Here is a 144,179-nt window from a genome sequence, read left to right as displayed (position 1 = left end):
GCTGAAGAAACAAATTCACATTTGTTGTGAAAAAGAGCCTCTCAACAGGAAACGAAACTTATTTTAAAAAATTCTAGGTGTTCCGTAACGGTTCTCAAATCAAGAAGAGTTAATATAACGCATTATATATAAATATATAAAAATTTATCAAATATAAACCTCACACTTGTGATAATATTTGACCCATATTATCTTATGAACTGCGTTTGTTACAGAGGAAGAAATAATTTAAGAAATATTTCCCGTTTTTTCCCTAACAGCACAAAAATAAAAAAGGGACTTCATACATAGATATAGTCCATGAAATATTACAGGAAGGATTAAATAGCCTTATAACTCACCAACATAATAACATTTTGTCCATGAATTCATACGAATAATTACATCGAAGCGAAAAAAAAATATTTTCAGAATAGTCTTAGGGGTTTCCGTAACGGTACAAAAATAAAAAAAGCGGGCTTAATAGAAAGTATTCACATAGAGGATTTTATATAAAGATTACTTAAAAACAAACTTCACACACTCGATAATATTTGGCCCATTGTTTCCTGTAATCTTCGTGTATCAGCGAAGAAGTAAGAATTAAAAATTACTTCCCGGATTTTCCGTGACGGTACAAATATCAAAGACGGGCTTAATAGAAAGTAATCGGAAATATATGTTTATTTAAAGATTACTTAGATACAAAACTCACACATTCGATAATATTTGGTCAACAGTTTCTTGTGAATTTCGTGTCTCAGTAAAGAAGTAACAATAAAAAAACTCGGATTTCTCGAGACGGTACGGCCTAATAGAAAGTAATCACATTGAATATTTTATTTAAAGATTACTTAGATTCAGAACCCACACACTGGATAATATTTGGTCCTTAGTTTCTTGTAAATTTCGTGTTTCAGCTAAGAAGAAAGAATTTTTAAAAAATCCTGGATTTTTAGTGACAATACAAAAATAAAAAATAGGCTTAATAGAAAGTAATCACATAGAAGATTTTATGTCTCAGACAGGAAGTAAGAATTCAAAAATATTTCCAGTTTTTTTCGTGACGATACAAAAATAAAATAACGGGCTTAAAAGAAAGCAATAACATAGAATATTTTAAATAGAGATTACTTAGATACAAACCTCACACATTCGATAATATTTGGTCGATGCTTTCTTTAAAATTTCGTGTCTCAGCGAAGAAGTAAGAATTCAAAAATATTTAGCGCGTTTCCGTGACAGTAAAAATATCAAAGGCGGGCTTAATAGAAAGTAATAGGAAATATATGTTTATCTAAAGATTTCTTAGATACAAAACTCACACATTCGATACAATTTGGTGAAAAGTTTCTTTTGAATTTCGTGTCTCAGCGAAGAAATAACAATTCAAAAATATTTCCCGAGTTTTCCGTGACGGTACAAAAATCGATAACGGGCTTAATAGAAAGTAACAATATGGGAGATATAATTTAAGCATTACTTATATACAATCCTCACACACTTGAAATTACTAGGCCTATAGTTTCTTGTAAACTTTGTGTCTCAGCGAAGAGGTAAGAATTCAAAAATATTTCCCGGGTTTTCAGTGACGGTACAAAAATCGATAACGTGCTTAATATAAAGTAACAATATAGGAGATATAATTTAAAAATTACATATATACAAACCTCACACACTTGAAATTACTTGGTCTATAGTTTCATTTAAATTTCCTGTCTCAGCGAAGAAGTAAGAATTCAAAAATATTTTCCGGGTTTTCCGTGACGGTACAAAAATCGATAACTGGCTTAATAGAATGTAACAATATAGGAGATATAATTTAAACATTACTATATACAAACCTCACACACTTGATATTACTTTGTCTATAGTTTCTTGTAAACTTCGTGTCTCAGCGAAGAAGTAAGAATTCAAAAATATTTCCCGGGTTTTCCGTGACGGTACAGAAATAAAAAACGTGCTTAATATAAAGTAACAATATAGGAGATATAATTTAATTTACTTATATACAAACCTTATAAACTTGATATTACTTGTTCTATAGTTTCTTGTAAACTTCGTGTCTCAGCGAAGAAGTAAGAATTGAAAAATATTTCCCGGGTTTTCCGTGACGGTACAAAAATCGATAACGGGCTTAATAGACAGTAACAATATAGAAGATAAAATTTAAACATTACTTATATACAAACCTCACACACTTGAAATTACTTGGTCTATAGTTTCTTGTGAAATTCTTGTCTCAACGAAGAAGTAAGAATTCAAAAATATTTCCCGGGTTTTCTGAGCGGTACAAAATTATAAAACGGGCTTAATGGAAGTAATCAGATAGAATATTTTACTTAAAGATTACTTAGATTCAAACCTCACAAACTCGATAATATTTGGTCGATGGTTTCTTGTGAATTTCGTGTCGGAACGAAGAATTAAAAATTAAAAAATTTTCCCTTGTTTTGCATAGCGGTGCAGGAATTAAAAAAAGGCTTAATATAAAGTAATCATTAAGAAAATTTTATTGAAAGATTACTTAGATACAAAGCTTACATACTCCATAATATTTGGTTGATGGTATCCTGTGAATTTCGTGTCTCAGCGAAAAGGTAAGAATTCAAAAATATTTCCCGGGTTTTCCGTGACGGTACAGAAATGAAAAACCGGGCTTAATATAAAGTAACAATATAGGAGATATAATTTAAACATTACTTATATACAAACCTCATAAACTTGATATTACTTGGTCTATAGTTTCTTGTAAACTTCGTGTCTAGTTAAGAGGTAAGAATTAAGAAATATTTCCCGGGTTTTCCGTGCCGGTACAAAAATCGATAACGGGCTTAATAGAAAGTAACATTATAGGAGATATAATTTAAACATTACTATATACGAACCTCACACACTTGAAATTACTTGGTCTAGAGTTTGTTGTAAACTTCGTGTCTCAGCGAAGAAGTAAGAAATCAAAACTTTTTCCCGGGTTTTTCATGAAGGTACAAAAGTCGATAGCAGGCGTAATAGAAAGTAACAATATAGGAGATATAATTTAAACATTACTTATATACAAACCTCACACACATGGTATTACTTGGTCTATAGTTTCTTGTAAACTTCGTGTCTCAGCGAAGAAGTAAGAATTCAAAAATATTTACCGGGTTTCCCGTGACGGTACAAAAATCGATAACTGGCTTAATAGAAAGTAACAATATAGGAGATATAATTTAAACATTACTTATATACACACCTTACACACTTGATATTACTTGGTCTATAGTTTCATGTAAACTTCGTGTCTCAGCGAAGAAGTAAGAATTCAAAAATATTTCCAGGGTTTTCCGTGACGGTACAAAAATCGATAACGGGCTTAATAGAATGTAACAAAATAGGAGATATAAATTAAACATTACTATATACGAGCCTCACACACTTGATATTACTTGGTCTATAGTTTCATGTAAACTTCGTGTCTCAGCGAAGAAGTAAGAATTCAAAAATATTTCCCGGGTTTTCCGTGACGGTACAAAAATCGATAAGGGGCTTAATAGAAAGTAACAATATAAGAGATATAATTTGAACATTACATATATACAAACCTCACACACTTGGAATTACTTGGTCTATAGTTTCTTTTAAATTTCCTGTCTCAGCGAAGAAGTAAGAATTCAAAAATATTTCCCGGGTTTTTCGTGACGATACAAAAATCAATAACGGGCTTAATAGAATGTAACTATATAGGAGATATAATTTAAACATTACTTATATACAAACCTCACACACTTGATATTATTTGGTATATAGTTTCTTGTAAACTTCCTGTCTCAGCAAAGAAGTAAGAATTCAAAAATATTTCCCGGGTTTTGCGTTAAGGTACAAAAATCTATAACGGGCTTAATAGAAAGTAACAATGTAGGAGATGTAATTTAAACATTACTTATATACAAACCTTGCACTCTTGATAATACTTGGTCTATAGTTTGTTGTAAACTTCGTGTCACAGCGAAGAAGTAAGAATTCAAAAATATTTCCCGGGTTTCCCGTGATTGTACAAAAATCGATAACGGGCTTAATAGAAAGTAACAATATAGGAGATGTAATTTAAGCATTAGTTATATACAAACCTCACACACTTGATAATACTTGGTCTATAGTTTCTTGTGAACTTCGTGTCTCAGCGAATAACTAAGAATTAATACTTATTTCCCGGGTCTTCCGTGACGGACAAGAATCCAAAATGGGCTTAACACAAAGTAATCACATAGAAAATTCTATTTAAAGATTACCAAGATACAAACCTCACACACTCAGTAATATCTCGTCGATAGTTTGTTGTTGAATTACGTGTCTACACGAAGAAGTAATAATTCTGAAATATTTTCCGGGTTTTCCGTGGCGATACAAAAAATACGGGCTTAAAGGATAGAAATCAGATAGAATATTTGATTTAAAGATTACTTAGACAGAAACCTCACACATTCGATAGTATTTGGTCCATAGTTTGTTCCGCATTTCGTATATCAGCGAGGAAGTAAAAATTCAAAAATATTTTCAGGGTTTTTCTTGACGATGCAAAAATCAAAAATAATCTTGATAGAAAATAATCATATAGAAGATATTATTTAAAGATTACTTAGATACAAGCCTAACACACTCGATATATTTGTTCAATAATTTCTTGTGAAATTCTTGTCTCAACGAAGAAGTAAGAATTCAAAAATATTTCCCGGGCTTTCTTAGCGGTACAAAATTAAAAAACGGGCTTAATGGAAGTAATCAGATTAATATTTTATTTAAAGATTACTTAGATTCAAACCTCACAAACTCGATAATATTTGGTCGATGGTTTCAAGTGAATTTCGTGTCGCAACGAAGAATTAAAAATTAAAAAATTTTCCCTTGTTTTGCATAGCGGTGCAGGAATTAAAAAAAGGCTTAATATAAAGTAATCATTAAGAAAATTTTATTGAAAGATTACTTAGATACAAAGCTTACATACTCCATAATATTTGGTTGATGGTATCCTGTGAATTTCGTGTCTCAGCGAAAAGGTAAGAATTCAAAAATATTTCCCGGGTTTTCCGTGACGGTACAGAAATGAAAAACCGGGCTTAATATAAAGTAACAATATAGGAGATATAATTTAATCATTACTTATATACAAACCTCATAAACTTGATATTACTTGGTCTATAGTTTCTTGTAACCTTCGTGTCTAGTTAAGAGATAAGAATTAAGAAATATTTCCCGGGTTTTCCGTGCCGGTACAAAAATCGATAACGGGCTTAATAGAAAGTAACATTATAGGAGATATAATTTAAACATTACTATATACGAACCTCACACACTTGAAATTACTTGGTCTAGAGTTTGTTGTAAACTTCGTGTCTCAGCGAAGAAGTAAGAAATCAAAACTTTTTCCCGGGTTTTTCATGAAGGTACAAAAGTCGATAGCAGGCGTAATAGAAAGTAACAATATAGGAGATATAATTTAAACATTACTTATATACAAACCTCACACACATGGTATTACTTGGTCTATAGTTTCTTGTAAACTTCGTGTCTCAGCGAAGAAGTAAGAATTCAAAAATATTTACCGGGTTTCCCGTGACGGTACAAAAATCGATAACTGGCTTAATAGAAAGTAACAATATAGGAGATGTAATTTAAACATTACTTATATACACACCTTACACACTTGATATTACTTGGTCTATAGTTTCATGTAAACTTCGTGTCTCTGCGAAGAAGTAAGAATTCAAAAATATTTCCAGGGTTTTCCGTGACGGTACAAAAATCGATAACGGGCTTAATAGAATGTAACAAAATAGGAGATATAAATTAAACATTACTATATACGAACCTCACACACTTGATATTACTTGGTCTATAGTTTCATGTAAACTTCGTGTCTCAGCGAAGAAGTAAGAATTCAAAAATATTTCCCGGGTTTTCCGTGACGGTACAAAAATCGATAAGGGGCTTAATAGAAAGTAACAATATAGGAGATATAATTTGAACATTACATATATACAAACCTCACACACTTGGAATTACTTGGTCTATAGTTTCTTTTAAATTTCCTGTCTCAGCGAAGAAGTAAGAATTCAAAAATATTTCCCGGGTTTTTCGTGACGATACAAAAATCAATAACGGGCTTAATAGAATGTAACTATATAGGAGATATAATTTAAACATTACTTATATACAAACCTCACACACTTGATATTATTTGGTATATAGTTTCTTGTAAACTTCCTGTCTCAGCAAAGAAGTAAGAATTCAAAAATATTTCCCGGGTTTTGCGTTAAGGTACAAAAATCTATAACGGGCTTAATAGAAAGTAACAATGTAGGAGATGTAATTTAAACATTACTTATATACAAACCTTGCACTCTTGATAATACTTGGTCTATAGTTTGTTGTAAACTTCGTGTCACAGCGAAGAAGTAAGAATTCAAAAATATTTCCCGGGTTTCCCGTGATTGTACAAAAATCGATAACGGGCTTAATAGAAAGTAACAATATAGGAGATGTAATTTAAGCATTAGTTATATACAAACCTCACACACTTGATAATACTTGGTCTATAGTTTCTTGTGAACTTCGTGTCTCAGCGAATAACTAAGAATTAATACTTATTTCCCGGGTCTTCCGTGACGGACAAGAATCCAAAATGGGCTTAACACAAAGTAATCACATAGAAAATTCTATTTAAAGATTACCAAGATACAAACCTCACACACTCAGTAATATCTGGTCGATAGTTTGTTGTTGAATTACGTGTCTACACGAAGAAGTAATAATTCTGAAATATTTTCCGTGTTTTCCGTGGCGATACAAAAAATACGGGCTTAAAGGATAGAAATCAGATAGAATATTTGATTTAAAGATTACTTAGACAGAAACCTCACACATTCGATAGTATTTGGTCCATAGTTTGTTCCGCATTTCGTATATCAGCGAGGAAGTAAAAATTCAAAAATATTTTCAGGGTTTTTCGTGACGATGCAAAAATCAAAAATAATCTTGATAGAAAATAATCATATAGAAGATATTATTTAAAGATTACTTAGATACAAGCCTAACACACTCGATATATTTGTTCAATAATTTCTTGTGAAATTCTTGTCTCAACGAAGAAGTAAGAATTCAAAAATATTTCCCGGGCTTTCTTAGCGGTACAAAATTAAAAAACGGGCTTAATGGAAGTAATCAGATTAATATTTTATTTAAAGATTACTTAGATTCAAACCTCACAAACTCGATAATATTTGGTCGATGGTTTCAAGTGAATTTCGTGTCGCAACGAAGAAGTAAAATTTCAAAAATTTTCTCTTGTTTTGCGTAGCGGTGCAGAAATTAAAAAAAACAGGCTTAATATAAAGTAATCACTAAGAAAATTTTATTGAAAGATTACTTATATACAAACCTCATAAACTTGATATTACTTGGTCTATAGTTTCTTGTAAACTTCGTGTCTAGCGAAGAGGTAAGAATTCAAAAATATTTCCCGGGTTTTCCGTGCCGGTACAAAAATCGATAACGTGCTTAATAGAAAGTAACAATATAGGAGATATAATTTTTACATTACTATACACAAACCTCACACACTTGATATTAGTTGGTCTATAGTTTGTAGTAAACTTCGTGTCTCAGCGAAGAAGTAAGAATTCAAAGATATTTCCCGGGTTTTCCGTGACGGTACAAAAATCGATAACGGGCTTAATAGAAAGTAACAATATAGGAGATGTAATTTAAATATTAGTTATATACTTACCTCACAATCTTGATAATACTTGGTCTATAGTTTGTTGTAAATTTCGTGTCACAGCGAAGAAATAAGAATTCAAAAATATTTCCCGGGTTTCCCGTGATTGTACAAAAATCGATAACGGGCTTAATAGAAAGTAACAATATAGGAGATGTAATTTAAGCATTAGTTATATACAAACCTCACACACTTGATAATACTTGGTCTATAGTTTCTTGTGAACTTCGTGTCTCAGCGAATAACTAAGAATTAATACTTATTTCCCGGGTCTTCCGTGACGGACAAAAATCCAAAATGGGCTTAACACAAATTAATCACATAGAAAATCATATTTAAAGATTACCAAGATACAAACTTCCCACACTCAGTAATATCTGGTCGATAGTTTGTTGTTGAATTACGTGTCTACACGAAGAAGTAATAATTCTGAAATATTTACCGGGTTTTCCGTGGCGATACAAAAAATACGGGCTTAAAAGATAGAAATCAGATAGAATATTTGATTTAAAGATTACTTAGATAGAAACCTCACACATTCGATAGTATTTGGTCCATAGTTTGTTCCGAATTTCGTATATCAGGGAGGAAGTAAAAATTCAAAAATACTTTCAGAGTTTTTCGTGACGATGCAAAAATCAAAAATAAGCTTGATAGAAAGTAATCATATAGAAGATATTATGTAAAGATTACTTAGATACAAGCCTAACACACTCGATATATTTGTTCAATAGTTTCTTGTGAAATTCTTGTCTCAACGAAGAAGTAAGAATTCAAAAATATTTCCCGGTTTTTCTTTTCGGTACAAAATTAAAAAACGGGCTTAATGGAAGTAATCAGATAGAATATTTTATTTAAAGATTACTTAGATTCAAACCTCACAAACTCGATAATATTTGATCGATGGTTTCTTGTGAATTTCGTGTCGGAACGAAGAAGTAAAAATTCAAAAATTTTCCCTTGTTTTGCGTAGCGGTGCAGAAATTAAAAAAAAACAGGCTTAATATAAAGTAATCATTAAGAAAATTTTATTGAAAGATTACGTAGATACAAAGCTCAAATACTCCATAATATTTGGTTGATGGTATCCTGTGAATTTTGTGTCTCAATTAAAAGGTAAGAATTCAAAAATATTTCCCGGGTTTTCCGTGACACTACAGAAATAAAAAACGTGCTTAAGATAAAGAAACAATGTAGGATATATAATTTAATCATTACTTATATACAAACCTTATAAACTTGATATTACTTGTTCTATAGTTTCTTGTAAACTTCGTGTGTCAGCGAAGAAGTAAGAATTCAAAAATATTTCCCGGATTTTCCGTGACGGTACAAAAATCGATAACGGGCTTAATAGAAAGTAACAATATAGGAGATATAATTTAAACATTACTATATACAAACCTCACACACTTGATATTACTTGGTCTATAATTTCATGTAAACTTCGTGTCTCAGCGAAGAAGTAAGAATTCAAAAATATTTCCCGAGTTTTCCGTGACGGTACAAAAATCGATAACGGGCTTAATAGAATGTAACAATATAGGAGATATAATTTAAACATTACTATATACAAACCTCACACACTTGATATTACTTTGTCTATAGTTTCTTGTAAACTTCGCGTCTCAGCGAAGAAGTAATAATTCAAAAATATTTTCCGGTTTTTCCGTGACGGTACAAAAATCGATAAGGGGCTTAATAGAAAGTTACAATATAGGAGATATAATCTAAACATTACTTATATGCAAACCTCACACACTTAATATTATTTGGTCTATAGTTTCTTGTAAACTTCGTGTCTCAGCGAAGAAGTAAGAATTCAGAAATATTTCCCGGGTTTTCCGTGACGATACAAAAGTCGATTAGAGCTTAATAGAAAGTAACAATATAGGAGATATAATTTAAACATTACTTATATACAAACCTCACACACTTGATATTGTTTGGTATATAGTTTCTTGTAAACTTCCTGTCTCAGCAAAGAAGCAAGAATTCAAAAATATTTCCCGGGTTTTGCGTGACGGTACAAAACTCGATAACGGGCTTAATAGAAAGTAAGAATAGAGGAGATGTAATTTAAACAGTAGTTATATACAAACCTCACACTCTTGATAATAATTGGTCTATAGTTTGTTGTAAACTCTGTGTCACAGCGAAGAAGTAAGAATTCAAAAATATTTCCCGGGTTTCCCGTGATTGTACAAAAATCGATAACGGGCTTAATAGAAAGTAACAATATAGGAGATATAATTTAAACATTACTTATATACAGGGTGTTTCTAAAGGTCGTTTACAACGCTTGGGAGGTGATTCCTCACACGAAAACAAGCAAAAAGTCTAAGTTCCATTTTTACGACTGAGGCTTCGTTTCCGAGATAGGAGCCTCGCAAAAGGTGACAAAGTGAACGTCACACCTGACTTGTACGAATACTATAACAGATAGAGAGGCGGTTCCAAGGGAATCATAAAGGAATCGTATGTGCTCAGTCCGGAAGTCACTATGAAAAGTTCACTGCACGCATGCGCAATGGAGTCCTCAAAGGAATTGGGGATTTCCAGCAAGAACAATACATGGAAAGGGTATGTAACGCAGCAAGAAGGACCGTGACAATGAGAAATGCGTTAAAGACAACACATCCCGACCTCAAACATCAAAACATGAGCACCGAACATAAAATCCGAAAAGTTGAGCACGGTTGCATACCCCAGTTACACGCGAGGAATGAACGAATCATGTCATGTGGCATACGAGAGACACATTACTCCACCAGGAGGAGGGAAAGAAAAACACATTATCAGGTGATTGCGACAACGTGTATTTTTACACGCGACAACTACGTAATACCCCCCCCCACACACACACACAACAAACAACAAATGCTACAATATCTTACGCACAGACAGTCCGTGTCACTGTACACCAACTGAAGATGTCACTTTCACCACACAAAGGGGGTGGGGAGCAATACCAAGAGTGTTCTCACTGAGATTTGCCGAGGGCAATAATCACAGACGGTTTTCAAAATGTCTGCCATTCACTTCTACGCAGAGATGACAGCGACATTTCAAGGATTGTCGAGTACGAGCAAACAAGCCAGAAGTATCTGCTACCGTCGCGGCGGCGACGTTCATGCGACAACGAGGTCCTCAGCTGATGTGACAGGTGTGTCGTATACGAGGGTTTTCATTTCTCCCCAGAAGAAAAAATCGAGAGGGTTGAGATCTGGCGACCTCGGTGGCCAAGGCACAGGCTCATCCCTACCAATGAACCTATTGCGAAACACGTCATGCAGGAAATGTCGTACATTACAATCGATATGAGCTGGTGCACCATCGTGTTGGTACCACATTTCTTGCCGCAGTGCCAAAGGTACGGTCTCCAACAGTTCAGGCAGAACATCACTAAGAAATGCATGATATGTGCGACCATTCAGGCGAACAGGGAGAATGTAAGGTCCAATTAAATGATCATGTACTATCCCGCACAACACATTCACTGAAAACCTGTGCTGGTGATGGGCCACAAAAAGTGCATGTGGGTTGTCAAAGTCCCATACATGACTGTTTCTACTATTGAAGACATCAATCCTGGTGAAAATGGCTTCATCTGTCCACAATACGTTTGCCCCGAAGTGAGGGTTTGTGTCCAGATGATGCAACAACCATTGGCAAAACTCCATACGAGGGCGAAAGTCACGAGGTAACAGTTCTTGTACTTTCTGCAGTTGAAAAGGGTGCATTCCTTCCTCTGACAACACTCGCCAAACATTCACATGAAACGTGTTTCGTTCCCGAGCGAGCACGCGCGTACTAGTTCCAGGATGTTCTGCGACCGCTGTTAACACATCTTCTGCAAACTGATGTGTGCGTACACTTCGGGGTCTTCCAACTTCTTGCCGCGGTGGTAACACTGACCCTGTTTCACGCAGTCGATTGTCCACTACCTGAAAGAAGGTGTGAGACGGTAAAGGTCTATGTGGAAAGCGTTCTCCATAAAGACGCCTTGCCTCACGGCTATTACCACGTGCCTCCCCATACATGAGATGCATGTCTGCTAGCTGCTGGGTCGTATACGCAGCCATCTGTGTAATAGGGAGCTGGAACTGCAAAGTATTGTTTTTGTTTAACACTGGCACACTGCACAAATTGGCCGTATCACCGTACGAACACCACAGACCAATTGTTGCGATACTTGACTTGTCCACTCCACCACGTCAACTTCTATCAATACAACATACTAGTACTCTCCAATGCGTATGACAGCCTAGAGCGAACTGCTGATCATATCCCAGCACCTGCAACACGACTGGAACGACTGCCGGAGAGAACCAACCCTTCGAGCTCCTCTCGCGGGAACAGCAGTCATGAAGGTCAAACGTAGACTACGAGAGCCAGACTTGCCTGTGCAGCGCTTCCAAAACTGGTCTCTTTTACGTCACAATGATCGCGTGCGAACACTTTTGGTATTGCTCCCCACCCCCTTTGTGTGGTGAAAATGACATCTTCAGTTGGTGTACAGTGACACGCACTGTCTGTGCATAAGACATTGTAGCATTTGTTGTTTGTTGTGTGTGTGTGTCGGGGGGGGGGGATATTACGTAGTTGTCGCGTGTAAAAATACACGTTGTCGCAATCACCTGATAATGTGTTTTTCTTTCCCTCCTCCTGGTGGAGTAATGTGTCTCTCGTATGCCACATGACATGATTCGTTCATTCCTCGCGTGTAACTGGGGTATGCAACCGTGCTCAACTTTTCGGATTCTGTGTTCGGTGCTCATGTTTTGATGTTTGAGGTCGGGATGTGTTGTCTTTAACGCATTTCTCATTGTCACGGTCCTTCTTGCTGCGTTACATACCCTTTCCATGTATTGTTCTTGCTGGAAATCCCCAATTCCTTTGAGGACTCCATTGCGCATGCGTGCAGTGAACTTTTCATAGTGACTTCCGGACTGAGCACATACGATTCCTTTATGATTCCCTTGGAACCGCCCCTCTATCTGTGATAGTATTCGTCCCAGTTAGGTGTGACGATCACTTTGTCACCTTTTGCGAGGCTCCTATCTCGGAAACGAAGCCTCAGTCGTAAAAATGGAACTTAGACTTTTTGCTTGTTTTCGTGTGAGGAATCACCTCCCAAGCGTTGTAAACGACCTTTAGAAACACCCTGTATAAACCTCACACACTTGATATTACTTGGTCTATAGTATCTTGTAAACTTCGTGTCTCAGCGAAGAAGTAAGAATTCAAAAATATTTCCCGGGTTTTCCGTGCCGGTACAAAAATCGATAACGTGCTTAATAGAAAGTAACAATATAGGAGATATAATTTTTACATTACTATACACAAACCTCACACACTTGATATTAGTTGGTCTATAGTTTGTAGTAAACTTCGTGTCTCAGCGAAGAAGTAAGAAATCAAAACTTTTTCCCGGGTTTTTCAAGACTGTACAAAAGTCGATAACGGGCGTAATAAAAAGTAACAATATAGGAGATATAATTTAAACATTACTTATATACAAACCTCACACGCTTGATATTACTTGTTCTATAGTTTCTTGTAAACTTCGTGTCTCAGCGAAGATGTAAGAATTCAAAAATATTTCCCGGATTATCCGTGACGGTACAAAAATCGATAACGGGCTTAATAGAAAGTAACAATATGGGAGATATAATTTAAGCATTACTCTTATACAAACCTCACACACTTGAAATTACTACATCTATAGTTTCTTGTAAACTTCGTTTCTCAGCGAAGAAGTAAGAATTCCAAAATATTTCCCGAGTTTTCCGTGACAGTACAAAAATCGATAACGGGCTTAATAGAAAGTAACAATATAGGAGATATAATTTAAAGATTACATATTTACAAACCTCACACACATGGAATTACTTGGTCTATAGTTTCTTTTAAATTTCCTGTCTCAGCGAAGAAGTAAGAAAATCAAAAATATTTCCCGGGTTTTCCGTGACGGCACAAAAATCGATAACGGGCTTAATAGAATGTAACAATATAGGAGATATAATTTAAACATTACTTATATATAAACCTCACACACTTGATATTACTTGGTCTATAGTTTCTTGTAAACTTCGTGTCTCAGCGAAGAAGTAAGATTTCAAAGATATTTCCCGGGTTTTCCGTGACGGTACAAAAATCGATAACGGGCTTAATAGAAAGTAACAATATAGGAGATGTAATTTAAATATTAGTTATATACTTACCTCACACTCTTGATAATACTTGGTCTATAGTTTGTTGTAAACTTCGTGTCACAGCGAAGAAATAAGAATTCAAAAATATTTCCCGGGTTTCCCGTGATTGTACAAAAATCGATAACGGGCTTAATAGAAAGTAACAATATAGGAGATGTAATTTAAGCATTAGTTATATACAAACCTCACACACTTGATAATACTTGGTCTATAGTTTCTTGTGAACTTCGTGTCTCAGCGAATAACTAAGAATTAATGTTTATTTCCCGGGTCTTCCGTGACGGACAAAAATCCAAAATGGGCTTAACACAAATTAATCACATAGAAAATCATATTTAAAGATTATCAAGATACAAACTTCCCACACTCAGTAATATCTGGTGGATAGTTTGTTGTTGAATTACGTGTCTACACGAAGAAGTAATAATTCTGAAATATTTACCGGGTTTTCCGTGGCGATACAAAAAATACGGGCTTAAAAGATAGAAATCAGATAGAATATTTGATTTAAAGAATACTTAGATAGAAACCTCAAACATTCGATAGTATTTGGTCCATAGTTTGTTCCGAATTTCGTATATCAGAGAGGAAGTAAAAATTCAAAAATATTTTCAGGGTTTCTTGTGACGATGCAAAAATCAAAAATAAGCTTGATAGAAAGTAATCATATAGAAGATATTATGTAAAGATTACTTAGATACAAGCCTAACACACTCGATATATTTGTTCAATAGTTTCTTGTGAAATTCTTGTCTCAACGAAGAAGTAAGAATTCAAAAATATTTCCCGGTTTTTCTTTTCGGTACAAAATTAAAAAACGGGCTTAATGGAAGTAATCAGATAGAATATTTTATTTAAAGATTACTTAGATTCAAACCTCACAAACTCGATAATATTTGATCGATGGTTTCTTGTGAATTTCGTGTCGGAACGAAGAAGTAAAAATTCAAAAATTTTCCCTTGTTTTCCGTAGCGGTGCAGAAATTAAAAAAAAACAGGCTTAATATAAAGTAATCACTAAGAAAATTTTATTGAAAGATTACGTAGATACAAAGCTCAAATACTCCATAATATTTGGTTGATGGTATCCTGTGAATTTTGTGTCTCAGCGAAAAGGTAAGAATTCAAAAATATTTCCTGGGTTTTCCATGACGGTACATATATAAAAAACGTGCTTAAGATAAAGTAACAATGTAGGAGATATAATTTAATCATTACTTATATACAAACCTTATAAACTTGATATTACTTGGTCTATAGTGTCTTGTAAACTTCGTGTCTCAGCGAAGAAGTAAGAATTCAAAAATATTTCCCGGGTTTTCCGTGACGGTACAAAAATCGATAACTGGCTTAATAGAATGTAACAATATAGGAGATATAATTTAAACATTACTATATACAGACCTCACACACTTGATATTACTTGGTCTATAGTTTCTTGTAAACTTCGTGTCTCAGCGAAGAAGTAAGAATTCAAAAATATTTTCCGGGTCTTCCGTGACGATACAAAAATCGATAACGGCTTAAAAGAAAGTAACAATATGGGATATTTAATTTAAGCATTACTTATATACAAACCTCACACACTTGAAATTACTAGGTCTATAGATTCTTGTAAACTTCGTGTCTCAGCGAAGAAGTAAGAATTCAAAAATATTTCCCGGGTTTTCCGTGACGGTACAAAAATCGATAACGGGCTTAATAGAAAGTTACAATATAGCAGATATAATTTAAACATTACTTATATACAAACCTCACACACTTGAAATTGCTTGGTCTATAGTTTCTTTTAAACTTCCTGTCTCAGCGAAGAAGTAAGAATTCAAAAATATTTCCCGAGTTTTCCGTGACAGTACAAAAATCGATAACGGGCTTAATAGAAAGTAACAATATAGGAGATATAATTTAAACATTACTTATATACAAACCTCACACACTTGATATTACTTGGTCTATAGTGTCTTGTAAACTTCGTGTCTCAGCGAAGAAGTAAGAATTCAAAAATATTTCCCGGGTTTTCCGTGACGGTACAAAAATCGATAACGGGTTTAATAGAAAGTAACGATATAGGAGATATAATTTAAAGATTACTTGCATACTAACCTCACTCACTTGATATTACTTGGTCTATAGTTTGTTGTAAACTTCGTGTCTCAGCGAAGAAGTAAGAATTCAAAAATATTTTCCGGGTTTTCCGTGACGGTACAAAAATCTTTAACGGGCTTAATAGAAAGTAACAATATGGGAGATATAATTTAAACATTACTTATATACAAACCTCACACACTTGATATTACTTGGTCTATAGATTCTTGTAAACTTCGTGTCTCAGCGAAGAAGTTAGAATTCAAAAATATTTCCCGAGTTTTCCGTGACGGTACAAAAATCGATAACGGGCTTAATAGAATGTAACAATATTGGAGATATAATTTAAACATTACTATATACAAACCTCACACACTTGATATTACTTTGTCTATACTTTCTTGTAAACTTCGCGTCTCAGCGAAGAAGTAATAATTCAAAAATATTTCCCGGATTCCGTGACGGTACAAAAATCGATAAGGGGCTTAATAGAAAGTTACAATATAGGAGATATAATCTAAACATTACTTATATGCAAACCTCACACACTTGATATTATTTGGTCTATAGTTTCTTGTAAACTTCGTGTCTCAGCGAAGAAGTAAGAATTCAGAAATATTTCCCGGGTTTTCCTTGACGATACAAAAGTCGATTAGGGCTTAATATAAAGTAACTATATAGGAGATATAATTTAAACATTACTTATATACAAACCTCACACACTTGATATTATTTGGTATATAGTTTGTTGTAAACTCCGTGTCACCTCGAAGAAGTAAGAATTCAAAAATATTTCCCGGGTTTTCCGTGCCGGTACCAAAATCGATAACGTGCTTAATAGAAAGTAACAATATAGGAGATATAATTTAAACATTACTATATACAAGCCTCACACACTTGATATTAGTTGGTCTATAGTTTGTTGTAAACTTCGTGTCTCAGCGAAGAAGTAAGAAATCAAAACTTTTTCCCGGGTTTTTCATGACGGTACAAAAGTCGATAGCGGGCGTAATAGAAAGTAACAATATAGGAGATATAATTTAAACATTAGTTATATACACACCTCACACGCTTGATATTATTTGGTATATAGTTTCTTGTAAACTTCGTGTCTCAGCGAAGAAGTAGGAATTCAAAAATATTTTCCGAGTTTTCCGTGACGGTACAAAAATCGATAACGGGCTTAATAGACAGTAACAATGTAGGAGATATATTTAAACATTACTTATATACAAACCTCACACACTTGAAATTACTTGGTCTATAGTTTCTTGTAAGCTTCGTGTCTCAGCGAAGAAGTAAGAATTCAAAAATATTTCCCGGGTTTTCCGTGACGGTACAAAAATCGATAACGGGCTTAATAGAAACTAACAATATAGGAGATACAATTTAAACATTACTTATATACAAACCTCACACACTTGATATTACTTTGTCTATATTTTCATGTAAACTTCGTGTCTCATCGAAGAAGTAAGAATTCAAAAATATTTCCCGAGTTTTCCGTGACGGTACAAAAATCGATAACTGGCTTAATAGAATGTAACAATATAGGAGATATAATTTAAACATTACTATATACAAACCTCACACACTTGATATTACTTTGTCTATAGTTTCTAGTAAACTTCGTGTCTCAGCGAAGAAGTAAGAATTCAAAAATATTTTCCGGGTTTTCCGTGACGATACAAAAATCGATAACGGGCTTAAAAAAGTAACAATATGGGATATTTAATTTAAGCATTACTTATATACAAACCTCACAAACTTGAAATTACTAGGTCTATAGATTCTTGTAAACTTCGTGTCTCAGCGAAGAAGTAAGAATTCAAAAATATTTCCCGGGTTTTCCGTGACGGTACAAAAATCGATAAGGGGCTTAATAGAAAGTAACAATATAGGAGATATAATTTAAACATTACTTATATACAAACCTCACACACTTGAAATTGCTTGGTCTATAGTTTCTTTTAAACTTCCTGTCTCAGCGAAGAAGTAAGAATTCAAAAATATTTCCCGAGTTTTCCGTGACAGTACAAAAATCGATAACGGGCTTAATAGAAAGTAACAGTATAGGAGATATAATTTAAACATTACCTATATACAAACCTCACACACTTGATATTACTTGGTCTATAGTGTCTTGTAAACTTCGTGTCTCAGCGAAGAAGTAAGAATCCAAAAATATTTCCCGGGATTTCCGTGACGGTACAAAAATCGATAACGGGTTTAATAGAAAGTAACAATATAGGAGATATAATTTAAACACTACTATATACAAACCTCACACACTTGATATTAGTTGGTCTATAGTTTGTTGTAAACTTAGTGTCTCAGCGAAGAAGTAAGAAATCAAAACTTTCTCCCGGGTTTTTCATGACGGTACAAAAGTCGATAGCGGGCGTAATAGATAGTAACAATATAGGAGATATAATTTAAACATTAGTTATATACAAACCTCCCACGCTTGAAATTACTTGGTCTATAGTTTCTTGTAAGCTTCGTGTCTCAGCGAAGAAGTAAGAATTCAAAAATATTTCCCGGGTTTTCCGTGACGGTACAAAAATCGATAACGGGCTTAATAGAAAGTTACAATATAGCAGATATAATTTAAACATTACTTATATACAAACCTCACACACTTGATATTACTTGGTCTATAGTTTCATGTAAACTTCGTGTCTCATCGAAGAAGTAAGACTTCAAAAATATTTCCCGAGTTTTCCGTGACGGTACAAAAATCGATAACTGGCTTAATAGAATGTAACAATATAGGAGATATAATTTAAACATTACTATATACAGACCTCACACACTTGATATTACTTGGTCTATAGTTTCTTGTAAACTTCGTGTCTCAGCGAAGAAGTAAGAATTCAAAAATATTTTCCGGGTCTTCCGTGACGATACAAAAATCGATAACGGCTTAAAAGAAAGTAACAATATGGGATATTTAATTTAAGCATTACTTATATACAAACCTCACACACTTGAAATTACTAGGTCTATAGATTCTTGTAAACTTCGTGTCTCAGCGAAGAAGTAAGAATTCAAAAATATTTCCCGGGTTTTCCGTGACGGTACAAAAATCGATAACGGGCTTAATAGAAAGTTACAATATAGCAGATATAATTTAAACATTACTTATATACAAACCTCACACACTTGAAATTGCTTGGTCTATAGTTTCTTTTAAACTTCCTGTCTCAGCGAAGAAGTAAGAATTCAAAAATATTTCCCGAGTTTTCCGTGACAGTACAAAAATCGATAACGGGCTTAATAGAAAGTAACAATATAGGAGATATAATTTAAACATTACTTATATACAAACCTCACACACTTGATATTACTTGGTCTATAGTGTCTTGTAAACTTCGTGTCTCAGCGAAGAAGTAAGAATTCAAAAATATTTCCCGGGTTTTCCGTGACGGTACAAAAATCGATAACGGGTTTAATAGAAAGTAACGATATAGGAGATATAATTTAAAGATTACTTGCATACTAACCTCACTCACTTGATATTACTTGGTCTATAGTTTGTTGTAAACTTCGTGTCTCAGCGAAGAAGTAAGAATTCAAAAATATTTTCCGGGTTTTCCGTGACGGTACAAAAATCTTTAACGGGCTTAATAGAAAGTAACAATATGGGAGATATAATTTAAACATTACTTATATACAAACCTCACACACTTGATATTACTTGGTCTATAGATTCTTGTAAACTTCGTGTCTCAGCGAAGAAGTTAGAATTCAAAAATATTTCCCGAGTTTTCCGTGACGGTACAAAAATCGATAACGGGCTTAATAGAATGTAACAATATTGGAGATATAATTTAAACATTACTATATACAAACCTCACACACTTGATATTACTTTGTCTATACTTTCTTGTAAACTTCGCGTCTCAGCGAAGAAGTAATAATTCAAAAATATTTCCCGGATTCCGTGACGGTACAAAAATCGATAAGGGGCTTAATAGAAAGTTACAATATAGGAGATATAATCTAAACATTACTTATATGCAAACCTCACACACTTGATATTATTTGGTCTATAGTTTCTTGTAAACTTCGTGTCTCAGCGAAGAAGTAAGAATTCAGAAATATTTCCCGGGTTTTCCTTGACGATACAAAAGTCGATTAGGGCTTAATATAAAGTAACTATATAGGAGATATAATTTAAACATTACTTATATACAAACCTCACACACTTGATATTATTTGGTATATAGTTTGTTGTAAACTCCGTGTCACCTCGAAGAAGTAAGAATTCAAAAATATTTCCCGGGTTTTCCGTGCCGGTACCAAAATCGATAACGTGCTTAATAGAAAGTAACAATATAGGAGATATAATTTAAACATTACTATATACAAGCCTCACACACTTGATATTAGTTGGTCTATAGTTTGTTGTAAACTTCGTGTCTCAGCGAAGAAGTAAGAAATCAAAACTTTTTCCCGGGTTTTTCATGACGGTACAAAAGTCGATAGCGGGCGTAATAGAAAGTAACAATATAGGAGATATAATTTAAACATTAGTTATATACACACCTCACACGCTTGATATTATTTGGTATATAGTTTCTTGTAAACTTCGTGTCTCAGCGAAGAAGTAGGAATTCAAAAATATTTTCCGAGTTTTCCGTGACGGTACAAAAATCGATAACGGGCTTAATAGACAGTAACAATGTAGGAGATATATTTAAACATTACTTATATACAAACCTCACACACTTGAAATTACTTGGTCTATAGTTTCTTGTAAGCTTCGTGTCTCAGCGAAGAAGTAAGAATTCAAAAATATTTCCCGGGTTTTCCGTGACGGTACAAAAATCGATAACGGGCTTAATAGAAACTAACAATATAGGAGATACAATTTAAACATTACTTATATACAAACCTCACACACTTGATATTACTTTGTCTATATTTTCATGTAAACTTCGTGTCTCATCGAAGAAGTAAGAATTCAAAAATATTTCCCGAGTTTTCCGTGACGGTACAAAAATCGATAACTGGCTTAATAGAATGTAACAATATAGGAGATATAATTTAAACATTACTATATACAAACCTCACACACTTGATATTACTTTGTCTATAGTTTCTAGTAAACTTCGTGTCTCAGCGAAGAAGTAAGAATTCAAAAATATTTTCCGGGTTTTCCGTGACGATACAAAAATCGATAACGGGCTTAAAAAAGTAACAATATGGGATATTTAATTTAAGCATTACTTATATACAAACCTCACAAACTTGAAATTACTAGGTCTATAGATTCTTGTAAACTTCGTGTCTCAGCGAAGAAGTAAGAATTCAAAAATATTTCCCGGGTTCTCCGTGACGGTACAAAAATCGATAAGGGGCTTAATAGAAAGTAACAATATAGGAGATATAATTTAAACATTACTTATATACAAACCTCACACACTTGAAATTGCTTGGTCTATAGTTTCTTTTAAACTTCCTGTCTCAGCGAAGAAGTAAGAATTCAAAAATATTTCCCGAGTTTTCCGTGACAGTACAAAAATCGATAACGGGCTTAATAGAAAGTAACAGTATAGGAGATATAATTTAAACATTACCTATATACAAACCTCACACACTTGATATTACTTGGTCTATAGTGTCTTGTAAACTTCGTGTCTCAGCGAAGAAGTAAGAATCCAAAAATATTTCCCGGGATTTCCGTGACGGTACAAAAATCGATAACGGGTTTAATAGAAAGTAACAATATAGGAGATATAATTTAAACACTACTATATACAAACCTCACACACTTGATATTAGTTGGTCTATAGTTTGTTGTAAACTTAGTGTCTCAGCGAAGAAGTAAGAAATCAAAACTTTCTCCCGGTTTTTTCATGACGGTACAAAAGTCGATAGCGGGCGTAATAGATAGTAACAATATAGGAGATATAATTTAAACATTAGTTATATACAAACCTCCCACGCTTGAAATTACTTGGTCTATAGTTTCTTGTAAGCTTCGTGTCTCAGCGAAGAAGTAAGAATTCAAAAATATTTCCCGGGTTTTCCGTGACGGTACAAAAATCGATAACGGGCTTAATAGAAAGTTACAATATAGCAGATATAATTTAAACATTACTTATATACAAACCTCACACACTTGATATTACTTGGTCTATAGTTTCATGTAAACTTCGTGTCTCATCGAAGAAGTAAGACTTCAAAAATATTTCCCGAGTTTTCCGTGACGGTACAAAAATCGATAACTGGCTTAATAGAATGTAACAATATAGGAGATATAATTTAAACATTACTATATACAGACCTCACACACTTGATATTACTTGGTCTATAGTTTCTTGTAAACTTCGTGTCTCAGCGAAGAAGTAAGAATTCAAAAATATTTTCCGGGTCTTCCGTGACGATACAAAAATCGATAACGGCTTAAAAGAAAGTAACAATATGGGATATTTAATTTAAGCATTACTTATATACAAACCTCACACACTTGAAATTACTAGGTCTATAGATTCTTGTAAACTTCGTGTCTCAGCGAAGAAGTAAGAATTCAAAAATATTTCCCGGGTTTTCCGTGACGGTACAAAAATCGATAACGGGCTTAATAGAAAGTTACAATATAGCAGATATAATTTAAACATTACTTATATACAAACCTCACACACTTGAAATTGCTTGGTCTATAGTTTCTTTTAAACTTCCTGTCTCAGCGAAGAAGTAAGAATTCAAAAATATTTCCCGAGTTTTCCGTGACAGTACAAAAATCGATAACGGGCTTAATAGAAAGTAACAATATAGGAGATATAATTTAAACATTACTTATATACAAACCTCACACACTTGATATTACTTGGTCTATAGTGTCTTGTAAACTTCGTGTCTCAGCGAAGAAGTAAGAATTCAAAAATATTTCCCGGGTTTTCCGTGACGGTACAAAAATCGATAACGGGTTTAATAGAAAGTAACGATATAGGAGATATAATTTAAAGATTACTTGCATACTAACCTCACTCACTTGATATTACTTGGTCTATAGTTTGTTGTAAACTTCGTGTCTCAGCGAAGAAGTAAGAATTCAAAAATATTTTCCGGGTTTTCCGTGACGGTACAAAAATCTTTAACGGGCTTAATAGAAAGTAACAATATGGGAGATATAATTTAAACATTACTTATATACAAACCTCACACACTTGATATTACTTGGTCTATAGATCCTTGTAAACTTCGTGTCTCAGCGAAGAAGTTAGAATTCAAAAATATTTCCCGAGTTTTCCGTGACGGTACAAAAATCGATAACGGGCTTAATAGAATGTAACAATATTGGAGATATAATTTAAACATTACTATATACAAACCTCACACACTTGATATTACTTTGTCTATACTTTCTTGTAAACTTCGCGTCTCAGCGAAGAAGTAATAATTCAAAAATATTTCCCGGATTCCGTGACGGTACAAAAATCGATAAGGGGCTTAATAGAAAGTTACAATATAGGAGATATAATCTAAACATTACTTATATGCAAACCTCACACACTTGATATTATTTGGTCTATAGTTTCTTGTAAACTTCGTGTCTCAGCGAAGAAGTAAGAATTCAGAAATATTTCCCGGGTTTTCCTTGACGATACAAAAGTCGATTAGGGCTTAATATAAAGTAACTATATAGGAGATATAATTTAAACATTACTTATATACAAACCTCACACACTTGATATTATTTGGTATATAGTTTGTTGTAAACTCCGTGTCACCTCGAAGAAGTAAGAATTCAAAAATATTTCCCGGGTTTTCCGTGCCGGTACCAAAATCGATAACGTGCTTAATAGAAAGTAACAATATAGGAGATATAATTTAAACATTACTATATACAAGCCTCACACACTTGATATTAGTTGGTCTATAGTTTGTTGTAAACTTCGTGTCTCAGCGAAGAAGTAAGAAATCAAAACTTTTTCCCGGGTTTTTCATGACGGTACAAAAGTCGATAGCGGGCGTAATAGAAAGTAACAATATAGGAGATATAATTTAAACATTAGTTATATACACACCTCACACGCTTGATATTATTTGGTATATAGTTTCTTGTAAACTTCGTGTCTCAGCGAAGAAGTAGGAATTCAAAAATATTTTCCGAGTTTTCCGTGACGGTACAAAAATCGATAACGGGCTTAATAGACAGTAACAATGTAGGAGATATATTTAAACATTACTTATATACAAACCTCACACTCTTGAAATTACTTGGTCTATAGTTTCTTGTAAGCTTCGTGTCTCAGCGAAGAAGTAAGAATTCAAAAATATTTCCCGGGTTTTCCGTGACGGTACAAAAATCGATAACGGGCTTAATAGAAACTAACAATATAGGAGATACAATTTAAACATTACTTATATACAAACCTCACACACTTGATATTACTTTGTCTATATTTTCATGTAAACTTCGTGTCTCATCGAAGAAGTAAGAATTCAAAAATATTTCCCGAGTTTTCCGTGACAGTACAAAAATCGATAACGGGCTTAATAGAAAGTAACAATATAGGAGATATAATTTAAACATTACCTATATACAAACCTCACACGCTTGATATTACTTGGTCTATAGTGTCTTGTAAACTTCGTGTCTCAGCGAAGAAGTAAGAATTCAAAAATATTTCCCGGGTTTTCCGTGACGGTACAAAAATCGATAACGGGTTTAATAGAAAGTAACGATATAGGAGATATAATTTAAAGATTACTTGCATACTAACCTCACTCACTTGATATTACTTGGTCTATAGATTGTTGTAAACTTCGTGTCTCAGCGAAGAAGTAAGAATTCAAAAATATTTTCCGGGTTTTCCGTGAAGGTACAAAAATCGATAACGGGCTTAAAGAAAGTAACAATATGGGAGATATAAATTAAACATTACTTATATACAAACCTCACACACTTGATATTACTTGGTCTATAGTTTCTTGTAAACTTCGTGTCTCAGCGAAGAAGTAAGAATTCAAAAATATTTCCCGGGTTTTCAGTGAAGGTACAAGAATCAGAAAGGTGCCTAATAGAAATTAGGGCATTTTTTAAAACGTTAAACAGATATAAACCTCAGATATGCGTTAATATTTGGTCCATATTTTGTTGTAAAGTGCGTGTTTTTGAGAGGAATGTGAAATTTATAAAATGTTTCCCTGGTTTTTCGTGACTTTGCGAAGACTTGAAAAGGGACTTGATATAAGGTACATGTCTATAAAATTGTGTTGATGAATTGGGGAGCTCTAAACTCACCATTGTAATAATATTTTGTCCATTTATTCATATGAATTAGTACATTGATATGAAAAATCCAAAAATTGAAAATTATTTTCGGGTTTTCCCTAACGGTACAAAAATAATGGAGGGGCTTATTGGAAAGTAGTCATTCTTGACATTTTATTCAAACATTACTAAGACAAAAACCTCACGTATTCGATAAAATTTTGTCCAATATTTTTCCGTGAATTGCTGCCTCTAAGAAATAAATACAAATTTCAAAATTTTGAGTTTTTTCTAAGAACGGTATAAAAATCGGATATCCACTTATTGCAAAGTAGTGTTAATAATGTTTAATTTAAAAGAAATTAGTACAAAAATAGCATAATATTCTTCGAAGCAACTCGAGACGGTACAAAAATATATGTAAAAGTTTTCCCGCCTTTTTTCTGGCTGTTTCTGATGGGTACAAAATTTTTAAATAGTGGTACAAAATGGTACATAAATAGTACAATATTTTGATGTGGAAAACATTGCCGAAACCGATGATGAGGTTGAGACGTTACTCTGTAACCCCAAATTTGATTATTTTTTTTCGACGGTAAATTGAGTGGTACAAAAATTATTTTTAGCATTCTTGAGTAGTACAAAAATAGTACAAAATTTGGCAAATGAGGTTTTGATGGTACAAAAATATGGGGTTACAAAGTAAGGGAGCCGACAGAAACTCCAAACTAGGCGCTCTCAATTGACCCCGTCCAAAAAGCACGTTTCACAACTTTTTGCCCGATTCGGTATGGCACGTAGCTGCTTACACACAGGAAGAAATCATGTGACCTACAAGAATTGTGATTGTTTGGACGGATTGTGCAATATTGATTGCTACCTACAACGGATGCAATTATATTAAAATTACAACACGTAAATTAGACAGGTAATATTGATACGTACCAGGTTTCAACAAGAATAGTAACCATTTTTTCGTGAGGAAAACTGCATAAATGAAAAGTTTCAAAAACCATGGTGGTATTTGTAATTATATGCATGGTCTCGACATTTTAAAATGAACTTGATTATGCTAATTTATGAAATTATAGTGGGTCCAACAACATATGTACACTCACTCGGTCCTTATAAGACCACGTTTACACGTATGTGTGTGTGTGCTTTTGCAGATGCTACCTTATGGGGACACTCGTCAGTTGTGAATCCACCTTATGGGGACCACACCGACTTGTGGGGACCAAAATCCGGTCCCCACAAGGAAATCGTTACGAAAATACATTTAGAAGCCTCGGATCACTGCCCTTGAATTTTTGAGGAACGATAATGGAATTACCTAATAGGAAGTACATGGAAGAACCTGATGGATAGCATCCTTACTTGGGAAAATTTGTTTTTCACGGGTCCCCATAGGGTGGCAAATTTCAATGCAACGTGTGGGATGAGCTTACTATTTTCCACACCAGGTGGCAGAAAAATCGCGTCCGCGTTACACACCCACACGCTCTGGTTTTATCGCCCTTGTCGGTACCCGGGGGGAAGTGGAGTAAGGGGGAAGTTTCGGGTGGTGGTGCGGTGAGAGGGGGAGCGCATACACACGATTTCTTTCCGAGTAGACCTTGTGGGTACCGGAGAATCACCTCCCGGTCAAAGGCCAAGATGTTCAATGTGTATCGGCGCTCGTCAGGAGAGGTTGAGACAGTGTCTGGCTGAAGGTCACTTTTTACCCCACAGTTTTCTGGAATTCGATTTCTGAAATACTTTTAATTCTTATTATTTGGCGCCATTGGCCTCTATCTAAATCTATGTTTCGCAACCGGTGTTTCTCCACAAGGTCACGGGTGTGCTGCGAACTTTTGTTGTAGTAACAAATTGAATGTAAATTATTTAATCTGACTACCATGCGAGAGATCCGGGTTCGATCCCCAGCGGGGGAGAACCAGTATATTTTCCACCTGTTCAAGCGGTTCTGGCGCCCACCCAGCGTCGTATAAAGCGGGTACCTGGAGAAAACTTTTGGCGAAAGAAGGCGGCCATGGACGTGGTGCTGATCACTTCACCCCCACCTTCGACCGTGATCAAGAAAATGTAGGGTCCAAACTCCACACCCACTTTACTCCTTCATGTCATGGTGCAATGCACAGGGAAGCACTTTACTTTTTACCTTATAAATTTGTTTGCTTATGTTTGTATTTTTCGCTCTGCCATTGTCATGACGCCCCTTGATGGGAAGGGTCAGTTTGTTATTACACATACATAATCTCTACAGGCGTTTCGGATCCATATAATCAGCTGCATGAATCGTTTCAATAATAATAATACCAAAAGTACCTATGAGTGCAGTGAATTGTATTATTATTATTATTATTAGTAGTAGTAGTAGTAGTAGTAGTATTTTTAACTGATTATATTGTAACTCATTCCTAAACTTTTAATTTATATCAACAGTGCCGTAATGTATTTTTTTTAGATAAATAAATTTTATGATGTGCCGTGTTCAGTACTGGATAATTTATGGTATTCTGCGAGGACAAGAAGGTTGCGGAACATTGCTCAACCTTTACTTTTACAGATCATCGAGTATTTTGAGGGGTTTAGAATTATCAGAAGGAAAAAGAGGGGAACACCATACTTTCGGAGGTATTTTCTTATGCCCTGGTACCTTAAAATTAACTCAGGGCGTGAGTTCCGCAATTTTTCTTTTACGGATTCCCTTTTTGATTCATCCTTTATTTTCCTTATTTTTTTGTTTACAGTAACTCACTGCGACATTGGCATGAAGAACCAAATTTGTTCGGTTTTCCTGAACAACGTTGGTTTTACAGCATTCTACGAGGAGATAAGTAAGATTAAAATAAACGTTAATAATAGTAGAAGGTAAATGTGTGTTAGTGTTCAACATTAATAATATTTATGAATACAGATACAAAATCACATAAGAGTGTAATTGGTTTGGAAATGTTTTGTTAGGATAGGTTATATTGTGTGTCGTGCGCCTTAATGTTAGTGTTAGTGTCAGAAGGAAGTCATGAGCTAAAAAGACGTCCGTTAAAAGTGTAAAGTTAGAGAGGCCATATCACGGGTAAATAAATGTTGTTTAGTTATTTTTCCCGCTTATTACTCCTTGATTCAACCTCGATAGTGAGAAAAGATTAATATTCAGTTGAAGTGAAGAAACTTCTTTTGGTACTTAATTACTGCGATGTGTAGGGAGTAAAACCACAGACTAAAAAACGAGGGAAGATCAACGTAAATACCTATTTTGTTCTTCGTCTCTTGACTGTAAACTTACTGTTCTCTAGGACACAGCCTATATATTATGCAAGTTCTGTCCCAAAAGTAATTAGAACAATTCTAGAAAAATCGCTTTGTTGAAGGCACTGGTGTGTTTAAGGGGGCTATCGAATTTGAACCTTCTCAGAACATTCTCTGCACATAAATACTATCAATTAAATTCAATACCAATTTATGTGATGTAAAAATATGAATAGAATTTATATTTTTTCACATATGCCTTTTTGAATGTAACAATGCCACGGTACGTTTAATATTGTTGCCCAGTTGCTCGATAACTTAGAGATAGTCAAAGACGACAGTTGCTACCACTAAGTTATCCAGATACCTGTACCCTGCAGGTATTCATCATTGTTCCAGCCTACTAGGAAGGAGTACTTGATTCTTCAAACTGTTAAGGGTTTTCAGCGACGCATTTATGCGCAGCAACCGTAGGCGTAACTTAACAGGGGTAAAGGAGACACTTGCTCCCAATTTTTTTAGGTTTATGGAGATTCACGAGAAAATGGTACTTTTGTTAACCTCCTGAAACCCGAGGACTAAAGTAATCAGTAATTTTATGATTTTGCAAATGTAACACGTATTTATCAAAATAGTCCTGGATGATATTTCTATGAGCTGCAAAAAAGAAAATATTCTGCTCCACCCCCCACCCCCCCATGAGCTAAGCTCCAAATTTTTATGCTATATTCTGAGCATACGAAACAAACATTGATATTTCATTCTGTAAAATAACGTAAAGTCTTATGGTTGACGTAAAATTGTGAAAGAAATGGAAGGAAAATTAAATTTAGATAACATCATAAAATTGGATCGTCTTAATGTGAACGAAAGTAAATAACGTCTGTTTCTGCCATGAATTCAATGGCTCTTCCAGAAAATTAGTAAGAAGCCTAATGCTGCTTTTTCACTCTTGTAGATGTATTTTCCCAGTATTTCATATTATTTTTGACCGAATCGAGCGGAAGCTTACGTCCACTTTATGCCCGATCTGACCGAACTGGAGCTACAAATTCAAAGTGCGACAAGGACAACTTGAAACGTGACCCCATAAGAAATCAAATCCTGTCCTATACCTATATCCCCTAAATGTGCCTTTATGGCACGGTGCTATCTGCACGGGGAACTTTACCTTTTACCTCACATTTATCACAATAAACAAGCTATGTTTAATATATATTAAAAAATATAGTTCTGACTGGGTAAAGGCTGTGTAATATCCCACTTTATTTTTCATGATTTTCTGTAAAGTTACTAAACACGATATTTATTGCCATATTATTTTTATATTATATTTTTGGGTTATTTTACATTCCTTTTAGGACACTGATTAGCGAATGCGTAAAGGGTTTCTCTCCAAGTCCATCAGCCAGTATGAACGATCAGTGTCTCAAAGCTACAAATTCAAAAATCTGATAGACCTAACAGATAGTAGGTAAACACATCTCTATCGGATAGTCCCTCTGTCTGGCCGTGAGGGAAAAGAGTCGATGCGAGGTGAGACATCCACATCACACAATCTGTTGAAGCTACATCCGCAAAAATAAACACAATTTTACGACAAAGAAAATTCTAAACAATAATTCCGGTATAAATTATCTCCAATCCAATCCAAAAGTCGGAAACCACCCATATATTTCCTCCAGATATTATATATTTATTTTTTTATTTAGCAAATTATGCCACAGAACATTGTTCCATTGAGACATGCATACATTTTGAGCATTATATTTGTGTATTACATATATCTGTGCATAACATAAATTGTTTCACTAATTACTATACAGACGAACCCCTCACCCCTTTCTCCACTGAGCCAGTAGGGCTCTTTTGAATGATTGAAATGACATACTGTTTATATCAACGCTCGGATCATTTGCTACTACTTCATTATAAATTTTACCCATTTCCACATCGGAGACATCATTACATAATATGTTCTAGATTTTGGTACATGATATTGTGGTCTGGTTCTCATTTGAGGTACATGATATTGTAATGCAGATACTAACCCCATAGAATCTATTTTGTTATTTGTAATTTTATATAACGTGTAATTTAGTGACCTGAGCTAATTGTTTTCCTCCCATCTGATACTAGAAGTTTCTTTTTATTTCAGCGTTCGTTATAGACATTACCTGACATGTATCAAGATTAAATGAAAGTCTATTATTTTCGCTCCATTGTAGTAATCTATTTACGTCTGCATGCAAGTCAAGGCTGTCTTCGTCAGAGCAAATTGTTCTAATTATTTTTACATCGTCACCAAATATAAGTCAACGTGATTTCGTAATAATTTTCAGGAAGTCATTAATAAAGTGTAAGAAAATGAGTGGGCCCAAATTGGATCCCTGCGGCACCCCAGAATGCGTTGGGTATTCCCGAGATATGTATCCTCTATAATTGAAAAATTGCTTTCGGTCCTTTAGGTAAGATCTTAGCATCATAATTACTTTTTCAGAAATATTAATACGATAGCTTCTGAAGTAAAATGTCATGATTTACCTAATCCAACGCCTTGGCCAGTTCAGCGTAGAATACATCTACCTGTCTCCTTTCGTCTAATTCATAAGCTACAAAATGGGCAAATTCGGCAAGGTTTGGGATTGTCGACCTCCGCGATATAAAACCATGTTACATGGGAGATATAGTCGGTCGTACGTTGGCCATTATTCTCTCGTACAGTATTTGTTCAAACACTTTGCAATAAACTGAGAGAATTTACACTGGCCTAAAGCAATCAACGTTCTTTGCATTTGCATTTTTTTGGGAAGGGATTAACTTTAGTGATTTTCCATTTTGATGGGAAGTTGTGATGTTCTAAAATGTTATTGAATATTTTACTCAATGGTTTTATTAGCGGTTCAGCGCACCCCTTGACCACATTGGGAGGAATGTTGTCCATCCTCGATGCTTTTTTTGGGTTTCAACATTTTAATTGCTTCCTCGATATCGTTCAATTCGATATGCGATATATCGAGTTGAGAAAGCACTCCGGTTTCGCACTTATCTGATTCAACTATAGAGTACTGTGAAGCATCTTTGTACACCGATAGAAAATAGGTAGTAAATGCATTTACAATATCGTGCCCATTGTGTAAGATTTCATTGTTGTATTCAAAAGTATTACTACCTGAACCCCTCTTTTTATTTCTAATATAAGCCCATACATTATTTACATCTATCCTTATGTTTTCCTCCGTCTCACAGATGTTCACTCTGTACGCTGCTGATAACCCTTTCTTTATCTCTTTCCTAAGGTTCTTGTATTTCCCTTCATGATACTCTGCGTTGCAATGACCTTTTCTCACTTTTTGTAATGATATAATTTTGACTATATTTTCCTAATAATGTCACCATTGAACCACACAGGGTATTTAGGTACCTTCAGTGGTACGCAGTCATTCAAAATATTATATAAAATATCATAAAAAGTACTAGTTAGTGTATTGACATCCTCAATATTGCATAGATTTACCCAGTTATAGTCTGTTAATTTTCGATATAAAGACTCGAAGTTAGCTTTTTTTCAAGATTTATTAAAAATTTACATTTTCTGCTCGAGTTGAAACATGGACCATTAATGTAGCCATATGCGGTATTAGGAGATAAAGTGTTTCATCTCTGAGGCATGTTAGATACCCCGTCCTCCATATTGGATTCGCCATATTTGATTTAACCTTTTTTCAAATGGGAATAGGGGTAAGTAACACATCAAACATCTTTGAGAGTTTTCGAGTTCAAGAGAACCAGATTAAGTACGTAATTTTATATTATGCAGACACTCAAAAACGAATAAAAATCCCTTAAAAAGGATTTCAAAATGTGATATTTCAGAAAATTTCACTTTTTTTTTTGGTATGACACATGATCCCCTTGCCATTTAAAAAAATAAGCGGATTTGAAGTTGGTGCGGGTATTCTTGGTGCACTCTTTAGTCCAAGACATAATGGTAATGATATGATTGGTTTAACGTTATGCGTTGTCAAGAAATTGGGTGGTTCCATGTTTTTGCCTGTTTATACGTCGGTACTTTTTGACACCCCGTAACTTCGAAAGTAATACAGATATTTTAAAACCGGATTTCACCATTCAATTTTTCAGAAAATTTTACATGAATTTGATATGTCATTTGCCTATTCCCATTTAAAAAAAATAAGAAAAAACTTTCTATCTACTTTCATCAATTCATTCTCATTGTGTTGCGATTAACCTAGAGAGATAGAAAAATATCGTAAAATAACAAAACAGGAGAAGAAAGTATGGAATGGTCACATAGACTCCTACATAGTGCACGTGATTGCATTCACGGTTTATAATATCTGTAGCCTAGAAATTATATGGGTGTTTCTCGACTTTCGAATCACCCTGAATTTTAAAGTGGTGACGTGACCGAACCGGTTCGAGCTATAAATAGAAATTTGTCAAGCCAACCGGACGCGTTATTAAAAATCTCTATTATTCACGAAATAATTGGATAGATAGTCAAAATCCATAAAATGGAAGCGTAGATGGGTAGACCTATCAAATACTAGCATGGAGCGGTATAAAGTATCTGGATGTGAGTATCCGTCTGTTTATGGGAGGCAATGAATCGAAAGTCAACAATGAAAATATTCTTATACTTAAATATCTTGGACTCAATTAAAGCTACGAACGTGTAATTTGATAGATATGTTAAATAGCAACTTCCATGGGCGTACCTTTTGATATAACTTGGGGGGGGGCAGGCTCAAAATTTTTTCATCCCATAACTACTGTATTTGTAAAACTATAAAGTTATATTAATATAAAACCAATTTTTAATTAAACTTTTAAAACCATTAATTATTTATTGGAAAATTGACAAGCCGAATAGAAATTTTAAACACACAGCAAACTTTTATTGTTATACTTAATTTAAACTTAGGAGATAAAAGAGCATTCTTCTTTCTGGTTGCAAATAATAGTCCTTGGGGGCTTGTTTTAAGGTGGCCTTCCCCACCTGAAAATACTTGTTTCAAATGGTACATGTTAGAAATTTTAATATTGAAGGAGTTAAGGTCAAACTGTTTCAACAGTGAATAGATGATGATCATGCACATTCGCTGATGCCAGAATTATTTAATATATAGCAAACTGTCCGCATTTAAGTATTCAATTTAATATTTTTGATATTTAAAGTAACATCTGGTTATTCACGTGGGAATTTACAGATACAATTGTTGTCAATATTCTTTAAACTGTAATCAAGGGACCCAGGTTCGATACCTGGTGGAGGCCCATAGTGATTCGGATCCCACTTTAATCTGTAGGTCAAGTCCCGATCAACCTATTAGTGCATAAAGTGAGGTTAGAAAAACAACTTAACAAGATAATTTATACGTCACAAAGCATGAAACTTTTCAGATTCCTTGACTTTCCGACATCCACTGTGTACAGTCATGGAAAATAGTTCTTGGGCCACGAGACCTACGATATCGTAACATCTTAAAGCCTGTTTTCTATGCAACCCAAATAACAAAATTGTCGCTTGGGTTTGCCTGGCGGACCTGGATTCTCGGGAATGATTGAGTATTGACAGCAACGTGAGTCATACCCCCAAGCCCAGCCATAACAAACAACAGCTGGGTGCCGTGAGTTTCAGGAATTGGTTTCTTAACAACAGCTATTCGTAAGAAAATGTTCTCTTTACTGATATTAGAGTCATTGTCAAGAAAGTTCACTGAAATGGTGGTTTTTGTCGAATCATCATCGCGCAACACACATGCTGTCAACCCAGAAGTCCTTGAAAAAGATTGGAGTTAAAAACAACTACTTGACAAATGATAAGACGAATCGATATTCATTAGTCCCAACTTAGAATTTTGTGTAAGACATGGATCATCATGTCCTATCATCCATTTCATAACTTCATTAATCATCCTCATCGCCTTTGTTGACGCCAAGTGCTAGAAAAGCAATATAAAATAAGCAAAATTAATAAATTAATAAATGACATTTTCAGCGATTTCACGCAGCGACTCAGTTCCATGTAGACAAAGTTTCATTAATCGGGAACCAAGGGCCCCCTCGTTGTGCTTCATTGTCATATTCCCTCCACTTTGCCTGCCGCGATTAACCTGATGTTGATTAATGCACAATCCACAAAGTGTAATAAAATGTGAATTTTGGGGGCTTCAGTTAAGTGGCTGCACATCCATTACGTAATCGCGATATCATCAAATTGTACGAAGCGTGTCTACACCTACGTAAAGTGTCAGTCCCCGTCATAGGCGTGCTCAGACCCTCTGATTAGGGGGGGATAGCCTTGATGATATTTCAGGCCGGAAAAGAATAACGTAATTTCATCTCACTTGTTTAAATTTTATTGCATTGATGGGTGTGTTTATATATACACCCCTCCCCCCGCCCCACACACACATATAAATATTAAATACATACATACATATATATATACAACACACACACACACACATATATATATACATATATACCAACAGTAAAAATCATATACATTGTCTCTCAAATCTGCGCGTTCCTTTTCCTCCAAACAATTGTTCATGCACTTAAGAGAAAACCTTTCAGAAGCAGTACTTCTCTCCTCGGTAATTTAAAATGCATTACAGAAAACAAATTGCGAGCGAAGCGACCAATAAATTTTCAGATCCATTTTTTTGCAAAATGAAAACAATGTCGATTTAATATGGGAAAAAAATTCATGGAGCGCCATATTATTCTCTTTTACAATTTTTTTTGATCTAGATCGTTTGGCGTCCAGGGTTAACTCCCGTCGATCCCTAGCTACGGCTCTTAACTTGACTAGACTGCAAGAAAAGCAGACATTGCGAGCGAAGCGTGCAAGAACATTTTACAAAAGGTATTTATATTTGTATAAAATTTGAAATCAAGGGGGCAATTGCAGCTCTGTCCCTCCCCCCCCCCCCCCCCGCGCAAGTGCTCTTGGCAGTCTGGAAGAAATAATGCAAGAAAGACGTGAAAACAAAATCCATCTTGAGTATCCTTTTGTCCTGCTACTCTTACATTCTGCTACTCTTCCTTTCCTTTACTTCCATGTTTGCCCCCCTAAAATTGATTTCCGTTCAAGTTTGTGGGGGTGGGGGGGTGGTTTCGCCACTGCACCCCTTCCCCCGTAGTTGCTTTGAACTTTCATCGGCTTGAAAATACTTAATTTTCTTTAATAGTATAATATAGTTTAATAACGGCGATAGGATTCATCTATCCTAAATTTCTAGGTGAAAATATAATAATATAGGGGCATAGATGTCTGGAAGGGGGGCAAGGATTGCCACATCTTCCCCTTAGAAAACGAATGTCAACCAAAAAGTACGTTTTCCCATGTATAATTTGATTTCAGTCATAATAATTTACATTAATTATTATATTGAGGATGCAGGAATGCGATAATGCAACACTATTATCGGGGTAATATGCCCCATGGAAAAATACCTTGTCTCTTCGTGGAAAAGATCTGCAGACGTCCATGATTAGGGGGGCATCTGCCCACCCCCGGCCCCCTGGGCGCACGCCTATGATCCCCGTGATGGAATATGTAGCTCAAAGCCAGGGCTTTAAGATCAAATTTGTTTTGTTATTGTTTTATTAGTAATTACCTCAGTTTTCTTCCTCTGAAGTTAAATTATTCATGACGACGATTTATGATTACATTAAAGACATGAATGAACATACACAATGAACCCATTTTAGTCGGAACTCGAACTCGGAACCTTGTTTGGCAAGAAATACAAATATCCATAAGGCATGAGTGTTTCATTGGAGATGTTCCTCCACTTCCGTCATTTTATCACTAATATATTTATTTAATATACAATAATAAATCACAACTACCTAAAAATAAATATTATTTTGCATTTTCACATGCATATGTTTTTTACGGTTAGAGTGTGAACTGGCACCTGTTTATTTAGATTGTTCTTAATGTTTCGTGTATAGTTAAAGATAGGACAAATGCTTGAGGAACGATTAGGGCTATAAGAATTCCGTCCGTGACAGAGTGGTTAGCACAGTGCGCTACGATGTCTGATGTCCTGGGTTCGAATCCCGTCGTGCTTATGGGTGTTCTTTGTGAGTGCACCTTCATCAATTTCATCATATCACTCATCCTCGTTGTCGCGATTAGCAAGAGGTGAAAGAAAAACGACGCTAAATAAGAAAATAAAAAGACTTATAAGAATCATTCTTATTTCCGGACGTGTCCTACATTTCATAGTTATGTCTGGCCTCCGGAAGGAATTTGAAATAAATCTTATACGTATTTTGGGCATCACGTAACGTCAAATTAGATGGAGAAACAGAAAATCTGAGAGGTGTCTGAGATAACGTGGTTCCTTGGAGAAGTATGCTTAAATCAAAGAGTGTGCATGGTTGCTACTGGATATTCGGAAAAGCAATTACAATCCCAGCTCACAAATTACTTCACGATTTTCTAGATCCGGAAAAGTCCGGATATATGTATAAAAGTGCTTACTTTGTGAAGTTTTATCGATATAACTGTCGGTAATTTGTTCGAAGTAACAAGTAATTATTCTCCTTATTGGAGAAATAAGGCACACAATTCTGTTTTTTCCCAGTGTATAGTAGTTTTTTACATATTAATAAACAAGAACTTCCAGACTTTATTTACGAAATTGTGAATTTTCTCCTTCCCGAATTCATGGATTGTTTTCACTTCCTGGCCCCATGACGACGAAAAACGTTCTGTCTTACATACACAAGTTGAAATCACATACAGCCGTGCTATTAGTTAGCAGTTGAGGAATTTTGAACTCAACCCTTCACTTCAACATTAATTTTTCAGCTGAAGATGTGTCATATTCTCGTTATATGCTAAGATGTCCTAGTAACCTATTATAGTTACTGCAAATACGATCGTGTCCAACATTTTGAGACAATTTGTCCTACTTTCCGCTGAAGAGTGATCTGATAGCCCTATGTGTGATGGAAACTGTTTTTACTCAATTTCTGATATAATTTATTCCAACATTTCCTTCAACTTCTATTACCTTGTTATTACCTCCAATGCTTACACGACTTTTCCTTCGTGCTCGACCTTTGGGTTCAGAAATGTTTACAACACTCCCATCTCCCGCGTGTAAATAGCAGGCAACAACACTCTGGAAGACCATAATGTATAAAACTTGTTTACTACATATTTTACGAAAATATTAGAATGTTAGCTTGATATAACCGTGGATTGTAAGGAACGAAATTAAATACCTGTTTTATACGCACACTGGAACGAGCGCAGGCCTGCTGTGAGTCACTCTGGCAGTGAAGGTCACTGATCGAAGTAGTTAGTGCTTGCTTGCTTGCTACAAGCAGGCGCCTTATCTTTCCTCAAGGAAACACGGAAATCATCGTTACCTTTTTTCGCCAGACTAATGGTGAACGTTTACAGGAACGTAAGGAGTAGTATCGTATTCTATTGGAATTAGATTTCGTGGTGTTTAAAAGATATCATAACAATATGTAAATCTCTTTTGTGACCTACACTGAACTTCTTCCTTACGATTTCTAAACAACCGAAGAGCGTAGTGAACGTGAAACTACTTATTGTTCGCCACAATGGTATGTATTATACAAATGGTCTCTTATCAAAAACCCTATTATATCACAGGATGTGATATTTAAAACAATTCTACCACGTATCCAATGTAACCAATATTCAGATTGACTCCCAGCTTCTGTTTGGGTTATTTTGTGTCGCATTTTTACCTCTTGCGATAATCGCGACGATGAAGATGTTGGGTAATGATTAGGGACAATGATTTATGGTAAATAATATTAATAAATTTCGCATTTAAAAAGTTACAATTTCGGTATATAAAAGCGGTGAAAAAAAATCATTTCGTTGGAAAAGCGGAAAATAAAATTCAAAGTTAAGTAGTCTGCACCTACCTTCTTTAAGTGCTAGCAGCATATTAATTAAATTCAAAGTTACACCTGACTCCTTCACATCCCTCTTTACCATATCCTGAAAAGCTTTGTACCCTCTCAAAAAATTTAATTGTGAACATGTTTTTAGAATAGGCACATTCTTGCAAATGTCGTACAAGTCTTCATTAACAATATTTCTTGAATACTGAATAAAACTAACATTTTCAAAATTCTTTACTGGATCTTCGCGGAGCCAGTCATTTAATTTTGTACAAGCCTTGTTGCCTTGAACTCTCGAGCACGTTCAAATACTGAAATAACTTTGGGCATTGTAATTCGCCAAAGAAACTATGAGCAAGCCCGCAAGAAGCACGGACACGAAAATCCTTGAAACTCGTATTTTTGTGTGGCACGTAATGGAGACACAGACTACACACGATCTTCTGTAGGCCTCTGATTGGAACTTTTTGGACCGCAAACTTTGGCTGAAAAAAAATAATCCTACTAAAACATTTGAGTTTTAGCTACAAAAACATAACATTAACAGCAGAAAACTAATTTCCATATTTTCTGCATGACATCAACGTATTTACGCATTACGTTGGAGCGAGATAGCCTGAGTTGCAGGAATGGAGAAATGAACGAACGGAGAAGAAAGCGGCTAAATACTTATCCCTGACACCGTTTGCACTGTGCGGCATTGCGCTTCTGATGATGTAAAACTACTTTACGCAGTCATTGTCACCTGTAATGAAATGTTGAACTTTCACGAGCAAAATAACAGTCCAATGTTATGAAAGAAGATAAATTAATGTGGTTTTTTTGTTTTGACAACTGAATTTCGATGTTATTTCGTGAACTTCGACACTTTTCGTTTCATTTCGCATTTTGATTTGTATTTCACAGAACTTCGTGAATAAATTGGAGCCGAACATTGTCATAACTCCTATCCACTTCTCTCGAAACAAAATTATACAAACTTGAAAATAATTTCGCGTTTAAAGCGTTCGCGAAATTTCAGTGTCCCTAGTAATGATACAAATGCAATGCTACATCTAAACCTCAACAGGTTTCAAAAATGGATCCTCTGGCTTTGTAGAGAGTTACGGTGATTTTAATTTTTATTTTCATTTGGTATTTTAAGTCCACTTTATGCACACAAAGGCTAATCGAGACTGCGTCTATAGTTTAAATTGGGATCCTAACCACTGTGTCTCCACCGGGTATCGAACCGGAGACTCCTTGATTACAAGGCGACTCCTCTACTACAGCGCCATCGGGAAGGATGAGAGAGAGAGAGAGAGAGAGAGAGAGAGAGAGAGAGAGAGAGAGAGAGAGAGAGAAAATTACGGTGACTACGATAATGAAGAATTGAAAGTAGCAGAACGACTAAGACATTCTTTTGTCAATATTGGGATTGTTAATGAATGTTATGAATGTCAGTTCAAATTGAAAAAAAAATAAACTAAAAAATTTCCAGAGTGCCGTTACAAATCGTTAATTTTTCTCTTTCCACACATTACTTTGCTACTATGTAGATATTTGCATGCTAAGACGTAGAAAGTGCTTCATTTTCAGTGTGTGGAATTGCGATTTATTTCTGAGAATGGAGTGGGTAGTGGGAAAAGGATCACTTCACATGTTTGGATTATACCCCCTTCCCCTACACACACGCAAACAAAATATATTGGCTGTTGTTCTTATAAGGAAATATAACATGTATGAATTGTGTCAAGAAATATTGGAGCCTATTCACATCCCTACGGAACTTGGAAGAAAGTCCACGTAGAGATTGGGAAGTTTTGTTACGACAAAATTGGGATGTATAGTAAATTAAAAAGCAAAGTCCTAGCTTTGCACCAAGCCTTGAAGGTGTATAGGGGGTGTGGAGTTAGTAGAGTTAGGGCCCCACGCTTTATTCATCAGGCCGAAGGTGGGAATGATGTGATCAGCACCACGCCCCTGGCCGCCTTACCCCCTCCCCCTTCCCCAGAGTTTCCTCCAGGTACCCACTTTATACGACGCTGGGTGGGCACCAAAGCAGCTTGAACAGGTGGACAAAATCCCGATTATCCCCCGTCGGAGATCGAACCCAGATTTCTCGCATGGTAATAAAACGCCCTAACCACTGTGCTACTGCGGCACATACAGTAATCAAGGCAAGAATTGTTTTAGCGTTTCGTTCAACGTTTTTAGGTGAATCATTTTCGGAGATATAACGTGTAGCTCTTGTCGGTTCTGCGACCTGGCTTGAGAAAAGGCGATTTTCTGACGAACAACATTCCACCTGACAAGTCACGTGACTTTCCTACATTTCCTGTGCCTGTTGGCTTTTGCACGAAAGACGAGTTGCTCTTGAGACGGACAGAATCACCCGATCACCTAATGGTGCAATGTGTGTTGCCTACCCTTCCGGCATTATTTACTGCCATTAAAGTCTTATGGGGAAGAACTTTTTTCCACCACTGTACGTCCCAGCACTTCAGCCGGAGAGAACTAATGACTTGTATGCAAATTTTCACACGCATATATCTTCCACGGTTTCATGTCATTCCCGGTGGCCGTGAAGAGCAGGACTTCCTCCATGCCGTAAGGACCACACAGTATTTCCAAAGCCCTGAAAACCTGGACAATACCTACTTTATAAATTGGACATTTAACCAATGTAGTTCTCTTTTCTAAATTTTGTAGTATTTTCTGTGAGAGGGCGCGATAGTTCGCTCTTTGTATTTCTGCCATTTTTTAAAGAATAAGAATCAGAGCTCAACCATGTATCTACGATGACGTCCAAAGTGTACCTGGAGAGGGGAAGGGATGATTCTGAATTATTTATCATCATTTTTACTTGTATCCTCATTAAATAATAATATTTTTCAAGAAAACAGGTCATGTGCTTTGGCCAGAATTTCAGACCTTTGAAAACTCTGTGTCATGGTGTGCAAAGTATGCAGTACGGTGTGAGGTTGTTTGCATGAATTTAGTTTCATCTAGCGCAGTATAGTAAAACTATTTTTTAGCGTGTAAAACAATTCGAAGGTGTTTTTATGCATAACCTATTTCGATCTTTATATAGCATATAAATCCGACCCGCCACATACCACATAAGCACACAATGATGAAGCTTCAGTCTCCTTTCTTGACGAGTTTCGTCAGAGTAAAATTAATTTATAATTTTTGACTTATTAATATCATTCGTTTGTTAAATATACAAAACAGCAATAAGGCGAAGTATTTAATGCCCAGTAGTTTTGAGTATAGAGTGTATTGGTCCTGAGTCGTCGAGGGCAAGAAAGAATGCTCACAGCATCCTGAACTCACGGAGGTTGTCAATAAGGTTTTGAACAATTCATTTCAAGTTTGGAAAATGTTCTCGTAAATGTTGTTCCTCACACACAAAAAAGTTCTGGATTGAAACTCATGATCAGTGTTCTTATATTCACACATTCCTGACAGAACATTGAGTTCTGAACTATTTTCTGCCTCTGACATTTTGTGGATGGAATATACCTCTCTTTCACTCAAAACCTGAATTTTTTTGGGGGGGGCGGTTACCCGCCCTTGCCCTCGCCAAGTTATGCCTATGGCAACTGCTCTCGGCAAAATGTTCTCAAATGGTTTGTCTGTTTGTGAGTTAGGGAAAACAATTTGACAACATATACCTGTCGATTTCTCAGAAATAATTGCAAATTGGATTGAAAGTTGTCTAAAGTCTAGTATTATTGGGATGAATGATATGTCGATAAAATTGTTTGTCTGTCAATGTGAGTTCAACTATTGATAGACTACTTTCTGATTAGTACACATAGCATAGAGCATTCGCAGTTTCACTGTAAACACCGCTCTAACTTCTTTTTACATCTGTACGACGTGACATAAGCATGACTCATGAACTCATGAAATAAGTGGAGGGATTTTCGCACCTACATGCTTTACTTAGAATTTCAACCTGAGGTCCATAACGCTGCTTGATCATTTCTACGTACACTGCTGTTATCCTGTAATCCACCAGCCTGAATAATGAAGCAAATTTGTATGTGAAAATTTAAAACTGTGGGTTAACTTTATTCATGTATTATAACTATGGACGGAAAATACATAAAATGTGATCTCCATAGTTCGCTTTTATTCATAGTACCTTCATCAACTATTTGTTTCGTTAACGGTAATGTCGAAGTTGCCAAATTCCGTACATAACTGTGGTATAACTTGCTGTACATGGAAGAAAAATAATATTTAAAGTTCTATGTAAAATGAAATACACTAACCGTCGGAGTGGTCAGCACCAGGGCCATGAGTATGCTTTCTGAGTATCACTTAATCAATTTCGTCAAATCATCACACATCCTCATCTTCGCGACTATCCAAAAGTGGCAGAAATGCGAAGTAAAATAAACCAAATCAATCAATCAATCAATGAAATATACCAACTTGAAGTTTACAAAATATATTTACATGTAACTCGTACATAATCTAAAAGAAATCGGTAGGGATGGAAAAGAGTATATAGATCTTGCTGAAGATAGGGACAGATGGAAGGCCTGTGTTGCTGCAGCCATGAACCTTCGGGTTTAAGAAGGCTAGAGAGTTAGTTAGTTAGTTTAACTCGTACATAATCAATTTACAATCAATTGATGGAAATATGTTTGTTAATTTGCGGTGATTAGAAGACAGTCAAAAGTTCTACCAATTCTTGATTTGGTCGTTGAGACATTTCATGTTCTTAAAACGTGCTCATTAAAATTTTCGATATTTTGATGCATTAAGGAAGATTCAGACCAAAGCAGATTTCAGAGGAATAAGTAACCAAGAAACAAGCGTCGTTTGAAACGAACGTTAAGAAGCAAGTGTAACCTTCCACACCGGGGAGACGCAATAAGCAGCTCAGTTGCCTGTAGATTGGGTGACTCTCGGAAAGACACCGTTCATGTGCAGTGAATGCTATTTTGAAGATTGCAAAGAAGATCCAGGTGTTGTATCCCTTGCATTTTGTTGCTTTGGTACGAAACCCTCTGTTGCTTCAAGCAACTTGCTTGTCTCCTGTACGTACTTGGTATTTGTATCTTTTGTATGAAATGTTCGTAACATAAATGTCATAGCCAAGAAAAACCTCAGAGCATTTGTAATGGTCGGATTGAGCATTACTGGTTTAGGAAATATGTTAATTAATTGCTGACCAGTTGCAAGGTGTAGGGTACAGTCATGTTTTTCATGTTTGTACTTTTATGTTTTTACTGGATGTAAGTGTATGTGCTCATTGGATTGTGCTTTACTGGATATTAGATTCCCCTGTTTTTATCACCCCAGTGGGGGAGATGTCTTTCCAAAGACCGTTGCAGTGGAATTTTACAACGCTACGGGGTCCACGTCCACGGACGTTTACCCCGACTCGAGAAAAAGCCAGTTGGGCTTTTATAGAAAACAGTGTTTCCCCATCCTTCGACGACGAGGAACGTCTCCTCGAGTTTAGTCCACTTTTGGTGGCTAGATTATTATAAGAGTGTAGCATTTGGTTTAAGCCAACACCTGTTTGCTGTCCTAAGTCCCCTTTAGAAAAGTTTTGAATATTTGGATATTTCCGAATTGAATAATTGATGCCCAAAAGAAAGAGTAAAGGCGTAAGGAAACGCATTTGTAATGAACGGAATATCATTTCAGCTGAGGGTAGGCTCGCAGAGATAGTTATGCTAACTCTGCGGTAAAGGAAGTACCGATGGTGTAAGGCATAGGTGCGCAATTATGTTGATTTAGGGCCGGTTGTATAAACATCACTAACTGGAGATCAGATTTGACCTACGATCCGGGAGTGAACTAAGTTCAAGCTTCTACCATATTGTATAAAGCTAATTGTCGATTTGTCGATCTTAGATCAAATCCTGATCTTGGGTCAAAGAAATACGTTTGGCAACGTGGCAAATCCAGACATGTCGCTAGTGTTCCTGTGATGTTGCCAATTGTCCAACACTGAACAACAAACATTTTAAAGTCTGTTTCGGAAATTGTATGTATTTAATATTTGAATAAATAATAAATCTGAGGTGCTGGACGTAGTAAATATTCGAACATATTGCAAATGTAGTAAAATCACGAAAATTAGATACTAAACAGCCATTTATTACTTGTGCGAGTTCCACGTGGATGATTTGTCATTGACAACGAAAGCAACTATCGGTTCTCGGTTGCAAGGGGGAGAAAAATATGCTTGCATAAATATATTTTTTTAAAAAAAAAATCATTTCTTTTTAATGCTAAAAAGAGATATAACAACTTTTTTATACTCGGATTTGGAGCTATTGTTCATGTGAGGAGATGTTTATTATATTTATTTTGTGATTGCACGATAACGTGTTACAGGTGGACCATTAGTTTCTGTAAGTAGTATACGCAATTTTCCTTGCACTTAATTGAGTAACCTACGTTGTGAAATGTAAAATGTGTTTGCGTTTTCCGAATGGAAAGAAATATTGAAACAACAATGGCGTTCGTCCTATCGGATGTAAATTATGTCCAAAACAAATAATATTCCAAATAAAATATGTGTTATTTATATATGGGGAGGAGAGAAAGCTTTACCAACTAAAATGCGACGTGCTCGGTTCATATAGCAGTAGATATATACACTACAGCCAAAGTTAAATGCTCTGTTCCAATCTGTGGACAAAATGGAATTGCAATAACACTTTGCTGGATGCAGTAAAGCGAAATGATAATATTTTTATACTCCCTCTTCATCCCAACGGAAGTTTTACAATGATATCAACACGAAAACGTAAGCAGGTCATATTTTCTGTTTGTATCAACACTCGATTGTTCTCAAATTACTTTTCTCTGATCGTGAAATTAAACAATGTTACAATATGCTCTTGCAGTAATTTAAGGCAAATTGCAAGAAAATAACAAATGGTATTTCAAACAGTAAATAACAATGACACACGATATATGGAAAGAAAGAAAAATGGAAGAAATATTTATCAATGTTCACCTCGTTGTGCATGCTTCTTCTTTATTATTATGGAAACAGGATTTTATGAATTGATTCTCCAGTTTTGCCGCATACGTTCACTTGCAACAGATTTTACAAGCAAATATTCGTTAGTACAGCCATGTTACAACAGCTGAACTACGGTCAATGTCTGCTGATCGGAGAATAATCGCGGGTCAACTTTGATCGCAGGGACTTAATCTCAGTTCAGCTATTATACAACAAAAAAAATCAGAGTTCAGCGTGACTGCAGATCAATTTTATTGGCTAATCGAGGATCAACTGTTTTATACAATCGGGCCTTAGAGTTCTGTTAATTTGGTGTATACAAGACACCCATAGAAACGATATGTACGTATATATATAACAACGTATAATAAACAATATACGTAATCGTTCTAGAAATTTTAAGATTTGCTGAATTAACTCTAAGAACGACAGTACTGTCCATTTTAAACCAGTTGTTTATTCACTTGATGTACATGCGTAACGAACCGGGGACTAAAAATATAAATTGTTATGTAAAACCCCGCTTTCGTATTTCCGGCTCAAATATAATCTGCTCGCTTGGCACCCAGGGTGAGGTGAAAAGAGAGATTTGAAGGATTAAGGCAGGAAGTAATCCAGAGGGCCGGATAGAAACCAGGGACTGGGGGGTCAACCTTTCAAAGAGGGGTGGTTGCACTTTAACACACTGATCCTAGGTTCGAATCTTGGGTAATCGATGTGTGTTTCTTCCGTCTTCTGTCTCATCAATTCATTCTCCATCCTCATTGTCTTGTGATTAACCTAGAGAGGTAGAAAAAGGACGTAAAATAACAAAACAGAAGAAAGTAAGGTATGGACAACAACGTTCCTCCGAATAGAGGAAACATTTTATTTTGAAAATATCAAAGAGCTTCTGTCAGCATTACAGTGTCTCCGAGAAAGATAGAAGAAAAAGGGGGGGACCGAAATATTTTTTTAGGAATAGTCAAATTTTATTCCCATTAAATATCGCATTCAAAATGCATACTTGAGGTAAAAGTTGATTAAATGACAATTTTCCTTGTAGGGACAATTTTTCTTGTAGGCTAAAGTATGTTCATGTACGCATGTGTCAAGCATGTGTACGACCGTGAGGTGCCGCTCCTCCACCCTTGTATTCCTCAAATCCTCAATTGTTTGTTATCAGTGTAGTCAAAAAAGTTTTAAAATTGTAATCAACAGGGTCGTAACGAGTAGTTTCATTGTGAAGCAATTAATCTTCGTTTTTAAAATATGTTCTAGATTTGTGTTTGAACAAGTTGGAGCTAGGGTTGCAGCTTATCATGTTCTCCATGGGTATCGAAGAATTTAATAATGCCCTGAGTTGTCCTGAAGCACAGCTTCGGACGACATTATGCGGGTGTGTCTACGAAAACCAATCCAGTCAGCAAATCGACCATCAGCTTGTAGATCCACAGTTTAAAATAGTAGCTTTGACACCACTCGCTTATAGCAAGCAACTGAATGTGTAGAGATATTTGTGCGACATGAAAGCACTGTTTTTTTCGTTGTGGCAATGTTTTGTACAATTCAAGATATCGCCAGAGGTTAGAGTAGTTGCGCCAGAGGTTAAATTAAGTTTAAAGCCTGTAATGCTGAAACAAGTTCGCCACTTCTACCCAGTAGAGGAACATAATGGTTTGGATCCCACTTTATACTGTAGGTCCAGTACCGATTAGCCATATTGTGCATAAAGTGGACTTAAAACACCAAATTAATCAATCAATCAAGTTTGTCACTTCGCCGAAAGAAAAACTAAACATCTCTCAACTTACAACATTTTGTAATCGTGCAAAATAGCGAAAATCCATTTTCCTCTCGCTTCATCGAAGGCCTTGACCCAATTTTGCTCAAATTAATTATCACTCGAGTCCTCAAAGGTATACAGCAACTGTAAAAAAAATCTGCCTAACAGCTCTAAATTTACAGTAATTACCATCTTAGCAGAGTTGTAAGTTTTCTATTTTGTTCCCGCTCCCCTGCAACCCCCCCCCCCTTACCTATGCACTCAAAAAATTCTTACTAGCAAATTGTACATCTATTGTTTTTTGAGTTTCGATGATTAAGCTCTGAATATTTACTTTCTACAGAGCGTTGCAAATGTCAAAAATGGGTAAGAAGTGAATATGTATAAATATATTTACTTACATATAGGTATATGCATGGATGTAAGGTTCAAGTGACGGTTACAGCCAATGGCTGGAAGCCCTCTGTTATGCTAAATGAAATGTGGTCAATATTTCTGCCAAACCTCTCTTTTTGTTGTTTCATCACTATCATTTCAAGCTTATTTCTTAAAAAATAAAACAATGCCGGTTCAACCTTACTTTACCCATCTTTGCACACCACTAGGTTTCGTGCGAATTCTTGTCTTATCATTACAGTTACACATTATTTCACACGCATTTGTTTATGAGAGCTGTGAATTCGTTACAGGGCAAAAGTCGCTAGCAATGCTATGATGAAAGCACAAACTCCCTTGCTCCTCCAATGTTTGTTTTGATCTGGTGGGCCTACACAACACTAGGCCCCATCTCATAAACAAGGGTGTTCTAGGAATAACCAAAAAGACCCGGGAATTATGAAACGTACATTGTCTTCCAAAATGAATGTAAAATCAAGTAAATGTCTGTAAGTAACTCTCAAAGTATCTTGATACAAAGTTTCGTGGTAGTTTGTGTCGTTCATTACAAACAGACAGTTTGTTATTATTGTTATTATTATTTGAGACTCACCCTGACTCAAAAAAAATAGTACCTTGGGGTAATCCTTGGGAGTAATGGCGGCCGGAGTGTGGTGCTGAACACATCACCTCCAAAATGGCCGAGATCAAGAATGTGTGCTCCCACCTCCACTAAATTTGCCTCATGCACGGTGCTTTATGCGCGTGAAACTTTACATTTTACCTATTATTATTATTATTATTATTATTATTAAATATGTGAAATATCTATATATATTCTTTCAATAGGTCGCCGCAGCAGTAATAAACAGATATGGAAGGAAAAAGGGGGAACCCCTGAAGACGCCCAACCCCTCCACCCGCATACGTTCAGGGGTAGGTGCTTATTGCCCTGGTGCCTTTAAAATAAACAAGGGCGTCAGATCAGAGGAATTTCGGTTCCCCCGTTTTTCTCTTACACCTTCTTTATTGATGGTTTCAATTATATTTAGCTATGTACGAGGCACTAAAGCTAAATCTAGTTAACGTCTCGTGAATATAGTGGACCAAGATTGTTCCGGCGTTCTAGAAACGAACTTGGTTGTAAGAACTTACTTGCTAGTAATTGAATTAAATTAATGGCATCTGCATTGTTAGTAATGAAAACCGCGGTAGCTCAGCTAGCGTCTGACTACCATGCAAGAGACCCGGGATTTTTTCCACCTGTTCAAGCGGCTCTGGCGCACGCTCAGCGTCGTATAAATTGGGGACATGGAGGATACTCTGGGAGATAAAGGCGACCCCACCTTCGGCCGTGATCAGGAAAGTGTGGAGCCCTAACTCCACACCCCGTATACGCTTTCATAGCTTGGTGCAAAGCACAGGGGAACACTTTACTTTTTATGTTAGTAATGAAACGAAGGTTGGGGAGCGGGGGGAATGTGTTAAGACAGAGAGGAAAATGAGTGGTATATTAGGAAGGTTATTAATTAAATGAGTTAAGCATTGTGCGAAATAAGCGAAGAGGGTGCCGGTGATTTCTCCGCCACAATAAATGTTACCCCCTGCAAAAGAAAAATTATTTTTATCCCTGCCAGAAGTGTTTTTATCCCTTTAAAGAAAAATGGAATTGAAAGGATATATTATTCCATGTCTTAACTATGTAACAGACACAATTGAGAAATCATTTGTAGGGCCTCCCCGATGGCGCAGTGGTAGCGTCGTCGCCTTGTTGTCAAGGGGTCCCGGGTTCGATACCCGGTGGAGGCACATGGCACAGTGGTTCGGATCCCACTTTAAACCGTAGGTCCAGTCCCGATTAGCCTTACTGTGCATAAAGTGGACTTAAAACACCAACTCAAACCAATTGAGAAATCATTTGTCGATTAATGGTCCATTCATAAGATTTCCCTGCCCCAAAGTATGCAGCTTTGTGGATTAAGGAAGGACACCATTCCGAAACTGACAACCTCACCGTGCCGAGACAACAGAAACTCAAATTTTCGTGGCATAGTGCTGATATTTTACACTTATTAAATTGTTCACAAGAAACTTGTAGGTATGTAAGATTGGCATTAAGTATGAACTTGGCAATATACAGTTACATTTTCGGTGTTAGTAGTTCTATAGCTATTTTCGTGTATGAGTTTGGGTTTACTTAGAATCAGGGGGGCCGCCAGGAGGTGGGGAAGGGTTCTTTATCACCCCTCGTTCAACTTGTTAAACCATGTCATATTCAGCGTAGAAAGGTTTTGAAGTGAGATCGGTATTACTGCATACAACAGGCAAGTCATCGATCTTGGGGGGGGGCGGCTTTGGTGGCTCGAGCCCCCCCCAAAAAAAATATTTCTGTTTACACTAGATAAAATGAGGCTTTTAGTTTCTTCAATAATGTGATCATAATTTGAGAGTTATGATTATCGAAACAAGACAGAGAATGTTCTATAACCCTCTTATTGTTAATAGAACGTATCCGAGGTGGGGATCGGAAAGTTTTCAATTTACTTTAGAAAAAAATAGGTTTTTGTCTTCTTGAATAATGGGACGATGACTTAAAGAGAGAAATAATTATCAAGGCAAGACGAAGAATGTCCTATAACCCTGTTGTTCATAATATTGCACGTAAACTTTTTCTGCGTTTTCGGTGTTGTCGCAGCGAACTTGAGCACTATGGAAAGACTTGTTAGCATTTGAAAGCTGCATAACAAAGGTAGCGCCACAAGTAGGGCGATACGTTGTAATTTTTAATCTCTGGAAAGCGCGAGAGGGATATAAGAGAAGGAGTCGAACTACTACTGGCAATATTATCGAATCGTTTTCCTGCGGAACGTTCTAGAATATAAGAATATTCAATTTCCCGGTTGATCTGTACAATAGAATCTTTTAATGAGACTTCAGAGGTATGTGTGACAATACATACAGTGATCAGTCAGTGTCCATTGGTGGCTTCATAAGATCTAGTGATTTGAAAATGAAAAGTAACGAAGTATACTTCTAGTTCCAGTTCGGGCTCAAAGATGAAGACAATGACGACAGCGGAATTTCCGGAGCCTCAGTGTAGTGCTAGTTCAGGTCGAGAGCCGAAGAGATCGAAGGTCTCTTTCTCTAAAGTTAATATTTCAGCAATACCGGGTATTAGAGCAGTTAATTAAGAAAGAAATAAACTTCACAAATCAACTGAAAAACGAAGTTCTCAGTGATGATTTAGTTATGCCCGGACCAAATTCCGTGTATGCGGTTTGTAACCTTACATAATAAAAAAAATGCATATGCATGTGTGAACCTACAACAGATGCTGATATTTCAGATATTGGCTTTTTTTAACTTGTTACCCAGCAAGCCATGATGAGTTACTAAGAGTCTCATGTTCCCGACAAAAGGAGTACCGGACTAACTTTGTGACGACTGGTGTCCAAATGGAGGATGTTGCAACATCGCGCTACGACGCCAGGGGTTCCAGTTTCGAATCCCGGCCTGGGCATGGATGTTTCCATTCATCAATTTCATCATATCGTCAATTATCCCCATATTCGCAAAATAGCCAAAAGTGGCACAAAATGCGAAGTAAAATAAACCAATTCAATCAATCTTCTAAAGTCTTGAAGATCCAAGTCACAAGGATGGAAAATTAGGGCTTTGTTAAGGTTAGGTGCGAAGGCAGGCGACGACACCCCAAAGGATCATATACAAACCTGCAGGAAGAACATCTTACTTAAGTCTCTAATACGAAATGATAAAAACTTCTAGTGAGTTCATTATAAATTATGTGTCCGAGATAAAGAGTGGTATCCCCAGAATTTTCGGAAGGGAGAGGGGTTATGAATACTATTTTTGGTGGTCAGTTCTCATTTTGCCATATTTGTCTGTCTTTGACGTTCTTTTTTTAAAGGAATACCAACCCTCCCTGGGCACGTCTCTGTAGACAAATGAGTAAGCATTTGATCATATTGGGAGACGAAACATTAGATGTGTTGGGAACTTCTGCATTAATTGTTTTATCCGGCTATATTCGAGAAAACTTCCTTTGTTTCGTGCCGATATATGACAAGACTGAGGAAGCTGTGATAGGCATCTTTGAACAGCCGCCCCTCGTGGAGGAGTGCTTATCACATCGCTCTATGAGGCCAGGGGTACCGGGTTCAAATCCCGGTCTGGGCATGGATGTTTGTCAGTGTCCATTCATCAATTTCATAATATCATCACTCATCCCAATCTCCGCAAATTAGCCAAAAGTGGCACAAAAGGCGAAGTAAAATAAAGGAGATCAATGAATCAATCACAATTTTGAACACTTGCGAGTGCCTGAATATGGACAATTTGGTGGGTTTCGGCTTTTATAAGAGCTGCAAACATGGGAGGACAAGACACATTAGTGGTGTTCTGGTTCGAATCAGATAGAAATATTCGAGAACTTGCATGTGTAACAGCTTCGTTAAAACACTCATAGATACCACAGATGTTTTGATGCCTGATGAGAAAAAATGGACAAACACGCATACTCAGATGGTTCCGGCACACAATATTAATGCTTGGAAACATAGGAGTCGTGTGGTAAAAAATGTTCCGATTACACGTTCTAATTAAAATGGCAACCTTAAACAGTGGCGACGTTTTATGGGATAGTTGATCCCCATTTTTTTTTTTTGCCTCCTCACTATGGCCTCTTAATGCTAAGCCTTGTCTACCAAGATAAAGTAAATTTTCCTTGCACCGCCCCACCCCCAGGTTTTGGAACCCAATCGCCACCACTGGCCTTAAACATGCAATTCTGAGGTTCTATCTATACCTCTTAAAAATATGTTGTTAGTGTAAGACTATTTGCTTGTATATATTCAATTGTTTTATGGGGCATTGTTGCTTTCCATTGTTATGAGGCAATAAAGAGGGCCCAAAATACAGGTTCCCACTGTATTTTTACTTATTTCGGTCCTTAATATCTTGGTTAAACAACCCAACATTTTTTTGTACTCGGCATGGAACCTTACTATTAGCACTCACTGATATAACCCTTTAAATATTAAATTATTTCGAAATCCGCAACTTCATAATTAGACTTTTTCAAAGCAGCAAAAAAGAAGAGTAAAACTTGGTATGCCATATTGTAGTTGAATATACAGCGTAAGTCAAAATGATGTTCCCGATTTCGTTCATTTCTTATACGAAAGGTAATGAGCTTTTCTTGCATATGTAATTTTTTTTATGGAATACAATCTCAAAAAGTTTTTTTCTTTCTCTTGAAGACTCATAGTTGAGCTGTAGGCCACCAGAAGGCAGTTTAGTAGCAGTGAGAAAAATGGCTACCACTGGACAAGAGAAAGCGTTCTGTTTTCTCGTTCAGCGGCATTTCCGAACAAGATTTGTGGTTGAACCGCCTTCTGGCAAGTCAATTAGAAAATGCTACAACATTGGTGGAATTGCGTGAGCGCATCACTGCAGCCATAGCCGACGTGGACCCTGACATGCTAGGAAGAGTGTGGCAGGAACTTGATTATAGACAAGATGTGTGTCGTGTAACACGTGGATCACACAGAGAACATTTATAATACGCCAGGAAAAACATTTTGAGTTTTTCAATCTGTGTGTGTAATATCAGTCATTTACGTATCATTACAATGAAATAAATAGACAGTGAAATCGGGAACATCATTTTGACTGACGCTGTATGTACTAACACATGGAAATAAAAAATCATTGGGTCCTCGTCCTATTTTTGAGGGGAAAACATCAAAATGTTAAGAAATGTCAAATTAATTATCACACTTCCTTCCCTATCAGAAAGAGGAACAGACCTTTCTCCTCCCCTTCTATGTTACAAATGGAACAGTTCCTGTCTTGAAAAGTTGTGGAAGACTTTCAGTTTTTTTTCTTTGATGAGTAGCGTAGTGGTAATGCCACCTCTTTATAATCAAAGGGCTCCGGCTTTAATGCAAGGTGGAGGTACAAGTTGTTCGGGTTCCATTTTAAACTGCAAGTCCACAGTCCCGAAAAGCATTTATGTGCATAAAGTGGGTTTAAAAATAAAACTCTGCCGAACTCTACATACAGTGACATACCAAGGACTTTCGTTAGCCATCATTTTGCCACCATTTCCTGCGTTAGACATTATTTTTACTGGGCCAAAGAGGGACTATGATTCCCACCACCAGGGGTGCCCACCCCCCTCAAGGCCCTGAACGCAGTCCCCCAAATCAAGAATTTCAAGGCAGCAAGCATAAGGATTATAGTCCAAAATTCGTAACTAAATTCGATCATCATAACCCCCCAATATTATTTTAATAAATATAGTAACTGATTTTAATTTGGATGCAATAGCCTGTCAAGTGGTCGATAGTTATGTCTTAAAATGTATATTTTCAACACGCAGAAAGCTAGCTAGATAATTTGAAATCTCATAAATTAAATTATGTGCATGCAGTGTTAAAAAACCCACAACTTAATGATAAGATAGAAAAATCTAACTGGGCACACCACTTGCATACGCATGATTTTTCTTTTCGGAAGCGACCGGAATTGTAAAGGTAGATATTACATAGCTGCTTCACTGTGTTCTGGGAGAAGATGGGATATAAAATATTTCATAAATATTATTTTTTGCCTTCTTTTTTAAAGTTGTTCAAAGACAAATATCGGGGAGTCGTTTTAAGGGGAGTTTGCTTTTATCATTTTGCCCTTTCCAGAGTTTTTTACTGCTTTCATTTGAAAAAAATAATTTGCTCAAAATTTCAGAATTTCAAATTTTCTCAAAAATTCATAGGTAATTGTGGACCTACAGCACCATCATCTCCCCCAACCCTTACCCTGCGTACACCAGTGGGGCAAACCAAATATTCATGCTGCAGTTGTCTTAACCAAAACTTGTTTGTTCGTATGACTGATTCAATTATCGTTTCATACACAGAGCCGTAGATAGTGAAAATAGAATTTGCTGCCTCTTGCAACTAATTCTCCTCTTAGGCTTAGAGTAATTCAAAGTAAAAAAAAATCTGGATTGTATCTCACGTGTAAAATTCACTTTCTGCCACAAGTTTGATATGCACATTTTACATTACATATTTTTCTGTTGTGTCGGGTTCTTTACAATGCGTTAGTATGTAGTATATTTAGTACAATTATGACAGCACACGGAAGAGACAATACAGTAGTATTTTTAATAGAACTACTTCGTTAGAATGGTGCACCTGGAGGAAGAAATCGCACGGGCCAAGTCCTGTGAATAGGCTGGATGGGGAATAAATTCGAAGCAAAGGTAGTGCAATTTTGCCTTTAGGACGCTCCATTTGTGGGATGGCGCGTTTTCCTGTTGCAAAGGCACTTTTTGGGATTTTTCGCGATCAGCCGAAAGTGAAAGAAAAGCGACGATAAATAACAAAAAATAAATCAAATCGTAATGTAGCTACAGTATAATTCTTCACAATCATATTATCAAGACCCAAACAGGAATAAATGCGAGCGAAGCGAGCGGGAAATTTTTTATAGGTTATCTATTTATTTGCGTACTTTCAAGAATATTACATTAATTTAATTTTGCGTCAGTACTTTCAAACGATGCCGTGCTATTTACTCTTTCCAAACTTATTCTCCATTTGCTCATAGGCGCCAAAAACGAATAGGGTGCATCACTAAGAAATGGGGTGGAAAAGTGGTACAATTTCAAGTAAATGGTATGACAAAAACTACAATAATCTTTTCGTATATAATATCACAAAATGTAAACCGTGAAAATTGTACAGTTTTTTTTTTATTTTGTTTTTTTTTAGTGGTGACTTCCAGCGCTCTATGCCCCTTTTCTTCAATCCACGGTTGTACACTGTGCGAAGCACTGCAAGCGAATCTAGCAAGAAAATAATTAGGGTATTAATTAAGAAACTGGCAATAATATTAATTTAATAAGGAGTAAATATTTTCACACGGTGCCGCGACCCTTAATCCTTCTAAATTGTTCTCTTTTTGCTTCTGCAGCACCCACTTTGTTGTCTCTGAGCTCGTGGCGCCCCTGTGCCTGATGCTGTGTCAAACCATCTCTCTCACCTTCATTATCCTAAAGTGGCAGAAAAGTAACGTAAAATAACGAATAGTTACCCTTGGATTTCTTATTTAGTAGTCGGTGCTCTATTTTACTTCACTACATTTTCATGCATCAGATGTTTTATTTAGGAGAAAAGGAAGAGAGGCGGTTGGTTATGACACCCACGGCAATGCCGCTTAGCGAATAATCCAGAGTAAAATCCACTTTATACCATACGATCATCAAATGGTATGGTGTCTAAATAATGATCATCATACGAATTTTATGCCAAAGCACTAAATATTGATTGCCCCCCTCCCAGAACTTCAAAGTTCGATCCCCCTTACTATGGAAATTCTGTGCCAATCTAAAACTTAGCATTGCTATCCAATGTATGCCCTCGAAACGTTTGAAACCAATTCCAATTTAACCTGACTGGTAACCCGAGAACACTTGATCGAATTATTGTGTATACTTGTTTAAATATTTAAAAAATATGTAGGGTATGTATATGTATTCCATTTAGACTTTTGTTATATTAGGATATTCCAGTTAACGATTTCATTGCCTATTTTGTTCAAGGAGTCTTGAAGAAAATTGTCAACGGGGGAGGAAAGGGGGGGGGTAATTAATGGGAAACTAGAAAGCAGCAAGAGCGAAAGACACGAATCAGAAAACGTAAACACAAGCCTGTTAGAATAACGAAAGAATACGAAACAGATAATATGGTTGGGCAAGTCTATTGTAAACGCAGAGTATGTACACTGAAACAGAAAGAGCTTTCAACAAACGCCGAATATGAGGATAAAGTGGACTTAAAACATACAATGAACATCCATCTCGGAAGTGAAAATTTGCGTTTTACACGTAGGTAATATATCAATTAGTTATGATTGTTGACTACAAAAGTTAAGTGTAAGGCTCAGTCTATAAAATACTATATATGTGATGTAAATATTTGAAACACTATCCTGAAACATATTGTGCTTAAATTATTTTCTAAAAAATATGTTTGTACGCCGCAGAAGCGACTATCACTGTGAAATGCTGTGTGATTTGTTGTTCACACAAAACGTTATTGTGCACCATTGAAATTTCTTGCTCATAGTAATGAGTTGGATTAAGTCTTACAGAGGTACTGTGCCAGTGTCACCGGTTGAAACAAATGAAAACGTTATTTGTCGTGCTTTTTGCCAAACAACTGTTCTCCTCTTTTTCATTAAGGGTCTTGAGCGAGTCGTATGTCGGAAATAGGGAAAATTATGATGGGTAAAAAATAATGAATTTGATAATCTATATTCATCACCAGATGTTATTTGAATTATTATATAAAGACGGTTTCGGTGGGCAGGTCATAAAGCACGAATGGGAGAAGAAAGAAGACTTAAAGAATCCTGTTTGGGAAACCTAATTGTAGGAAACTTATAGAAAGGCTAAGACGAAGATCGAATGGCAATAAATAAGATGCTTATAAGGAAACTGGTAACAATGGAGAAACCTGAATTAATCTTACCGATTGTACGAACGGATAAAAAGTTTAGGTTGCTTTGACAATAAACTTTCCACTTTAGAGTTTAAGTTCGAGTTTGTGTTTTAAGTCCACTCTTTGCACAGTATGGCTAGCCGGGACTGGGCCTACAGTTTAAAGTGTGATCCGAACCATTATGTGCCTCAATCAGGTATCGAATCCAAAGTGCAAGCACCTAGCATAGGGTACATTCAAGAGGATTGCCATGGCAGTTTGTATCACAAAATGGTCGACAAATTAAGTTTCACTCGGGTCTGTCAGACCCCTCGTTACCTTTCAACGTCTAAGATAACGGATTCGTTTATGGAAGTAGCTGGTTGTAATTCACGGGTTAAGCTTAACGCCCACTGATGGCCGTGTGCACGAACGAAGATCAAATTTTAAACTCGGATCGGGAAAGGATCACTGGAAAATTCCATTGCATGAAGACGGTTCAACACTTGATCGCGATCTAGGAACATCAAATCGAGTTTATCTTCTGATCGGCCATTCGCCACCGTTTTGGTGTGTGATCCTGGTTAACGATACTGACGCTTCGACTGTGCAGGCAGTTGTTTTTATTTAAATAAAAAAAGCGGAAAGTGATATCGAGGGCGTGCAAACGCTAGAGATGTTGGATGTACAACGCTGATAATTCGAGAACTATGTAAACTAAAAACTGCCAAAGTAATAATAATAATTTGCGGTTCTATGGTGCGAAGTCGTAATGTTTATAAATACTGTACTTTCTATCCCAGAACACAAAACATATGAATGGCTTATTGCAGAAAGGGACCTGAGTCATATTTTTGAGGTATCGGAGTTAATTTTTTCATCTCCACTGTGTCTAGCAGCATACTGCAGGGGGGGGGGGTGCATTGAGGGTTGCAAAATTAACTATTCATTATGTTGAATATTTGAGCCAACAACGGCACATTTCTTTCTTACACTATTAATATTATACGACTTTTCATTGTTTTTCTCAGAATTGTGCAAAAGTGACTCAGGTCCCTTTCTGCAATAAGCCATTCATATATACATGTCATATATTACGTGCAAGGTAAATTAGAACAGAGCAATGTTTACGATATTGCTACATGGTGTTGGAAATATGATTGTATAAATTTACGAAAATACTTGTTACTCGCTATTTACACTAAACGATAATATAAATATATAAGAATTAAGAAATGAAAAATTAAAATTCTTACTACAGTACAGTAATAATATAAATAATAATAATATATCTTCATTTGAGCGGGCGAGGTTCAGCGTACGCTGTTCTCTCAAAATCGTATGCATGTGGTAAGGCATGAAAGTCCCGTAGAATAAGGTTCCATGCTTTCTCCTTCTTTTGTGTTGTGCCGTCAGTTCTTTTTTAATATTATTATTTTTTTACACTCCACTACATCCTTGTACATATTGACAAGATTGATTAGTACATCTCTCAAATTCATAGAAGTTTGCAGCCCGAATTATTTTCTTCTCCTACATGTTGATACTTTAACACATCACATTACTCTATGGGGTTCTTGATTGTCATTTGTTTTAGCCAACCAATCTGGTATAGCCTTACAAATTAATCTCGGATCAGTTGAACGGAATCTAGTGAACGTCGTTTTTCGTTGATGCAATGCAAATCTTTAAACCAAGTTCATTTAGAGTGGATTAAAATTGATCTCTTTCATTTGAACTTCGAAATAATCTGCGTTGGTGCACGCAGCCACGAGACGTTAAACGCGGCAACAGAACGCAACAGACGCGTTTCCGGCGTCTCAGCGGGCGATCACCTTTAAGATAACATGCAAACTTCTGGCATGGAAATTCCGTGGGCTTCCCTGTAGTGGGCGTTACACCGTTTGATTTCAATAGAAGCAGACGGGTCAGTGGTATGGTTGTGATCTTGATCTATGACCAAGAAGTCCCTGGTTCGATACCCGGTGGGGGCATACATTATAAACTGTAGGTTTAATCCCGATTAGCCTTACTGTGCATAAAGTGGACTTAAACCATCAAATCAACCAAATCGACCTCTACGTACACACACACAACAGGTGTGTTTGGGCTTGCCATTAACTTCATTCATAGTGGATACTTCCTGAGCTCACATCAGGTTAAGGTGATGAAATAATTTCACCTGATGTAATATATCCCAAACACTCCTCTCAAAATGAGTGCGCTTACATCATAGGTGTCATTTCAGCAGTACACAGGTTTCCCTGCAGCACCCACGCGGCCTATAAATCTGTCGACCTTGAGTTTATATGTCGACATCAAGTGACCCAGCAACGAAAGATTCAGCGTGAACGCAGCTGCAATGGCGCAACCACAGGGGTCAGGGGAGGCATTGTCCCCCCAACCTTGGACGGAAATGAGTTCTTGGGGGTACAAGGGGGGCAAACATTGAAGGCCAAGTGTACCTGCAATTACCGCCCACAACTTGAAATTTTATGCAAATAAAAATACTATTCGCAAAATTTTCTTGATCCCTTCGCTCGCAATACCTTCTTTTTTAGTCTTATGTTTTAGTCTTCAGTACCGTAGCTAGAGGGCGGCGGGAGTCTGCCCTGGGCGCCGAACGACTTGAAGGAAAATAAGTTGTAAAATTGATTGATTGGGTTGTGGTTTTAAGTCCATTTTACGCACAGAAATGCTAATCGGGACTGAACCTGCAGCTTAAAGTGGGATCCGAACCACTGTGCCATGCGCCTCCAGCGGGTATCGAACCCGGGACCCCCTAATCACAGGGTAACGATGTTATCATTATACCATCGAGGTGCAGGGGCGGCGCCAGAAATTTTAGACCTGGTGGACAGAAGCTGTATATTCATAAATTAAGGTGGGCAGTATAAATCTAAGACCTTATATGAGTTTTACATGCACTCATGCTCGCCCCCCCCCCCCCTCTCCAACATATACAGGTTGTCCTAAAACAACTTCAACAACGGTTGAATGCTGGTAGATATATAACAAAACAAGACACTTTTCCTCGTACTCATAACGTCTAAAGTGCTTAGTTTCTGATCTATGAGCGCTGAAAATCTAACCTGTATGCACAGTCACGGACACTTCTGGGTTATAACAATCCCATTAACTTTCAATGCAATCATTACAACCCAGAAGTGTCCATGACTGTACGTATACAACCCAACTCACTAAACGATCGCTTTGACGTAACTTCCAGGGACGCGTAACAAGATTGCCACTTGAATTGAAAACAACAATCTTGGGAGTCTTATCTGGCAAAATACAAAATAATAATTATACTTGCGATGTTGTAAGCATAGGTGCGTGCAGAATAATTTATTTGGGGGTCCCTTAAGGGAAGTTTCAGTTACCTACCTAGACATGGCTAGCCTATAGACGTAACTTCCTGTTATTTTCACAGAAACTATTAAGGATGTGAACTTGAAATTTTAACATTATAGAATGAGCATTTGTTATCACTTTAGCACAGGTTTTACTATCAGCGTGTCGATATTTTAAGTAATGAAAGTAAACAATTGAAAATTATAAATACAAGGCTATATCTCTACAGGTATTATCAGCTAAATCACTCTCACGAAGTACATCTGTAGGTTCAGTTTTACCATGTTTTCTAATGCACATTAGCCTATTTCATAAAATATACTGCTGTACCTGGTCACTCGATAGTTAATGCCATGTCTTACACATCATTTTAAACCGTAGAATTCAGATGTAAGCAAAACTCTGAAAATTGATACACTTGTCATTGAATGAAAAGGAAGAGAGCATTCATGAAAGTCTTTGAACATGAAAGTCTTAATGCAACCTTCTAACATTTCCAATAACAAACAAGTCGGTCCTCGGGAAAATAATATTTACTGGCCGATATGTGAAGGGGCTCTGCGATTTATCAAGGAAAAAATAATTTATTTACTACGTGATTACTGATTACTATAGTAAAGGAATATCACATTGTTTTGTGGAGAGGGAGAGACTCAGAGAGAGAAAGAGAGAGAGCTTGGTCATCTCAAATGAAACGAAATTCCTTATTTATTTAGCACTGATATTATTTTCATTATTCTAACGGTAGTTCAACATATTTTCTTTATTTTTTAGAAGACATTTGGGGTAGCCAGGTACCTTTGGCACCTCCGTGTGCACAACTATGCCTCTAAGAAGTATCTACAACATTTACAAACTGGCCAAGACATAGAATTTCCAACAGATACGGACTGAAATTCAAGACGCTTCATTCTAAAATGTCCCCATCGTGTTTCGAGTGTGGTGCAGTACCAATAATCGTGAATCGCGAGATTCACTTACGATATTTTGATGAAATCGACGAACTGAGAAATGCAAACATAGTGTGTTCGCCACCTTGTTTTGTTTCACACGCAGACTGTAATTTATTTATTTCTAAATGGCTAATCGAGTCCCTCACATAATACGGGGCAAACCCCTTACTGAAAATAATGAATTGTAAAAGCTCTTGCAATAAAATGAAAAATATAGTTTAAACATTAATTAATTCTCAGATTAAAACTAATACATAATAACTAGAATCAATCCGATCTGGATATGGGTGTCACTGCATGATGTGTTCATTCCGAGCGCCCAATACAGCTCAGCGTTTGACATAAGTATGAATGTCTTACCAGCAAAATTTAAAAAAAGCAAGATCCCGCGTGTAAATCAAATTCTTAGTTCATTCTGCATAATATTTACCCAAGCTAAAGAACGACATTTTGGCAAAATATCACCGAAATGTAATAAATAAATAAATAAATAAAATTGTATGTATTATGTTATGAAGCACAAAGTTCTAAAATGTTGTCCCTATTCCATGTGAGTTAACCATAAGAAAAATCTCATAATTACGTTACTGATAGGGAAAATGTATCGGTAAGAAGATTTTGTGCCTCCCTGATAGCATAGTGGTAAAGTCGTCGCCTTGTGATCAAGGGGTCTCGGGTTTAATAACCGGTGTACGCACACAGTGATTCGGACCCCACTTTAAACTGTAGGTCCTGTCCCGATTAGCCTATCTGTGCATAATGTGGACTTAAAACAACAACTCGTGTAAGAAGATTCCTAAAACGATTGCTAACTCATCAAGACATTAATTCTGTAGCTATTTTTCAAACCTACAGAACTGTTTTATCAAAATCTATTTTTGTGATTGCTTCTTATTAGTAGAATTAATATAAAATTATTATTATTATCTATTTTGGACTCGATATCGAAATTAGACGATGACAGGTATATAAAATCGTGATGATGAAAGGGACATATCAAATTACCTCTGTCTTAGTATTTCAATGTAGACCTAACAAAATAACTTTGTGTGTTGCTGGAGGAAGCAATGCGAAGAAGAGGTTTTTATTTGTTTAACAGATTACCCTAATCATACCCAGGCCGGAAGCCCGGAGTTGAGAACATCAAGTCACTCCACTCCACCCCTTCTACACTCAGTTTCAGTTATAACTATTTTGGCCAAGTTATGGCAGACAGTTAATTATATTTCTATATTTTATGCCACATTTCAAGTGTCTATTTCTTTTCATTATGTGGCACATTTTCAAAGCAATTTGATGCATCATCCCTGTGAAAGTCAGAAGCTACAGCCCTCAGGCCCATAATCCTGTTCTAATCTTGATCATATTCTGTACAATTTTGCGCCTTCCATAAAGCCTCCTAAGCCTACTGGCTGCTTAAGCATACAAGTGGGCATTACATCACATTTTTTGTTTCAAAAGATTTGGAAATTCCTTTCGCTTTCCAATGATAAAGTTAAGGAAGTTGAAAGAAAAGCTTAAATTAATTCCATTCAACTTATTATTTAGTCTGACTTTTGTAAACCTATTCACGAAATCAGTGTTTCGGAAAAGGACAACAAAGCTTTTTATTTAATGATAATATGTGAACTTGTCTGTAATATAGATAATATTCACAAGTAAAATATACATGAAGTGAACACCATCACCATAATAAACTTATTTATTGGGCCATTCGCATTTCCAAAGTGTATATATTTATTGAATTTGATTGGGTTGGCAATCGGGTGGGCACAGGAATTTCTGGGTAGGCAATTGCCCACCCGTGCCCGTCCCTGTCGGGGAGGCACAAAAGTTGTAAGAGAGAGAATGCATTGGCGTCCCGTGAAATTGTTTGAGCCCTATTAAATCAATATTGATTTCAGCCTGCAAAAAAATTGGATCCAAAAATGTTCTTGCTCGCTTTGCTCGCAATATATCATTGTTCTCTGTAATGCATTGTAAATTACCAGACAGAGAAATAAGACTTGTCTTAATTGATTTTGTTTTAAATGCATGAACAATTGTTTCGAGGAAAGGCAACGTGCACATTTGAGAAACAATTTATGTAATTTTTGCTGTTGGTTTATTGTGAGATGGATGAATTGGTTACCTAATGGATTTAAATAATATGAGTTGTATATAATATGTCTAAATAAACTTTGAATATGCACACAATATAGTGTCCACGTCGCTCCATGTTGCATATATCGTCGGTGAAGGGGCGAAGTGGCGTAACTCGAAAAATTGCGTTTTTGAGTTATCACTACATGGCAAAACGCAATGACCATGCACAGAAAGTTAGTTCCAGGGAGAAATCTGAAAGTAAAATGTGATGGAAAATGTGAAAAGTTTGGTAAAGAATGCTTTAAAATCCCAGATGCGGAAAGACATGAAATTTTAAAGGACTTTTATGCAAGTGACGACCTTCAGCTTCAACGACAATTCGTCAAAACATATGTAAAGGTTTCTGACGTTAAACACAAAACTACGCAAAATGAAGAATCTCGAAGATCAAAAACAAATCATTACTTTTTACCATAGAAGGAAAGAGAAGTAGTATCAGTGTGTAAAACCATGTTTCTAAATACACTTTTAGTATCAGAGAAAACAATGCGAACTGCTCTAGCCAAAAGAAGATGCTGAGGTGTCATTGAGAAAGAGAAGAGAGGAGGAAAACTTCAGAGCCTACTGGAAAGGGACAAAATAATAGAGAATATGATGTAAAACTCACAAAGAGATTCCCAAGAGTCGATTGATTGATTTATTGATTTAGTTTATTTTACTTCGCGTTTCGTGCCTCTTAGCTCATTTGCGAAGATGGGGATGAGTGATGAAATGATAAAATTGATGAATGGACATTCACAAACAACCAAGCTCGAGCGGGATTCGAACCCGGAACCCTTGGCGTTGCAGCACGATGTGCTAACCAGTTATATATATATATATATATATATATATATATATATATATATATATATATAGGAAATACTTCCTACACGGAGGTATCACCCACCATTTACACTTTTTCTCACTTTTCAATTGTTACAGTTTCTCAGTTTCGTATCATCTGGACAAACACAAATACCCATGCCTTAACCGGGACTCGAACCCCTGGCGTTGTAGCGCGGTCTGCTAACCACTCCGCCACGGAGGTCGACCCCCACTCGACCACAGGGTCCGGCCCCAAGAGTCGAATCTCACTACTGCAGGAAAGATACAAAAATACAATGTCTTCATTCGGATCTGCCAAAAAGCAAAAGGTATAGAATGTTTATTTACTTATCAGACATACAGAAAGATATTGAAAAGCATGAACCTTTCTTTTCATTGACCGAAAAAGGATACGTGCGGTCTGTGTAGCAACTTTCTGGAAGGAGATGAATCGAAGAAAAGTGAACTTGCTGATAAGTATCAAAAACATATCGCCGAGCAGGATGGTGTAAGAAAGAAGGAAATGGAAGCAAAAGACAAGCCGGACTTTCAATGCAAGACAGTTGCTGCAGTGTTTCATTTGCAGAAAGTCATTTATCTTCCCATTTCAAACGAAATAAAGTTATTTTATAAAAGACGATTATGAACATACAATTTTACAGTTTATGATCTGAAGACAAGGGAATGTCATTGTTTTGTTTGGCACGAAGGAGTGACCCACAGAGGTGCATGCAAAAATCTCCACGTGCCTAAACAATTTTCTTCATCAAGTGGATTTAAAACAGGTTGAAGAAATTTACTTGTTCGCTGAAGGTTGTACAGGACAAAATAAAAGCTCAATTGTTGCAGCCATGATGCTCTACACTGTTACTATGGCTCACTGGAAATGTATTCATTCCAGCTCATCTGCTACCAATATTTAGACTTGCACGATCTGATAAACCATACACTGTGCATTCCCTTCGATGAATGAATTTCTTAGATTTCCAAGATGTCGCATGAAATCTGAGGATCCTATCTGTATGGAAGGATGATAATGATGAAGGAATTAACTGGACAGGCATACGCGAACTAATGGTGATCAAGGATCAACCAGATAAAATTTATTTCAAGGACAGCCATTTAAATGCGGTTTATCGAAGTATCTCGCTGCAAGGGAATGTTATATTCACCAAAACTCTGCAAGGGAATGTTATATTCACCAAAACTCTTCACTCACATCAACCAAGGATTTCACTACAGATGTATGCAGATTTGATGTCTTTATGTGAAGGAGATACACCTGTAGTGAGAGAACCTGAGTTTGTGTATTTCTACAAAAATCTTCCACACTGAATATCATTAAAAAAATATTAAAAATATTCTATTGTACGAGCCTTCAAAGTCCCATAGCTATTCTTAGTTACAAGTACAACCAGAATTCATATTTTCTTTGTACTGAAGTGTTACTATATCTTGAATTGCATTAAAGATAAACCATTATTAAGTTTCTGTATTTTATTCACTTCTTTTAACTACTATTTTCAACAGCAATGGATAAATAGACGTGAATGTATGGATCACTTTTAAATAAAGGTATGAAATCAATCAATACAACTATTATTAAATAATTTATATTGACTTTAATCACAATCTTTGAAAAGAAACGGCGAAGGGACGTAAGTGATTCAAGCACATTCCAGCATTTTTCTTCCAGCAGAAATGAAAACATGTTCAAAATGTAACTTTTTCCCCAAATGTAACAACAATCATACACCTATTGTACAAAATTTGCAATTGATATAATAAATATCAAATGAGCACGACGCTATTATGTTGAAAAAACGAAAAACTTTAAACCGCTCTCTTGAAAAAATCGTAAAAATCAAGATACGTCACTTCATCCCTTCACCGACGATATGTGAAACATATATCGTGCACGAAAGTTATACATGTTAATGTAAAAAAAAATATGTTTGGAATGCATTTATCAAGCATTTTCTGTCTTTGAAAAATAGTTTGTGTGTTTCTTTTCCATTTATAATGTGAAATTGAACGTGTTGAAAAATAATTCAATCGTTTGTTCGAACACAAATGCTTTAACATCAACTTCTACCCCCTTCTTGCATAATTTACGAGGGTAATAATGGCTTTGTTACTACTACTACTACTACTACTAATAATAATAATAATAATAATAATAATGTTGGTGCCGGGCTCGAATTCCGGCTTGGCCATGGATGTTTGTGAATGTGTGTCCATTCATCAATTTCATCAAATCATCACTCATCCCCATTTTGGCAAAATAGCCAAAAGTAGCGCAATAAGCGAAGTAAAATATGGCAAAATCAATAATAATAATGTTATAATAATAACATTATTAACATTATTATTAATAGCATTATTACTATTATTAATATGGCACATTTATCCTGGTACTTGAACCCCCCAAAAAAAATTCTTGGTTGCGACTCTGTTCCAATGGGTTTCTTTCTGAGATCGATCCACGTTTAAGTGTTTCAGATGTTTTTGAATTCAGATATTTAATATTCGTTATGCATCCAACGAGTTTATTTTTACCAAATAAATACAATTACATTGCCAATAATGAAAATTATAACCAGCTCCGCAGCTAGATACGTATTTTGGCGCCTTACCCACGGTTACCCTCCCCCAAACAGCGACATTTTACATACGTCCTTCGATATGTTATTCTTATGCCACAGTAATGATATCCCCCAGTTAAGAAAATTCTAACAAACCATCACAGACAAGGATAATTTGCATAGGCATTCCTTCACCTACCGCATTTTCTCAAAATTGATCCATACAACTACAAGCATCCCCATATCTTTTTCCCAAACTGGGCAGGATTTTCACTTCGAGCACTTGGGGGCAGGGTAATATTTCATATCATAAAAAATTACCTTGACATTTTATTATTATTATCATTATTGTTGTCGTTGTTTTACAAATCATAAAATTTAAATTGAATTGAAAATACCGTGGCGTTGATGCTAAGTTCAGACTTGAGTCCTCTATTTAAATAGAAACTGGATTCGACTTGCTTCTTTTCCATAAACTTTAACATTTATTTTAGGAACAGTTCAGTGTCTTCTTGTATTTTTTCACGATGTGTATATCAGAGACTAGGGTCAACCCGATGGCGTAGTGGTAATGGCGTGGCCTTGTAATGAAGGGGTTCCGAGTTCGGTAGTCGGCGGAGAACCAAAACTTCGGATCCCACTTAAAACTTATGAGACTAAATTGCAATTTCCTCTACAGTTGTCATGAAACGAGAGCTCTCCTCCCTGACATCTTACATGTATCAAACAGTACTCGTGGCGACGCTTCAGATGATTATTTTTTCAGGTGACTGTTGCTAGTTACGGGGATCAACGTTATGCGATTATAAACTTCCCTCTGCTACAGTTTTTTCCATTTTCTGCGCCGCGTTTTTGTGAGGGATGGTCGGTTGACTAGTTAGCGACTGTACGAGACACTAAGCAAATACGTTGTCGCCTCGTAATCACGTGCCGGGTTCGATATCCGGTGAAGGCACATGGCACAGTGGTTCGGATCCCACTTTAAACTGTAGCTCCAGTCCCGATTAGCCTTTTTGTTCATGAAGTGGACCTGAAACAACAAATAAATCAAACTAAGCAAATTCATCTACCAGTGACTTTCGGTATAGTGTAATGTGCAATGATAAATAGGAGAACGATAAAACTGCCGGAGAATGGGCTAGAGTGTACGAATGATCTCAACAGCTTGGCGAAGAACGCTAGTTGCTCACGAATGAACCGCGTGGACACATTTGTCCGACTGGGACATGCAAGGTGTTCTTTATGTTAATTTTTGGGGAAAGGGTCATGATTTATGCCCAGTTTTCCTGCACGTTGATGAAGGGTGCCGTATAATGATATTTGTATAAAAAAGACGTTGATGTTGCTTGCATATGTCATCCTTCACTATGACATCCCCACATGGTCAATTTGACAGCAATAACTCTCCGAAAGGGTTTTGCTTCATGTTTTTACACTCCGGGCTCTTAGTGAATATCAGAATTATTTGAGCCGCTTAAAGATAATATGAGAGAGAATAAATTTTTGAAAGATGAAGAACTGACAAAAGATATCAAGATATCCTGCGGTGGCTATGACAGCAGTCTATTTTCTTCAACGCCAAATAATTTACGGAACTGACACATTAATAGCAGCTATGCCTGTATGCTCAGGGAGATTCCTTTAAAAAACTCACGTAGTTTTGTCCTTGTAGGACTTGTAGTCTTGGCCGGTCAACCCTGAATGACCCTTGCAAATCTGCTGTTTGAGAAAATATCAAACTAATTGCATCTGTATTTTTACGTCGCTTTTCTGCCAATTTAGCTAATCGCGACGACAAGGTTAAAATTGTGAAATAGATGGAAAGACAAAAACACATTATGCCTTTACAAACATTCGAATCCAGGAATTCTGGAGCTACATTTACTTCTCCGCCACAGAAGACGACCAAACTATTTACATTTTTCAAATTATTTTGAGAATATTTTCGTTCACTGTAAATTAATGGAAATACCAAAAATCATCAAATGAAATAGGTCCACAAGTTAGATAAAACTAAATTAATGCTTACTGGAAGAAAGCAATGTTTCGTTTCTTTTCCTTATGCCTCAGGCATCCCCGATGGTGCAGTGGTAGCGTGGTCTCCTTGTAATCAAGAGGTCCTGGGTTCGATAACCGGTGGACGCACATACTGGTTCGGATCCCACTTTAAACTGTAGGTCCAGTCCCGATTAGCCTTACTGTGCATAAAGTGGACTTAAAAAACTGTTTCTTTTACTTGATGGGTGTGATGATCGGAGATTATGAGTCCGGGATGAGATCGATACGGTATATAAAACTATCCCGATATTCAGGACAGAAAATTTCACGTATTTCCCGACTAGTTCAGAAAATTTTATGGATGGGTAATGTTCAGAATTTCCAAACACTCCTGAAATTATCGAGTTCCACGCACATTTTGTCCCCAAAGAAATTATTTTCGGTATTTTGATGCCATTTCTAGAAGATTTCCCTTCCGATAATTAAGTATATCCAGAATTCTTATTTCGCGATCATTTTAAATTCCTGACCTATCGGAAATCGCAGAAAATAAGGAAATCATTTCCCGAAGTTTCCCGGGACAGGACTTCTGGATCCCGCAAACTGAAGTCTGCTTTCCGTTGCGACTGGTAGTATGTCAGAGGTCCCAGGTTCGAATCCTCGTCATTGTGTTTGTTCAATCACCATGTTTCTGACGTGAAATAACCAGAATACGTAAACTTTAATAAACAAATGTCGTATCCGATGCCGAGGCGGGCTGATTAACATATGTGCATAAATTGGACTTGAATCTAGGGATGTACAATATCGGAATTTTGATATTGAGATATATCGTCAAGAAAATATCGTCGCAGGCAATACGATATTATTTCCGTATCGTGATATGGGTGATATATCGTCTCCCTCTCCACAATATATATCGCAAAAATATCGTAACGATATATTGTCTAGTTAATATCGCCTGGACAATAGTTTCTCAATATCGCAATATATCGTCTGGACGATATATCGCCGAACAGTACTTGAAACAATTGAAATGTCGGTTCTGCCAACCGAAGGCTTCGTGTTTTGATGACGTTACTTTGGTCTCAATATGTGTTCCTTGCAACCCTAGCACGCGTGGTTTTACCACAGAGAGCAATGTAATAAAAACGGACTCTTTTCAACGTTCATTCCCCGAATGGACCCCCGAAGACAAAAATGACACTTGCATTAAAAAAAAATCATTATGACCTGCCTGCTTTACCCACTGGATCATTCACTGTGCCTGCACTTCCTTCTTCTTCTTCCATGATATGTGTCGCCGTTCTTTCCTTTCAACATGTTTACAGTTAATCGGATATCATGAGTAAGCAGTTGCAGTAGAAGGAATCTTCCAAATGAAAAAAAAAATGTTTCCCCACCATAATGAATTCACAGTTGCCTCCTCCTTAGATATAAGACTGACATAGTGGAATCTTGAAGCCAGAATATATGTGAAAAATTGATTGATTGTTTGATTGAGTTGGTGTTTTAAGTCCACTTTATGCACAGTAAAGCAAATTTGGACTGGACCTACAGTTTAAAGTAGGATCCGAACCACTATGTGCCTCCACCGGGTATCGAACCCAGCACACCTTGAATACAAGGCGACGACGCTACCACTGCGCATCGGGGAGGCCTGAGGCATTAGGAATGAAACGAAACATTGCTTTCTTCCAGTAAGCATTAATTGAGTTTTATCTAACTTGTAGCTTCCTTGACTTAAATATTGATTTTACCCATGCGATATGTCGCCCCTCCTTCCTTGGAATATTTTTAAACACCCCCCCCTCATACTTTTTGAGGACATCATACACTTCCTCAACATAAGATAACAACATTGTGAGGACGCTACTCACTTGTGCACCAGAAGTAATAAGCCTTGTGAGGACATCATACACTTCTTCAACAGAATATAGTAACCTTGTGGGGACACTACTCACTTTGCATCAGAAGTAATACACCTTGTGAGGACATCATACACTTCTTCAACAGAATATAGTAACCTTGTGGGGACACTACTCACTTTGCATCAGAAGTAATAAACCTTGTGGGGACATCATACACTTCTTCAACAGAATATGGTAACCTTGTGGGGACACTACTCACTTTGCATCAGAAGTAATAAACGTTGTGGGGACATCATACACTTCTTCAACAGAAGTCAGTAACCTTGTGGGGACACTACTCACTTTACATCAGAAGTAATAAACCTTGTGAGGACATCATACACTTCTTCAACAGAAGATAGTAACCTTGTGGGGACACTACTCACTTTGTATCGGAATTAATAAGCCTTGTGAGGACATCATACACTTCTTCAACAGAGGATAATAACCTTGTGGGGACACTACCTACTTTGAATCAGAAGTAATAAACCTTGTGAGGACATCAAACACTTCTTCGACAGAAGATATCATCCTTGTGGGGACACTACTCACTTTGTATCGGCAGTAATATACCTTGTGAGCACATAATACACTTCAACAACAAAAAGGTAAGCTTGTGGAGCGAAAAGTTTCTTAAACGTATATCGAATTTCTATCGCGAATTGAAGCCATGACTTCCTTATTTCAAAGCATCCGAGCACATGAAGTAAATTGATTGAATTTGTGAGATGTAAATAATGCATAAAAGAATAATATATTATCATAAATTAGAAATGTACATAAATCAATAATAATAATAACAGTTCCTGTTAGTATTTTCATGGCGTGTAAAGTTATATTTTAGCTTCCTTGAAAAATATATCGACTTTGTCTATGATACACCCCTCCCGCTTCCGCTTGGAAAATTTCTAAGCGCTTGTATACCCTTGAGCGCACTTTATATTTCTGCAATGAAAGATAACAACGTAGTAGGGACACTACTCGATTTTCCATCAGAAGTTATATCCCTTGTAAAAGCACTTTTTAAATTATTGACTAATTTAATTTAGTAACACTGTTGAGCCTTGTTTCATGCCTTGGTCAGCATTGTAATGTTTAATTGAATTTAGATACAAATTAACATTTAACTTAAAGCAAAGCATGATTCGAAATGTATATAAATTAAACAGAAATAGTTTGTGAGAACAATGAAAGATACTTTGCATATATCACATTTTGCATCGTTTCTTTCTGGCTTTTTTTTTGGCTAATCGTGACGATTATATAAAATTGATGAAGGGACACTGGAAGAAAATAATCGAACTCAGAACTTTATTCAATCAATTTCAAGTAATATATCCCTCTGCAAGATTTCCACATCATATCACATGGTATTATTATTATTATTATTATAATTATCATTATTATTATTATCATTATTATTTGTAATCGGCGTGCTATGTAGCTTTTTACTTTTTGTCTTCATGTTAAAACACAGAAGTTTGCATTTCTACCCAAAATAGCACAACACTCGTTAGTATAGTTATTTTGCTAACTTTATTTGTCAGTCATTTAATTACATCCAAAATAATTTTACCAGTGCTCTTATGTCCGTCAGATCGCTCCTATTTCATGTAACATCTGTTTATCTTTTCCAGTGATTTATTCTCTGTAGGACAACTATTTACGATTTTGTTTATGAAAAATATCATAAACGACAAAAACTTGAAAAATCGACAGAGACTAAAAGTATTTCCTCTCTTTTATTGTCAAGTACCAACAGGGTAGCATTTTCAAACTAATTTACACATCGGTCCACACAGCGTCTGTACAGAATCAATCGTGTGTATGGAGTGTATGTGCAAATTTTCATGAATCTAGTGGACCTTGTGGGGACCCGAGGCCACCTGATTTCACAGGCCTTGTGGGTACTGGTGTCCCCACAAGGATAGGAAACGTTTTTCTTGTATAATTTGCTCACAAATTTAGTTTATAGTTTTACTGTGTTATTTGTCACATAATTTCAACGAACACATCAGACTACGACTGTGATTTCCCCCGGTCCCCACAGTGTATGTGCACTAACAGAGTCCCCACAAGGTAGCATATGCGCGTATGTGTGTGTGTGTATGTGTGTGTGTAAAATTTGCTTATCTGTTGACTCGCACGAGCACAGGGTATTCTGTGTTAAAGTTATTGATTTTCTCATTTACTTCTTGTCTTTCTACCAAAATACGAAAACGGGAAGAAGTGTGTGGGGGTTCCTATGCTGAAATTTGGATCTAAATGTATGGGATGGGGTTTAAATAGTAAAGTTGTGTGTGTGTGACAAATCGCCTAATCACAATTCGCTAAATTATGGTATTTAAACATTAGGTTGTAAATCAATTTGTTTGAAACAGAGTACTTGAAATTGCTGGCAAAGTTTAAATAAATACTAATTTTTTTACATCATATAACGTCTGCAAACCTACAACTTATATATACTTGTCTTGCAAACTGTTTCATTAACTTGAATAATGCTGGATAAAATGTCATTCAAAACTTTACTTTAAAAATGTATTGGCTACATTTCAAAACATATTAAGTCTTCAGGCTACAACATTGTCCACAATACAAGAAATCGCTCCATATTAATTTAACAAGGATATGTAATATATACTTTCTAAAATATATTTAAAAGCGATAACAGAAACCAACAGAATGCAGTAATTTATTGTCATGTACCTCAAACCGTTTCCCAGCAGTGAGTTATGAACATAGCATCTACCAAAATCCGTGTAAACTATCTTTGGAGAAATTACAAAATTAGGCCCAGTAAGTTGTCTTCTATAATCGTCCATTTTACTGACCTAAAATGAAAACGTATTTTAAATAGACTTTATGTTTATGAACATTAGTAAAAAGTGTCAAATGTATTACAATATACAGGGTGTTTCTAAAGGTCGTATACAACGCTTGGGAGGTGATTCCTCACACGAAAACAAGCAAAAAGTCTAAGTTCCATTTTTACGACTGAGGCTTCGTTTCCGAGATAGGAGCCTCGCAAAAGGTGACAAAGTGAACGTCACACCTGACTGGGACGAATACTATAACAGATAGAGAGGCGGTTCCAAGGGAATCATAAAGGAATCGTATGTGCTCAGTCCGGAAGTCACTATGAAAAGTTCACTGCACGCATGCGCAATGGAGTCCTCAAAGGAATTGGGGATTTCCAGCAAGAACAATGCATGTAACGCAGCAAGAAGGACCGTGACAATGAGAAATGCGTTAAAGACAACACATCCCGACCTTAAACATCAAAACATGAGCACCGAACACAAAATCCGAAAAGTTGAGCACGGTTGCATACCCCAGTTACACGCGAGGAATGAACGAATCATGTCATGTGGCATACGAGAGACACATTACTCCACCAGGAGGAGGGAAAGAAAAACACAATATCAGATGATTGCGACAACGTGTATTTTTACACGCGACAACTACGTAATATCCCCCCCACACACACAACAAACAACAAATGCTACAATATCTTACGCACAGACAGTCCGTGTCACTGTACACCAACTGAAGATGTCACTTTCACCACACAAAGGAGGTGGGGAGCAATACCAAGAGTGTTCTCACTGGTATTTGCCGAGGGCAATAATCAGAGACGGTTTTCAAAATGTCTGCCGTTTACTTCTTTACGCAGAGATGACAGCGACGAATCAAGGATTGTCGAGTACGAGCAAACAAGCCAGGTGTATCTGCTACCGTCGCGGCGCCGACGTTGATGCGAGCAACGAGGTCCTCAGCTGATGTGACAGGTGTGTCGTATACGAGGGTTTTCATTTCTACCCAGAAGAAAAAATCGAGAGGGTTGAGATCTGGCGACCTCGGTGGCCAAGGCACAGGCTCATCCCTACCAATGAACCTATTGCGAAACACGTCATGCAGGAAATGTCGTACATTACAATCGAAATGAGCTGGTGCACCATCGGGTTGGTACCACATTCCTTGCCGCAGTGCCAAAGATACGGTCTCCAACAGTTCAGGCAGAACCTCACTAAGACATGCATGATACGTGCGACCATTCAGGCGAACAGGGAGAATGTATGGTCCAATTAAATGATCATGTACTATCCCGCACCACACATTCACTGAAAACCTGTGCTGGTGATGGGCCACAAAAAGTGCTTGTGGGTTGTCAAAGTCCCATACATGACTGTTTCTACTATTGAAGACATCCATCCTGGTGAAAATGGCTTAATCTGTCCACAATACGTTTGCCCCGAAGTGAGGGTTTGTGTCCAGCTGATGCAACAACCATTGGCAAAACTCCATACGAGGGCGAAAGTCACGAGTAGCAGTTCTTGTACTTTCTGCAGTTTAAAAGGGTGCATTTCTTCCTCTGACAACACTCGCCAAACATTCACATGAGACGTGTTTCGTGCCCGAGCGAGCACTCGCGTACTGGTGCCAGGATGTTCTGCTACCGCTGTCAACACATCTTCTGCAAACTGATATGTGCGTACACTTCGGGGTCTTCCAACTTCTTGCCGCGGTGGTAACACTGACCCTGTTTCACGCAGTCGACTGTCCACTACCTGAAAGAAGGTGTGAGACGGTAAACGTCTATGTGGAAAGCGTTCTCCATAAAGACGCCTTGCCTCACGGCTATTACCACGTGCCTCCCCATACATGAGATGCATGTCTGCTAGCTGCTGGGTCGTATACGCAGCCATCTGTGTAATAGGGAGCTGGAACTGCAAAGTATTGTTTTTGTTTAACACTGGCACACTGCACAAATTGGCCGTATCATCGTACGAACACCACAGACCAATTGTTGCGATACTTGACTTGCCCACTCCACCACGTCAACTTCTTTCAATACAACATACTAGTACTCTTCAATGCGTATGACAACCTCGAGCGAACTGCTGATCATATCCCAGCACCTGAGTAGGTGGAATGGTACGTTCTGGAACGGCCCTTTGACCTACTTTTTATTTTACGTCGTTTTACGCACTAAACTAACCTACAATGAGAGAAAAGAGGACAGAAAAAGCTCTGGCATCACTTTTTAAGCTATTTTTTTACCTTTTTCAAATCTTGCTCTTATGCTACCTCGCCTTTTGACCTACTTTTGAAATGACTTACGGCATTTTTCTATAAGGCTGTTCTCCCTTACGATGTTTTCCTGTAAGGCGTACCTTTGACCTACTTTTGAAATGACTTACGACATTTTCCTATAAGGCTGTCTCCTCTTACGATGTTTTCCTGTAAGGCGCACGTTCTAGCAATGCCTATTGACGTACTTTTGAAATGACTTACGACATTTTCCTATAAGGCTGTCCCCCCTTACGATGTTTTCCTGTAAGGTCCCTCAGTGTAATCTACTACGTTCTGGAAGGCCCCTTTAACCTACTTTTTATTTTACGACGTTTTACACACTAAACTAACCTACAATGAGAGAAAAATGGACAGAAAAAGCTCTGGTATCACTTTTTAAGCTATTTTTTTACCTCCTGCAAAATTTTGCTCTTATGCTCCTCGCCTTTTGACCTACTTTTGAAATGACTTACGACATTTTCCTATAAGGCTGTCTCCTTTTAGTGTAAGGCCCCTCAGTGTAATCTACTACGATCTGCTAATGGGCTTCTGCTCTCAGCGTAATCCGTTTTTACGACGTTTTACGGACTAAACTAACCTACAATAAGAGAAAAAATGGATAGAAAAAGCTCTGGCATCACTTTTTAAGCTATTTTTTTACCTCCTGCAAAATTTTGCTCTCGCCTTTTGACCTACTTTTGAAATGACTTACGACATTTTCCTATAAGGCTGTCTCCTTTTAGTGTAAGCTCCCACAGTGTAATCTACTACGATCTGCTAATGGGCTTCTGCTCTCAGCGTAATCCGTTTTTACGACGTTTTACGGATTAAAACTAACCTGCAATGAGAGAAAAGGGGACAGAAAAAGCTCTGGCATCACTTTTTAGGCTATTTTTTTACCTCCTGCAAATTTTGCTCTCACCTCTTTGACCTACTTTTGAAATGACTTTCCTATAAGGCTGTCTCCTTTTACTGTAAGGTCCCTCAGTGTAATCTACCACGACCTTGCTCTCAGCGTAATCTGCTATGATGTTTCTTGTTTTTTAAAACTCTCAGGTGCGATCTTCAACAATGTGTGTGTGTGTGTGATAATCAAAATTTATTTTTGTTAAGGAAATCCCTGGCCCCTGCTACGACCTAACAGGCGACCTCTCCTACGATGTTTTGGGCCTTCTGTTACGATATTTTTCTGTAAATTACTCCTCATGATGTAAAACTTGGTATTGTAGCGGTATTTGAAATCGAGTGTGCTGCGTGAAGAGGGAAAAATCTCTTCATGTTCACTGAACAATAGGAGAGCGCAAGAGTACTTCCGGGCTTTTCATCGAATGCGAGGAGTGATATGTTGAGGAAATCCCTTTGTCAGACAATGGGATTTCCGGGGCTTTTCATCGCACCCCACGCTTTCGATGAAAAGCCCGGAAGTACTCTTGTCAGACAATGGGATTTCCTCAACATATCACTCCTCGCATCCTCTTATAATCCGAAGCTCTGCCATGGAAACTTCCATATCATCTAGAGCGACTGTTCAGCGAGTTGATTCTTGAAACTAACCAAAACAGACGTTAAGAGATTGTGGATGCGACTCGCATGAAACAAGCCAAACAGCCCTTAACGTATTGTTGAAGGAAATATACACTCGCAGAACACAAAGTATAGAAAGTTTTTTGTTCCTGTTGAGTGTGTGTTCCAGAGAAAAGTAAGTACCTTGCATGATATGTTTTCTTATTGGTGTTTTGTTCTGTGAGTTGATTTTTGAAACGAGCCCAACAGACGTGAAAGGGGATTGTGGATGCGACTCGCATGAAACAAACCAAACAGCCCCTTAACGTATTGTAGAAGAAAATATACTCGCAGAACTACACATACATTTTAGCATGCATTTTTTGTTTGTGTACCGTTTGTTGATAGGAAAAAATATGTGTGCGGGACATATTATTAGGCCATTTTTTAATGCGCTTGATATCAAGTGGAAAGTGTGGTTCGGATCTTATCTGTTTTAACTTTTTATGCTCAAAAAAAAATTTTCAGCTCAAAGGCTATGACTATGATTGCAGGGGGCTGTCTGCTGTTTTAAATCCACTTTATGCACAGTGAGGCTAATCGGGACTGGACCTACAGTTTAAAGTGGGATCCGAACCAATGTGTGCCTCCACCGGGTATCGAACCCCGGGACCCGCCGATTACAAGGCAAATGACGCTACCACTGCACCATGGGGGGAGGCCCTGTCTGCTGTGTGGTTGTGTGGTGCTGACCACATCACATATGCGAGTTGTTCTGAATCCAAAAGGCGAGAGAGTAAGGGGAGATCCGTGAAGGCACTAGACCAAAAAATTACATTGTTTTAGGTCCCATAGGAGCCGAGAAAATCAATGTCTTGGAAAACGTGTTAAGACAATTATCTTAATCTTTAAGAAAGTCGACTTCCGGTCTGTCAAGATGTTACTTCCGGTCTATCAAGAAAATTTTCTTAAGACAAATATCTTAAGACGTTTTCCGAGACATTGATTTTCTCGGCTCCTAATTGAGCTAGGATGATGATTGTGGGTTTGTTGGATAGGTTTTGATGATAACTACTCAACTACAAGCAAGCGCGCCCCCCTCAATTTTTTTTTAAGAATTTCGATTTGATCCTAAAACTCTGCAAAACCTATTGGAGTGCTTTGGGCGTTTTAGATTAAAAATTTTTGTAATGGGTGGTTGTAGAAAAAGTCATTCTTGTTCGACGAAAGCGATATATTTTAAAACTGCTATGTGACCCTCTCGTTCTTCACGTCGTGGACAAAGGACTTCTCTGCGACCAGGATGACGTTGCATAGGGTATCCTCGGGCAACGGACTGTTGAACTCGCAGACGACCTTGATGTTGGTGAGATCGTTGACCACCACCTGCTTTCTTTTCGTGGTGTTGATGACGAACATCGGCCTGCGTGCTTTGAATTCGCTGGGCGTGTAGTACATGTCCACGCTTCCCTCGGTCACGCGTTTGTAAGCCGAGAACGCTTCGTAAAGTTTGAGGTAATCGTCTTTTGTCATGTCGAGGTTGTAATTCTCGCGCGGGAACACTTCGTTGCGTCCATTCTTGAGATAAATGTTCTTGATTTTGCAGTCGTCGAATTTGCTGGAATCTTTCTCCTGGTTGTTATCGCGCCCGGTCTGAAAGAGCACTACGACGAAATCTGGCATGTCGAACTGTATCTTGTTGAACTGCGTCGTCACCTCGAATTCCATGTGACTTCCCGATGCCACCTTCTGTACGCACTGGTAACTGTGAAAGTGAATCGGCACCTGCGGACTTTTCAAGATCTCCGCTTTGTACTTGAGGGCGTAGTTGGTTTCGTATTCCACGATCGGCATTCTCAATTCCATGCTCCGGATGACGCATTTCGCCGCCTCGGGTAAAGTGTTGGCTATCGGCGTGCCGTCGGCGTTCAAGTTGGTGTATCGCATCAGTGCGTCGTTGTCGTTGGCCGCTCTTCGAAAGGTGACGCGCAATCCTCCCTTCCACATGATCTCCTTGTAGTCGGAGAAGAATCCCGGCAGCAGACGCATGGGAAAGAGCACCGTGTGACTTGTCGTGGATATTTTGGTTCCCGCTTCGAACCCCCCGGCCTGATAGTATGCCGCGTCCGTTTTGGATAATTTCAATGTTCCCACTGCCATCGACGTGATGCCCGGATAATCGATTCTGTCGATGACGGTACCGTGTTTCTTCACCTCCACCTGCGAGAAGAGGTGAGGCACGAAGTTGTCCACGAGCTTCAAATTGGCATTGGGCGGAAAGGCTTCTCCGCTTTCTTTCTTCACCACGTCGAATTGAAGGTAGAGGTCCGCTCTGTGAGGATGAACGAAGCCGTCCCCTACGTCCACGTCGTATTCGATCTCCCTGTTCGCTTCGTTGAGATTGGCGAACGTGCGACGGTTGGGAGGGAAAGATTGCAATTCGTAACTTTCGATTTGCTCCATTTTCACTATGCGTGTTATTTATTATACGCTGATCTCCACGATGGCAGTGGTCGTTGCACCTGCGAAATCCACCACCTCTCCTTTCTCGTTCGTTACCACCAACTCTATGTCGTCTATGCGGTTGCGACATACTGGAAAATAGATCGGCGAAGAGGGCGTGTAGATGATCGGTTCCATGAACTCGGAACTTGGTTTGAACGTGACTATGATTCCCGTCTGCTTGTGACTTCCTAACAATCCGTCCGAAGATTTCGTGACCATTCCTTCCGCCACGTTACAGTGTACGTTCAGAGTCTCTATGGCCAAGAATTTAGGAATGTTGGATGCCACGTGCTTGATGCCAGCTTCGAGTTTGGTGTCGTTCTCGAAACCTAAAAGTTCTCCCATGGTGCCCAGGTCCACGGTCTCCGTCGCGTATAGGATTTCCACTCTGTGGGTGACCGAATTTTGAGAAAGGTACGTGCCTTTGGGTAACTGAGCTTGCAAAGTGGAAAGATTGTATTGGCCTGGCGTGACGACGATGTGTTCGTTTCCGACGCTAATTTTGTTGTTGTGATGCGTGACGTTAGGTATGAGGTACATGCTGTAGAATGCACGCAGAGCCACGGATTTAGGATAGACGATGTCGTCGTGCAGCGTGAGTTTCAAGATCGAAGATTCGCTCGTGAGATGGAACACGCCCATTGTCGTGATGCTGTTTCAGGTTCCACAGTGCTTTCTGGAAATCTTCGATCGTGGGGTTATTTATTTTAGAGAGAAACGTGAGCACAGAGAGGCAGAGATGACCGCAGTTCACGTCTCCGAAATCTTGAATGCGTTCGTCGTTGTAGTATATAGAGGTTTTGTTCGTTTTCAGATAATGGACTAAATTTGTAGGTGGAACACCTCCGAAAGAATCAAAAACGAATGCTTTGTTATTGTCGTTTTTGTGGTAACATATCCAATGCGTGCCTGGATTTTCTTGATTGTCCAAGTTGACTACTCCACATTCTCTTCTTTTGACGGTTGAAGGTAACGAGTCGGACATGAAAACTCCTCTGAAGTGTTTGATTCGTAACGGTTCGATCAGAGATTCAATGTCTCGGTTGGAGAGTGCTGCTGTTTCTTTTTTTTAAACTTTTTCATCACGCCCTTCCCCCCTTTCTTCTCCATGGCCAGGTTGTGACGTTTCTGTTCTTCCAACTCGGCTTTGTTCTTCTTCGAGTCGATGACGGTTTTCGCGATGGCGGCACTTCCGCCGGCCAAACTTCCCACGGCCCCCAATGCTGCCAGGATGGCCGGGATGCTGAATATGAAACCTCCGATCTTTTGCTGTTTCCGCGAACGCTGCAACCTTTTCAATTGAGGTGTGCTGCGAAGTAATTTCATTCCATGTCCTTTGGTCAAGCAAGAACGTTTCTTCTCGTGTTGTTTCTTGGTGAGTAACCCATCGAGGGCACCTAGATTTTTTAGATTCGAATATGGTATCTGGTACACGACACCCTTGGGCTTCATGTTGATGCTCTATGTGTTATTTTTTCACGGTATGTTATTTATATATAAATATTCTGAGATTTTTTTTCAATGGATGTTATTTTATATATACTCCGCGTAGCCCCGTTACACAAATTCTATTACATGCTTTGTTTTCTTACCAAGAAGTTCCTTTGTCCCCTTGTACACGATTCGAGTTTTGTTCTCGATTAAGATAGCTAGCTTCTCGTCGGATAACATGATAGCGTATCGATCTGGTAAAAATAGACTGTATTGTGCGTTGAGCAACAGACGTACCTTGGGACCATACTGGGTAGAAACGATTGAACCGGAAGTTATCGTGTAAGGTTTGTCGACTTCTAATTCCTGAATTTTTACATACTCGACTGACAAATTTAGCATTTGTTTTAATGCTTGGAGATCACTCATTTTTTCAGTTGTCATATCGAAGGAGAGAAATTTTCAGTGTGTGTGTTAGAGAAATTTAATTTTTTATTCACAATGTGTGTTATTTATATATACCGAAGATTATTTTTTTTTCACGATGTGTGTTATTTATATATTTTTTTTTTTTCACGATTTGTATCGAAGATTTTTTTAACAGAGGAAGAAAGTTCGTGCTTCGGAGAACGCGATGATGTGCGTGATGATTTCTTCAGTTTCCTGTTTGGACTTACGCCAATCATCAGTATATCGTCTTCTTCCCTGCCTCGCCTCGTGCAGTTCGTCCAACCTCTCGTTCAATTTCTCCCCCGCGGCCGACAGAAGAGTGTCGAGGTCACCGCACCTCATTCTACTGATCTCCCGAAGACGGTCCTTGAGAACTATTTCGCATCCCATGTGAAATGCCGGCGTCGTTTTAGCTATGATCACAAGTTTATTAACATCTCCGTTAACTATCTTTTTGAATATTTTAGATAGTAGTTCGTGCGGCAAATCAGTTATGCAAGCCATGTTGTTTTTTTACTGTATGTTATTTATATACCCCACCCCAATTTTTGTTTTGTGTTCATGGCGATGGTGGTACCCAGTGCGGCGACCCGTTCACCCAACGATGCGTCTCTGCTCACGAACCTTTCGAAAGCTGCATGTTCCAATTTCTTGTCTGCTTCGTGACGTGCGTCCAGATCCGTCTGCGTGGTGTTGTAGGCAATGTCGTGATCTTTGCACGCCGCGTCCAACGGATTCACACCCTTGTCTCCTCTCTCCAACCTTTTCTCGAGTTTGGTACCCGGTCCGCAGTAGTGGTAGCCAGGTAAATGCATCTCGAAAGGTAACTTGTTGATGATGTCGTTCACGAGTCCCTTTCCTTCGGCCACGTTCCAGAATCTCGGAGGCAGCGTGTTGATGATTTTGATCAGGTAACCTATGCCCTTGTCGTCGTTCACGATGAAGTTGGAAAGTTTCGTGCTGATCATGTCCACGATGCCAACCTTCTCGTTGTAGAAATTACGATTGCCTGCATTCTCTTCGCCGGCTATCACCAACAATCGGTCCACGAGTTTCCTAACGTCGTCCACCCAAACGAATTCTTTGGGTAACGTGTTGTAGCGTTTGACGCTGCTGCCTGTTTGACCTGGTTCCAAATCGGTTTGATGAGATTCCTGTACTTCTCACCACTGCTCGATTTCACCCTATTCTGCGAGGCGTCGTTGTTTTGGTACAAGGCATCCGTCATGATCAGAATTTCCTTGTAACTTTGGTAATCTTCGTCGGTGTAATCTTTCGGCTGCTTTTTGGCGACGAGTTCCCACAGTCCCACCGTACCCGGATACCTGGTCCAACTATCCTTGTCGCCTAAATTAACTTTAATGTCGTTGCCTTCGAAGGTCACCTTCGATTTCCCAATCTTCCACACCACACCGCCGCCTTCGTTGCTTTCCATGCTCGGATACAATCCGAACACTTCATTCTTGTCGAACTCCCCCGTGCTCAGGTAGTCTCGTGCCAAAGGTCCCAACTCGATTTTATCCGAAGACGACGACGTGCTGCCTATGGCTCGACGTCGTGTCGGTACGTCCTTCAGTTCGAACGGCGTCGAAGGAATGCTCGAAATGGGCGTGGGTACAGCGTAACTTTTAGCTGCAAGTGGTACGAGTTCGTTGATCAAATTTTTATTTTGTTCCGTGACACTTTTAATTTCTTTACCTAGACCGCTGATGGCATCGATCACGGGTTGATCCTGACGTTTCTTCTCTTCGTAGAATCCGCGATTCTCGGATTTCCAACCTTTGAAGCGTTTCGCGAGGTAATCGCGAAGCTTGAGATTTTCGTCTTCGATTTTTCGTTTCGTCATGACGTTATTTATACACGTCGTTTCTCACAACGTTGCAACGTTTAGAAAGTCGTTGATTTTGTTTCTGTATTTTCCGTCGATGGGTTTCCTCGTCATGTCGATCGTAGCGAATCCGAAATCGTCACTGTTCCAGCAAGAAGAGCAGCGTTCCGAAAATTGATTGTAGTTCATGTCTCCGCCTACGTAGTCATCGTACGCGTGCTTGAGGTTGGTGTGATCTTGTCGAAACAAACATATGAAATTAGCGTTGTCGCGTAGTAACTGTTTTGGAATTTTGGAAAACGTTTGAGCTAGGTAAAAGCAATCCATTTCTTTGTGACGACCTTGCGTAAAAAAGTTGCGAATTTCATTTTGATTTTCCAGGATGGCATCGTCGAACACAACGACTGAATTTTCACGACAATCGTCGAGTGGTTTTATTTCCGAAGCGAACGTTGCAATGTCCAGACCATCGTACACTTTCATCAGTTGCTGGTATTTGGATTGCTCCAAACTTTTCGAGAACACGTACAGGTGCCTGTTCTTCCAATCTAACCAATTCGGTGCGAGGAGAAAATTGTCCACCAGCAGTGTCGTTTTCCCACACCCCGAAGGACCTACGATCAGACAGCGGATGCTGTCGGGAAGCAACTCGCCGTTCTTTTTTTTTCTCGTTTGACTTTCCGGATCCGGTAGACGCTTCACCACGTTCCACGTACTCACAAGATCACTTCGTTCGCGTCGATCCAACTCTTTTCCGGAAGTCCCAGCCATTTGACAAACAGTTTGTCACCTTTCCTACGCAATATTTTTTCGATGAGGTTCGTGTCGGGGTGTTTTGTTTTAGAGAGTTCCTCTTCGTAAAATCTTCCTTTCAAAATCTCGCCGCTACTATCTTTTATTATATACGTGTGTCGGTTTCCGGCTAAAACTCGAACCACCGTAAAAAGTTCCGTGCTCCAGTTTCGTGTGAAACCCCTGTCGAACGTTCGCTTCAATTTACTGACCTTCACCTGGTCTCCAATTTTGTATTTAGCTTTTTTTGTCGTGGGCGTGTACTTTGGACAGTAAACGGTAGAAATTAAACGCTGCTCGTCAGATTTTGTAACGTCGGCTGGCTTGATGCCTATCGTTCTGTGCACCGTATCATTATAGGTGTCGACGAGTTCCGGCAGGATGTCGACCCATTTGTAATTTCCCCGAAGCGTGAATCGTTTCCACATGTGTGTTTTCAAGGTTCGATTAAATCTTTCCACGATGCTGGCTTTGATGTGACTGAAGGTCGAATAATGTCGAATGTCATGTTTTTGAATAAACTTTTGGAATACGGCGTTGTAAAATTCCTTCCCCTTGTCCGTGTGCAGAAACCGTGGTCGTCTGCCGCCGCTTTCGCGAAAAATTAATTTGAATGCTTCCGTGACGCATGTTCCCGTTTTCGCCTTCAAAGGTAGAGCCCATGCGAAATTCGAGAACGTGTCTATGACGGTGAGGAGGTACTTGTTGCCCTTGTTCAATTCATGTACGTTTTTTAACTTGCCGCTACTCATCTCGACGAGGTCGCTTTCCCAGAGGTCGTCGATGCCCTTGGTTACCACCGCCAAACGTTCGTAGTTGCGGCGTGCAGGTTTATGCAATTCTTGGACGATGGCTTGCCTAGACATTTTTTTAGAGATTACGTTTGAAGAGGAGCACCAGCGTGATGGGATTCAACGAAGGTGGTACCTCGCTCGTGTTTTGAATGATCAGCTTATCGCCGGCACTCACGTCGAAAACGGTAAGATCTTCGTCTTCGTGTATTTCATATATGTTGCGCGTTTCGTTACAACGTGCTAGAGGAATGTTTCCTGCTTTCTGGACACCACGATTCGATATTAAGGTCATGGTGGGAACGCTAGCTTTTCTACCGTGAGACCAGTACGAAAATTCGTTTATCTGAATCGTGCCATCGTGGAGAAACTTGTAGTACGGATGATAAGGATGTAACATGTACAGTTTGTTACCTTCGACGAACGTGGAGATTCTCTGTTGATTGGGTACGCTGTTGATTTCGATGGCTTGCAGAAAATGCAGTTTAGCGAATTTAGTGTCGACGCCGAGCAGATTACTGTGAACGTGTCCGAGTTTATTTTCGATGGGCAGCAAATGCTCGACTATGGTATCCGTTACGGCAGACAACGACGGTTTGATTTTCACTTCCACGTTCAACTGCTTGTAGTTTTCGTTGAGTTCTTGCAACTTGGCACCGAAAGAAGCCAGCGTCGATTCCTGCGCGGATTCCAACACTCCGACTTGATCTCTGATGTTGACGACGATGTTCTGAAGGTTCTCGACTTGATTCAATTTCGAGCTCTTCTCGGTAAGATCGTTCACGATGCTTCGCATCTCTGTAAACTGCGTGTGAAGATCGGCGACGCTCTGCGAAGTGGGCAGCGTCGACACCAGCGAACTGATTTCGTCTCGAATCTGTTCCACGTTCGCCGTTTCCGTTTCCAGTCGTTTCAGCATACGTGATATGTTCCTTTTCAAAGCGTGCAATTCTTTGGAGGTGGGGAGATTGGCCACCCTACTCTCGAGAGCGCTCAAAGAAATTTTGATGTCGCTCGATTCGGATAGTGCCGTCACCGCCATTTTCAATTTTTCCAAATCTTCGCTCGAAGGCACGCTCGTCCGTAACGATTCCAAGTCACCCTGTATGTTGTCCAGTACGTGATGAAAATGAGCGAGATTGGATTCGACGTTCTACATCAAAGGTTCTACATCGACGTTCTACATCAATATCGTTCACCACGGTTTGAAGTTCGGAGAAATTCTTTTCGATTGCGGAAGTTCGTTCTTCGATTTCGAGTTTCAATTTTTCCAAATCTTCATTTTTCGATTGAAATTGCTGTAATTTGGCCAAATCATTTTGAAGCGAATCCACACTCAACTGTATATTTTGAACGCTGTCGTAAGAAGGTACTTCGACATAATTTTTTATGAGCGTTTTCAGTTCGGAATCGATTTTCAGAATGGGGTCGAGACATTGCGTTTGGAGCGTAGCGATTTCCGACTCTAAACTTTTGTTTAAGGTCTCCTGCAAAGCGATCAAATCGGTCCTCAACTTCTTAACACGAACGTCCAACATGAGAATCTCTTCTGCGTGGTCCACACGCTTGGTGTTGCCGAAAATGTCGTTAGGCATTTTTGGTTAACGGTTATTTATAATAGGATAGACGATTCGTAATTCTACGAAGAGAGGAATGAGTTTGTCGTAATCTCCGAGGAGTTCCATGTAAAGGTAATCTCCTGCAGAAACATCGTATGCCATGTTAGAAAGTATTTTGTCGTGCTTGATTCGAAAAATGTTCTTGCCGGTAGATATTTTGATTTCGCCTACGTTCTCCGGATTCACGGTGATCCGAAGTTTCCCATCGATCGGAATTTCGTAGAAATGTAAATTGTTGTTGAAGACGTAAAACATCTTGCCCACGTCCTCATCCAATTTCGTCCAAATGCTGTTGAGTTGAATGATCAACAGACCGTTGAGTTTAGTTAACACGGAAGGTAGAAATTCATGATCTGTCGTCGTGCGGTGTACAATCTCCATTGTTTGCTTTCGGAAACCAAAGAGATTCATGTTGGTTATTTAAAAAAAAATTGAGATTGTATCTAATATAAATAACACCACAAAAAAATGTGCAATTTTTAGTAACTTCATCTTTTTTTTTCTTAGCAAAAAATGGAGAAGAAGGAAGCGAAACGTGCATGCAACCAATGTGGGAAATATATATCCATTTCTCACTTGAGAAGACATCGGAAGAATGTGCATGGCGAAGGATCAAGTAAGAGAAAGCTCGATGATGACGATCAAGCGCCACGAAAGAAGCAGAAGAGTGGCGGCGAAAGTATTCGAAATATTTTAACCGAGGAGACTTTCCGATCTGAAGAAACATCTGATCTAAACAACTTTTTTCGCTCGGTCAAAAGCAAGTTAATTTCGTCTATCACCGAAGCTTTGCTGCAATGCTCGTTGAAAATCCACCTCATCGTTTCCGTCATTTACGAAAACATGAAAAAAGAGCGAGAAACTTTCCATCATTACACTGGTGTAAAGAGCCTCCACGCCGCCGACGTCGATGAGGTGGATGCCATTTGCAACCAGATGTTTGACGCTTTGTTGAACAAGCACGAGACTTTCCAAGAACGTGGATCGGGTTGGACACTTTGCGATTCGCCTCACACTTTAACTTTGAAGGTGGCACGATACAACCCGATGGGAGCATCCAGCTACATCAATTTGCCTCGGGAAATAGCCGATAAGAAAGCCATAATCAACATACAAAATGAGGATTACAGATGCTTTTTGTGGTGCATCATTGCCGATCATCACCCAGCCAATAATAACAAACATCGTTTATACCACTACAACAAGCCAGAATATCTCTCAGAATTTGAAAAACCTATGGCTGGTATTAATTACCCTGTAAATCTACGAGACATTAGTAAATTTGAGGCACAGTACAAGACAGATAAAAACGAAAGTATAGCACTACACATCTTCGGATTAGACAAAAACAACGCCATCTACGTTCTCAGACACAGCAACATTAAAAGTAATCGTGTCATCAGATTACTCCTGATCGAAGATGATGATAATTATCATTACTGTCTAATTCAGAATCTTCCAAAATTAATAAGAAGTCAAATTACCACAAATCACCATAAAATTCGAGTATGCGACAGATGCCTGAGTATATTCTACGGTCGAGGAAAAAAGAATGCTGATGAAGAACTCCGAGATCATCATGAAATGTGTAGTAAACATCCGGCTACGGCTATCAAAATGCCTTCTCGAGACATGACATTTTCCAACTACGAGGCATTACTCTGGCATCCCGTGGTGATATGCGCCGACTTTGAAAGTTTCCAACTTCCACTCGCCACATGCGAACCGAATCCCAGCGTATCGAGCACCACCGAAATTCTACATCACGAAGCCTGCGCTTTTGGATTGATGGTCAACAACACAGGCAATGTTATTTTACATCGTGGCAATGATGCTCCACAAAAATTCCTTCAAACCTTGAAGCAGATGGCCATACAATTCGCTCCTCTACTAAGAGAAGACAAAGCAATGGAGCCTCTTACCCAGGAAGAGAAGAAAGCATACGACCTTGCCTCTCAGTGTGGTGTGTGCGAAAGTAACTTCACCCTCGAAAATGTCAAAGTTCGCCACCACAATCATCACACGGGAAAATATGTGGCCCTCCTGTGTAACAACTGTAATCTACAAATCAAGAAATCGAAATTTATTCCTGTATTCATTCACAATTTGGAGGGCTACGACGCCAAAATCTTCATAAAGGAGATGGGATGCGACGCTCAACCCATTAGCGTCATAGCTCGCACCAATGAGAAATTCATTTCATTCAGCAAGAAGGTGGACGTTGGAAATAGCAATCACGTAGAAATTCGCTTCTTGGACTCCTACAACTTTCTGTCTTCGAGTTTGGCGACACTCGCGTCTCAACTCACCGACGATGATTTGGTCGCCACCAGGAAATGTTTCGGCGACCAACATTTAGCACTGTTGAGACGCAAGGGTGTTTACCCTTACGAATACATGACGGATGCTTCCAAATTCTCAGAAACATCATTACCACCGAGAGAAGCATTCTACAGTCGTCTTAGCGACACCTGTTGCACCGAAGAGGACTACCATCATGCTCAGCTCGTCTGGTCTACATTATCTTGTCAAACCATGGCCGACTATCACGATCTGTATCTGAAACTGGATGTTACGCTATTGAGCGACCGTTTTCATCTCCATCGCTCGAGAGGAATGGCAGCATATGGTTTGGACCCCGCTTTCAGCTACACCACACCGGGTTATTCTTGGCAGGCGATGTTAAAATCCACGAAGGTGGAGATAGAACTCATCAAAAACATCAATCAATTTTTGTTTGTCGAAGAAGCAAAACGTGGTGGAATCGTCCAGTGTCCCCTTCGATACGTCAAGGCCAACAATCGATATGTCGGCGATTTCGATGCGGGGAAACCGACAAACTTCTTGGCATACTGGGACATGAACAACCTGTATGGTTATGCCATGTCCGAGACTCTGCCCATCGGAGAATACGAATGGATGAGCGAGCAGAAACTTCAAGATTGTTTGGAGTGGAGCGAAGATCATGAAAATAGATGTTTCCTGAAAGTAGATTTGGAATATCCTGCATCGCTTCATCGAGAACACCATGGATTTGCGATGGCACCTGTGATGGAATCGGCTCCGGAGAAGAAGCTGATGCTCACCTTCAAGAGCAAAGAGAATTACGTGGTGCATTATCGTCTCCTACAATTCTACCTCCAGCATGGATTGGTTTTGAAGCGCGTGCACTCGGGATTGAAGTTTAGACAGACCAGGTGGCTAGCACCCTATATCGACGGCAACACTCAACGTCGAGCATCAGCTTCTTCTTCCGCAGACAAAGACCTATACAAATTAATGAACAACAGCATCTACGGCAAGAGCATGGAAGATGCGAGGAAAAGAAGAAATATCAACTTGGTCTCCGACCCGAAGAAAATAAACAAGCTCGTCGCTCAGCCCACGTACAAGAACTTCACGATACTGAGCGACACGTTGGTATTGATCGAACGTGCTCTCCGCCACATAACATTCGACAAACCAATCGCCGTGGGAGTCGCGATCCTCGAGTTGTCGAAGCTGGCCATGTACAAGTTTCACTACAACATCATGAAACCACGCTATGGAGAGGCGATCGAGGTGGCGTACACCGACACAGACAGCTTCGTGTACAACATCCACACCGATGATCTATACGAAGATCTCAAAAGCATGAGCCACCATTTCGACTTCTCTAATTATCCGAAAGATCACGCTCTCTTCGACGACAGTCAAAAAATGACGATCGGGAAGATGAAGGATGAAGTCAACGGCCGCATCATCACAGAGTTTGCTGGTCTTCGAGCGAAAATGTACGCCATCAAAGTTCAGGATGAGACCGAAATAAAGAAGGCAAAGGGGGTGGGGCGTTCGAGCACAAACAAACTGACCGTAGAACATTACAAGTCGTGCTTGTTCGACAAAAAAATCAAACGCATGACCGAACATCGGATCACGAGCACCATCGACCAGTTGCGTACATCCACGATCAACAAAGTGGCGCTTGATCCCCACGACACCAAATTGAGACTACTGGACTGCAACATCCACACCCGAGAATGGGGATGTCATGACGAGGAAGAAATCTGCTCGCACCATTAGACTTCTGCATCAAAAAAGTACGTATTATTTCTTGCACCACTTTTTTTTTTTTTTTAAAAAAAAAACAATCATTCAGACTAATTTTTGCATTCACACATTTTTTTATATTTTTCTATCATATTATGTACACTATTTGAGTATATTTTTAATTTTTTTTCAGATGGTGCACCCCCACGGAAACTTTTTTAGTTCTTACACATTCCATTCTTAACCAAAATTTTTTCTTCTCTTCAATCATAAAACACACACATTACACACGGAGGTTCTCTGTAGGGAGTCATGGGGGGGTTAAAAAAAACCCATGAAACTCTGCAGAGGCATGGCTTTGTTAGCCGTGGCCATTAGAACTGTGTTGGGCACCACGCACCCCTGGCGGGATATTTTCTTTTTTTGAGGGGCCAGGGATTTCCTTAACAAAAATAAATTTTGATTATCACACACACACACACATTGTAGAAGATCGCACCTGAGAATTTTAAAAAACAAGAAACATCATAGCAGATTACGCTGAGAGCAAGGTCGTGGTAGATTACACTGAGGGACCTTACAGTAAAAGGAGACGGCCTTATAGGAAAGTCATTTCAAAAATAGGTCAAAGAGGTGAGAGCAAAATTTGCAGGAGGTAAAAAAATAGCCTAAAAAGTGATGCCAGAGCTTTTTCTGTCCACTTTTCTCTCATTGCAGGTTAGTTTTAATCCGTAAAACGTCGTAAAAACGGATTACGCTGAGAGCAGAAGCCCATTAGCAGATCGTAGTAGATTACACTGTGGGAGCTTACACTAAAAGGAGACAGCCTTATAGGAAAATGTTGTAAGTCATTTCAAAAGTAGGTCAAAAGGCGAGAGCAAAATTTTGCAGGAGGTAAAAAAATAGCTTAAAAAGTGATGCCAGAGCTTTTTTCTGTCCATTTTTTCTCTCATTGTAGGTTAGTTTAGTGTGTAAAACGTCGTAAAATAAAAAGTAGGTTAAAGGGGCCTTCCAGAACGTAGTAGATTACACTGAGGGACCTTACAGGAAAACATCGTAAGGGGGGACAGCCTTATAGGAAAATGTCGTAAGTCATTTCAAAAGTAGGTCAATAAGCATTGCTAGAACGTGCGCCTTACAGAAAAACATCGTAAGAGGAGACAGCCTTATAGGAAAATGTCGTAAGTCATTTCAAAAGTAGGTCAAAGGTACGCCTTACAGGAAAACATCGTAAGGGAGGACAGCCTTATAGAAAAATGCCGTAAGTCATTTCAAAAGTAGGTCAAAAGGCGAGGTAGCATAAGAGCAAAATTTGAAAAAGGTAAAAAAATAGCTTAAAAAGTGATGCCAGAGCTTTTTCTGTCCTCTTTTCTCTCATTGTAGGTTAGTTTAGTGCGTAAAACGACGTAAAATGAAAAGTAGGTCAAAGGGCCGTTCCAGAACGTACCATTCCACCTACTCACCTGCAACACGACTGGAACGACTGCCGGAGAGAACCAACCCTTCGAGCTCCACTCGCGGGAACAGCAGTCATGAAAGTCAAACGTAGACTACGAGAGCCAGACTTGCCTGTGCAGCGCTTCCAAAACTGGTCTCTTTTACGTCACAATGATCGCGTGCGAACACTTTTGGTATTGCTCCCCACCCCCTTTGTGTGGTGAAAGTGACATCTTCAGTTGGTGTACAGTGACACGGACTGTCTGTGCGTAAGATATTGTAGCATTTGTTGTTTGTTGTGTGTGTGTGGGGGGGGATATTACGTAGTTGTCGCGTGTAAAAATACACGTTGTCGCAATCATCTGATATTGTGTTTTTCTTTCCCTCCTCCTGGTGGAGTAATGTGTCTCTCGTATGCCACATGACATGATTCGTTCATTCCTCGCGTGTAACTGGGGTATGCAACCGTGCTCAACTTTTCGGATTTTGTGTTCGGTGCTCATTTTTTGATGTTTGAGGTCGGGATGTGTTGTCTTTAACGCATTTCTCATTGTCACGGTCCTTCTTGCTGCGTTACATGCATTGTTCTTGCTGGAAATCCCCAATTCCTTTGAGGACTCCATTGCGCATGCGTGCAGTGAACTTTTCATAGTGACTTCAGTAGTACAGGTGGCCCGCTACTGAATAATCATTTGGGGCTCGAATCATCATGTGGGGCTAGTCGTAGCCTTTTATGATGTATATTTTGAGGGCAGAGTTGGCAACACTGTGGGCTCTTACTGTAGCCTTTTATGAGCGGGGTCTATTGCCCTCTGTTTACATCTGGCAACACTACCGTAGATTTTTTGACAGTGTTGTTAACCTACTGGGTTTTTCACTGTAAATTTTCATCAAAGGGTCTGAGGGGTCCATGTATTTTTTATGTCTGGCAACACTGTTGGGGGCACAGAGTTGGCAACACTGTAGGCCCACTGTAGCCTTTTATGAGGGGGGTCTATTGCCCTCTGTTTACATCTGGCAACACTACCGTAGATTTTTTGACAGTGTTGTTAACCTACTGGGTTTTTCACTGTAAACTTTTATGAAAGGACCTGAGGGGTCCATGTATCTTTTATGTCTGGCAATACTGTTGGGGGCCTAGTGTTGGCAACACTGTGGGCTCTTACTGTAGCTTTTTATGAGGGGGACCTATTGTCCCTTTTTATATTTGGCAACTCTATTGGATGTTTTTTTTTTTTTTGAGGCTTGGGTTTTGCCAACCCATCCGAAGAAAATTCCACTATATGATCTTTCACTGGCTAAGCTAACCTACAAATAGGAATTGGCAACACTGACGAGCATTAAATGATGATTTCGAGCCTCAAATGATGATTCGAGCCTCGTCGGTGTTGCCTACCCACTCTACAAAAATTCTACTATATGATCTTTCACAGGCTAAGCTAACCTACAAATAGGAGTTGGCAGCACTGACTTATAAACCCATTGGGTCCTCTTGGCATGTTTTTTCATGATGTGTTGCTAGGCTATTGAGCATCTTGGCGTATACAATGTATATATTTTGAGAGGGGGGTTATGGTTTTTTATGCTGTACGAATACTGGAAGCTTGACAGTGACAACCAACAGAGTAGGTAAACCTACATCCAGGAACTGGCAACACTAGTTTCTGACAGTGAATTTGAAATAAAATATTAAACAAAATACATGAGTAAGCACTGTGATTACAAATAGTACCAGTGTTATGCCCCCAACTCCAACTGGACAACTGGGGGAAATAATTGTACAACAATTTGTACCTAATTGTACAATACTTGTACCTAATTGTACAACATATACACAGACATAAAAGAAAGAGCCTTCCCGTAACTTACTTCATGTACAATTTATATGATTTTACAACTGTGAAAAGAAAGCATATGTGTTCTGTATGCACATATTTATTCTTATTTTTCGAAGTTGAATGAAAGCACATGTTTTTACGTTCTCGTAATACTAACCTTGCTCCACTGATTTTAAATTGCTTCCATCCGCTTTTTTTTCTGTGTTATTTCCGTATGCACGCAACATTCGCTTTCAATAGTATAATGAAACACAGGAGGAGTGTTAGTATAGCAGGCTTCGAGTTTACAATTTATTAAATTAATAAAATAATTTATGTAAGAATATACTTGTTCTTACCGAACACAAAATAATAAAAGCACATGTGAATGTTTGCGTGTGTTCATGTTATATGACGACTGAGTAAAAAAATAATGTTGACTCCCCGAAAGATAAAGTTCCTAGTTCGACATCAGATGCATGCAAATTTTATGTTTTGCTCTCCAAAATCTTGATTTTATGTTTGTGCTATTTGTCATACAGCAGAGGAGAAGAGGGGAGAGAGAGAGAGAGGAGGTACTATCAGCGTCATCTATTAGCAATAGAAATAAAAAAGTAGGTCAAACTTTTTCAACACCCAAACATTTTAAACGTCCTCGCTTAGTAATACGATCTAGCTGAAGACGTTTAAAAGAGTACTCTTAGTCGACGAAGCTAATTGCTAGGGCCCTTATATTACTAAAATATTCTTTAATTTGCATATTTCTCATACCGCCATATGTTGTTCTAGTTGACTTCTTCCAAAAAAATGCTAATTAGCGAGAGTTAATTAAGCAAGGCAAGTAAAAGAAGCAAAATAGAACAACATATGTGCCGGCGTGAAAATATGTAAAAATTCGATTCAGAGGTGGATCGAATTAAAATTGGGGGAATATTTTGTATTTTTTCCCTATAATGTACAAAACATTTACCGTACATAATCCTTTCCATTTACAACAGTAAGAGGAATGTGTGACAATATCCATATTAATTAGGAAGGTATGTTGCATGCTAGGTTAGCTAATTGTGTCTTCTACAGCTTCACTGTATAGAGGAAAGATGGAAAAAGAGAGCTCTACAAAAACTGGTGCTCTTAACAATATTGTACGTCCGTGAAAATTATATATAAATAAGACTTAAGCGTATTATCTGCTTTCATGTCAGATTTTACCAACCTGTGAGCTGTAGTGTTTAGGTGACAAGCGACCTGCTCAAATATGATACTGTTGACAATATTGTACGTCCGTGAAAATTACATATAAATAAGACTTAAGCGTATTATCTGCTTTCATGTCAGATTTTGCCAACCTGTGAGCTGTAGTGTTTAGGTGACAAGCGACCTGCTCAAATATGATACTGTTGACAATATTGTACGTCCGTGAAAATTATATATAAATAAGACTTAAGCGTATTATCTGCTTTCATGTCAGATTTTGCCAACCTGTGAGCTGTAGTGTTTAGGTGACAAGGGACCTGCTCAAATATGATACTGTTGACAATATTGTACGTCCGTGAAAATTATATATAAATAAGACTTAAGCGTATTATCTGCTTTCATGTCAGATTTTGCCAACCTGTGAGCTGTAGTGTTTAGGTAACAAGCGACCTGCTCATATATGATACTGTTGACAATATTGTACGCCCGTGAAAATTATATATAAATAAGACTTAAGCGTATTATCTGCTTTCATGTCAGATTTTACCAACCTGTGAGCTGTAGTGTTTAGGTGACAAGCAACCTGCTCAAATATGATACTGTTGACAATATTGTACGTCCGTGAAAATTATATATAAATAAGACTTAAGCGTATTATCTGCCTTCATGTGAAATTTTACCAACCTGTGAGCTGTAGTGTTTAGGTGACAAGCGACGTGCTCAAATATGATACTGTTGACAATATTGTACGTCCGTGAAAAGTATATATAAATAAGACTTAAGCGTATTATCTGCTTTCATGTCAGATTTTACCAACCTGTGAGCTGTAGTGTTTAGGTGACAAGCGACCTGCTCAAATATGATACTGTTGACAATATTGTACGTCCGTGAAAATTATATATAAATAAGACTTAAGCGTATTATCTGCTTTCATGTCAGATTTTGCCAACCTGTAAGCTGTAGAGTTTAGGTGACAAACGACCTGCTCAAATATGATACTGTTGACAATATTGTACGCCCGTGAAAATTATATATAAATAAGACTTAAGCGTATTATCTGCTTTCATGTCAGATTTTGCCAACCTGTGAGCTGTAGTGTTTAGGTGACAAGCGACCTGCTCAAATATGATACTGTTGACAATATTGTACGTATATTGTATTGTATAGGAGACTAGAAGCATATAATTTGGCGAAAAAAAAAAACCAAGTAAGGTCATAGAGAATAGTTAAAAAAAAAGTGAACAATTATATTTTGCATTGCACAGCATTGGATATTAAATAACATACCCCCAAAAAATCTCTGCATTATGCGTTCTGTAAAAAATTGCCCTACGTGCGAAACTGCTGTGTCAAGTAAACATTTTCAAAGGCACTGTCGTACTTGTGTGCCGGGAAAACAAATATGTGCGACCAAACTGTGCTCTAAGTGTGGAAAAAATATTTCTATTGCCAACTTCAAGTTTTTTTTTTTGACACGTATATATATTATTATTTTTTTTAACAGAGGAAGAAAGTCCGTGCTTCGGAAAACGCGATGATGTGCGTAATGATATCTTCCGTCTCCTGCTTAGACTTGCGCCAATCTACTGTGTACCGTCTTCTTCCCTGCCTCGCCTCGTGCAGTTCGTCCAACCTCTCGTTCAATTTTTCCCCTGCAGCCGAAAGCAGAATGTTGAGATCACCGCACCTCAGGCCGCCGATCTCCCGAAGATGGTCCTTGAGAACCATTTCACAAGGGATGCGAAATTCCGGCGTCGTTCTTGCTATGATTACAAGTTTCCCTACATCCTCACAATCTCCGTTTACTGCGTGTTTAAATATTTTACATAGTAGCTCGGGCGGCAAATCAGTTATACGAGACATGTTGTTATTATTATTATTTTTCACTCTATGTTATTTATATACCCCACCCCAATTTTTGTTTCGTGTTCATGGCGATGGTGGTACCCAGTGCGGCGACCCGTTCACCCAGCGATGCGTCTCTGCTCACGAACCTTTCGAAAGCTGCGTGCTCTAACTTTCTGTCTGCTTCGTGACGTGCATCCAGATCCGTCTGCGTGGTGTTGTAAGCGATGTCGTGATTTTTGCATGCGGCGTCCAACGGATTCATACCCTTGTCCCCTCTCTCCAATTTTTCTCGAGTTTGGTACCCGGTCCGCAGTACTGGTAGCCAGGTAAATGCATCTCAAAAGGTAACTTGTTACCTTTTGAGAACAGGCACCTGTACGTGTTCTCGAAAAGTTTGGAGCAATCCAAATACAAGCAACTGATGAAACTGTACGATGGTCTGGACATTGCAACGTTCGCCTCGGAAATAAAACCACTCGACGATTGTCGTGAAAATTCAGTCGTTGTGTTCGACGACGCCATCCTGGAAAATCAAAATGAAATTCGCAACTTTTTCACGCAAGGTCGTCACAAAGGAATGGATTGCTTCTACCTAGCTCAAACGTTTTCCAAAATTCCAAAACAGTTAGTACGCGACAACGCTAATTTCATATGTTTGTTTCGTCAAGATCACACCAACCTCAAGCACGCGTACGATGACTACGTAGGCGGAGACATGAACTACAATCAATTTTCGGAACGCTGCTGCTCTACTTGCTGGAACGGTGACGATTTCGGATTCGCGACGATCGACATGACGAGGAAACCCAACGACGGAAAATACAGAAACAAAATCAACGACTTTCTAAACGTTGCAACGTTGTGAGAAACGACGTATATAAATAAACGTTATGACGAAACGAAAAATCGAAGACGAAAATCTCAAGCTTCGCGATTACCTCATTTGGGGCTCATTTGGGGCTCGAATCATCATGTGGGGCTAGTCGTAGCCTTTTATGATGTATATTTTGAGGGCAGAGTTGGCAACACTGTGGGCTCCTACTGTAGCCTTTTATGAGGGGGGTCTATTGCCCTCTGTTTACATCTGGCAACACTACCGTAGATTTTTTGACAGTGTTGTTAACCTACTGGGTTTTTCACTGTAAATTTTCATCAAAGGGTCTGAGGGGTCCATGTATTTTTTATGTCTGGCAACACTGTTGGGGGCACAGAGTTGGCAACACTGTGGGCCCACTGTAGCCTTTTATGAGGGGGGGTCTATTGCCCTCTGTTTACATCTGGCAACACTACCGTAGATTTTTTGACAGTGTTGTTAACCTACTGGGTTTTTCACTGTAAACTTTTATGAAAGGACCTGAGGGGTCCATGTATCTTTTATGTCTGGCAATACTGTTGGGGGCCTAGTGTTGGCAACACTGTGGGCTCTTACTGTAGCTTTTTATGAGGGGGACCTATTGTCCCTTTTTATATTTGGCAACTCTATTGGATGTTCTTTTTTTGAGGCTTGGGTTTTGCCAACCCATCCGAAGAAAATTCCACTATATGATCTTTCACTTGCTAAGCTAACCTACAAATAGGAATTGGTTGGTAAAATCTGACATGAAAGCAGATAATACGCTTAAGTCTTATTTATATATAATTTTCACGGACGTACAATATTGTCAAAGGTATCATATTTGAGCAGGTCGCTTGTCACCTAAACACTACAGCTCACAGGTTGGTAAAATTTCACATGAAAGCAGATAATACGCTTAAGTCTTATTTATATATAATTTTCACGGACGTACAATATTGTCAACAGTATCATATTTGAGCAGGTTGCTTGTCACCTAAACACTACAGCTCACAGGTTGGTAAAATCTGACATGAAAGCAGATAATACGCTTAAGTCTTATTTATATATAATTTTCACGGGCGTACAATATTGTCAACAGTATCATATTTGAGCAGGTCGCTTGTCACCTAAACACTACAGCTCACAGGTTGGCAAAATCTGACATGAAAGCAGATAATACGCTTAAGTCTTATTTATATATAATTTTCACGGACGTACAATATTGTCAACAGTATCATATTTGAGCAGGTCGCTTGTCACCTAAACACTACAGCTCACATGTTGGCAAAATCTGACATGAAAGCCGATAATACGCTTAAGTCTTATTTATATATAATTTTCACGGACGTACAATATTGTCAACAGTATCATATTTGAGCAGGTCGCTTGTCACCTAAACACTACAGCTGACAGGTTGGCAAAATCTGACATGAAAGCAGATAATACGCTTAAGTCTTATTTATATGTAATTTTCACGGACGTACAATATTGTCAACAGTATCATATTTGAGCAGGTCGCTTGTCACCTAAACACTACAGCTCACAGGTTGGTAAAATCTGACATGAAAGCAGATAATACGCTTAAGTCTTATTTATATATAATTTTCACGGACGTACAATATTGTCAACAGTATCATATTTGAGCAGGTCGCTTGTCACCTAAACACTACAGCTCACTGGTTGGCAAAATCTGACATGAAAGCTGATAATACGCTTAAGTCTTATTTATATATAATTTTCACGGACGTACAATATTGTCAACTGTATCATATTTGAGCAGGTCGTTTGTCACCTAAACACTACAGCTCACAGGTTGGCAAAATCTGACATGAAAGCAGATAATACGCTTAAGTCTTTTTTATATATAATTTTCACGGACGTACAATATTGTCAACAGTATCATATTTGAGCAGGTCGCTTGTCACCTAAACACTACAGCTCACAGATTGGCAAAATCTGACATGAAAGCAGATAATACGCTTAAGTCTTTCACGGACGTACAATATTGTCAACAGTATCATATTTGAGCAGGTCGCTTGTCACCTAAACACTACAGCTCACAGGTTGGTAAAATTTCGCATGAAAGCAGATAATACGCTTAAGTCTTATTTATATATAATTTTCACGGACGTACAATATTGTTAAGAGCACCAGTTTTTGTAGAGCTCTCTTTTTCCATCTTTCCTCTATACAGTGAAGCTGTAGAAGACACAATTAGCTAACCTAGCATACAACATACCTTCCTAATTAATATGGATATTGTCACACATTCCTCTTATTTTATACTGTTGTAAATGGAAAGGATTATGTACGGTAAATGTTTTGTACATTATAGGGAAAAAATACAAAATATTCCCCAAATTTTAATTCGATCCACCTCTGAATCGAATTTTTACATATTTTCACGCCGGCACATATGTTGTTCTATTTTGCTTCTTTTACTTGCCTTGCTTAATTAACTCTCGCTAATTAGCATTTTTTTGGAAGAAGTCAACTAGAACAATATATGGCGGTATGAGAAATATGCAAATTAAAGAATATTTTAGTAATATAAGGGCCCTAGCAATTAGCTTCGTCGACTAAGAGTACTCTTTTAAACGTCTTCAGCTAGATCGTATTACTAAGCGAGGACGTTTAAAATGTTTGGGTGTTGAAAAAGTTTGACCTACTTTTTTATTTCTATTGCTAATAGATGACGCTGATAGTACCTCCTCTCTCTCTCTCCCCTCTTCTCCTCTGCTGTATGACAAATAGCACAAACATAAAATCAAGATTTTGGAGAGCAAAACATAAAATTTGCATGCATCTGATGTCGAACTAGGAACTTTATCTTTCGGGGAGTCAACATTATTTTTTTACTCAGTCGTCATATAACATGAACACACGCAAACATTCACATTTGCTTTTATTATTTTGTGTTCGGTAAGTACAAGTATATTCTTACATAAATTATTGTTTAATTTAATAAATTGTAAACTCGAAGCCTGCTATACTAACACTCCTTCTGTGTTTCATTATACTATTGAAAGCGAATGTTGCGTGCATACGGAAATAACACAAAAAAAAAAAGCGGATGGAAGCAATTTAAAATCAGTGGAGCAAGGTTAGTATTACGAGAACGTAAAAACATGTGCTTTCATTCAACTTCGAAAAATAAGAATAAATATGTGCATACAGAACACATATGCTTTCTTTTCACAGTTGTAAAATCATATAAATTGTACATGAAGTAAGTTACGGGAAGGCTCTTTCTTTTATGTCTGTGTATATGTTGTACAATTAGGTACAAGTATTGTACAATTAGGTACAAATTGTTGTACAATTATTTCCCCCAGTTGTCCAGTTGGAGTTGGGGGCATAACACTGGTACTATTTGTAATCACAGTGCTTACTCATGTATTTTGTTTAATATTTTATTTCAAATTCACTGTCAGAAACTAGTGTTGCCAGTTCCTGGATGTAGGGTTACCTACTCTGTTGGTTGTCACTGTCAAGCTTCCAGTATTCGTACAGCATAAAAAACCATAACCCCCCTCTCAAAATATATACATTGTATACGCCAAGATGCTCAATAGCCTAGCAACACATCATGAAAAAACATGCCAAGAGGACCCAATGGGTTTATAAGTCAGTGCTGCCAACTCCTATTTGTAGGTTAGCTTAGCCTGTGAAAGATCATATAGTAGAATTTTTGTAGAGTGGGTAGGCAACACCGACGAGGCTCGAATCATCATTTGAGGCTCGAAATCATCATTTAATGCTCGTCAGTGTTGCCAATTCCTATTTGTAGGTTAGCTTAGCCAGTGAAAGATCATATAGTGGAATTTTCTTCGGATGGGTTGGCAAAACCCAAGCCTCAAAAAAAAAAAAAAACATCCAATAGAGTTGCCAAATATAAAAAGGGACAATAGGTCCCCCTCATAAAAAGCTACAGTAAGAGCCCACAGTGTTGCCAACACTAGGCCCCCAACAGTATTGCCAGACATAAAAGATACATGGACCCCTCAGGTCCTTTCATAAAAGTTTACAGTGAAAAACCCAGTAGGTTAACAACACTGTCAAAAAATCTACGGTAGTGTTGCCAGATGTAAACAGAGGGCAATAGACCCCCTCATAAAAGGCTACAGTGGGCCCACAGTGTTGCCAACTCTGTGTCCCCAACAGTGTTGCCAGACATAAAAATACATGGACCCCTCAGACCCTTTGATGAAAATTTACAGTGAAAAACCCAGTAGGTTAACAACACTGTCAAAAAATCTACGGTAGTGTTGCCAGATGTAAACAGAGGGCAATAGACCCCCCTCATAAAAGGCTACAGTAGGAGCCCACAGTGTTGCCAACTCTGCCCTCAAAATATACATCATAAAAGGCTACGACTAGCCCCACATGATGATTCGAGCCCCAAATGAGCCCCAAATGAGGTAATCGCGAAGCTTGAGATTTTCGTCTTCGATTTTTCGTTTCGTCATAACGTTTATTTATATACGTCGTTTCTCACAACGTTGCAACGTTTAGAAAGTCGTTGATTTTGTTTCTGTATTTTCCGTCGTTGGGTTTCCTCGTCATGTCGATCGTCGCGAATCCGAAATCGTCACCGTTCCAGCAAGTAGAGCAGCAGCGTTCCGAAAATTGATTGTAGTTCATGTCTCCGCCTACGTAGTCATCGTACGCGTGCTTGAGGTTGGTGTGATCTTGACGAAACAAACATATGAAATTAGCGTTGTCGCGTACTACCTGTTTTGGAATTTTGGAAAACGTTTGAGCTAGGTAGAAGCAATCCATTCCTTTGTGACGACCTTGCGTGAAAAAGTTGCGAATTTCATTTTGATTTTCCAGGATGGCGTCGTCGAACACAACGACTGAATTTTCACGACAATCGTCGAGTGGTTTTATTTCCGAGGCGAACGTTGCAATGTCCAGACCATCGTACAGTTTCATCAGTTGCTTGTATTTGGATTGCTCCAAACTTTTCGAGAACACGTACAGGTGCCTGTTCTCAAAAGGTAACAAGTTACCTTTTGAGATGCATTTACCTGGCTACCAGTACTGCGGACCGGGTACCAAACTCGAGAAAAAATTGGAGAGAGGGGACAAGGGTGTGAATCCGTTGGACGCCGCATGCAAAAATCACGACATCGCTTACAACACCACGCAGACGGATCTGGATGCACGTCACGAAGCAGACAGAAAGTTAGAGCACGCAGCTTTCGAAAGGTTCGTGAGCAGAGACGCATCGCTGGGTGAACGGGTCGCCGCACTGGGTACCACCATCGCCATGAACACGAAACAAAAATTGGGGTGGGGTATATAAATAACATAGAGTGAAAAATAATAATAATAACAACATGTCTCGTATAACTGATTTGCCGCCCGAGCTACTATGTAAAATATTTAAACACGCAGTAAACGGAGATTGTGAGGATGTAGGGAAACTTGTAATCATAGCAAGAACGACGTCGGAATTTCGCATCCCTTGTGAAATGTTTCTCAAGGACCATCTTCGGGAGATCGGCGGCCTGAGGTGCGGTGATCTCAACATTCTGCTTTCGGCTGCAGGGGAAAAATTGAACGAGAGGTTGGACGAACTGCACGAGGCGAGGCAGGGAAGAAGACGGTACACAGTAGATTGGCGCAAGTCTAAGCAGGAGACGGAAGATATCATTACGCACATCATCGCGTTTTCCGAAGCACGGACTTTCTTCCTCTGTTAAAAAAAATAATAATATATATACGTGTCAAAAAAAAAAACTTGAAGTTGGCAATAGAAATATTTTTTCCACACTTAGAGCACAGTTTGGTCGCACATATTTGTTTTCCCGGCACACAAGTACGACAGTGCCTTTGAAAATGTTTACTTGACACAGCAGTTTCGCACGTAGGGCAATTTTTTACAGAACGCATAATGCAGAGATTTTTTGGGGGTATGTTATTTAATATCCAATGCTGAGCAATGCAAAATATAATTGTTCACTTTTTTTTTAACTATTCTCTATGACCTTACTTGGGGTTTTTTTTCGCCAAACTATATGCTTCTAGTCTCCTATACAATACAATATACGTACAATATTGTCAACAGTATCATATTTGAGCAGGTCGCTTGTCACCTAAACACTACAGCTCACAGGTTGGCAAAATCTGACATGAAAGCAGATAATACGCTTAACTCTTATTTATATATAATTTTCACGGACGTACAATATTGTCAACAGTATCATATTTGAGCAGGTCGCTTGTCACCTAAACACTACAGCTCACAGGTTGGTAAAATCTGACATGAAAGCAGATAATACGCTTAAGTCTTATTTATATATAATTTTCACGGACGTACAATATTGTCAACAGTATCATATTTGAGCAGGTCGCTTGTCACCTAAACACTACAGCTCACAGGTTGGTAAAATTTCACATGAAAGCAGATAATACGCTTAAGTCTTATTTATATATAGTTTTCACGGACGTACAATATTGTCAACAGTATCATATTTGAGCAGGTTGCTTGTCACCTAAACACTACAGCTCCCAGGTTGGCAAAATCTGACATGAAAGCAGATAATACGCTTAAGTCTTATTTATATATAATTTTCACGGGCGTACAATATTGTCAACAGTATCATATTTGAGCAGGTCGCTTGTCACCTAAACACTACAGCTCACAGGTTGGCAAAATCTGACTTGAAAGCAGATAATACGCTTAAGTCTTATTTATATATAATTTTCACGGACGTACAATATTGTCAACAGTATCATATTTGAGCAGGTCGCTTGTCACCTAAACACTACAGCTCACAGGTTGGCAAAATCTGACATGAAAGCAGATAATACGCTTAAGTCTTATTTATATATAATTTTCACGGACGTAAGTAGTAGAGGTCTACGCCAGTGGCTGTCGCTATTTAATATTCGCAATTCATTTGTATGTACTTATAACTAATTTGCACGGGTTTTAATTAATTTGCACGTACTTAGAATTCATTTGCATGTACTTAGAGTACTTTACATTTATGTATTTGCATGTTTATAACTTTTTATGAATATATAATTATTTATTTTATGAAAAATATGTATATAGAAGGTAATTAGAGGTACTAAATGTTATGCATATGGTTTTATATTCATTACTGCAAAGTATGTAATGTATGCAACTATAATAATTAATGTTTATAATATTGAAAATAAGTTTTCTATGGTTTATGAACCGCTATGAACGGTGGTAATGGCTGTAGGTACAGGTCCAATTACGATTGGGGACGGTCCCGGTACTCGAACCCGCGATATGTAATATTATTAATTAGTACTATGCAATAATTTCATCATGTTATGAAACACGATGGTTTCACACGCCAGACAGAATACTGTCTCCGAATCTCGACTCCGCTCTGATGCCAGACAGACAAGGGGAACTCCGCGCAGGTAGAGGAGAAAGGAATTTGGGGGAAGCGCGTTCAAGGTCAAATGACGTCAGATCGTCAGGACAAAGAACGAATCTGATTGACCAATCAGAGAACGCGTCGGTAGATTTTCAGAACCGGTTTTTTTCAAGGTTAACCAGTACGCAAGAACAGGGGAAAGCTATGCAATACTGTAGGGCAGGGGAGGGATTCAACCAGACAACAAAGAATGTCTGAGAATGCGCTGCAAGGGTCAAATGTTTTGAAACTGCGCGTCGCTTGCATGCTACGACATGTTTCTGTCAAAGTATGCCAAGGTTACCGAGAACACTAGAACAAAGGATGATGGGAAGGAGTTCAAGGTGAACTAGAACGCAAGAACAAAGAAAGCGTCGGTTTATATTTCCACCAATCAGAAAACGCGTCGGTTTTATTTCAACCAATCAGAGAACGCGTCAGTTTTGTTTATGAAGTATAAAAAAGCGCGTGAAAGCGACAAAATGTTAGTTTGAGAAGAATTTCTGAACCATTGTGTCAGAAAAGATATCAACTTGTGATTATTGTCTTTGAGATTTGAAGACAAAGAACGCAAAAGAAGCTATAATTAAGGTAAGTGAATTGTTACATATATGTATTGTGTTTTAAATAATATGTAACCCAAATATTGAAGCGAATCAAGAAACAAATATGCGTTATGTGAACAAGTACTACAACTAGTTTTTCTATTTTTTTTTACAGGTGATTCTATTTTCTGTGTGCGTGCGACTGGAAGGATCTATTAGTGAAAATGGCGTCTACAAGCTCCACAAACGAGGCTAACCACACTGCGGTGAGTACTTCGAACGAAATTATATGTAATTTTCATTCTGGAAAGTATACTTCCCCACTAGAACTTGTTAATGCATACTATGATATGTGTGACAGAGTTATTTTTCACGACGATATTCCTTCATGTGATCCGACTTTTTTTCTGTGAGACAGTGCAAACAGCAATGTGTCAATTAGGGGTGGGGGCAAGTCAGTTTTCAATTGTGGATGAAAGAGAAAGATATTTTAGACGATTCGGAATGCTAGGGCGGGAGGTATCCATTGAAATACCTAATCAGGTTGTGGGGGACCCTGAATATTTGGTGGGGTCCATGTTTCAATTTCTAATGAAAAAGATTTTCTTTGATGTGGCACCGGACAGTCAGGTTGGTTTGATTATTTTCGGCAATGAAACCAATAAGGATATTTATATCCCTTGGCGCCGCCTTTCGGCATTAAATCCTAAAATTATTCAACACTATGTGACCAAAGTGCTGAACAGCAATGAATCCTTCTTTGTAGATAACTCTCTGAAATGCATGGCGCATATTGTTGAACCCAAGCGCGGTAGAGGGAAGAAAAAGTACCCCCTTTATAGAAAGTATGCCCCTTTACTATCATAAAACAATCCTAACCAGAGACAGACTGCTTTTACTATTATGACTAACAATGACAATTTGTGCTTGCCACGCGCTATTGCATTTGCCCAAGCTAAAGTCGACAAGAATACTAAGAAAGTCGACTCGTTTCGAAGATACGATAATAAACTCAAAGAGGCGGCTCTACGGTTATGCCATGAAGCACGCGTCGATCCAACCAATGGATGCACTGTAGAGGACATTGTTAAATTTCAGAACAATTTGGGACCAGAGTACCAAATTGTTGTGTTTTCAATGAAAGAGGGGGAAAGGGAGTATGAAGTTATTCGGTCAACGCCGTATGCCCCTAAACAGATTAATTTATTGTATCACGATCAACATTTTGATATAGTCAATTCTGTCCCCAAACTTTTTGTGAAAAATTATTACTGCCCCAAATGCCAAGTCGGATTTAATAAAAAACCTCAACATACTGAATGCACTAGGTATTGTTCATTGTGTGAATACACTCATGATGGCAATGAATCCACTAATACTATCCCCAGAAAATGCACTGCATGTAATAGGAAATTTTTGTCCCCGAAATGTTATGAAAATCATTTGCGTACAGAAGGGCGGAAATCCAGTGTTTGCCAAACTATTCACCAATGTAACGTTTGTTACAAAATAGTGAACAAGAGATTGCGCAAAACACCACACAAATGCGATGAATTCTTTTGTAAAAGCTGTAATGCTTTTGTTGACCCAGCACACAAATGCTATATTCAGCCTGTTAAGCCCGAACCAAGTGCAAAGTTTCTTTATATTTTTTATGATTTTGAGTGTATGCTGGTAGAAAGAGAAAATGAGCAGAAACACGAAGTTAATCTCGCTGTTGCTAAGCAAGCCTGTCATGTCTGTAAAGACACTGATGTAGATTTCTGCGAGACGTGCGGTCCCCGTGTCCATATTTTCCCCAATATTCAAGAATTTATGCAATATATTCAAACTCCAAGGGAAGGGTTTGAGAAAATTGTGTGTATTGCACATAATGCAGGGCGATACGATTCACATTTTGTTTTAAATTACCTGATTACAAAAGAGAATATTACCCCATCTGTAATTATGCAGGGCAGAAAAATAATAGTGATGTCTATTACCAAGAAAGTAGTGTTCAGGGACTCGTTGAATTTCATGCTCATGAAATTGAAGGACTTGCCTGCAAGTCTGGGACTAGCGGAAGATTTGCAGAAAGGCGATTTTCCGTATTTGTTTTCAACCCCTGCAAATCAGAATTATGTAGGTCCATTCCCTGATATTCAATATTATGATATAGATTCCAAGTCCCCCAAAGAAAGAGAAGAGATGCTAAAATGGCACGAGGAAACGGTCCAAGCAGGGAAAATTTTTGATTTTCAAAAAGAGTTGCGCGAATACTGTATTAAAGATGTAGAAATTCTTGCTGCTGCATGTATTAAATTCTCTAATCTGATCGAAGATCTGACTGGAATACAGTGCTTTGTTCGCTGCGCGACTCTTGCGTCGTTAGCGTCTTTGATATTTAGAAGTAAATATCTTAAAGAAAACACGCTTATTAAAGTTCCGCCATTTGGATTTCGGGAACAAGACCAACAGTCTCTAATTGCATTAAAGTGGTTAAAGTGGGTAGAAAATACTGAAAAGATCACTCTAAGACACGCAGGGAATCTCGGGGAGGCTAAAATAGGACGTTATAAGTTGGACGGGCTCCATGAAGAAAGCAAAACTGTTTATAGTTTCCAAGGGTGCTACTACCATGCTTGCCCGATTTGTCTTCCTGAAAACAGGGATAAGCCTCTTAACGAGACTGGCGAGACCCTAGACCATAGGTACGAACGTACTGTTACCCGTAAAGAAATATTAGAGCAAATGGGGTACAAGGTTGTAGAAAAATGGGAATGTCAATTCAATGAAGAAATTAAAAAAGATCCAGAATTACGCAAATTTATTGCTGAGAATTGTTATTCCCTGAATAATCCACTTATCCCAAAAGAAGCTTTTAATGGGGGACGCACTGAACTTTTCAGGGCAGTTTATGAAAAACAAGAGAATGAAAATACGAGCATGAAACTGCTAGATGTAGTTTCCCTTTACCCTGCAATGATGAAGCAAAGAAAAATGCCTACAGGGAAACCAGTGATTTACACGTCAGAGTTTCCTACCTTGGATAATGTGTTTGGGGTTGTAAAATGTGATATTCTCCCCCCTAAAGATTTATATTTACCAGTACTGGGCATATCATGCAACAACAAATTAATGTTTGCTTTATGCAGAACTTGTGCACAAAGCGAGAATCAAGAACAATGTTCACACGCAGATAAAGAAAGATACTTACATGGCACCTGGGTATCAGAAGAACTGAAACTAGCTGTAAAAAAAGGGTACAAAATACTCAAAATATATGAAATTTGGGATTTTCCTTCGGCTCACCAGAATGATAATGTGTTCAAAGACTATGTAGACACATTTCTTAGACTGAAACAACAGTCTTCAGGATATCCTTCCGGCTGCAGTTCAGAAAATGACAAAGACAAGTATATTCAAGATTATTTCGATCGTGAGGGAATTCAACTTGTAAAAGATGAAATTGCACCTAACCCAGGGCTTCGTTTTATTTCCAAAATTCTGCTGAATTCAATTTTTGGTAAATTTGCCCAAAATCCTTTAAAAACTAAGTCTATTTTTGTAAATACAGAACATAAATTCCATGATATAGTGTTTAATCCACAGTATGAAATCAGTAATGTTGTCCCTATTTCCGAATCTTGTTTATTAGTGAATTATATTGATCTGGAAAGCAAAAATGAACCGTTAGTACTTTCAAATGTACTTGTCTCTGCGTTTATTACTGCTTATGGAAGAATGCACTTATATTCTTTTATGGACAAAGTCAAGGAAAGTATTCACTACGTGGATACGGACTCTGTGTTCTATGTAGAAAGAGAACATGAAAAACTTATTCCTACAGGCTCATTTCTTGGTGAAATGACGGATGAGATTAAAGAGCCCTACCAAATTACATGCTTTTTGGGTGGTGGTCCCAAAAACTATGCATATAAAATGGTGAACAAACATGATCCTCAGGATGAGAAACATGTTATTAAAGTAAGGGGCATTACCATGAATTACAGAACTCGACTCCAGATTAATTTTGATTATTTTAAGCAACTGGTCAAAGGGGAAATTGAAAAGCGAGTTGTTGAGAACCCACGTAAAATTAAACGAAAAGCCAATTTTGAAATTGTTTCTGAATCTGAGCAGAAAACACACCAAGCAGTGCACACAAAACGAAGAAAAATTGAAAATTTTGAAACGGTTCCATATGGAATCTAAATAAAAAACGAGTGTTTTGTTTTATTTTTTATTGTTTTTTTTTTTTTTTTTTTTACAGTCCAAGGGCCATCTGCAAAATCTCAATTTGGGTCTTTATGCATGGGCACTCCCCCTCAATTCTTTGTCTTCCACAGACACTACATCTGTCAGATGTTCTTCGCCGCCTCTGACGCGACGAGGGAGGGGACACCGGGAGCAGGCGGTGACTGGTCCTGACGTGGTCCATAAGGGCCTTTTTGCCCCTAAATCCCACCTCCCAGCATATAGGGCATTCCCTTTTGATTTCATCCTGAAAAGAAAAGATAAAATTAATTTGTGGTATATATTTGGGCCATTGTGTGTCTGCGCTTCAAACAGAGAACGTGTGTTGTTCAACATGGAACTGCGTTTTACACACCCGTTTGCAATGATGGTTTGCGGGCCCTCACAAAGTGGAAAAACCACTTTTGTGGATAAGCTTCTATTTTATAAACATAAAATGTTTACACAAGTTCCAAAAACAGTAATATGGGCGTATGGTGCGGTTCCTCCCAGATTAAAATTAAGCCAAAATACAAATATTCACTTTATTGAAGGAATCCCTGATGTAGCAAATATGGATATTGAAACTCCTGGATTAATAGTCATTGATGATCTAATGAATGAAAGCAGCAAAGATTCCGCAGTCGCAGATATATTTACGAAATATTCTCATCACAAAAATATAAGTGTTATTTTTATAGTACAAAACTTATTTCACAAAGGTGCTAAAATGAGAGACATAAGCCTCAACTCACACTATCTTGTGATATTCAAAAATCCACGTGACAAACACCAAATATACCATTTAGCACGACAATTCAAACCCGACAATAGTAAAAGTGTTTTGGAAGCTTTTCAAAATGCAACTGAAACACCACACAGTTATTTAATGTTCGATTTAACACAAAATACACCTGAAATTTTACGTATGAGGGCACATATTTTCCCTGATGAACAAATGGCTATTTATGCCACTGGAAAGCATGTCAACAAACCATTTCTTGTGCGAACGTCAGAATGACATCACAACTAAAAGAACATGCTCCGGCACTTAAATTATTGTGTAAATTAAAACCTATTCAACGGAAACGCCTTTTGCAACGAGCAACACCAGGACTAGTTCGTGTACTAGGACAATGTGCAGCCAACACAGTACGCGGTAATATTCCACTTTCAGGGGTACAAAAAACTAAGCTTCAAAAGTATAAGGCCAGTTTGCGTAAACTAGCGGCGAAGGGCACTTCGCTCAAAAATAAAAAGAAAATATTAATTCAAAAAGGCGCCGGCTTTTTACCATTTTTAATCGGACCGATTATATCAGCGTTAGGTAGTGCATTGTTTTCACAATGAGCGTGAGAAAAATGATTCTTGTTCCCGAGGACTTTGCCACTAATATGCATGCCTCCGTTGAGAAAGCTCAGAGACACGAATCAAGATTAGATTCTAATATTCGTACAATATTAGCACGTGAAGATATAGGGGAAAGTGAAAAATGGAAACTTTACCAACAGGCACTTCGACAATTTGTTAATTTTACTAAGCCTATTCCCACACACCTACCATTGATCGAAGAAGAAAATAAGCTGCCACAAATAAGTGAACCAGTGCAACAAGACGACCCCCCTCCTAGTGTTACTCTCAGGGAAGAAATTCTTGCTTCAGTACCGAAAACTGTTCAGACGAAAACAGAACTTTTACTTAAAAGACTATTCTCTTCTCAATATATAAATTGGGACGCATATGGAACAGTGTACATAAATGGAAAAAGAATTCAGGGTTCAAATATCATAGATCTGATTAATGATTCTGTTCGCCCCCGTAAGAAAAGTAGAGATCCTGTCGGGAGAGATCAGTTCCAATCTATCCTTCATTCTCTAAACATACCCAAAGAATATATAGTTACACGCACGCCCCCACCCCCTTCAAGAAATAGGAAAGCTGAGTTTATATGGGAGGATATATAAAGTATGGATCTTAAAACATTGTATTATACACATGAACTACCGACTTCATTTTCCAATACTGAAAAATTATCCAAACATTCTACGCAATCACGAAAGAATATTTCTGAGTGGCTATCAAAACAAGATGCATATACTTTACATGTTCCAGTTAGAAAAAAATTCCCACGTAAACGTTACGAAACCACTTTTCCCCTGGAACTTATGCAAATGGATTTGGCAGATATGCAGAATATCGCCAAGTACAATGATGGTATGCGCTATATACTTTGTGCAATTGACGTGTTTTCAAGGCAAGCGTTCTGTATACCAGTGAAAAGCAAAACGGGTGAAATTATGGCAAAAGCAATCACTAAAATTATAAACATGTTAGAATATCCTCCTGTTTACTCCCAGACAGATCAAGGAAAAGAGTTTTATAACGCTCAAGTGAAAAAAGTGTTTGACAAGTACAATATTATTCATTATAGCGTTTATTCAGAACTAAAGGCAGCAGTAGTGGAACGATTTATTCGTACTTTAAAATCAAAATTGTATAAACACTTCTCAGCCAATAATACGTATCGTTATGTAGATATTCTCCCCCTTGTAGTAAAATCATATAATCACTCGTATCACCGTTCTATAAAAATGGCTCCTGTTGAGGTGAGCGAAAATAATGCGCTGCAGGTTTGGTCTCAGTCTAGAAACAATACAAGTCAAAAAACCAATAATATCAAATTTAAATTTAATATCCGTAACTACGTAAGGATAAGTAAAGCCAAAATGAAATTCGAGAAAGGATATCTACCTAGTTGGACAGAGGAAATTTTTATAATTACCGATCGTATGAGTACTGATCCCCCTACATATCGTATAAAAGACTGGAGTAACGATCCTGTCAAAGGCATTTTCTATGAACCAGAATTACAAAAAATTACGCTTGATCCAGACAAGCCATTTACTATCGAGAAAATTCTAAAACGAAAGGGAGACTTTGTCCTAGTAAAATGGAAAAATTACCCCCTCGCATGTGCAAGTTATGTACATAAATCAGATATTACGCGTGTTTAGGTTAGTTGCCATTATGCCGCTGGACGAATTCTACGTTACATTACCTTCCAATGTAAACTTGAACTTGTTTCCTGATAATAAAATAGCACATTACCGTACTAAGCTGAGCGAACCAATAGAATTAAATGAACAATGGGTGGTGGCGGCCACAGAGCTTCATTTAACTTGGAGTTTTTATAATATTGTTTCCGATACAAATAGCATTTCATATCAATTTAAACCGAAAAAGAAGGACCAAATTTTTTATAGTGAAAGTATAGTTCCTAAAGGTTACTACTCCAATATTCAATTATTATTAAACAATATTCCCCCTTCAAAAAGAAAACTGCTTGCTCAACATGTCCGATTTGGCTATACTTTGTCCACGCATAGTATGTATACACAAACAACGCTAGAGGAAGATGAAACTATGAAATTGTATATATCTCCACAATTAGCTCCAGTGTTTGGTTTTTCGTTGGATACGCCTAAATCAGAAATATCTATACATTCGGTTATTGGTCCAGGTACGGCAAGATCAAGTTCTATTTATCCTTGTAATTTAGATTATCATATCCCCCGTGAAATCAACATATGCACAGATATTGTCAAATATCAAGCAAATATAGGTCCCGTAATACGAACGGTTAGTGTGGTTGATTATGAATATGGAGCAATAAAAAGTTATATATTTGAGCCCAGGCAGTATCTAAAAGTAGAGAAGCGTTACTTTGAAACAATTGAAATTATATTAAAAACAGAGCATGGAACTTTGCTTCCATTTGAGTTTGGAGCGTCAAGCGTTACATTACATTTTAAAAAAGTGGAATAATGATTTCTGAAGGCAGTGATAATGATTACTATGTAACTTTGGTTTCAAATGCATCCAAAAATATTTTTCCGACTAATACACCTTCTCATTTTTTAACTAAACTTTCTAATGCTGTTAAGCTCGAGTCTGGAGGCTGGTTAGTGGGTCTGTCTGAAATTCATTTCACAAACAGTCTGTTTAATATTCAAAAAGGACAAAATGAAATTATGTGGACTTATTATAACCAAGAGTCGGATCAATCAAGTAAACAGAGCGGTAAAACAATCGTTCCCCCTGGATATTATTCAAGTGTGGAGTCTGTTTTACAAGTTTTAAATCAAGATCATATTGGAGAAGGGCTATTTCGATTCGGTTATAACCCGTCCAGCAATATTGTTGAGGGAAAATACAATGCACAATTATCTACACTGAACCTCTCTGATATTTTGGCTCTGCAGTTAGGATTCGAACCAAATAGAAATCTTGTTAAACAAGAGCATAGTTCGAAACAGACCAACCTAAATATTGGTTATCCCCAGCAGGTTTTAGTATACACTAATGTACTCAGTTACCAATTTGTAGGAGATACAAAGGCACCTCTTTTAAGAATGTTTACATTTTCTTCGGTCCCTTATGGCCGGTCACAATCTATAATATTTAACCCCGTTCATTATATGCCTGTATCGAAATATTTATTTGATACAATAGAAATAGTTTTAAGAGACAACACAGGTCGTAAACTCTCATTTGCCTTCGGAGATCTGAGTGTTAAACTACATTTCAAGCGACAATGAGATACGATAGACGTCAGTTATATCGAGATTATTATCTCAACCAGGCTGGAACAGGTTTACCTTATTTTTCCGGTCCTCCCTATCAAAAAGGCCACGGAGCCCTCGGTTCAATATTTAAAAGCTTGTTTCGTTTTGCGGCCCCTTTATTAAAACAGGGTGCTAAAGCAATTGGCCATCAAGCATTACAATCGGGAATGGAATTTGTTGGGGATGTTCTACAAAACAGGCCTCTCAAACAATCTTTCAGAGATCGTGTAAATCAGGCGGGAGAAGCTCTTCGTGAAAAAGGCGAGAGAAAAATTTCTCAGATTCTTTCAGGTAAAGGCAGACAAAAATGAAAGGCTAAAACTATAAAATTCGAACCTCCATTTATTACCTGCCAGTCACGCAAAAAGAGGCGAAGGGTACACAGAGATATATTCGCTAATTAACTACCATGTCGTTAGTAAACTGTAACTCATCGGAATGCACAAATACAGAATTGGATTTGTTTTCTCTGCCATTAACTCAAACTAGCATTGAAAATTCTTGTTTAGTGGAGTATCGTCCCATTTCATCTTTAACTAGTAAAAGTCCAGTCGAGTTTGCCATTACTGGAGACAGTGGGGAATACATTGATCCAGCACACATTTATCTGTACCTAAAATGTAAAATAACTAAACCAGATGGTACGGCCTTAGCTGCCGATAACCTGGTTGCCCCCGGAAACAATTTTCTACATACAGCATTCAGTCAGGTCGACGTTTCGTTAAATGACAAATTGATTTCGTCCTCTGCAGGGTGTTACTCTTACAGGGCATACATTGAAACATTACTCAACTATTCTAATGAGGCTAAAAAATCTCATCTCACTTCTGCTCTCTGGTATCGCGATACGCCTGGGAAATTAGAAAATCTAACTGAAAATAAAGGAATTGAAAAACGAATGAGTCTTGCCGCGCAAAGTCGGTCATTCGACATGTACGGGCGACTGTATTCTGATTTTATGTGCCAACCTCGTCTTCTCTTGAACAATGTGTCCATGAGAATTAAATTACATAGAACAAACGATGCATTTTCATTGATGGCCGCCGAGAATTCTTCTTATCGTGTAGAAATACAGGACATTTCTCTTTATGTAAAAAGAGTTACTGTATCTCCAGATATAGGTCTTGCTCATGCAAATGCTCTTGAAACTACTACAGCTAAATACCCAATTACACGCGTGGAAGTAAAATCAATAACTATCCCTCAAAATATTACTTCTTATAATCTAGATAATATATTTTTAGGTACTGTTCCTAAACGTGTAATATTAGGTTTTGTTGAAAATTCAGCTTTCAATGGTCAAATACATAAAAACCCCTTTAATTTCCATCATTTCGGATTGAATAAAATTCAACTCCAAGTTGGAACTAGAACCATTCCAAACCAACCTCTCTGCCCCAGCTTCACAGACAAAAATATTATCCAAGCATATTACAATTTATTCTCTGGAACAGGAATACATTACCAGGATACAGGAAATAGTCTCTCCCGAGAAGATTTTGATAATGGATTTGCTTTGTATCCCTTTATTCTTTCACCCACAATGGAAATTGACTCTACTTGGGACATATTACGCGATGGGAGTGTAAGTGCTAAACTGTCATTCTCTGCGCCTTTGCCTACGGCGGTCACATGCATTATTTATGGAGAGTTCGATTCTCTGATCCAAATAGACAAACATAGAGGTATTTTCCCAGATAATACAAAATAATAATCAGTTGAGTACCAGCCAGGAAGGAGTACGGATCACAATATGAGGGCTGTCGTTGATTTTCAAGGATTCCGAGACAATTCTGGCAACTTTATTTCTAAAGAACTAGCTATAGTCGATGCAGACTCAGATAGTATGCAATCATGGATATTTCTACCACCTTACGAATGGGATACTTTAGATATTGGAGCAAAAAACGAAAATATGTGGCAAACACAAAACAAGCATTCTCTCGAATGGCCTATCGGTGAACTTTGCTATTCGAAAATGTTTTCTGTACTTTCCCAGTACACCGAAAACGCATCAGTTATTTATTCTTTTGGAGCTGATAAATGCAAGTTTCTGATTAAAGTACTTCACCGCACTGTGGTTAACCTCGAGGACCTAGGATGCCCTAAAGCGTCACTGTTAGCCTTCCCTGCACAAAATTGCTGTCGCAATTATCACAGATTAAGGACAATCAAATGTGCTCTTAGAGACGCACATTTATACGCATCTTATCTCCGTAGCTTCATGCTTCAACAACATATTATAGGAGAAGCCACAAGGACTGCACCTAAACAGAACACCTCAACATCAGACAGTGGATATTCTTCATTAGCTTCGTTTTACAACGACGCATCAAGTGTGTATTACTTATCCGAGCAAGGTTGCTCTTCCAAAAAAAGTGCATTTTCGGATAGTGAACAATGAATAACATTGAAATTGAAAAAACTGTTCAATCAGACAAATGTCTGTCTTTTATTTTTCGAGGTGTTTTTGCTAATAACACATTGCCAAAAAATGTGCAATTGCCTGCTGCATTGATTATTAACACCGACAATGAATCTGGACCAGGGATACACTGGACAAGTTTGTTTATAAACAGTGATAAGGAGGCCATGTACTTTGATAGTTTTGGTCAGCCTCCTAGTGCAAATGTACTAAAATTTATAAAAAAGAACTGTATATCATGGTGCATCAGTGAAACGGTGGTTCAAAACCCAAACTCATCAATGTGTGGAATTTATTGTATTATGTTTTTACATTATATGTGCCGTGAGTTACCCCTAACCTATTTTCTGTCGTTGTTTGGAACAAACTTAAAAAGAAATGACAGAATTGTATGGACAAAATTCTCAAGTGCCTTTAATGAATTTACAGTGTGCCTGCAGTGAATACTGCATCGAAGACCAGTGTCTTATTTTCTCTATTGCACAAGCAATAGTAGAAAATTATCCCAAGCCTACATGTTCTGAATGTGAACTTGGTGTGAGAAAAATGAAAAACTTCTGGCGTGTCAACACGCCATAGAAAAAACTTTCTATAAAAGTAACACTGTCATTTGAATATGGTTTACATGTGCGGGTACATAACAAAATGAATGAGAAAATAAAAGCGTTGTGTGAACGCTATGTATTACAACATGTGTACAAAATGACTTATAAAAAACTGTAAAGCGTTGTGTTAACGCTATGTGTTCTGTATATGTATAACCTGACTTATAAAAAACTGTAAAGCGTTGTGTAAACGCTATATATAAATAATTTGTAAAATTAATTTGACTCTGTATTTATTTTGTAGTAGATTAGTTTTAGAACAATAAACTTGTATGTAGTAGACTTGTGCGTTTTATTTCTTTTAAAAAATAAAAGGTTTATAGTTATATGTAGAGTAAAAAAAAAAAGCTAATATTGTTGGTGCAAACGGTTCTAGGTTCGATCCTTGTTAGGGATCTTGCACAAATCTCAAATACATTAATCGCGACTGTTACTACAATTCACTTTTATTCCGTCTCGCCACGCTAAACACTTTGCCGCTAAACAAAAAAACACAACCGAGATAGAACTTGACAAGTTAGTTTGTATTTACAATAAAACACTAGTCAAATTCCATTCTCGTATAACACTTGTACTTAGATAAAAAAAATGCAATACTTACAATATGGATCATCATGGTGAAGAAAAACTCAGAAAACAAACACACCAACAAACTCAATAGAAAAAAAGTAGAAATCTGAGGACAAATTCGGATTCCCAAGTTTAAATACCCCAAAATTCGGGCCGCCCCTATTTTCCATACTGGAAACTAACATTCCCTTTAAATTCTCGCTGCCTCGTTAACTCTAGACGTCCAAATTTAAAACCCACACCCTCTCTTTCCATTAGATAAATTCCTTACGTCCATCCGCCTTGAATTATATCACCTTCACTTCATGTCCTTTTAACTTAAAATCCTTTTTCGTCCAAATTCTCTACCTGGTTTGGCGATTACTATTTTAAAGGCCCTTATCGCCCCTCCACACCCACACAGAGAGGGAGTTTCCGCTTAGCGGGAGACTTTTAAAATTAGCATTTTACAATCTTTTGTCTTTTTCAAGGGACACAATCACCCCGTGATACATTTTCTTTTTCCACCTGAAATCGAAGCGGTTCGTTTCTCTAACCAATTTATTTTCTCCAAAATGACTTGTTGTGTATTTCTCCCATCACAACAACAACCCGTCTCGTCAGCAAACCCTTTCGCCTTGACCTACATTAACAGAGGCTTCATTCTTGATACCTGCGCTGAATATTAATTCATTCTCTCTGTCTGGCATCAGAGCGGAGTCGAGATTCCTTTCTCGTCTACCTTCACCGCCGAGTCGAGATTCGGAGACAGTATTCTGTCTAGCGTGTGAAACCATCGTGTTTCATAATATAATGCAATTATTGCATAGTACTAATTAATAATATTACATATCGTGGGTTCGAGTACCGGGACCGTCCCCAATCGTAATTGGACCTGTACCTACAGCCATTACCACCGTTCATAGCGGTTCATAAACCATAGAAAACTTATTTTCAATATTATAAACATTAATATTAACATTTTATACATTACATACTTTGTAGTAATGAATATGAAAACATATGCATAGCGTTTAGTACCTCTAATTACCTTCTATATACATATTTTTCATAAAATAAATAAATATATATTCATAAAAAGTTATAAACATGCAAATACATAAATGTAAAGTACTCTAAGTACTTGCTAATGAATTCTAAGTACGCGCAAATAAGTTCTACGTACGTGCAAATTAGTTATAAGTACGTGCAACTAAATTGCGAATATTAAATAGCGACAGACGTTAAGTCGTTTACCTTCTACTGACGTACAATATTGTCAACAGTATCATATTTGAGCAGGTCGCTTGTCACCTAAACACTACAGCTCACAGGTTGGCAAAATCTGACATGAAAGCAGATAATACGCTTAAGTCTTATTTATATATAATTTTCACGGACGTACAATATTGTCAACAGTATCATATTTGAGCAGGTCGCTTGTCACCTAAACACTACAGCTCACAGGTTGGTAAAATTTCACATGAAAGCAGATAATACGCTTAAGTCTTATTTATATATAATTTTCACGGACGTACAATATTGTTAAGAGCACCAGTTTTTGTAGAGCTCTCTTTTTCCATCTTTCCTCTATACAGTGAAGCTGTAGAAGACACAATTAGCTAACCTAGCATACAACATACCTTCCTAATTAATATGGATATTGTCACACATTCCTCTTATTTTATACTGTTGTAAATGGAAAGGATTATGTACGGTAAATGTTTTGTACATTATAGGGAAAAAATACAAAATATTCCCCAAATTTTAATTCGATCCACCTCTGAATCGAATTTTTACATATTTTCACGCCGGCACATATGTTGTTCTATTTTGCTTCTTTTACTTGCCTTGCTTAATTAACTCTCGCTAATTAGCATTTTTTTGGAAGAAGTCAACTAGAACAACATATGGCGGTATGAGAAATATGCAAATTAAAGAATATTTTAGTAATATAAGGGCCCTAGCAATTAGCTTCGTCGACTAAGAGTACTCGTTTAAACGTCTTCAGCTAGATCGTATTACTAAGCGAGGACGTTTAAAATGTTTTGGTGTTGAAAAAGTTTGACCTACTTTTTTATTTCTATTGCTAATAGATGACGCTGATAGTACCTCCTCTCTCTCTCTCCCCTCTTCTCCTCTGCTGTATGACAAATAGCACAAACATAAAATCAAGATTTTGGAGAGCAAAACATAAAATTTGCATGCATCTGATGTCGAACTAGGAACTTTATCTTTCGGGGAGTCAACATTATTTTTTTACTCAGTCGTCATATAACATGAACACACGCAAACATTCACATGTGCTTTTATTATTTTGTGTTCGGTAAGTACAAGTATATTCTTACATAAATTATTGTTTAATTTAATAAATTGTAAACTCGAAGCCTGCTATACTAACACTCCTTCTGTGTTTCATTATACTATTGAAAGCGAATGTTGCGTGCATACGGAAATAACACAGAAAAAAAAAAGCGGATGGAAGCAATTTAAAATCAGTGGAGCAAGGTTAGTATTACGAGAACGTAAAAACATGTGCTTTCATTCAACTTCGAAAAATAAGAATAAATATGTGCATACAGAACACATATGCTTTCTTTTCACAGTTGTAAAATCATATAAATTGTACATGAAGTAAGTTACGGGAAGGCTCTTTCTTTTATGTCTGTGTATATGTTGTACAATTAGGTACAAGTATTGTACAATTAGGTACAAATTGTTGTACAATTATTTCCCCCAGTTGTCCAGTTGGAGTTGGGGGCATAACACTGGTACTATTTGTAATCACAGTGCTTACTCATGTATTTTGTTTAATATTTTATTTCAAATTCACTGTCAGAAACTAGTGTTGCCAGTTCCTGGATGTAGGTTTACCTACTCTGTTGGTTGTCACTGTCAAGCTTCCAGTATTCGTACAGCATAAAAAACCATAACCCCCCTCTCAAAATATATACATTGTATACGCCAAGATGCTCAATAGCCTAGCAACACATCATGAAAAAACATGCCAAGAGGACCCAATGGGTTTATAAGTCAGTGCTGCCAGCTCCTATTTGTAGGTTAGCTTAGCCTGTGAAAGATCATATAGTAGAATTTTTGTAGAGTGGGTAGGCAACACCGACGAGGCTCGAATCATCATTTGAGGCTCGAAATCATCATTTAATGCTCGTCAGTGTTGCCAATTCCTATTTGTAGGTTAGCTTAGCCAGTGAAAGATCATATAGTGGAATTTTCTTCGGATGGGTTGGCAAAACCCAAGCCTCAAAAAAAAAAACATCCAATAGAGTTGCCAAATATAAAAAGGGACAATAGGTCCCCCTCATAAAAAGCTACAGTAAGAGCCCACAGTGTTGCCAACACTAGGCCCCCAACAGTATTGCCAGACATAAAAGATACATGGACCCCTCAGGTCCTTTCATAAAAGTTTACAGTGAAAAACCCAGTAGGTTAACAACACTGTCAAAAAATCTACGGTAGTGTTGCCAGATGTAAACAGAGGGCAATAGACCCCCCCTCATAAAAGGCTACAGTGGGCCCACAGTGTTGCCAACTCTGTGCCCCCAACAGTGTTGCCAGACATAAAAAATACATGGACCCCTCAGACCCTTTGATGAAAATTTACAGTGAAAAACCCAGTAGGTTAACAACACTGTCAAAAAATCTACGGTAGTATTGCCAGATGTAAACAGAGGGCAATAGACCCCCCTCATAAAAGGCTACAGTAAGAGCCCACAGTGTTGCCAACTCTGCCCTCAAAATATACATCATAAAAGGCTACGACTAGCCCCACATGATGATTCGAGCCCCAAATGATTATTCAGTACCGGGCCACCTGTACTACTGACTTCCAGACTGAGCACATACGATTCCTTTATGATTCCCTTGGAACCGCCTCTCTATCTGTTATAGTATTCGTCCCAGTCAGGTGTGAATTTCACTTTTTCACCTTTTGCGAGGCTCCTATCTCGGAAAGGAAGCCTCAGTCGTAAAAATGGAACTTAGACTTCTTGCTTGTTTTCGTGTGAGGAATCACCTCCCAAGCGTTGTAAACGACCTTTAGAAACACCCTTTAGATTGCGTCAATCCACAATTGACGCAATAACTGAAAATATTGTGGAAAACCATGTAATTCGATCGATCTTAACTAACATCATTTATCAGGTAAATGTTTTTTCTTCGTCTGTGTTTTATTGGAAACGAGTACCGTTTGGTGAAGAGATAGGTCCATATATATGGTTACTGGGTGACTGGAATCGGGTTCAATGAAAACACATTGGGTATGCATGAAAGAACTGAGCTTGGCTGTTGATAGTAGCCAGAGAAGCCTGACGCTAAAAATACGGCTTTCGATTGGCTGCTACACTGCAAGTATGATGTAGTTTTTGTTCTGAGCTAGGTGTAATAAATGTGAGTTTTAGCAATACATGGAGCGCTTACGTGAAACCAAGCAAGAGGACAGTCGACCAATAACTGGCGAGGCCATGAGAACATGCAAATTATGGAAATATGCTTCGTATGAGGCAGAGAATGGCGAATATTTAACCGCCGTTCGTCTACATGTTAGTGCTGCGCTAATATTGAGAATCATCTCCTTAGGGTGAATCGGGTCAAAAAGTTAACAATGTAAATATTTAATTGAGTTTCATTCAAATTTAACATTATCGAGAATAGGGTAATAAAGGAATCATTCAGCTATAAGTTCCAATAAATAATAATTTGATAAGTTCTCTTATTTTTTCTTGCCTGTAGCATTTCAACTTCAACTTTGCATGACCCTATTCACCCATAAGATTTTGGGTGAATCGGATCACATGTAAGGCTGAATCGGATAAGCTACTTAATGGTTGATATATGTATTATCAGTCTTTAATTTTCAATACAAGCCTCACGTTCAGAGTGCAGGACCTTATCTTTCGCTAGCACAACTTCCTCAAATAAACTTTATTCTCTCTTGAGCAGTCACACATATCCTGTGATTACAATCTTTAGATATTTTTGGCACTGTACTCAATCAACCAGTTTCCCAGAAATACGGTTGTTGTATTAGTACTTTGCATTACAGAACCCACAAACAGTATTGTTTCCTTCATCACTGACATTTTCCGACTCTGATCATGATGATGATGCTGATGAGAGCATGCGGGCTACTTAATAAATTTGAACGCAACCTTTCTCACATAACTGGGTTTGAAACAAAGAAAAAATATAATTTTAGTAACTGCTATACCATCGCATCTTTCTGCTCCACGTTCAAAGTAGCTTGCCCACTTCTTTCTCAAGGAAATGCAATGACCACTTTGTATTCTTCTTTGGAGATTAAGAATATAAAATACCAAACATTTCTGCGACATGTCCTTTGTTCCTACCTTTCCTAAATGCCTTAATCGCTTTCTGCATGTTCTCCTCATTCCACGAAGTTAACGATTTATTTGTATATTTCCCCATCTATAGGAGACAAATTATTCTAGAATTTGTTGTCATATATATTAGTCAGAATGGAGGAGGTGTAGTAGACTGTGCATCCTGATTTCTCAATCTCGCTCAGAAAATTGTCCTTAGATGGTGTATTACTGGGTGTCTAATGGCTGAAATGTATTTGGAGACATCAAATCAGTTACCCGTTGAAGAATCTTCTAGTCTTCTCATTATCTAAGCATATTGTATTGCATGCTGAGTTTTACCGATCAAAGCATATCGATCTCTTTAATGTGTGGAGTAGCATCCGTAATTTGCTCTCCACTCGTTTGTTTGGTCTCATTTTTCTTCTATGTCTTTTCCGGGAATTCCTTTTGTTTTGCAGAAAGTACAATTAGAGAATTTGCATGGTGATATTTTATGATTTTCTCGATTTTTCATGTTCGCTATTTCAATGACTACGTTTAGTTGCTCCTTAACAAAAAGGGATTCTATAAAATACAGTAGTCACAAGGGTGAAATAGCCATAGCTGAAAATCTCATATCGCTTTTCAAATTAATTGAAGGGTATTCACTCAAGAGATACCTTCCACTTCAATGAAAGTCTTGGACGTATAGCCGACGCGAAAGAAGGCATATCCAAAGTAAACCGTTACATGCGAGGTACTGATGTTATAGATAATAACAGCAGATAAGCTACTGTAATATCTTTGTATCAGCAGATCTATATGATTAAATTGAACGCAGACGAATTACGTTCGGAGTAACTTTAATTTTTGAGACATTTTTTCATGACACAGCAAGCGGACTTGATTCATGACAGAAACTCACTTGAAAGGTATTCAACTGCTAGAAATTATATTACAGTTCCATAAATGACTATCTGATCATTATAGTAAAATTCATAATTCTATCAAATAATATGCAGATACCATCGTTCTTTCACATACAAGCTCTGTCGATAGAAATATATGTGTTCTTACAAAACATATGTGAGTAACGTACCTGTCTTCAATAAATCCCTATATGGTTGGATAGATCACTATATATAATACTTGATTGACCATGGCACTGATAGGGAAGTTTGATGAAGGAAGACTTCGTCTTCGAATAGAGAAAAAGGGATTCTTCGTTTATTGCATTAAGGCAGTCGGGTATGAATTTTGTCGAGCAAGAAATAGCTTCTTATGTTACCATTTACTATTTTAATTTGGTAAAAGTAACATCCAGGTTTGCGTCTCTCTCTCTCTGTAGGTCCTTGAAAGAAATGAAATTTTCAAACGAACTGCACTTCGCAAAAGCCTTTTTGATTAAATTCAATGGGGAACGACGAAGACTAAGGAGAAATTTTAATAAGAAAATGTACATCGATTTGTGCGATATGACATGTACCAAATCGGGGAAGAGTATTAAATTTTAAGTGACACGCAACAATTGCAAAATGTACTGAGAGCAGAGAGAGGTTGTTTATTTCAATAAAACGATGAAGCAGTCCTACCACGTGTATAGAGACACTCATCAATCTGAAGATATGGTAAGCATAAGTAAGGTTTCTCCTGAAACCTGAAGCAGCTAGGACCCTTTCTGCTGCAACACCTTGATTGCAACCATTTTCTAAGAACTTTTTCGTATTCATTATGTTTTCATTGAAGCTGTGATCAAAAATAGTGCTCTTTCCAGAATGTATTTTTCAATTTAAATAATTCACACTATTTGGTTAAAAAAATATAATTATTTGTATGAGTCCTTTGTCACTGAAATTAGACAAAATACGTATTCTATATATTACAATCATCAGTGAATGGATATTTCAAAAAGTTTCGTCGAAATATTTATTATATTATTAAAATTAACACTATTATTAACATGAACGTTAATTTTGTGTTCAACATAAATGGGACTGCTGTCCTGTGCTGGACAAATCATGAGATGAACTATTTTTGGTATATGAATTATCTTTGTAATACAACTTTCTGTGTAAGGATTAAATCAACATTTTCAACCCCAGGTGAAATACACAAAGGACTGCCCCAGTGATCTCCATTGGGGCCTCTTCTCTTTGGTCTCTATTTGAATGATATTGGTAAAGTAATCAAGCATGCTAAATATATATTTTATGCTGATGATATCAAAATATGAACAATATGGTCATAATGCACTGGAGTCTAATAACCTATTTACAGTAAACCCTCATTAACACGAATCCAAAGGGACCGAAAAATCAAGAGTTCGTGTTAAAAAAAATTCGTGCTAACTGTGGACTCAAATTTTATTATAGTTCTTTCTACACATTAACCATTTCCAATTCGTATTATGTATTTAAGTATTGTAGATAATGTAGATTTTGCAATTCCATACTGTTCTCATTTGTCCTTTTTGTTCAATGCACCACGGTCTACTTCCTCTAGGATTCTCAGTTTTGTTTGCAGATATATACCTGTCTGCTTTCTCTTGGCCACGACTTTCATCTTAATACTTGCAACTTGTTGTTACTCGTAGTGGCTATGTTTTAAAGAATAGAAAAACACATTTGAACACATTGTTGATCTGAATCTGTTGGTTACAACACTGTATAAGTTGATTGTTGACAAGATGATAGAGATTGAGCAATTTCTTATATACCTAGCAGAGGAATGACAGAGGAACGACAGAGGAACAACAGAAAAAAAATATGAAAAACTTTGAAAGTTCGTGTTAAATGAGATCTAATGACGCAACGGGCTAAAACAGTTCGTAATTAGTGGTAACCGAAATTCGCGTTTACCGATAAAACTTTCTATCAAATATAATACATCCCTGCCGGGACCAACATTTTGTTCATGTTAACCGAGTGTTCGTCTTAAGCGAGTTTGTGTTAATCAGGGTTTACGTTATTATGAAAATAATATGTATAATTTTATTCTTAACGTGTTTCTTAGTATAAGTGATTGCATTGTACTTTATAAATTTGTAATTCTTTTATTTTAACGTAATTGGTTTTCTTACTGTATTTTATCATGTAGTACATTTGTTTATTTTTTTATTGTATTTATTGTGTACGAGTATATGTAGTAGTGGAAACTTATTCCTTCACCGGACGACCCTGTCCAAGGCCAATTGATACTATGGTATATTTTGGCCAAAATTAAGCTATATTTTCATATCTTCTGGTGGATTTATCTAATTTCTAGGTCTAGCAAATTGTCTAACCATGCTACGAATTCTAAAACCCTCGTACTAGGATGTTTAATACAATTCTCGTATTATGATGATTAATATTAGTAGACAATTTAAGTCAAAATTAAGCTATTATTTTATATCTTCTAATGGATTTAGCTAATTTCTAGGTATAGCAAATTGTCTAACCATGCTATGAATACTAAATTCTTGTATTAAGATCTAGCTTGGGCCCTCAGAGTCATGTGACACTCTGTTGATTGGTTGAAAAATGTACTTAACTTATGCTTGGCTAGTTTTATTTGAGAATGGTGCAAGGATAGTTTCTTATGTATGAAAAAACTACAGACTACTGGATTACTAGTTATTTTCTGCTTTGCTTATACGTAAGGTAGTTTCTTAAATTGGTTACTAATACTTTTGAGGCATTCTATGTAAGAGTCTAATCTAGTAAATTAAACAACTAAAATTGTTCTGTGACTCTTTCATTCTTCACATCTACAATATAACTCCATTAAGACTTGTTTCCATGATATGAAAAACTAAATATGCTGACCAACGCAGTAATATATTTTATTAAAAACATAAACTAAACGTAACGTTTCAACCTTTTAGCAAGGTTTTCTTCAGACTCTGTATCAAGTACAAATGTAACAAGATACAAAAACAGGGCATTATATATACACAAACATTACTCCCTCCATACCATTAGAAAGTTGTTCTGGAACTTTCTAGCGGGTGGCTCTCCCTTGTCAACTGTACTTTCACCTAAAAGGCTAGATATATATTTACTTCCATATAGAATGTGGTTTGAACTTTTTATCTCACCCTCTTTTTCCATCATTTTTCTTCCTTCTCCTCTCCTCTTTCTCTCTTGTCCTTTCCACTCTTTCTAACACCATCTTCCATTCTTTGTTTAACTTCAGTCCCCCATTCCAGTTCATTGTGTCTTCTTCACCTTTCTTCTCTATTTCCTTGGCCTCCTTCCATTTTCTCACTAGCATTCTCTTCTCCCTTCTTATCTGCTTAGCCTCATCCCACTCTATGTCATGTCCTGTTTCTCCCGTGTGTTTAAATATAGCATTTCTCTCTCTCTCTCTCTCTCTTAAGTCGTACATCATCTCTTCCTCTTCCTCTTCTCTGTTTTCATTTTTCTTATTTGCATTCTTCGCTATTCCTAAGATGCTTCACCCTCCCTTCCTGTAAGTTTTAATGCCCACTTTTCTAAGCACTTTGCATATCTTTTCTGTGGTCTTCCCCATACTCCATATTCCAAACCTTCTCTCTTTTTCTTTCTCTTCCTCTTTTTCTTTCTCTTCCAATTCTCCCCTGCCCCTTTTCTTCCTTCTTCTCTTTATGTCCAGTCTATCCTGCTTCTCATAACCATTCTTTTCCAGCTGTTTCCATAGGCTATTTATTTTGCCTTCTTTTTCACATTCTTTCCTGCATATTTTCTTTATTCTGTCCTCCATATTCTTTATAAAATTTATTTTTGTCACCTCACTTACATCACTTCTTTTGTGGCAGAATACCCCTGCTGCACACTTCTTCTGATGCCAAGCGGTTTCAATTTCTTGCCCTCTCTTCCTTTTCATCAATATATCTAGGTAGCTTAACTTGTCTTCTTCTATTTCAAGTTCCCATAATATACCTCTTCCTTCATCTTCTATTTCTCTGGCAAAAATGTCTGACTCTTCGTTACCTTCCATATGCCAAAACAATCCTCCAGATATCTGCAAAACAGAATTATTTTGTCACCTCCTTGACAAGGGAAAGCCAACTGCTGGAAAGTTCCAGAACAACTTTCTAATGGTCTGGAGTGAGTAATGTTTGTGTGTATATATAATGTCCTGTTTTTGTATCTTGTTACATTTGTACTTGATACAGAGTCTGAAGAAAGCTTTGCTGAAATGTTACGTTTAGTTTATGTTTTTAATAAAATAAATTACTGCCTTGGTCAGCATATTTAGTTTTTCTTCACATCTATGAATCATCCATACTTTTCTAAAAATGTGCTATCATATTTATTTCTACTAAAATAATTTCTTAAATATAATATAAACCACTAAGCTATCGTATATGTTATTACCAAAAATAATTTCATAGATATAAAAAAGCTGACTACTTGGTTACCAATAAAAAAAATAGATACTACTTTTAATACACCCTATATTTCATTCTAATTTTTCACAACTTATTATATAAAGAAAATAGATACTACTTTTAACACACCTTGTCTTTATGTATATGATTTTTGAGACATACTGTCTATTGATTACCTACACATACTAGTATTGATCAAGTCTGGAATTTCTTGTACAAAGTTGTACGCATGTGTATTGATTTTTTTCGTTTTGCGCATGTGTCATTCGTAGAATTCCTTTCCTCCAACATTGCATGAACATGTTTCCTCAGTGGAATCTTTCATGGAAGAGTTTAAGGTTGGAGATTGACAGAGTTTGTTAAAATTGTTGGTTTAAGTAAGAAGAGTTTCAACATTACACTATTTTCAGTGGTCTGGAAATCTATTATATACAATATTGATTAATGTATAGTGTGTTTAATTTGCTTGAAGAGCTGGTATACGAAGATTCAGTTATTACTATAGAAGCTCAAAAGCTAAAATATTACCAAGATTGGTATGTATGGTTTCTCTCTCTCTCTCTCTCTCTCTATATATATATATATATATATATATATATATATATATATATATATATATAGGGTGTTTCGTTAGTTCGTTTACAACGCTTGGGAGGTGATTGTACGAGTGAAAATAAGGTGGAAAGTTCATGTAACGAAATTCCGGAAACGACTTTGTTGCCGAGTTATTAACGTTTCAAAACGTAGGAAAATGATTTTCCGAAGTGAATAATGGCAAAACGGGTGGAGAGAAGTCGTCGGTGTTGGGCGGTCCACTAAGAAATTGGCTACGCCCTTGACAAAAAATCACGCGGCAATGTTGTGCAATGTCGGGGCAAGGGATTCCCCAAAGGAAGCGAACGAAGATGTTGACGGGAGTGGGGTGGGTGTGCGTACTTCGTGAGCTGGTATCGACGAAAATTGGCATGTTTTGAATGGCACCAAAAAAACAAAGAAAATTCCTGAGCGAAGGGCACCATGACGTAAAAACGAAAAAAATGAACTGTCATAGGTTGCATACCCTGAAGGGCACACAGTATGCTTAATGGTGATGTGAAGGGAACTTCATCACAGAGGGTTTTCAAAGTGTCCACCATGTACTTACAAGCAGAGGCGACAACGGCGAATCAAGGATTGTTTAGTGCGACCCAACAACCCCGGCGTTTCTGCAATCGATGCTGCAGCTATATTGATAAGGCCAACGAGATCCTCGGCTGACACGACAGGTGTTTCGTAAACGAGGCGTTTCATCTCTCCCCAAAGGAAGAAATCCAGGATCGTAATATCAGGTGATCGAGGTGGCCATGGCAGAGGCCCTCCCCTGCCAATGCACTGGTTGAGGAATACGGTATTGAGGAAATGGCGCACATTCCGATCGAAATGTGGGGGTGCATCGTCATGTTGAAACCACAGTCTATGTCTCAGTGCCAAGGGCACGTCCTCTAGTAGTTCAGGCAAAACCTCACTGAGAAATGCTTGATAAGTGGGTCCACATAGGCGAACAGGGAGAATGTACGGTCCAATCAAATGGTCATGCAGTATCCCGCACCATACATTCACTGCAAATCTGTGCTGATGATGTGCCACTAGCAGTGCATGTGGATTTTCATGTTCCCACTCATGACTGTTTTTACTATTGAACACACCAGTCTTCGTGAAGATAGCCTCATCAGTCCATAGTACCGTATTCTGAAAATTGGGGATAGTTTCAATTTGATTAACAAACCATTGGCAAAAGTCCTCACGTGGGCCAAAGTCCCGAGGTAAAAGTTCTTGCACTTTCTTCAATTTGTACGGGTGCATCCCCTCTTCTGCCAGTACTCGCCACACATTCACATGGGAGGTGTTTCGTTCGTGGGTTAGTGCGCGCGTACTGGTGCCTGGATGATCCATCACTAAAGTTAGCACATGTTCCACAAACCGTCGTGTTCGCACACTTCGCGGTCGTCCAACTTCTCGACGAGGTGGCAACACTGATCCTGTTTCCCGAAGTCGAGTATCTACAGTTTGAAATAAGGTGTGCGATGGTAACACCCTATTTGAAAAACGTGCCCCATACAGACGCCTTAAAACACGGCTATTACCTCCAGCCTCCACATAAATCAGATGCATGTCAGTAGGGGCAAATAGAGAGTACTGAATCTTCTTTTGGGGCTCGTGGGGCTCGATCGCCTTAATGGATTTGTCTCGTAAGGCGCAGTGTTGCCAACTCTTACCCGAAAAAAATCACCAAGGTTGTGGCGCTCGTCGTAGCCTTTTATGATGTATATTTTGAGGGCAGAGTTGGCAACACTGTGGTGGGGGGGCCACTGTAGCCTTTTATGAGGGGGGGGGGTTTATTGCCCTCTGTTTACATCTGGCAACACTACCGTAGATTGACAGTGTTGTTAACCTACTGGGTTTTTTCACTGTAAATTTTCATCAAAGGACCTGAGGGGCCCATGTATTTTTTATGTCTGGCAATACTGTTGGGGGCCTAGTGTTGGCAACACTGTGGGGGCACTGTAGCCTTTTATGAGGGGGGTTTATTGCTCTCTTTTTACATCTGGCAACTCTATTGGATGTTCCTTTTTTGATGCTCGAAATTATTATTTGAGGCTTGAAATCATCATTTGAGGCTCGTCGGTGTTGCGTACCCACTCTACAAAAATTCCACTATATGATCTTTCACTGGCTAAGCTAACCTACAAATAGGAGTTGGCAGCACTGACTTATAAACCCATTGGGTCCTCTTGGCATGTTTTTTCATGATGTGTTGCCAGGCTATTGGGCATCTTGGCGTATACAATGTATATATTTTGAGAGGGGGGTTATGGCTTTTTATGCTGTACGAATACTGGAAGCTTGACAGTGACAACCAACAGAGTAGGTAAACCTACATCCAGGAACTGGCAACACTAGTTTCTGACAGTGAATTTGAAATAAAATATTAAACAAAATACATGAGTAAGCACTGTAATTACAAATAGTACCAGTGTTATGCCCCCCAACTCCAACTGGACAACTGGGGAAAATAATTGTACAACAATTTGTACCTAATTGTACAACAACTTGTACCTAATTGTACAACATATACACAGACATAAAAGAGAGAGCCTTCCCGTAACTTACTTCATGTACAATTTATATGATTTTACAACTGTGAAAAGAAAGCATATGTGTTCTGTATGCACACATTTATTCTTATTTTTCGAAGTTGAATGAAAACACATGTTTTTACGCTCTCGTAATACTAACCTTGCACCACTGATTTTAAATTGCTTCCATCCGCTTTTTTTTCTGTGTTATTTCCGTATGCACGCAACATTCGCTTTCAATAGACAGAAGGAGTGTTAGTTTAGCAGGTTTTGAGTTTACAATTTATTAAATTAAACCATAATTTATGTAAAAATATACTTGTACTTACCGAACACAAAATAATAAAAAGCACATGTGAATGTTTGCGTGTGTTCATGTTATATGACGACTGAGTAAAAAAATAATGTTGACTCCCCGAAAGATAAAAGTTCCTGGTTCGACATCAGATGCATGCAAATTTTATGTTTTGCTCTCCAAAATCTTGATTTTTATGTTTGTGCTATTTGTCATACAGCAGAGGAGAAGAGGGGAGAGGGGAGGGGAGGGGGTACTATTAGCGCCATCTATTAGCAAACAAGATAGACGACAACGACGGAGTCATCAATGAGTAAACATCTGTGAACTCGGTGAACAAGTCAACTTTTTTTTTCAGTACGTCAATATTTTTTTTTCTTATTTCTTAGTGAATGGGTTATGGATGACTTGCAACGACGAAGGCCTTCTAGCAACACGTACTTAGCTTATGCCTCTTCCACCGAACATTCAACACGAGAGGGGCTGTGTTAAATATACAGAAGAGCAATAACAAGTGTTTTTTTTTTGGTGTATATTGGCTGCACTGCATCCTGTTTATTGCAAAAATAATCCACAGTGGGTTGGATATTACAAACAATACGAGTCCGAGTTTTGAAAGTGTAATGTCTGGCATCGAATACCCGGTGACTATTTCTGATACATCAAAATTCGAAACACGAGCACGAGATGCAGAAGGAAAACGCTTAATCATCAACGTGTATTCCTATACGTTGGATAAACATGTCGTGCATCCCCGTCAGGATAAGCGATGTCGACGATGATGATGCTCGTGTGATTAATCTTCTTCTAATTTCAAACGACAGTGTTCACTATTACTGTCTCAGGAATGTTATGCTTTTTTTTTCTCTATAAAAAAGAGAGATTTGTGTTGATTGTTTGGTTAAAAAGAATTTCCTAATTATTTGTTTTTTTGTTACAAAAATTGTTTAAATTTCAAAAATTCCTAAGTGTTTGCTTAAAAATTGATGCATTAACCTGTTAAGAATATCACATTAATAATACCGGCTCGGAAATGTCATGTCCTCTTCCTCTATAGAAGGTCATATAAATGTGCTAATTGGTTGGTTAGGGGGGATTTTTTGATTAGTAAATTGAGGTTATAAATACGTACGTATAAAGGTTTTACTAATATGGCATGCTAAAGCTTAGTACTTGGCTCTCTCAGAGATTTGAATTCTATTAGGTTAAACAGCATAGAAATTTCACAGCAAGAATTCTCATATTTACTGACGATATTCTTAACAACCTGTGTTTTGATTCCACTACAAAAACTGTATACAAAATATGCAGTCCCTAGAATAAAATGGATGAGGCTTATGAACCTCGACCTATACAGTTGTACAATCTGGCAATGAATAGATGTTGTTTTTTATTAAGCATAGCAGAGTGTTTTCGCTTATTTTAATATCAGGCAACAATGTTAGAAAGTGGCCCCAAGAATAAAATTTAAAATCACTAATGTGATATGAACTTTTTTACTTGTGTGTATTTGAATATGAAAGTGAGGTACTTTGAATAATTGAGGGGGACAATCACAAGTAAGCTTGCAATGGTATTGGGAGGTGTCACGAGTTCAAATTTTAGACGATTTCTGTTAATCTGCTAAGGCGATATCAGTACGAAAAAAATTGTAAAAAAGGAGAGGCTAATGGCAACGATGAGGATGAATAATGATAATTATGATGAAATTGATGTGTGGCACTTAGAAAACAAAAACTTCAAAGTGTATTGCACCAACAGCTACAATTGTCCCCCTCTCCCCAAAATACAAGGCAGTTAACAGAGGTGTGTATATTTGTTGGTTTACGAGTCTGAGGGCTTAAGTTAGTATATTCACTATAGCTATACATATTAAAAAAATGAAATGACCTGAGCAATAAAATATAACAATACCGATTCTGGCTTTTTTGTCGGATGACGTAGTGGTAACGTTTGTTGCAATCACACCTCTGATGGTGTATAAAACTTAAATGTTTTTGCATAACATGAAATATTGTTAATGGGAATGTGTTGTTTCTAATGTTAAATATAGAAAGCAGATAACAAGAAAAAAGAAGAAAAGAAATAATGTTGCAGGTAGATACGGAGCCTCAGCCCAAACACACATATAATCAGACAGGATGTCAACGATGCATTCATAACTAACATGTGATTATTCAAAAATTGAAATAGTACAGTGGGAAGCAACTAACTAACTAACTCTCTATGTTTTTTTTTAAACCGGCACGAATGAGAAAGGAATAAAGGAGATTTTTACAGGAATCTTGTTGGGAAACCTGATGGTAAAGGACCAAAACGAACATGGAGATGAATCTAAAAGAAATCTGTAAAGATTGGAATAGAATTTATATAAATTTTGCTCAGGATAAGTACAAATTGAACTGTAACTACGAATTTTCAGAATCAAGAGTGCTAGAGAATTAATTAATTAATTAATATTTAATATAATGAAGGTAGTAATATAGTATTCTTATTGCGAAGAGAATTTCTACAAAACTTATTTTTCCTCGTACGTTTACTAATAGCAGTTACATTTGACATGTTTGACTAATCGCGAATCAACGTACGGAAGCCGTTGGAAGCAGTTTGAAGGCTGAAATGGCTATGGAAGGACACTTATTATAATGTTAATATCTTAGTATAATGTTTTGAGAATTGCTTCTCGATAATGTTTGGTATATAATTTAATCTGTTGTTAGATAAAATACATAATTATCAGAATTTAAGGATGGAAAATATGAAGAGCGAATGAATGATACGTTTGACTAATCGTGAAGATAAGTATCACAGTACGTTTTATCGTTTCTTATATAAACGTTGAAACGTTTAAGAACGTATAAGAACGTTTACTGAAACGTTTTAACAATTGTTGAAACATTTATGAACATTTTGCCACATTGTGTTTGTGTGTAGCGACTAAGGACTGAACTTTCATTTAGTGAAGCAAATTTCGCCCCGGTCACTATATTTTCAAGTATTTACACTGTTGGAATTCATTGTAAAAATTTACAATACTCTATCGTTAACATTTAAGTCTTCCTGATAATTTACACAAACACTATGAATTAAAATTGATGTCAGCGCCGTGGCAGGAATGAGAAGTAAAGATGGCGTTGGTAATACTAAAGACAGACACACGCACCCGTACACGTGCGCGCGCACACACACACATACACACATGTAAATTGTCGATTGCTAATTTCGCACTTGTTTCTTATTTTTTCTGTGATTCTATGGAATGAAATCATACTTCTCCTGGAGAAGATATTGTTATCTGCTTAAGTTTCTGTTTCAATTCTTGAACACTACGTTTGCGGGAAACAAAATGAACATGGTGATGTACAATTTTCCGCTGGCTGAACAATATTGAGATATACGAAAATCTTTCAAATTTAAATATGAATATTTTATTTTGCACAAATATCTATAAACATTATCAATTACAATTGTGTGCACCATAAATATATTTCTGTAAACCGAAACGGTAAAATTACATTAAGCTTCCCCGATGGCGTAGTGGTAACGTCATCGGCTTGTAATCAAGGGTCCCGATTCGATAACACGGTGGAGGTAAATAAAGGTTCGGATCCCACTTTAAACTGTACGCAAGTGGATTTAAAATACACTTTATTTAAATTACATCAATTATAGTTAAGTTTGTTAATAGTCGATACTACTTTTAAAAAGTTATTGTTAATTTTTACGGGTAAATGGATATCAGCCGAAATTGACGACTTGTAGCCACCTTGGTGGCCTAGGGAGTACAGAGGTTTATTCATAATTTCGTCACTGAACGTTTCCGGTTCGAGTCCTGGTTTTGGCATAGGAGTTGCTGTGTGCGAGTCCCTTGGTCACATTAATCTAATCAGCATTCATCCTTATCTTCGTTATTGACTTAAGAGTCAGAAAAGCAATATATATATTTTTTTCTATTCAAGTTCAAGGTAGTTTCTCACCGTGGCCGTGCGGTTTAAGACGTCATGCCTTGGTCACCGGCTACGGGACGCGCGCAGATTCCAGTCTCCTTGGGGAAGCGTTATAACCTGAGGCTTGGGCTTTTTTATTGGACCGGTGGCCACCCACCATCGTGAGGAAGTTGTGAGCTACGAATGAGTAGCATAACACGGTGATGGAAACCTACAATAACGACTGGGGGGTTCGTCGTGCTGACCGCACGTCAGTCCATAACTGGTTGGATCTACATCTACAAGTGGGAGTCAGACTGGCGGACGGCTCTCGAAGGGTTGTGGTGTTACGGTATGATTTGGTGATCGTCTGGAGAACTATGAGAGAAAGCCACAAAGGAGACCTCAGCCCAAAACAGTGCAAGGAACTTGATCGCTCGAAGCCCCGATGTTGACGTCCGAGTTTGCATTTCAATTAGGTTATTACTTCTACTTTAGATCAGTCGCAACGCTGGGGTATAATTGATTGATTTGGTTTGTTTTATTTCGCTGGTCAGGGTAACAGGCAAGAGAACAAAACTGAGAGCAACGGGCGGTGTGGGGTCTTTTGCCTGGAGTCGTCGAACAAGTAGCAACTGAGGAGATTGAGCGGTGGATCACAATTCGATTCGATCAGCTTTCAGCGGAACTTTATCATCAAAGACAGACAGGTATAGTCCATTCCAACCATGTTGATCTAGACTTGTAGGTATAAATCCAAATGTTCGTGTTTTGCTATTTCCAAGTGTGTAGTTAGTACCTCTTGCTCGTTACTATTAGACTTACCATGAAGAGCGAGTGCTCAAATCAAGAGAATAAATAATACCTCGAGTTGCATCACCCACCTCAATAGTTCAAGGTTCTTGGTTCGATCTCACGAACCTCGGAGTTCGTTACGATATGCCTCCAACGGGTATCAACCCCGGGACCCGTTGATTATAAGGCGGCGACATTACCACTATGTTCTCGAGGAGGGCCCTTACCCTGGGACAGTTCCTAGCACTGTGTAGTCCAGTGGTTCCCAACGTCCTCCTTCTCACGGCGCACTATAGTACTTTGTAGTAGATCCCGCGGCACACTAACGTACGAGTTGGTCACAGTGCGAGTGGTGACTGACGTTAGAATAACATGGCACAATATTTTCCCTCCATCACTGTCGACAATTATGATTGGGTGCGCAATCCATATGCTATGCCCCCAGCATCAACCACCGAACTTCCTCTGGAGAAAGAAGAGCAGCTCCCAGACCGAACACTTCAACTGAAACATGGTGTACTACCACTTACCAAGTCTTGGATGTTAGCAAGGAATGAGTACCCACCAATAGCAGCGGAACCAGTTAATACCCTGTCTAGCGTAAGACGCATTCTGAAGGGTGCACAGTGGAAAGTGTACATTCCAATACTGCTACACGCGATCAACGAGGACGAACCGGATAGTAGGGTCGAATACTGCGAATGGTTTGAGCACATGGTTCGCGAGGATAGAGAATTTGCAGGGGCAGTTGTGTGGTCTGACGAGGCGCAATTCAAACTTAACAGTACTGTGAACTTTTACAATTGTGTCTACTGGTCGCCCGTCAATCCTCACGTTTATATGGAGAAGGCGGTGAATCTACCGGGGCTTAACGTGTGGTGTGGTCTGTCATCGCGTGGTTTGATTGGTCCCTTCTTCTTCGAGGGTACCGTAACCGGTGAGGTGTATCTCGAAATGATTCAGTCAAGGATTCTGCCTGCCATCCGAACCCTATTTGGCGATGAAATGTTTTACCTGCAGCAAGATGGAGCCCCGCCTCACTACCATCGCGATGTCAGGTCGTACCTGGATGACACACTCCCCGAACGGTGGATAGGTCGACGCGGTGCTATTGAGTACCCACCTCGGTCCCCTGATTTGACACCAGTGGACTTCTACCTGTGGGGGACCATCAAGAATGATGTGTATCGACAAAACCAACGAGCTAAGTGAAAAAAAATAGCATCATGTGCTGCCATTATGCCAGATATACTTACGGCCGTAGTACGGTCTGCAGTTTGGCGCCATAGGAGTTGTTTACAAGTTGCTGGTGGTTATTTTGAACATCTATCAAAACTCTCTCTCAGTGCCAAAAATTGTACCCACAAGTCAATTTTGTCAGAAGATATGGACTATCAAACAGTGAGTACATTTTTTTGGACCCCCTGTATTTGTTAGCTACCAGAAAACGCTGAAGTATGTGCCATACAATGAGCTGTTCTCAATTCGTATGTGGAAAATTGTCATTAAAAAATTAGAAATTCGATTATCTCGAAAACTACTAATTTTCGGACGGGGTATCATATGGTCAAATTTATTGCAAATTGCCTCTACTTTAACCCCTTTCAGGGAATACATGTAATTACCGGTTACCCTGTATACGTACAACTTGTGTGGCTATCGTGTTGCGACGGGGCGCCTTGAATATCGCATCAGAATCCAGAATCGATTCTCGGCTAGTGTCGTGCATTGTTCGTGCGTTTGCTCAATCAAAAGCAACTCCACTTGTTGTAATAGACCTGGGAAAATTATGTAGTGAGGTAAAAGCTCTTTCTCGCTTGATAATTAGAATATGAGAAAATTAACCGGGAACCGGAGGGTGTGAAGGGGGGTGACGTTAAAAATAAACGCACTCAAATGCCAACTTCTCTTCTTCGTAGGACGTTCAATAGCGTAGTGGTAATGTCGTCGCCTTGTAATCAAGTCATCCCGGGTTCGATACCCGATGGAGGCACAATTGATGCAGATCCCACTATAAACTGTAGGTCCAGTCCCGATTGACCTTTATGTGCATAAAGTGGACTTAAAACCAAAACTCATCTCATCTCAACTCGTAGTACGTTCTGCGCAGCATTCTTGCAGGCTAGATGGGCTCTGACGCCTAGACCCACGGCCAACCCTCTTTGGAGGTTGTTTTATTCTCTTAATATATATTTGTCAGTGCCACTTCAGCTATTTCATCACCATTCCTCTCCATCTTGCGCATTGCCGAAGGTTCCGGGTTCGAATCCCGACATGGCCGTCCTTTGTGAGTGTCCATGCATCAATTTTAATTTAATCATACCATCACTCATCTTCATATTTACGATTAGCCAAAAGTGGCCGAAAAGCGAAATAAAACAAACCAAATCAATCAATTATACCCCAGCGTTGCGACTGATCTAAAGTAGAAGTAATAACCAAATTGAAATGCAAACTCGGACGTCAACATCGGGGCTTCGAGCGATCAAGTTCCTTGCACTGTTTTGGGCTGATGTCTCCTTTGTGGCTTTCTCTCATAGTTCTCCAGACGATCAACAAATCATACCGTAACACCACAACCCTTCGAGAGCCGTCCGCCAGTCTGACTCCCACTTGTAGATGTAGATCCAACCAGTTATGGACTGACGTGCGGTCAGCACGACGAACCCCCCAGTCGTTATTGTAGGTTTCCATCACCGTGTTATGCTACTCATTCGTAGCTCACAACTTCCTCACGATGGTGGGTGGCCACCGGTCCAATAAAAAAGCCCAAGCCTCAGGTTATAACGCTTCCCCAAGGAGACTGGAATCTGCGCGCGTCCCGTAGCCGGTGACCAAGGCATGACGTCTTAAACCGCACGGCCACGGTGAGAAACTACCTTGAACTTGAATAGAAAAAAATATATATATTGCTTTTCTGACTCTTAAGTCAATAACGAAGATAAGGATGAATGCTGATTAGATTAATGTGACCAAGGGACTCGCACACAGCAACTCCTATGCCAAAACCAGGACTCGAACCGGAAACGTTCAGTGACGAAATTATGAATAAACCTCTGTACTCCCTAGGCCACCAAGGTGGCTACAAGTCGTCAATTTCGGCTGATATCCATTTACCCGTAAAAATTAACAATAACTTTTTAAAAGTAGTATCGACTATTAACAAACTTAACTATAATTGATGTAATTTAAATAAAGTGTATTTTAAATCCACTTGCGTACAGTTTAAAGTGGGATCCGAACCTTTATTTACCTCCACCGTGTTATCGAATCGGGACCCTTGATTACAAGCCGATGACGTTACCACTACGCCATCGGGGAAGCTTAATGTAATTTTACCGTTTCGGTTTACAGAAATATATTTATGGTGCACACAATTGTAATTGATAATGTTTATAGATATTTGTGCAAAATAAAATATTCATATTTAAATTTGAAAGATTTTCGTATATCTCAATATTGTTCAGCCAGCGGAAAATTGTAAATCACCATGTTCATTTTGTTTCCCGCAAACGTAGTGTTCAAGAATTGAAACAGAAACTTAAGCAGATAACAATATCTTCTCCAGGAGAAGTATGATTTCATTCCATAGAATCACAGAAAAAATAAGAAACAAGTGCGAAATTAGCAATCGACAATTTACATGTGTGTATGTGTGTGTGTGCGCGCGCACGTGTACGGGTGCGTGTGTCTGTCTTTAGTATTACCAACGCCATCTTTACTTCTCATTCTTGCCACGGCGCTGACATCAATTTTAATTCATAGTGTTTGTGTAAATTAACAGGAAGACTTAAATTATAACGATAGAGTATTGTAAATTTTTACAATGACTTCCAACAGTGTAAATACTTGAAAATATAGTAACCGGGGCGAAATTTGCTTCACTAAATGAAAGTTCAGTCCTTAGTCGCTACACACAAACACAATGTGGCAAAATGTTCATAAATGTTTCAACAATTGTTAAAACGTTTCAGTAAACGTTCTTATACGTTCTTAAACGTTTCAACGTTTATATAAGAAACGATAAAACATACTGTGATACTTATCTTCACGATTAGTCAAACGTATCATTCATTCGCTCTTCATATTTTCCATCCTTAAATTCTGATAATTATGTATTTTATCTAACAACAGATTAAATTATATACCAAACATTATCGAGAAGCAATTCTCAAAACATTATACTAAGATATTAACATTATAATAAGTGTCCTTCCATAGCCATTTCAGCCTTCAAACTGTTTCTAACGGCTTCCGTACGTTGATTCGCGATTAGTCAAACATGTCAAATGTAACTGCTATTAGTAAACGTACGAGGAAAAATAAGTTTTGTAGAAATTCTCTTCTCAATAAGAATACTATATTACTACCTTCATTATATTAAATATTAATTAATTAATTAATTCTCTAGCACTCTTGATTCTGAAAATTCGTAGTTACAGTTCAATTTGTACTTATCCTGAGCAAAATTTATATATATTCTATTCCAATCTTTACAGATTTCTTTTAGATTCATCTCCATGTTCGTTTTGGTCCTTTACCATCAGGTTTCCCAACAAGATTCCTGTAAAAATCTCCTTTATTCCTTTCTCATTCGTGCCGGTTTAAAAAAAACATAGAGAGTTAGTTAGTTAGTTGCTTCCCACTGTACTATTTCAATTTTTGAATAATCACATGTTAGTTATGAATGCATCGTTGACATCCTGTCTGATTATATGTGTGTTTGGGCTGAGGCTCCGTATCTACCTGCAACATTATTTCTTTTCTTCTTTTTTCTTGTTATCTGCTTTCTATATTTAACATTAGAAACAACACATTCCCATTAACAATATTTCATGTTATGCAAAAACATTTAAGTTTTATACACCATCAGAGGTGTGATTGCAACAAACGTTACCACTACGTCATCCGACAAAAAAGCCAGAATCGGTATTGTTATATTTTATTGCTCAGGTCATTTCATTTTTTTAATATGTATAGCTATAGTGAATATACTAACTTAAGCCCTCAGACTCGTAAACCAACAAATATACACACCTCTGTTAACTGCCTTGTATTTTGGGGAGAGGGGGACAATTGTAGCTGTTGGTGCAATACACTTTGAAGTTTTTGTTTTCTAAGTGCCACACATCAATTTCATCATAATTATCATTATTCATCCTCATCGTTGCCATTAGCCTCTCCTTTTTTACAATTTTTTTCGTACTGATATCGCCTTAGCAGATTAACAGAAATCGTCTAAAATTTGAACTCGTGACACCTCCCAATACCATTGCAAGCTTACTTGTGATTGTCCCCCTCAATTATTCAAAGTACCTCACTTTCATATTCAAATACACACAAGTAAAAAAGTTCATATCACATTAGTGATTTTAAATTTTATTCTTGGGGCCACTTTCTAACATTGTTGCCTGATATTAAAATAAGCGAAAACACTCTGCTATGCTTAATAAAAAACAACATCTATTCATTGCCAGATTGTACAACTGTATAGGTCGAGGTTCATAAGCCTCATCCATTTTATTCTAGGGACTGCATATTTTGTATACAGTTTTTGTAGTGGAATCAAAACACAGGTTGTTAAGAATATCGTCAGTAAATATGAGAATTCTTGCTGTGAAATTTCTATGCTGTTTAACCTAATAGAATTCAAATCTCTGAGAGAGCCAAGTACTAAGCTTTAGCATGCCATATTAGTAAAACCTTTATACGTACGTATTTATAACCTCAATTTACTAATCAAAAAATCCCCCCTAACCAACCAATTAGCACATTTATATGACCTTCTATAGAGGAAGAGGACATGACATTTCCGAGCCGGTATTATTAATGTGATATTCTTAACAGGTTAATGCATCAATTTTTAAGCAAACACTTAGGAATTTTTGAAATTTAAACAATTTTTGTAACAAAAAAACAAATAATTAGGAAATTCTTTTTAACCAAACAATCAACACAAATCTCTCTTTTTTATAGAGAAAAAAAAAGCATAACATTCCTGAGACAGTAATAGTGAACACTGTCGTTTGAAATTAGAAGAAGATTAATCACACGAGCATCATCATCGTCGACATCGCTTATCCTGACGGGGATGCACGACATGTTTATCCAACGTATAGGAATACACGTTGATGATTAAGCGTTTTCCTTCTGCATCTCGTGCTCGTGTTTCGAATTTTGATGTATCAGAAATAGTCACCGGGTATTCGATGCCAGACATTACACTTTCAAAACTCGGACTCGTATTGTTTGTAATATCCAACCCACTGTGGATTATTTTTGCAAAAAACAGGATGCAGTGCAGCCAATATACACCAAAAAAAACACTTGTTATTGCTGTTCTGTATATTTAACACAGCCCCTCTCGTGTTGAATGTTCGGTGGAAGAGGCATAAGCTAAGTACGTGTTGCTAGAAGGCCTTCGTCGTTGCAAGTCATCCATAACCCATTCACTAAGAAATAAGAAAAAAAATATTGACGTACTGAAAAAAAAAGTTGACTTGTTCACCGAGTTCACAGATGTTTACTCATTGATGACTCCGTCGTTGTCGTCTATCTTGTTTGCTAATAGATGGCGCTAATAGTACCCCCTCCCCTCCCCTCTCCCCTCTTCTCCTCTGCTGTATGACAAATAGCACAAACATAAAAATCAAGATTTTGGAGAGCAAAACATAAAATTTGCATGCATCTGATGTCGAACCAGGAACTTTTATCTTTCGGGGAGTCAACATTATTTTTTTACTCAGTCGTCATATAACATGAACACACGCAAACATTCACATGTGCTTTTTATTATTTTGTGTTCGGTAAGTACAAGTATATTTTTACATAAATTATTGTTTAATTTAATAAATTGTAAACTCAAAACCTGCTAAACTAACACTCCTTCTGTCTATTGAAAGCGAATGTTGCGTGCATACAGAAATAACACAGAAAAAAAAAGCGGATGGAAGCAATTTAAAATCAGTGGTGCAAGGTTAGTATTACGAGAGCGTAAAAACATGTGT

This window comes from Lepisma saccharinum, chromosome 22 (assembly GCF_977018435.1).
Source record: "Lepisma saccharinum chromosome 22, izLepSacc3.1, whole genome shotgun sequence".
Classification (NCBI taxonomy): domain Eukaryota; kingdom Metazoa; phylum Arthropoda; class Insecta; order Zygentoma; family Lepismatidae; genus Lepisma; species Lepisma saccharinum.
This window is presented reverse-complemented; position numbering follows the sequence as displayed.